The sequence below is a fragment of the Mytilus trossulus genome, chromosome 2 (genome assembly GCF_036588685.1).
Source record: "Mytilus trossulus isolate FHL-02 chromosome 2, PNRI_Mtr1.1.1.hap1, whole genome shotgun sequence".
In the NCBI taxonomy this organism is placed as follows: Eukaryota; Metazoa; Mollusca; class Bivalvia; order Mytilida; family Mytilidae; genus Mytilus; species Mytilus trossulus.
The window spans coordinates 30,427,829-30,556,160 of NC_086374.1; the positions used below are offsets into that span (position 1 = coordinate 30,427,829).

At 31.9% G+C, this 128,332-nt stretch overlaps 6 protein-coding genes across 10 annotated transcripts in view; 4 read left to right on the forward strand and 2 right to left on the reverse strand.

Annotated features, from left to right (window-relative positions):
- The first annotated feature begins 203 nt into the window (after window positions 1-203).
- LOC134706972 (endophilin-B1-like) lies at window positions 204-25,544 on the forward strand. 5 transcript variants are annotated; one of them, XM_063566378.1, is made up of 11 exons: window positions 204-342; window positions 3,353-3,494; window positions 5,653-5,781; window positions 7,224-7,357; window positions 8,100-8,186; window positions 8,714-8,791; window positions 10,955-10,972; window positions 13,469-13,558; window positions 14,156-14,256; window positions 14,689-14,738; window positions 20,828-25,544. In XM_063566378.1, the coding sequence occupies exons 1-11, from the start codon at window positions 265-267 to the stop codon at window positions 20,863-20,865; spliced, it is 945 nt and encodes a 314-aa protein (XP_063422448.1). In that variant the 5' UTR covers window positions 204-264; the 3' UTR covers window positions 20,866-25,544. The 5 variants fall into 5 exon arrangements, with proteins under 5 accessions (XP_063422448.1, XP_063422443.1, XP_063422444.1 ...); XM_063566373.1 differs by lacking the exon at window positions 14,689-14,738 and adding an exon at window positions 17,298-17,496; XM_063566374.1 differs by lacking the exon at window positions 14,689-14,738 and adding an exon at window positions 17,298-17,496 and having other exon boundaries at window positions 8,714-8,749.
- Window positions 25,545-35,217: 9,673 nt separating this feature from the next.
- On the forward strand, window positions 35,218-45,372 carry LOC134705035 (uncharacterized). Its single transcript, XM_063563806.1, has 14 exons — window positions 35,218-35,473; window positions 36,592-36,775; window positions 38,153-38,261; window positions 38,849-38,962; window positions 39,429-39,614; window positions 39,851-39,965; window positions 40,702-40,849; window positions 41,212-41,346; window positions 42,014-42,235; window positions 42,617-42,687; window positions 43,068-43,191; window positions 43,642-43,770; window positions 44,368-44,547; window positions 45,011-45,372. The coding sequence occupies exons 1-14, from the start codon at window positions 35,312-35,314 to the stop codon at window positions 45,220-45,222; spliced, it is 2,091 nt and encodes a 696-aa protein (XP_063419876.1). The 5' UTR covers window positions 35,218-35,311; the 3' UTR covers window positions 45,223-45,372.
- Window positions 45,373-54,130: 8,758 nt separating this feature from the next.
- On the forward strand, window positions 54,131-58,841 carry LOC134706973 (torsin-1A-interacting protein 2-like). Its single transcript, XM_063566379.1, has 2 exons — window positions 54,131-54,234; window positions 57,079-58,841. The coding sequence occupies exon 2, from the start codon at window positions 57,098-57,100 to the stop codon at window positions 58,229-58,231; it is 1,134 nt and encodes a 377-aa protein (XP_063422449.1). The 5' UTR covers window positions 54,131-54,234; window positions 57,079-57,097; the 3' UTR covers window positions 58,232-58,841.
- A 17,153-nt stretch (window positions 58,842-75,994) lies between these two features.
- On the forward strand, window positions 75,995-93,968 carry LOC134705709 (embryonic polyadenylate-binding protein A-like). Its single transcript, XM_063564429.1, has 3 exons — window positions 75,995-76,035; window positions 76,922-77,867; window positions 91,326-93,968. The coding sequence occupies exons 2-3, from the start codon at window positions 76,928-76,930 to the stop codon at window positions 92,363-92,365; spliced, it is 1,980 nt and encodes a 659-aa protein (XP_063420499.1). The 5' UTR covers window positions 75,995-76,035; window positions 76,922-76,927; the 3' UTR covers window positions 92,366-93,968.
- Window positions 93,969-109,679: 15,711 nt separating this feature from the next.
- LOC134705036 (uncharacterized) lies at window positions 109,680-117,353 on the reverse strand. The gene is made up of 6 exons (XM_063563807.1): window positions 116,930-117,353; window positions 114,058-114,501; window positions 113,356-113,422; window positions 112,592-112,750; window positions 112,020-112,153; window positions 109,680-109,978 (listed from the first exon to the last, which is right to left on the reverse strand). The coding sequence occupies exons 1-6, from the start codon at window positions 117,149-117,151 to the stop codon at window positions 109,901-109,903; spliced, it is 1,104 nt and encodes a 367-aa protein (XP_063419877.1). The 5' UTR covers window positions 117,152-117,353; the 3' UTR covers window positions 109,680-109,900.
- Window positions 117,354-126,531: 9,178 nt separating this feature from the next.
- LOC134706974 (calcium channel flower-like) overlaps window positions 126,532-128,332 on the reverse strand; it is a 9,565-nt gene continuing 7,764 nt past the window's right edge. Inside the window, exon 5 of the mRNA XM_063566380.1 lies at window positions 126,532-128,332. This exon is cut by the window's right edge and continues 2,539 nt beyond it. The gene's annotated coding sequence lies outside the window, so the exon portion shown is untranslated.

Here is a 128,332-nt window from a genome sequence, read left to right on the forward strand (position 1 = left end):
ATAATACATATTCTGCACTGTAAAAGGTTCGTTGTTGTATATATTTCTATACAACTTTTGGGTTTAGAACTTTCACCCTATGAATTCAATTTAAAAAACAAATGATCGAGATATTTCGTTATCGACTTAAGAATTTATGATTGGAATTTCATTCAATAATACTCTGCTTATATATAAAGCAATATTTTTTTCTACGAAATAAATATTGATTCACTCCGTAATATGCGGAAGTGAGCGTAGGTGAACCCAATCAATAAGCTCATTATGGACACGAACTCTGGCTTATTCAAAATGAAGAAGTTTGCAGCAGATGCTGGTACTCTATTCAATCGTGCAGTACAGGTAAACACTTGAAAATCTGATTTTTATATGTCTTCCTTGTCAATTTAATTCAGAAATACGAATTTTGTAACGAGAAACACCCAAAAGCAAAGCAATTTAGTTTTATTTACAAAATTTATATCTAAACGTTAGGTGGTGATTCGTGTCATCAATGAATGACTCACACAAGTTTGCCGCAAGGAAGAACAGTTTTATATTTCTAAAAATATGGAGATACTAAACAAAATCTTTGACTGTTTAGAAGATTAAGCTCAACCCATTAAACCATAAACTCATAAAATTATTGGGGAAAGTGAATACACCATATCGCTGTTCCCGGCTGACCTGAGAATCTGCCCCATTTGAACTATTAATGTCATACAACAATCTCTTTTCCATTGTGGTGTCAGATAAAAAAATTAAAATGTCAAAATTTTCTGGGAACCTGTGTGATGTCGAGTTACGGCAGACAAATGGTCCGGGACCACAATTGTAGTCCCTTGGTTTTTTGTTGTCCACGAATGAAGTCCCTAGTGTGGACATTGTGTTACTTGCCAATTTTTTTTTATACTCTCCAAATGTATTTCTCCATGTTTTATGCCTCAAATAGCAAGTCAAGGGATTAAATGACACTTTCAAAATATGAGGGTCATGAATGAGTAAAGCAGTGATTTGGGTCAGTTGAAAAAGTTTCAAAATGAGCACGTTAGAAGCTGTCAAAATATTTGAAGACCCCCTTATCATAAAATTGTCCCAAAAGTAGTGAAACACACTGTAAATTTTTATTGAGAAAGCGCAGGTGGGATTTAATTTGCACGCCAGACACGTGTTTAGTCTACATAAGACTCATCAGTGACACTCATGTCAAAATATTTATAAAGCCAAACAAGTTCAAAGTTGAAGAGCATTGAGGATCCAAAATTCCAAAAAGTTGTGCCAAATATGGCTAAGGTAATCTCTTCCTGGGATAAGAAAATCGTTTTGAAAAATTCAAAGTTTTGTAAACAGAAAATCTATAAAAATGACCACATAATTGATACATATTCATGTCAACACCGCAGTGATGACTACTGGGCTGGTGATACCCTCGGGGATGAAATGTCCACCAGCATTGACCTACATGTAGTGGTGACGAAAAGTCCACTGGCAGTGGCATCGACTCAGTGGTGTAAATAGTTATCAAAGGTACCAGGATTATAATTTAGTACGCCACACGCGTTTCGTCTACATAAGACTCATCAGTGACGCTCATGTCAAAATATTTATAAGCCAAATTAGTATGAAGTTGAAGATCATTGAAAATCCAAAATTCCAAAAAATTGTCGTAAAATAAACGCACTACTAAATAATTGAGATAAGGTGTATTCAAGTCACTTCACCCAAAATCATTTTTACTCCCATCATCATTTAACTGTTTTATGTAGGCTCCTCATGTTTGCACCCCTTTTTAAAGGTTATAATTGTGCTGTAAAGAAAAGAAAATCAGTATAAAATAAAGCGACATTCTAAGAGGGACGTAAACATGGTAAAGGGGGGTATCTGCATGGAAGAACATGAAATAAAATTGCCATTTCTTGATGAATGAATTATAAAAAATGTCTTGCAATTTGATCTTTTTACTGATTTCCCGAATCACAGCGAATAATGAACCTTTTTAACGGCTGCACATGAAATAAAAATAGCAAAACACGTTGCATTGAAATAACCCTTTACCATGTTTAACACTTTTTTTTTTAAATAATTTTGTTATTTATCAGATTATATGATTATTGCGAAAATTTTAGCCAAATAAAAATTGATAATAATTACAATGTGGATCACTGTTTACACACATGTATTACTCGAAAGAAAAGTGTCCTCATTCTTTGAAGTATTCTTTATTTTTATTGGTTAACATTTTACCTGGATATACATTGTAGGACGCTCATACATTATCATTTTGTTAATTATCAGATTATATGATTATTGTGAAAATTTTAGCCAAATAAAAATTGATAATAATTACAATGTGGATCACTGTTTACACACATGTATTACTCGAAAGAAAAGTGTCCTCATTCTTTGAAGTATTCTTTATTTTTATTGGTTAACATTTTACCTGGATATACATTGTAGGACGCTCATACATTATCATTTTGTTAATTATCAGATTATATGATTATTGTGAAAATTTTAGCCAAATAAAAATTGATAATAATTACAATGTGGATCACTGTTTACACACATGTATTACTCGAAAGAAAAGTGTCCTCATTCTTTGAAGTATTCTTTATTTTTATTGGTTAACATTTTACCTGGATATACATTGTAGGACGCTCATACATATTTCTCTGTTTCCAGATTCTCTGTTCAGTTGTTTTGAAAGTAAGATATAGGGATCCTTGACTCTATTGTTACCAGTGTTAACATTAAGGTTTTGTCTGTGGTGAAACTTTGTCAAACCTTCACATAATTTTAGCACTTGACAGAAGCTTGGTTAATCACTTTATTCTTCTTGGCAGTCATACCATATCTCCTTATTGTTTTATATTTCATATATTTCTGGGTCCAGAACTATCATCATGATAATTAGGTTAATTGTTTACTTCATTAATGTTTATAGCAAAGTTAATTGTAAATTATATTCTTTTAGATCACAAAATGTCTTGAAAACTAGTGAACAAATTTAATTAAGATTATAAGGATTTACTAAGCTTGGGTAACAGTCAGATTTATTTCCCGATATTTTTTTTTTTATACATATGTATGTGATGTAGCCTTATAGATATAGGAAGATGTGGTGTGAGTGCCTATGAGACAACTCTCCATCCAAATAACAATTTAAAAAGTAAACCATTATAGGTTAAAGTATGGCCTTCAACACGGAGCCTTGGCTCACACCTAACAACAAGCTATAAAGGGCCCCAAAATTACTAGTGTAAAACCATTCAAACGGGAAAACCAACGGTCTAATCTATATAAACAAAACGAGAAACATAAGCTTGTTTTTAAAAAGTAGATTTAAATTGTTACTTACATGCCTTGATTTCAGTTTACAGAAGAAAAGTTGGGTCAAGCAGAAAAGACAGAATTAGATGCACACTTTGAAAATTTATTACAAAGGGCAGACAAGACAAAAATCTGGACAGAGAAGGTTTTGAAACAGACAGAATGCCTTCTACAACCAAATCCAAGTAAGTATTTATGAAATTTATAAAAAAGAATGTAGACTTGGTAGGTAGAAAAATGATTGAAGAGATTTACATGACATATGAAAGTATGAATCACTATAACAGTTTCATCAAGAAAATTAATGATGCATGTTACATGTACATGTATGTGTATTTTTAATATTCATATAACTAAGTAAATTATTAAATGTTGAATCATCATCATGTTAGTTAGTGGAACCAACAACATAGGTAACCAATTAACGGAAAAAAATATAATTTATGAAAATATTTTATCCCTTAAGCTGTTATGACATTCTGATAAGCCATTCTCCTTGGCATTTCTTCATATACATGTATTTGGAAATTAGAACTTTTATTTTGATTTATAGTTTTATATTTGTGTGTACATAAATGTTGAATCTTATGTCTTATTACTGTGGTAACTACATTGTAGATGAAGCACTTATGACTGAACTAGGTAAATTATTGTTTGTCAATTTGTAGGAAAGTAAAAAAATGTATTTATCGATCTAGCTTTGTTGGTTTCTAAGGTAAACGTTATATTGAATGTTTAATATTGGATTATTTTAAAAATTTAGTCTTGAGTCAAAAATGAATATTTTTAACTTTAATATTTTGAAAGACTGCTTAATGGATTATCATGTTATAAAAACATCATTTGGCTTAAAATAAATTGTGAATCTCTGCCTGTTTGTTTCAATCATGTATCTCATGATCTGACTGATCAACCAACATGGCCAACTTTATGGACAGAATAAATTAGTTGTTAGGACAAAACAGACAAAATTGTAGTTTTCCTTTGCTTTCCCTTCATGCCCTTTATTTATTTAATTATTTTTTTAAGTACAAGAAAATAAAGATTATTTTGACTTCACATTTTTATTTTTCCCTTCCATTGCCCCCTTTTCTAATACTGAACTGGTTTTTGGGTTAAATAATAAATGTATAATAAGCTATTACCAATCAAATTCTTGACATATGATATATTCTGATCTTTGACTTACATGGCAACAGTACTTACACTTATTGGTTTTATTTAACATACATGTACATCATGTACATGCCATGTTTATGGATCCTGTAATAGTAATTCAATGTAATACAATAGTAGAGGGGCATTATGTTTTTCTGGTCTGTGCGTCTGTTTGTCTGTCCGTCTGTCCTGACTCAGGTTCATGTTTTTGGTCAAGGTAGTTTTTTAAGAAGTTGAAGTCCAATCAACTTGAAACTTTGTACACATGTGCTCTATGATATGATCTTTCTAATTTCAATGTCAAATTAGAGTTATGACCCCAATCTATGGTCCACTGAACATAGAAAAAGATAGTGTGAGTGGGACATCAGTGTACTATTGACACATTCTTGTTTTGTGATACAAGGAAATCCTTTGTTTATGAATGCAATGAAAAGTAACTTGAAACCCTGGATTATGTAGGTTGATTGCCTCTGAATTTTTAGGCTTTTGAAAATGGATTATATAGGGTTGGAAATATTCTTTACAATTTGCATAATACCAGGTGGGCTAAGCACTCTCTTTTGGTCTTTTAGATTATTTTGTTTTACTGTCAAAACAAACGTAAAAAAATTAGCCTGTTAACTAATATGAAACCTTTTCTCTCTTAATGGAATGTGCATGGGAAAGTGGGCCTTATGAAGGAGGTGGTGTATCCCAAAATCATATGCAGTTTAATTGTTTTGCTTTGTGGTTGGAATAAAGCCTATTATATTTTATTTTTCAATCCTGGATGGTATAATTTTACAAACTAACCTGATGATGCCTCGCTTCAATCTATGTAAAATTTTCATTGTGCATCATAGCAGCATGATATTAAATAATCACAAGAAGGCCATAAGCTATTTCTATAAATATATTTAAAAATTGTATATAGCCACTTACACATGACAATATCAATTGAAATTTTAATCAATGATACCCATGGATATGTTGATGAAAATTGTTTTGTTAAAATTCATATCTTGTATATATAAGGCAACAGTTGTATACTGCAGTTCAACCTATACAGTTATATAAACATGAATGCATATGTACATTTGTATTGTAGGTATGGAAATATAGATTTTTATCAGATATTTTTAACACATTTATACATAATCCTGTATACAAATTTACATAATAGATTTATTTCTTTTATTACAGATGTTCGTATGGAGGACTTTTTCTATGAAAAACTTGACAAAAAGAAAAGAGACCGTGTTAGTCACCATGAATTACTTGGTCAGATAATGACAGATGCTGGCAATGAATTCGGTCCAGGAACATCATATGGTAAATTCTGGTTTATCTGCTAGAGATCCAAGTAACAAGAGAGCACACAGAGCAGCATTTTTTTCTCCCTGCAACAAACTACAAAATGTATATACCTGTTGCCTGTTGCTATATTCTATATATATATATATATATTGTCTTTGAAAAATCACAGACTTCTGCAATAGCATAAGTGTCCCGATACAACTGTGTCCTAGTAATAGTCTAAACATGATCACTAAAAATCCAACCTTAGTAAGCCGAAGTAGAGGGGCTGTGAATAATTATTTTACTGATTTGAGGTTCAAATCAATTGAGGTCAATGAGTTACATGATATTTTTCATTTGGATACTGTTCCCTGATTTGAAAAACTGGTACACAATTTCTAAAAGTTTAAAAGTGTGTGGTTTCATAATTAATTATGCATGTTTCACACTAATTTTGTGTATTATATCATAGCAATTATGATTTTCTCTCAGTTGATGCATGCTCTGGTCATTTTAAAGGATTAGTTTAAACATTTGTCTAAATCAAGTTTATAACAACTTGTTAAACAAATTTATGATTCAATTGTTTCGATGAATATTTTCCTTTAGGTCTGGACAGTTTTAAGTGGAAGCTCTCTAACTTTCAACTACCAACTTCCTTATTTTGAAGTATACACAGTTATACTTATTGTATTTCTATCCATGTTAAGATTTGTCTTCTGATTTCATTGGTTTGTTTTAGATTACAAAAATAAAAATTCACATTTGTCAATATTATTATATGTAACCTGAATAATGATAGAGGTTCTTTAGAAAACAATAAAAAACAATGTACTGATAAGTTTGATGAAAACTTATGATAATAAATGTACTCTTGAAATTCATGTATATCAATCATTTGAAGTTTACTATCTTAAGAGGTTTGTTCCTATTTGATTTATCTTATTTCGGGAAGGAGAATTGAAACAAATTGAAATGACTTGTAATGCCTTTACTTCCTATAGAATATACACTAATAAACTTCAACATGAAACTGAAGAAGAAAATGTTACTCGTCAGTTTACCAGTGTTTTCTTTACTAATTTTGTTGTTGTCTTGGAATGATAAGTTTCTCGCTGTTTCTAAAACAATATACCTAACTTATAATGTTTATCAGTAATTTTTGTATTCTTGAAAATCAAACATTTAAAAGAGAGTTAAACAAAATGCATGTTCTCTCTTAGTTTAGTAAATGGTTTGTGAAATTAAAGTTTAGTAAATGGTTTTTGATATTAACAGACCCTACGTACATACTTCTTAATCAAGAACCTGTGTTACCATACATACGTCTATAAAAAATTGCAAAGATATTCTGATCTAAAATTTCAAACCACTTACAACATGTACAAAAGTTTTAAATTAATCGCCTTTCCTTTATAATGGTATATGTATAAGCTGGCCAAATACAATACTGCTATCTTTTCTTTATTGTTTAGGTAACGCTCTAGTCAAGACAGGCGCAACACAAATCAATATTGGAAATGCAGAAAAAGAATTTGTACAGTCCACTGCTAATAACTTTCTACAACCTTTACGCAATTTCTTGGATGGAGATATGAAAACCATTCAGGTTTGATATTTTTTAAATGATATAATTACATTAGATGTATGTTTCATTATAATACGTTATTCTGATTGGCTACACTGCAATCTTGCGTTATTCCTTAACCAATTTTATTATACAATAAAATTTATCTTTTATGATGACAGGAGGTCCTACAATAAAGTGCACAGGTAAATTTAAATAAAAACTTTACAAAAATCGTGTTTTCATGATCCTAGCTAAAAATGTAATTATAAGTATTTTTATTTTTTAAAATGCTTCTTTTTGTAACTTCATATGGTTGTAAACGCATTGACCGTGTGTACATTTTTAGAATGAATCACTTCTGTCCTTCATACAAAATGTACTTCGGTCAACACTTTTACACCCCAATGAAGTTACAAAAAGAAGCATTCAATTCTTAAATACAAATATCATCAATGTTTTAAAAAAGCAGAAGTTACAGAAAATAGGTTGAAATAATAAAAAAGTGAATGAAAATGGTGAATATGTCAAAGAGACTACAACCCGACCCAAGAGCAGATAACAGACTAAGGCTACCAATGGGTCCTCATTGCAGTGATATAGTACATTTTATATACCGGTATGAAATTTGAAAGGAAGCTATTTTTGTAATTCAAATGATCAGTCATCAAGTAGAGTGATTACTTTAAAAATAATGATATCTTTTATGAGTTGTTATATGAATGTCTTTAAGTTACAAATATTTTCTTAAATTCATATTTAATGATTTATATTTGTTTTCCAGAAAGAAAAGAAAATACTAGAAACAAAGAGATTAGATTTAGATGCTGCAAAAACAAAAAACAGACGTGCAAAATCACAAAATACCCAGGTAATTATCAGAATGTACAATTGTACAGTTGCTTAGTTCAAACCATAGCTATAACAACATGTTAAAAGCACTATTTGGCATATAACTTTACTTAAGGTTTCATGAGTTATTGACTGAAACCTAACAAGTGAAAGATTGACCAAATTTCAACAGGATACATTAGTACTGTATTTTCTCATAGGGGCATTTTGAAAAGATGTTTTGGTTCTTTAATATTGTCATTGGGATGACACAAAAAAGTGATAAAGCTGATTATGATTATCACTTTTTTATTATGTAAAAAAAAAAGGAGAAAAAAATCAAAAGTTAAAAATCAGAAAAGTTGAACGGAGAAAATTGTGCTATTTTGTTCCGAATTCAACTAGAAAAGAGTTGAAAAGTTTAAAGCTGATGAATTCACATCCTTATTTTGCATTTCTAACAAAATTTCATCACTAAGATGAAAGTTTTGATATTTAAAATAAGTTAATTTTATATTTTTGGTTAATCTGTTGTTCAATAAAAGTTACACCATTTCTATTGCCAAGCCAACCTCACGACCTCAGACTCTTGCCCTGATCGAGGTTAGTCCAACGTCTCCATATGAGTGTTTCAGTGTTGTCAAAGTATGTCCTACTTCTAAATTATAAATGTATTAAGTTTTGTTGTAATTATATTTAACCAAAGTTTATGTGAATTAATTTTGATTTAATTTCATTACACATTGCAATGCATCCATTAAATTTTATTTCAATTTTTTTTCTTCAGTCATTTTAGTTTCTACTTTGAAAATTGAATATCTGTATATGTAAGAAAAATATGTTCAAAATATCTGACTGAATATACAGGCACATTCTTGTCCTGAAAATTCTAAAATTTTTAAACTTTTTTTTTCTAATGTCAATTGTATGGTGTATATTTCATGTATTTAGGCAAAAGGAAAAAATATAAAGTATATTAAAGACGATACTTTTTGTTTAAATATACATTTAAATACATTATGAATTATCTCTAATGTTTGGTAAGTTGATTATGGCCTTTTTTTATTGTCTCAAATTTTGTGGTTCAATCTTCAACAATTTATGTAGTAAGCAATAGTAATCTTTTTCTGAAGCTTAAATTGATTTACTGCTATATTAGCATAAGTATCATTCATAAACATCTATACATAAGCTTTTCATATAACTATTTTAAAAAAAAGAACATGCACTATTTTATTTGTGTAACTTGTTTAATGCACAGAGTATTTTAACATAGTGTTTTAGAGAATATAATAAGTAGTTTTACAATAACTGGTGATTGTATGTTTGCCTCAAGAAAGTTGAACAGTATTATTGCAGTACCCTTGAAATACATATCTACAACTACAAAAAAGAAGATGTGGTATGATTTCCAATGAGACAACTGTCCACAAGAGACCAAAATGACACAGACATTAACAACTATAAGTCACTGTACGGCCTTCAACAATGAGCAAAGCCCATACCAAATAGTCAGCTATAAAAGGCCCAGATAAGACAATGTAAAACAATTCAAACGAGAAAAACTAGTTTGCCCACATGAATATTGAAGTCATAAGATAAAAGCTTTTTGATTTCTATTATTTTTCTTTTCACTGCAAAGAAAGTATTGTTTAAATGACTTAAGTCTAGATCAAATTTCACATTTTTTAAAGTATATATATTAACAGATATATAGATATGTAATGATGTACGGAAATAAAACAGCTTACTACAAAACAATGATTACCCAGACATTTTATGCTATGGTGATATACAAGTCTCAGATATTATATAACCTGCATATATGAATAATTTTGTTTTAAGTATAAGAATACTTTCAGCAAATATAACAGGCTCTCACAAAAAGTAGGTCACTTTGACCTGTTATTTGGTTGTTGACTAATATTAAAACTTATTTGCTCTCACAAATAGTGAGTCACTCTGTCCTATGTCATATGGTTCTTGACTTGTATGTAAGTTTATCAGAGTTTATTATCCAGGTTCATTTATTTTATTATAGATTTAACACATGCATTAATTACTGCAAATGTTGACAATGAATAATAATGTAATATGCATATTGTAATAGAATTTTAGAAACTACCATTTACAGATTTCAATTATTCTGCTAAAAAATAGATAAATAAGGATGTAACTAGTGGTTAGCTAAATATAACCAGAAACATGATGAATGTGGAATTTTGTTTTGGTCAGGAAAAAGCCTTGATTAATAAAGTAAAATTATGTGGTATTTGCCAGTAAGACAAATATGAACCAAAGACAAATGAATCTGAATATCAACATATCTGTAGTTCCTCATACAACTGGTCAATACATTGATAAACCATAGAATTAACATTTTTTTGCTTAATTGATTTTTTAAATATGTTATTAGATTTTCATGAGTTATTACGATTTAGATGAAATGATGTACTATACATTTTAACTACTGTAAATTCAGAAATTAATGCGAGGTTTTTATTATTGCGAAAAATGCGACAGAGTTGTAAACGCAATAATTTAAACTCGCATTTTGAAATATTTTATATGAATTAAACAGGATTTTTCTCAAAATCGTAAAAATTAAAATCGCATTTAAGTCTAAACTGTCAAAATCTCAATAATAAATGCACGCAATAATTTCTGAATTTACAGTATCACATACATATAATAGTAGCACAAATATTAGAAAAGGGCCAAGTATATTATACAATGTAATATTATTGTAGTGATATAATAGATAGAAATATTAACGTTATACCTATTGCTTCTGTTAACGTTATCAAGGATGATGCTGTAGCCAGAGTAAGATATATTTATATGTTGTGGGTTATATATAGTGGTTGAAATGGAAGTAGTTAAAGGGAGGCAACTCTACACAGAACATAAACTGAAAAAAAAACAATCATAAGAATTAAGCTAGTTATAGCACAATAAGTCTGCAATAAATTCCATAGCAATATAAAAGACTGTCTGAAAATTTATATGAAATCATCTACATCATCAAATACATTTGTGTTTGAATTCTTCATGGGTTCCTTTGTTGAACTTAATTGGCTATTTATTTATTTTTTCCTTAATGACTTTTAAATTTATCATGTTTATGTATGTAGGTGTTGCCTCCCTTTGTATTTAATTATTGTACATATTTAGACATTGCCTTATTCTTTCAATGCTTCTTTTTTTAAACCCAGCATTATGCTTAATTGAGGCAAGTGGACTGAAAAAATAAATGAATTGACATGTGTACATTGAATTTATTTTTACCCCTGGTTAGCTAAATATTCATTTGAGTCTTTGGATATAAGCCAATATGGTTGAATAAACCAAAACAAAAAATTGAAAAAGATTGTTAAAACATTTTTATATACAAAAAATTAGTCGCTTTGTAGCTTTTATAAGTTACAGTGCGGGAGAGGGTTGATTACTCACATGCTGAATTAAGTTTAGTTATTTATGCATTTCATCAAAATTTACAAACAATCCTTGCATGTGATTTGTATTATTTCATGCATGTAAAATTTTTCTGTTAAAAAACCAAACTGTTTTGCATATAAATATGTTTTGTATTTTCAAATTTGTTAATAATGCAAATATTAAGAACTGAATTATTAGATTACATTTTACGATTAAGCCATGTTTGTTTTGAAATAGTGTTATTTTTTTTAATTTTAGAAGCCTCATATAATTAGCTTATTTAAAAGTCAAACATCTGCTAGCAATCAGATGTTATTGAACAATTTTCAGAATGCATTGCAGCAAATTATCTTAGGAAGGATTATTAACTTTCTGAAATTGTGGCATGTTAATTTGAGTATCTTCTTTTGAAATTATTAAATATGTATTCTATGTCGCAATAAACTAAATGTTTCATTTACTAGAAATTGAAGCAATCTTCCATTTTTTGTAACCATTACTTATACATGTATTGTATTTATATGTTTTTGTTAAGTAAAATATCATCAAAACGAATCATCTCTGTGGTCTTGTGGTTGCATGCTCATCTCACCTGAAGTGCAGGAGGTTGTTAGTATGATGTCTCATAGTTTTTCTGGCTGGAACAAATTCCATAAAATAGGCATTTGCTGATTCTCCATGCTTTTAAGTTTGAGCAAATACTTGTTTGCTTGGAGTCAGAATAATGTGTCTTTTCGCATGAGCTAGCTGTTTAAAAGAAATTATTAAAATATTGTTGTCCTTTGTCTGTAATATTTGCTGATGGATGATAAGCAGCCATTTATCAAACAAAAACAATTTTTATTGGGATTTGGCTCTGTATCTTAGTCTCTCAGAATTTTTCTTATGACTGATAGGAGAAAATAGAGAAATATTAATAAGGCACACTTATCTTTACAATAAGTCAGCTCTAAAACAGCTAGACTAGTTGTGAATAAATTAAACAAAGAAAACAAAAGATCTGCGCAATACCTTAGAAAACAACATAGACATCAAAACATAACTGTCATAAGTTGATTACCATTGAATACTTACGGGGGTCATTCATGGCCAATTTCTGCAACCAAATCATAAACATTTATATATATATAGTCCTTTTCAAAATCAGATATTTTTTGTTCATTAGGATAAGAATTGGGAAATTGGTTTACAATTGTATTTACCCCTTTGATTTAAGATCTCTTCTTTATGTTGTTATCAGTAAGTCCTCATTTATTACTATCAAACCATTGCATATGCTTTTTTGTTTGTGATTTGTTCATGAAAAACAACCGAAGTTAAAACTGTTGCTAGGTTAAACTTGTCTTTTTTAAGATTATACCTTCTCAAGGAATTTACTCAGGATGTGAAATTTTTCTAATTTTCACAAAGCAAACATAGTAAAGATAAGAAACACATATAAATAGTCTGATATATTGTATAAATATGTTTTTGAAGAGTCATATATGTGTTTTTAATGGAAATTACAGCACATTTCAGTCAGTATGTAGCTAATGGTAATATCTTTGGTTAGCTTGCTTGTTAGCTGAACCGTGAAGTCATTGTTAGGTAAGGTATACTTCCCTCCTTTTAAAGTAGCTTAGTCCTTCAGAGAGATAGATTTTTTATCTGTTGGGCTAGTCTACTATTAAAGGAGGGAAGTTTACCTTACCTAACAATGACTTCGCGGTTCAGCTAACAAGCAAGCTAACCAAAGATATTACCATTAGCTACATACTGACTGAAATGTGCTGTAAAGAGGATTGGGCTTTACATATCAATATTAGAGATTAATGTAGATACTACTATATCAATATATGAAATTTATGTAGTGAATACAGTTTTACCATATATTTTTTGTTACAGGCAGAAGCAGACTTACGGATAGCACAGACAGAATTTGACAGACAAGCTGAGATTACTAAACTATTGTTAGAAGGAGTTAACAGTGCTCATGCAAGTGTTATTTTCAGTAAATCATGCTTTCATTTGATAACAATATAACTAAACATTCTTATGGAAACGCTGTAGCGCACCTATTCTGTGAGTGTCATGTTAATTGGTAATTTCATGTTTTCCATGACAGAAACTTTGACCAATAAAATCTGGGGTTCGAATAAATATGGATCCAAGGTACAGAACCTGTCTTTTCTGGGAACTTACTCTGCATTGATTACAAATTTCAATTACCTTGAGCTCCCATTCTTTAGACTAATGTATGATACAGGCTCTTAGTCTTTCATAAGGCAACCTTTTATTTCAAATTTAAATGGATCTCGGTTTTTATTAAAAGAAATTTGAACCCCTAAAAACAAAAAGTTTTGATTTATATTGCAAAACTTGTTAATTTTAAAGTGAAGAATATATCTTATATCTTGATTTTCTTTGATATAAATTGCATGCAAACATTTCTGGTCTGATGATTTTATGCAGAGTTATGGTCCTTTGACCATGAGAATTTACTCAAATAATCAGTTTTCTACACTTTTTTCATCATGCTTGAAGATATTGACTCAATATTTTTTACATAGTTTACACCATTATTTATTTTAGGCTCATCATTTGCGATGTTTAAATGACTTCATTGAAGCTCAGATGACATACTATGCCCAGTGTCAGCAATATATGGCTGATTTACAAAGACAATTGGGAAGGTTTGTTAAATTATTATTCTTTTTTCAATCTTATTTTGGTGTAAGTTTTATATATATTTGTATGTGTCTAGGTCTTTTTGATAATGTAAGTATTGTAATATTCTTTATTTTTATGGATGATCTGTTTTTGAGTGTTAAATTGTAAAATTATAAGAAGTTTATTTATTATGACATGTGGTCTGAACTTTTTTTTTATCCTGTTCTCACAATATGGGAATTGCTTTTATTAATTTTTAGCAGTATAAACTGTGAAAAATACCTTTTGGGGAAAACACATTTTTTTGATAGGACTGAATTAAATAAAATTCAAATGGTCTTGTGTACAGAGAGGATATGTAGGTAATAAACAATTTTTTTTATTGCAAAGGAAGGATTATACATACTTTTGAGAGAAAAAACAAATATATAATACATAGATTAATAATATTACAGGGTTGTACCTGGAGAATTTTTACAAGCATTTCAAGCTTTGTTAGAGGACCGTAAGAGTCTACTTCTACTTCTGTATATTTATCTCCCTTTTCATTTATGATGGGAAAAGATAACAGTTATCTCCCCTTGCATGACAAATATTTGAAAGCTAAGCAGCAAACAGCAAAGCTCTAAATTCTCTTTCGCTTTAAATATTCATCATCATATGTTAAGTATGAGTCAAAAGAAGTCCATACCTCTGTTGTATAGTCACATTAACCATGATTATTCAATATTATGAACACAGTTGCCAGTAAGATAGAAGAAGATTTAGCTTGGATTTTAATATTTTCTTAAAATTTTGTAATTTATATTGAATTGATCATTGGTATTATTTAAACAGTTAAACAGAAAATTTAAGACATGGCAGGTGAACAAACATGCATGAACAAGCAGTTAAATGTCGGTGTAATGCTTATAGTTTACATGTTATTCTAATATGACGTGCTTCTTTAGCTTTGTAAAGAAACCATACTTTATTATCCAATAAAATTAGTTAGTAAATACATGTCAGTCCCTGCAATGTCATGAGATTCTTGCCCTCTGACAGTCCTTAGAGGTATATAGATCACTTAAACATTCATTCTGTATAGAAAGAGACACAAAATAATAAAAAAATATTAGTAAGGTTCTTAAAGAGTATCTGTGATTTTTTATTTTCTTCCAATATCACGAAGTCTTTGCATCTTAAATTCAAACTGTTACTTGAACATTATAAGTATAACTTCTATTATTATAGCTTGCCAAATGATATATTATCTGCATTGAGAATCATTTTAATTTTCGAATAATCTGTCTATATCACCCTTTTATTCTGCCTATTAAATATTTCTCTACATCTCTAACATTGTTATAAATAGATGTAATGATATGTGTAAGTATGATTTTTGCTAAAGGTGCTGCTTAAGTTTTATTTAAAATAAAGAATATTCCTATTTTAAGTTTTAGCCACACCAACAGCAAATAAAGACAAAAAGACAAAAATGAAATAAACATAAACTTCATAAGTATCTTTAAATATTATACCCCCAAAAGGTTTCCAGAAGCATCTTTCTATCTAAATTTGGTTTTCATATGTTTTTGTCTTGACGGGAGGAACTGTTGACAAAGAAAATTTATTGGTAATTTCATCAGCCTCAACCAGTATTTAAGTTTGTGCTTAGGTCAGTTTTATAGGAACTTTTCTGTAAAGAACGCTTTTTTATAATGTGGTTGCAGTTATTCAAGTGCATCTCTATATAATAAAAAAATCTTTTAGTAATGATTCTCCTGGTTTTCATACGTCTTGCCCTGGTCAAATATATTTTAAAATCTTTTATGATACATTGCATGAAGGTATAATACATCGTAATAAAGTGTTGCATATCATCATTAAAAAAAGGAATTTTAAGAATATTTCCTTGTCCCCAATAGAACTTGTATCATATGGCATGGTCTTATGGTGTTTTGCGCATGTGCGCATTGCCTTTAGCTAATTTGAACTTTCTGTGGAAGATTATCTGAACCAGAACTCAAGGTCAATTAAGGAACATTTTCATATCCACCCATAAATCAGAAATAATCTATAGAGGGGCATCATGTCTTCTGATCTGTGAAGACATATACATAGGAGTAAATATCAAACTATGTAATACATATTTTGGTAATTTTTAGGTATCAAATGAAAGGTTTATATAGTGTTTGAGTATTTAATGAGAAAAGTTTATGTAACTACTTATGATGAATCAGTGGTAAAAGATGTTCCAACAGTCAAAATACATCTCTTAACTAACATTTTATTCTGTTTATTCTCTATGTGTGATCTTGGGCATTTCTTGTCTTCTATTTTTGAAATAAAAATCATCAAATGAAACAGCTTAAAAGCAAGGTAACTACAGATATTTGTTAAATTAAGTTGAAATAAAGTAAATCAATTAACCTTGTCCTTTTAAAGAAAAATAACAGATTTGGAGGACTGTATATAAAGGCTCACTAACTCACTCATAAAAGTTGACCTTAAATAATTTGTCTGTTTCTTTTCAATCATCTGACTAAATTTTCATCACCATATTTTGGCTCTGAGTCAAAACAATGTGCATGGATTGCATCAAAATAACATATTTGACTTTAATGAGTGTAAGAAATGGCGGAGCAAGTCCTTCCTAATCATGAAGCACTGTAGTTGAGCTTTGTTGGCACCATCTGTTTGTCTCTGTCTTGTCATTCAGTCTTATTAATACAGACCTTTTTTTTATCTTTAAATTTCTTTGTCCTTTAAAACAGGTAAACCAAGGTCAGTAAATATATCTGGAGTTCTCCAGTAGCTTTCAACGTACACATAATGTCTATCCTCCCTATATATGCTTCTAGTCCAATCAAAATCATGTTTATTGGGATTTTAAGATAACATATATATATACATATTCATCACTTTGGGTATAAAAATAGAAATTGAAGATGTAGTAATTTTTTTAAAAATCCAAAAGGGGAGTTAACTGTATATCCATTGGGAACAGGATATTATAGTAATATTGGAATAAAACGGCATTGCATGTTTTCCTGCTTTAGTGGTGTTTTCTACTGTTTTTCAGTTATTCTGTTGGTAGTGGGAACAGTTCAACAAATTCCCTTGGACCAGGTATCCCTAATTCCACTCTCCCTGTTCAGCCAAGTGCACCCCCTATGATACACATCACAGCTGCAACACCCAGTACAGAGAAAAAACAAGCTAGAGTTTTATATGATTATGATGCTGCAGATAATTCAGAGTTATCCCTCTTGGCTGATGAGGTTAGGAATGTTAAAAATAGTTTTATGTTTTCACAGATGTGCCAAAAGTTTTTTGTATGTTTGTAGAATTAAAAAACTCACATTAGTGTTATTATTGAATTTTCCTTTGTTTTGGGGTGTTTTTTTTGTTGTTTTTTTTAATAGGTTTTTAAAAAACTTTTGGTACACAAAAAAATCACTGTGAATTAATCAAAAGCACATAATTGATATGGTCTTAACAGACATATATCCATAAATCCTTGCATGTTATTTATATTTTTGATATTGTTTATGTTTTCATTTCAATTTATTTACCTGATAAATACATATATACATGTAAGCATGATTGTTTTCATAATTCTGTAGAACAAGTAGATACTTTGTCCTTTTGTCTTTTTACTGTGGATATGTTTTTTTATTCCATATTTCTAAAACTTTAGTTGTTTTTTCTACATGAATGGGATTTTGAATAAATAAGCATATTCACGTGTGGAAAAGAATATTTACCGCGCAAAACATCGCTTGCATTTTACGTGAATGATTTTGGTAAAAAAAAACATTTGATGTACAACATGTACAATTGATTTTGGTAAATATTTTCCATTACATACATTTCTCTTGGAATATGGAATAAAATGATTACTGTCTTTTGTTTCGGTAAATATGTGGTTTTATTGACTTTTGAAAAACTGAGTTTTTCAAAAGTCAATAAAACCACACATTTACCTTATTAAAAGAAATTAATTATATAATATTACATATGTATAAGGTACTGAGGACTTATTATTAAAAATTACATCTGAGGGGTCAGTTATGTATGGTCCCTCAAAATATGACTTTTAAACGGAAAACACTTTAGCAATACCCTACCTTATGATGTGTCCAAGCCTATCTAACAGGAGTCACCTTAAATTGACCTCAGTTTAACAGGTCAGAAAAATCAGTTTTCGGATTACCATATTAGTTTCTTGATTTATAATAAGTTAGAATGGTGAAACTAAAACTGTTGGGATTAACTTATGTAATCACCTGACCATGGCATATTTTCTTGTTTGTTGTTGAACAATTTTTGTCTTCACAAAATGTGAGGCATAGGTTAGTCACAGCATAAACTGTTTGTAAAAAGCTTTATTTGTCATAAAAATCTGAATTCTTCATACATTGATTTTTCCTATACAGATGCTGAATAGCTTATGTTCTACAGCTTTCATGTGGCATATGCCTGCATATTTCTAAGTCCTTGGCCTAATTTTCATGGTTCAGTGACTGCTTAAAATCCTGTAATGAATCTCACTTATCATGAATGATACATTTGATAGACAGCTATATTTGATATATCAATGGAAATGTGTACATGTCTATTGGACATTATTAGCCTGATCTTGCCCCATTTCCACAATTTATTTGTCAACATAAATTTAGTGCTCAGATATCATAACCAATAGGTCAACTATTGCTGTATTGGATGATTGTAAGGTATACATGCCCCTGTTGTAGAGTTCATATTACTGTTACCTTGTTGTCGTGGCTATAGTCAACTTTTATTTTTTGTCGTTACGTCAGTTTCTCAGATACTTTAAGCAAAATGTCAACTATAATTGGTCATGTTGGTGCATAGAACAATTATAAATTTCATCTGACCCGATGTCGAAGGGTCATTGGGCAATGTTAAATTTTCTTAACTAAATCAAGTTATAACAAACAATTGATGAACTAAAGTTGATGTTTGGAATGATTGATTGTATGATATAATTACCCTGACAGTGTTCATCAGACCTTCAGCTAATTTTCATGTATTTTTGATAATGTTAAATGTATGTGATACTTTAGTAAATCTCGATCATTTGAGAAACTTTAACATAAATTTCAATGTCTAGTAAACAGGAAAGATATATCATCAACTATTAATTTGTGCAACTACTGCAGTTTATACATACCAGTCAGAAAATTAACCTTAATAATAATTTTATTGATTTGGCTCATAATGTTTCACTTTTAAATGATGGGATAAGTTTGGTTTCTGAATGACTATATAAGTTAACTTATTTGGTCTGCATATTCATTGAAAGGTGTACAAAATGTATGTTTAAAAGTACCAGTCATAACTTAAAGCATTTAGAACTGCATTCAATTTAACAAATATGGTATTTTCACTACAAGTACATTTTTCAGTTTCTGTAAGTGATAAGTCAACTACTTTTGGTTTATTGTATTATTTCAAGGTAAATAAACGGTATTCCCTTTGACCTCCTAAACCTAATTTTCATGATTCAGTAGTTCACACAAATTATATGGTAGACCAGTGTCTCTTTCAGAGTATATGTAGTCTAATGACTGGTTGTATTGTTTCTGTTAATTTGTTTATGTGTTGTTTGGCATTGACTCAACATCTTGTCCAGTGTTTTAAAAACATTGATATCATATCTGCATGTCAACACTTGTATTATTTCATTTCACATATTTATTAAAGGGGCACTAGCTTCAAGATATTTAAACATCAAAAGTATGATTTTTTTTGTTCAATCATTAATGAAAGTGAAATAGTGAAATAATAATTTGCTTTTATCAGCTAAAATGGTTCAATTTTGTCAAATTAGGCTAATAAATATTGCTAATGACTTATTCACTATAATTCAACCTCATTAAATCTATTCATGTAAACTTCAATTTAACCCTGTAGAAAGAGATAGAAAAACACATGCATTGTCCTTGTAAGGGTATTTAAAGGAAAACAATGTCAAAATTGAAAGTGAAACTAGGTAATAAATTGATTAACTGATTCGATCCACACCTAATCATTCTTATAAAGGTAAAAACGATGATAAACGTAAATTTTTAATCTATAATACAAAATTTAACGTACCTATAAAAATCCAGTTGCACAAGTTTATTAATCTATTCATCTCTTATGTTTATGTTTACATCGCTTATATGGTCATAGGAGGTCACCTCGATAGTTAATTAGATGGCGTCTTGGCTAAAATTCTCACGAAACAAAGCTACATCTTACTGAGACCATGTCCTGTAAATTGTTTATTTTATCCTTTAGATAGTTTGGAAAAAAGTTTTACATTGCTATAAATAAAATATGAGAATTTGAGTCAAATTGGTGAACATGAATTCGGCAGCTAGTGCCCCTTTAAATCATGTTTTTGGGCAAACACAAATAGTTCCAATCCATTGCACTCTTTCCTGCAACCATTGTATAAAAAAAAAATAGTTGGATATTTTTAATTCAGACAAATTAACATTATTGCGCATAAAGTAAATATTGGTTGTTTTGTGTATTTTAATTGTGGTATGATATAGATATGAATTTCATTATTTTTATATTTGTTTTATTTTATTTCAGCTAATAACAGTGTACAAAGTTCCAGGACTGGATCCTGATTGGTTAATGGCAGAGCGGGGTTCACAAAAGGGAAAAGTTCCAAACACATATTTAGAAGTTTTAGAATGAATCACATACAAAATTACATACTTTCAATTTTTGTTATAAACTGTAAATTTATGAAAAGTTACAGGAAAGGTTGAATCACCACACAGTGTGATAACAAGAGGCTTGAACATCAAAGATCAGAGAGATGTTATTTATATACAGAAAACAAGTTGAGCATGTGATATAAACTCTTTCAAGAAAAAATTTCCACTTTTTCTCAAATTATATTATGTTATGTATCAATCATTTTAAGAGTGCTATTGCTATGATTTACCTTAAAATTTTAGCATTGAAAAATCAATGTTATTTTGCACAAAATTTGTATCATTTTAAAAGCTGTATGATAAAGCAAGAAGTCGTAGAATTATGTTACCTATTTATGTCATAAATTAATTTTATGGCGGCTGATAACTGTTTTCCAAACATTAAATTAAAGAAATTCAGTTTCTTTGGCATATTTAAGTAAAAAAAAAGCATGATATTGAATATAATGTTACTTATGTTGAGATAAACAAATTAGTTCCCTTTAGTCAAGCATTCATGTTTTCTGTACATGCAATCATACCAAATCTTCTTTTTTTATATTTCAACTTTGTGTGCATTTGTCTTAAATTGTGAGAAGTTGGTTAATACAACTTTGTGTTCAGATGCTGTTTCAAGACAATTTGCCATACAATAAAAAACTTATTGTGTAAATGCATGTTTAGGAATTTGACCATGTACTTTTACCTGAATGTTGACTAATTAGCCTTCAATCAAATAACATTTTGTACATGTGCATCTGTAGGGAGATAACAATCTTGCATCTGTAGGGAGATAACAATCTTGCATCTTGCTTTCTTTTGGTTTAATTTTTTGTTGAAGTTCAGTACTCACTTATATTACAAAGCTATAACAACCATCCTACAATCTCTGGAGTTTGAATGCTCTTTATTATCTCTCATCTATCTTTTACAACTGATCTACATTTTACACTTTATTTACTGATAACATTTGAAGTCTTGAGATTACAGAACATCAAAACTATATTGTATTTATCTTATCAATTCAGAGTTTGAAAACTTGAAATGTGGTTTATTTTTATTAGCAGTAATGGCTGATACATGGTGTTGTAAGATCAAGAATTATCTCCCTTTCAGCATTTTGATTTGATGAGTCTTCAAATTTATTTATCTTTCGATTTGTTTGAATCCAGAATGAAATTAATTAATTTTTTAGACAGAAATTATTTTTTTTAGACTGCTCCATGTTTTCTGGTCATGCGTAACCTTTTGCATGAAATACTATGTAGATATGCATCCATGGCCTGCTCAACCAAACCATGATTGAGAATTGAGGCTTGATGTTTCCTGATGATTCCATCTGAAATATTTATTGAGTATAAGGTGGATATTTTTATATGATAAACCACCAGATGTGATTCAGACAACTTTAATTTCCTTGTATTGAATGTCTGTACAGATAAGTGCTACTTGTACATTATTTTGATGGTTGTATCTGGTCAGTTTTAAGATATGCATGCAAGGCAGGCATTTGTTGGTATTTTTATTTAGTAATTTTTGGTTTAAAAAAGACATGCAACATATTGATTTTTGTATAACAATGGCAAAATGTTAATCAAAGTAGTGATAATTATTATCCTAAATATAAAAACAGCACTTGCTGAGATTTTTAGTTATTCAAACCCTACTGTTAAACAAGGTATCTATTTACTTGATGAAAATAGGAAATAGTTTTACTCAATATATTGTAATTAGTAAGTAAGACCTAACCATTGCAGGTTTTGAAAATTGAGTAAGATATAAGTAAGGGATGTAACTAACAGTATTTATGACAAAATCTGAGCTAAGATTTGTTAGGTTATTGATTTTATTGTACTAACATTATGTACAGTGTTGTGTTGATAGTGCTCATACTGTGTTTGGAACTTTTATACTTGTTTGGACCCATATTCATATTGAATTGTTATTACTAATGCTTATGATGAAATTTCTGTACATTATAATAAGTTTGATACATCTTAAATTTAAAAATATTAAAGTATTTCTCCCTTGCAATTTATATTACTGAAGAAAATACATTTTGTATTAATACAGGAAAGAGGGCAAGCATTTGAAATTTCTACAATTAAGTCAGCTTTAAATAGCTAAGTTATAAGCGTGTTATAGTTGTCCTTATAAATATTAATCCGAATTGATTCAAATTGGCTAATTCAGATTATCTAATTTGCATTAAAAATACGCTTTTGTCAATATGAAAATAAAGTTAACATCGTTTGGACAGTAAAGCAAATTTGACACACATTTTAATTCGACTTAGAACTGACATTACGACGTAAAACGTTTCGAATGCATATTAAACTAATTTGAATTAGTTAATGCTAATCGAATTCGAATTACATGTCAACTCAGCATAACATTCTATTTTAATCTATCATTAAGTGTGACAGAAATGTTTCCCAGCTGTTTATGTTTAATAAAAAGACACCCATTACTTTCTCATCACACAGAATATTAAAATGAGTATGACATGTAGAATTTGAAGCACAATGATGTTTTTTTCTTCATTATAACATTATGAAGATATAAATTAAAAATTAAAACTAGATTACTATTTAGATAATACATTACGTCAATAACAACCAGTAGAAATGTTATTTTTTACTGTTTCTATAATGCAGAAATTTCATCATCAAAGCATAAAAGTGAATGGTACATTTATATTTATAAGATTTTAAAATTTTATTATATGTATTTTTTTCTTGCTGCTTGATTATTGTTAGTGAGGGATTTGTTATTGATTATATATACATGTTGATATGCAGGTAGACATTCACAAAGCTTGATAAACAAATCAATTGGGAATTTGAAATGGCTCATTTACTTTTAAACATCAGAATTTTCATTTTCATTCTTTTCAAGTATTTCATTGGAAAAAGATCCTCCTTAAAAATAAATAAATAATGTTATGCTGTTAGTCAGACATTTTGATAGAGGGTGAAAAAATGGTAAAAAAATCCAAGTTAACAACTTTCTCAAACAAAGAATAATATGACTTCTGAAAAGCTGTTGCCATTGCAAAATAATGAGTATTTACATCAGTATAAAACTTAAGCTTATGTAGGCATTTTTAATGGGAATAAGGTTATTTCAGAAGCTTAGCTTTTGCTTGATCAACCAAGTTCTTTAAGCAAATTGAAAAATAAAATAAACATGAAAAAGTGTTATAAATATCGCTACTGTTACTTGTTTTATATTTGAAGCAATATTTAGGGAAATGTTATATAAATTTCAGCTTTTTTGCATCACAATTATTAGAGTATTAGTTGACCAATTGATTTGTTGTACGAGAGTATTCATAAATATGTTGAATTGGTTTATAATTTTAGTTTCTGTTTTCATGTGGTTACTATACAGTCATTTGACGATCATGTGGTTACTAAACAGTCATGTGGCATAATGTTGCACAATTTGGAGCTAGATAGTTGAAAATCTAGAGGTTTATTATATTTAATGTTAATTCAGAGACTTTCAGTTTCATCTTAAGGTTTTGAATTAATACTGATGAGATTCAATGTAAATTCAGTGCAAAAATAATTGTTAAAACTGCTAAATTTGTTTATCTAAGTGCTATATTGTCAGAGACAGCAAAATGGTGGTGAAAATCTTGTCATGTTTTTAAGTAGTTAATTGTATAAATTAAAATGTGATATTTGCATATTATGTATTTTACCTATTTTTTAACTTCGCATCTGCTATTAATCCACATAAGTTACTAAGAAACCAATGTCAATTGTATCATATTTTTTTGCATTGAAAATTGTGTATTAAGTTTTTTGGTAAAGGTTTTTTGTTAATTTTACTACATTTCATTTAATATTCTCATTATACATGTATGACCATCAAAATTTATTTGAGTAGTTACATATGGTCAATGATAACATATGGTTAGAAATAAATGTTTTTTCTTCTTCAATGAATCCAGTTGTTTTGTCATCTAGAAACTATGGAGTAGATATCAAAGTAATGAACGTTAATGTTTATAATATATGACTAGAAAGGTCTTTATGATTCAAACTTAAAAATTAATGCATACTTGATCGTTAACATAAAAGTTATGTTTTCAAAATGGATGCCTTTTTTTGATCATTAGGGCCACCATATTTTAACTTATGATTCAGTTGGTGGAGTTTTGGTATATGTAATTTATTTTATTTATATATGCACTAGAGTGAAATTTTTTGATTATTTCAAATTTTGTCTTTATCAAAGTGTAAATGGCAGTACATATTATCTAATGTGTATGTTGCAATACACGTTTTCTTTAGTGTAAGTGTCTGTACTTTTTATCTTAACTGCAAGTACAAAAGCACATTATCTTTATTGCAAGTGTAAAGGGCAAAACACAAAAATAGTTGATGTTTACTGTATGTGCCACTTAATGTAAAAGGTCACTTATGCATTTGGTGGCTACTAATTAATGTATTAAAGTGCTTATTAATAAAAGTGTCCCTACATGTAAACATAAAGTTACTTACCTAAAATGAGTGGTCACTGGTCATACAAATAGATCATGAGATATAGTTGAATGAAAGATACCTGTATATGAAATAAAAAATGTTAAAACCAAATGTTTTTTAATTTTTTTGTGGAGACTGCGACTTTTGTCTGAGAAAGCTTGGATAGTGATTTGGCGCCCCCATTATCTCACTTCTTAAAAGCTTTATATTTTAGAAGGTGGAAAACTTGGATGCTTCATACTTTGTATATAGATGCCTTAAGTTATGGAATTTCTGTCAGTCACATGTCCAATGTCCTCGACCTCGTTTTCATGGTTCAGTGACTACTTGAAAAAAGTTAAGATTTTTTGTAATGTTAAATTCTCTCTTATTGTCGAGCCTTCGACTTTTGTCGAAAAAGCGAGACTAAGCGATCCTACATTCCGTCGGCGTCGTCGGCGGTGGCGTCCACAAATATTCACTCTGTGGTTAAAGTTTTTGAAATTTTGATAACTTTCTTAAACTATACTGGATTTCTACCAAACTTGGAGAGAAGCTTGTTTATGATCATAAGATAGTATCCAGCAGTAAATTTTGTAAAAATAAAATTCCATTTTTTTCGTATTTTACATTTAAATGGACTTAGTTTTTCTGCGGGGAAACATTACATTCACTCTGTGGTTAAAGTTTTTAAAATTTTAATAACTTTCTTAAACTATCCTGGGTTTGTACCAAACTTGGACAGAAGCTTGCTTATGATCATAAGATAGTATCCAGAAGTAAATTTTGTAAAAATAAAATTCTATTTTTTCCACATTTTACCTTTAAATGGACTTAGTTTTTCTGCGCGGAAACATTACATTCACTCTGTGGTTAAAGTTTTTAAAATTTTAATACCTTTCTTAAACTATCCTGGGTTTGTACCAAACTTGGACGGTAGCTTATTTATTATCATAAGATAGTATACAGAAGTAAATTTTGTAAATAAATAATTCCATTTTTTCTGTATTTTACTTTAAATGGACTAAGATTTTCTTCCAGTTAACATAACATACAGTCTGCAGTTAAAGTTTTCAAAACATTTATAAGATTCATTAACTATCCTAGATTTTTACCAAACTTAGACAGAAGCTTCTTACAATCAAAAGATAGTATCAAGAGGAATATTTTTATTGTTTTTTTCACATTTTTGTTGAGCCTGCGATTTACAACAAAAGTAGGCGAGACACTGGATTCCAAGGAACCCTTACAAATTTTTATAAGTAATAGGACAACTATATTTGGTATGTGCGTACCTTGCATGGTGCTCATGCCAGTCACAGTTTTCACTTGACCTTGACCTCATTTCATGGATCAGTGAACAAGGTTAAGTTTTGGTGGTCAAGTCCATATCTCGGATATTATAAGCAATTGGTCTAGTATATTCGGTGTATGGAAGGACTGTAAGGTATACATGTCCAACTGGCAGGTGTTATCTGACCTTGACCTCATTTTCACAGTTCAGTTGTTAAAGTAAAGTTTTTGTTTTTTGGTCTGTTTCTTAAATATACAGATGTAATAGGTCTACTCTATTTGGTGTATGGAATGATTGTAAGGTGTACATTTGTAGCTGACCAGTTTCATCTGACCTTCACCTCATTTTCATGGTTCAGTGGTCGAAGTTAAGTTTTTGAGTGTTGGTTTTTTTTCTAATACTATATGCAATAGGTCAACTGTATTTGGTGTTTGGAAATACTTTATGATCTAAATATCAGTCGCATAGGTTTTATTTTACCTTGACCTCATTTTCACAGTGCATTGCTCTGTGTAGTATTTGTCAGCCTGCGACTTCAGTTGGAGAAAGCTCAACATAGGGATAGTTATCCAGCGGCGGCTATGGCGGCGGCTATGGCTGCTGCAGCGGCAGTCTTAGCTAACTTCTTAAAAGCTTTATATTTTAGAAGTTAAAAGACTTGGATGCTTTATACTTTGTATATGGAGGCCTCATTTTAAGAAGTTTCCGTCAGTCACACGTCCAATGTCCTTGACCTCATTTTCATGGTTCAGTGACTAGTGACTACTTGAAAAAATAGTTAAAATTTTTTTGTAATGTTAAGTTCTATCTTATTTAAGTAGCAGGATAACTATATTTGGTATGTGCGTACCTTGCAAGGTCCTCATGCCCTTCAGACAGTTTTCACTTGACCTCATTTCATTTCATGGATCAGTGAACAAGGTTAAGTTTTGGTGGTCAAGTCCATATCTCAGATACTATAAGCAATAGGTCTAGTATATTCGGTGTATGGAAGGACTGTAAGGTGTATGTGTCATCTGACCTTGACCTCATTTTCATGGTTCAGTGGTTATAGTTCAGTTTTTGAGTTTTGGTCTGTTTTGCTTATACTGTATGCAATTGTATATTTGGTGTATGGAATGATTGTAAGGTGTACAGGTCTAGCTGGTAGGTGTCATCTGACCTTGACCTCATTTTCATGGTTCAGTGGTCAAAGTTAAGTTTTTGAGTTTGGTCTATTTTTCTAATACAATAAGCAATAGGCCAACTATATTTGGTGTATGTAAATATTTTATGATCTATATGTCAGTGGCGTTACAAAAAGCAATATGGCCAATATTTAAAATATATTTGATGGATAGAATGATTGTAAGGTGTACATGACCTTCTGGCAGGTTTCATCTAAACTCGACCTCATTTTCATGGTTCATTGATCAATGTTCTGAATCTGTGGTAGCTTTATGACTGGACATACACAATGCTGGTCTCTTGACAACTTTACTCGTATTGTTTTAGTGTTGTAGTATTTTACATGTGCTATTTATATTGGTATCACGTCGTCCTAAGACGGATGGTTTCCGGATAATAGCTTAAGTATGAGTAAATAGAAATCAATAAAAGAAGTAGGGACAATAAGGGCCAAAATCGGCCCCAATTTTCACAAAAAAACAAAGTTCCTTCACAGTTATATATTACCAACTAAAATATTCATTATGAAGGGTGTTTTCAAAAAACATGCCACAATGTTTATAACCACAAAAGGAAACTTGTGATTGATTTTGGGGGTTATGGTCCTTAAGATTTACGAATTAGGGAACCAAAGGGCCCAAAACAAGCATTTATCTAGTGTCAGGACAAGAAGTTGTGTATAAGTATTTCAATTGTTCTGAAATTGTACCACACGGTTTAATACCATAAGTAGGAGGTTGGGATATATTTTAAGGGTTATGGGGTAAACATACTAGGAACAAAGGGCCAACAAGGGTACAAAAACAAGCATTTTTTGTAGTTTAAAGACAATAAATTGGAGTTATCTTTCTTTGTCCAGAATATTAGTTGAATCAATGCTATGTACAATATACAATGCAATATTCACTTTTACTACCAACTGATAAACTAAAGCAATTTAAAATATTCATTGATGACAAGCAATTTGATAACCATTCGAGGGTAATGCCCCTTTACAAGTGGAAAGATTGAAGATTTTTTTCTTTTCTGTTCTCTTAACTTAAAGTTGTCTCAACTAAATTTAAGGAAATGTGTATATAATGCTTATTATCCAAGTTCAATTTTTGGAAGCTTCATTATTACAGTTCTTGATTTATGTCCCTTTATAATGTAATATGCTTAGGGGGGGGGGGGGGGGGGCATCATCTGTGTTCCTTTGGACACATTGCCCATTTATTTTTTTAGAAGTTACTATTAATTAATATAAATTTTAACCATGACTGTATGATATTTTATATTTTAATATTTTATGATGTATTTAAATGAGTAGTTATTGTTGCAAACTCCATTAGAAATTTGAATTGAGATCATTTTTGAAATAAGGGAAAGGGGGAGGTGAAAAAATGGGGGGGGGGGGGGCAATTTGTCTCATTTCAGATTTCAAAAATAAAAAGAAAATTTCTTCAAACATTTTTTTTTTACAGGATTAATATTCAACAGCATATATAGTGAATTGGTCAAAGCAAAAAAATATTTTAAGATCATTAGACCACATTCATTCTGTGTCCGTAACCTATGCTGTGTCAACTATTTGATCACAATCCAAATTCCGAGCTGTATCCAGCTTGAATTTTGTGTCTATACTTACCCCAACCGTTCAGGGTTCGATCTCTGCGGTCGTATAAAGCTGCGCCCTGCGGAGCATCTGGTTTAAAAAAAAAGGGCAAGGGCCAGCTAAGCTTTTGTGATCTTTACCCGCCAATTGTCGTCTGTTTTCCGTCGTTCATTAGCTTTTCACGCTTTGATAGTTTCTTTAACGTTATTTGATTTCAAACAAACTAATATGAAAAAATAACAGGTATATAGTTTATAATTATAAACCATCAATTTAATGTCATATTTGACACCCAAAATTTAAGTTAACATTTTAAAATTGTAACGCTCTACGACCGCATTCGGAATTCAGACATCAAAATTATTATATTGTAAGAAATATGGAATCCTGAAATTTAGTTTATTAATGTCAAAAATTACCCACCCGAGTGTGATAGTCCATACTATTGACAAACTAATTAAGACGGGAATGACATTTATATATATATAAAGAATTAAATATTTATGTTCTTGAGGTGTTAACATGTCGGACAATTTCACAATCAATCCTCAACAGTTATTATAATTAACTAGAGTCCAACCATCTATGATCTATAATTATCATCATCTCTATACATTCCATTTGCCCTTTAAATTCCACTGCTAATTCAATAAGTGGAACTGCCAAGCAAATGAATTTACTGCATTGTCGACAAGGGTAGATTCCAAGCAGAGGAATTCACTGCATTGTGAAAAAGGGTAGCTGCCAAACAGAGGAATTCACGGCATTGTCAACAAGGGTAGATTCCAAGCAGAGGAATCCACTGCATTGTCAACAAGGGTGGAATCCAAGCGGCGGAATTCAGACACTGCATTGTCAACAAGGGTAGATTCCAAGCAGATGAATTCACTGCATTGTCAACAAGGGTAGACTCCAAGCAGAGGGATTCACTGCATTGTCAACAAGGGTAGATTCGAAGCAGAGGGATTCACTGCATTGTCAACAAGGGTATATTCCAAGCAGATGAATTCACTGCATTGTCAACAAGTGTAGATTCCAAGCAGAGGAATTCCACAATAACTATTAATATGTTCAGAGACAACATTTTGTATATGAGCATTTCGAGCATCAACTATGTTGTATTTAAAAAAATATATATTATAAAATTTCAATATAATACTTTTCTTTCAATCCTTAAAGAAACAAAAGGTTGCCTTGTCATAAATCTTCGTCATGTTTGCGATTTAACTGAGTAAGCTGTCTTACAATGAATATAATTAGATCCTGCAAATTATTTGGCGCCCGTCTGTGACCGAGTTGTCTAGAAAGTTGTCTCAGAATTACAGAAATGTGCTACTAATATCATAGGGATTATTCACAAATCGTGCGTTAACTGCAGTATTTCTGAATTCATTTCCTCCGAACTATACCCTCACGACACTTACCAAAGAGGAAATCCTGGATAATCATAGGTCTGTTCTTTGTTCCTTTGGGATTTCAACCAAAGATGAAGAACTGGATCTTCCATCACTGTATTGGATACCTAAACTACATAAGTGTCCTTACAAACAACGGTATATTGCTGGGCTCCACGAAACCCCTTTCTAAATTATTAACATCCATTTTATCAGCAATCAAAGACGGGCTTCAAAGTTATTGTGAAACTGCCTATTCTAGAGGTGGCGTGAATCAGATGTGGATACTTAAAAATTCCAAAGATCTTTTAGAGTGCGTACAATCTAACTCTCTTTCATCTTGTAACAGTTTTAAAACATTTGACTTTTCTACTCTTTACACAAGTATTCCACATTCCAAACTAAAAGACAAATTAAAAGAGTTGGTATTACTTTGCTTCATAAAAAAGAATGGCCAACGTAGATACATGTATCTTGTCTTAGGGAGGGATAAATCATACTTTGTAAAGAATCATTCTGATTCAAACAAAAAATTCTCTGAAACCGATATTATCAAGATGCTTGATTTCTTGATTGACAACATATTTGTTACGTTCGGAGGACGTGTTTTTCAACAGACTGTCGGCATCCCAATGGGAACAAACTGTGCCCCTCTCTTCTTGCTGACTTGTTTCTTTATTATTATGAGGCTGACTTCATGCAGGAACTTCTTAGGAAGAAAGATAAGAAGTTAGCAATATCCTTTAACTCTACTTTCCGCTATATAGATGACGTTCTTTCACTAAACAATTCAAAATTTGGTGACTATGTGGATCACATCTATCCCATCGAATTGGAGATAAAGGATACTACAGATACAGTTAAGTCGGCTTCATATCTTGACTTACATCTAGAAATTGACAATGAGGGTCGGTTGAAGACAAAACTTTACGACAAAAGAGATGATTTCAGCTTTCCAATTGTGAACTTTCCATTTCTAAGTAGCAACATTCCAGCAGCACCTGCATACGGGGTATATATCTCCCAATTGATACGATATTCCCGTGCTTGCATTTCCTATCATGATTTTCTTGATAGAGGGTTACTGCTCACAAGGAAGCTATTAAACCAAGAGTTCCAAATGGTGAAGTTGAAATCATCCCTTCGTAAATTTTACGGACGCCATCACGAGTTGGTTGACCGTTATGGAATAACCGTTTCACAAATGATATCGGATATGTTCCTTACGTCGTAACTACAATCCCCTTCCCTTTCATGAATTTGACCTACCGAATTAGACTATTTACCGGATCTGTAATCACATAAGCAACACGACGGGTGCCGCATGTGGAGCAGGATCTGCTTACCCTTCCGGAGCACCTGAGATCACCCCTAGTTTTTGGTGGGTTTATTCTTTAGTTTTCTATGTTGTGTCATGTGTACTATTGTTTTTCTGTTTGTGTTTTTCATTTTTAGCCATGGCGTTGTCAGTTTGTTTTAGATTTACGAGTTTGACTGTCCCTTTGGTATCTTTCGTCCCTCTTTTACATTATTAAGGACATTGATGAAATAAATCTCCCTGGTGATTTTTTTAATTTCAAGTTAAATTGTCGTTCTGGAGTTACGGAACTGTAACTATTAAAATTATGGGTGAACAAACTTTGCAAATTAGGCACTTTCTTCAGTATTCCTGGATTGCTTGCCTCCATACGTTACATTATTATAGGAATAAATGAAAGTAAGTTTCCTTTTGATTTTTGTTTATTTCCCGGTGTGTCACTCCAGAATAATGGGACTTTATTGTCAACATTTTCACCTACTCTTCTAGACTACCTTAACTTGAGTTTGCTTGGATTAACGAGTTTTTACATGATTTTTTTAATTTGTGAACAAACCAAACTGTTTGATTTAAAAATAGTATTATCATATATACATGTGGTATGAGTGCCAATGAGACAGCTCTCCATCCAAGTTACAATTTATAAAAGTAACCTATTAAAGGTCAATGTACGGTCTTCAACACGGAACCTTGGCTCATGCATCGCTTTTAACAAGACATTTTATTTGCTTATGATAATATAACTTTATAATATCCAATTTAATTCTTAAACGATTTCAATATCTACAATAACGATGTGTCATGCGCTCTTGGTGACAGCTATTTATTTATAGGTTGAAGAAAATTGAGGACCGGAGATAACCATAGACCCGTTTCGAACGACGTTAACTTTTAATTTGCATTCAATTAAGAAAGTGTCCATACCACAGTTTTTAAATTATTATCAAATCGAATTAACGAAAACGCATTTCTAATGCGAATTGAATAATGCGAATAAGCCAATTCAATTTCGAATCGAATTTACAAAAGAAGAGTGGGTAAACGCGATTAGCGAATTAAGAAATATTCGTGTGAATGAGGCATAACTAGAGACTATGTACTTGCGACAAAACGATTTTCTCCCCTAATCAGCAAAATAATCTCACTTGACTTTATTTTACAATTTCAAATTGTACTTTAAAGCCAAAAGTATAAGTTGTATGTGTTAGAGAACTGATCTGCCTGCTAAGTTTAAGGACAGTATAGTACTTTTTCAAAGACATTAATATTTGACGCACTCTTCCAGATGAAACTTTAATTGCAATAATTACAGTATCAAGGGATTTTATCTTGATAGCCTATAACGATTCATATGATCCCTTCGCAGAACACATTATTACTTTGTATTCTGTCGCACATTGGAAATTTGTCTTATCAATATTTAAACGTTTTACAATAATTTCTTCTAGAGTAATCACATTTACTGTGGGAGGCATATGACTTACACAATAACATTTTTAAATTTCAGAGTCATTTTTATTTTTAAACTTAAAACTGTAATATAATTTTGGTTAAGGTGGTAGAAGCTTGGAGTTTAGTTGACGACAAAATTCGAAGCAAGGTAAAGTTCTTTTTTCGGTATAACATAAGGTGCTTCTTGAATGACATGATATCACACATATATATTATATATATATTGTTTAAATATACTTTTTCACTTTTTTGGTCTTTGGGACAATGTTGTTTGTGCTGTATTTAGACCCTTCTACAACGAAATTTGTTTGACATGCACATGTATGAAAATTGCGGTTTTATCCAACGCAATCATAGGTTTGAACGTAGTTTTCAATTAATAGGTGTTTTTTTTATAAATATATATATATAAAGTTTAAAGAAAGACACAAATTACGTAGAATATTAGGAAAACGTGTATAGAACCATGAGAACGCACTATGGAAAAAAAACACCAATTAACATTTACTTTATCAACAAAAAAAACACACACACGTGAAACCTCACAACATTTAAGCTATCCACATGAATGTGTGAAAAAAATTTAAACTCAAATATATAATACCATGTCTCTGTTTCTTATAAATCATACATGTTGCATGTCCTGTTTACCCTTTTTAAATGGTCTTACTGTAGAGAGGAATTTGATATAAAAACAATGGTTCTATAGCTGGTCGATATTAGTATCTATGAACTTATGTTTTGTATTTCACAAGATCGTGATTTTATTAGAGTTGGTTGTCTATATGAGAATAAATCCGTTAGATGTGTGTTGATTGATACTTCAAACTTGGAGACCATTTACTGGCTTGGAACTAGCTTTCAGTAACTTCGAATACTCTTGAATCGATATTTTGTGTCTTTTTACATTTATTTTGTCACAACGTTATTAGCTAAATGTGATTCGTGCCGATCTGATCAGTTGGGTCATTTCCAACTGATTTCATACAGCTATAGTTCTTATGTTGTGTTGTTGTATCACTGTCCCAGGATTGTGCGCTTACAAACATGAGTTTCCTCGCCACATTGTATATGTCTGTCTTAAAGCAAGAGCCAGTATTCGTCTTTGTTTGGTGCGCGTGCTTACATATTTTTTCGATTTTTTTTTTATAAATCGGATTATTTTTTCTCCTCTAATTTTTTCATACTTTGTCATGTCGAAGCTGACTATACGGTATGGGTTTTGCTCATTCTTGATATTAATACTAATATATTATCTAACAAATGCCATGTGATACTTGGGTTTTTGAATGTTCCCATTGCATTTTCTACCTCCATTTTACAGCAAAATTCAATTATAAGTCGCACATATTAGGCTTCATTAAATTATCACGTATTCACAAAGATAACAATTGAAAATTGTTAATATAATTATTTTCATTTGAAACACTAATGTTTTATCAATATTTTGAATATTGAATAAATTGCTTGAACACATTTGTCATACATGTACACATAATTTATAAATATTTTATTACATGGGGACTAATATAATTAGTTATCTAATAATTATATATAATGATGTCACTATCTAAAATAGTATCAATACCAAACAAGTTTGGAAAGTCAAAGCAGCCTGGATAAATCAAGAAGAAAAGGAAACCATATTCTAAGGAGGCTTACATATATATTGTAGTAAAAATGTCATACGATATAATGAGAAATCATTGGAAATACCAGACAAGCTGGACAGATGGTTTTACCTGCACCCACGTTAAACTGCAGCCCAGAACAGCAGAATCGCCAGTATCACCAGTACCATATAGACACCAACGCTATACTTCACCAACACGAAGATCACAGGTAATTCTTACAGAAAGCAATTTACTTATAATCAGCATTATTATTAATAACCTTTTTTATAATATATTATTGCAACAGTATACAGAATTAAGATAAATTGTTTGAAAACATTCGTGTACCACAACTTAATCTATAGCATGGTTTGTTGGTGTGGTTCATAAGTCTCTCTGTTTTTTTTTTATGTGTTTGAACCTTTTTGTTACTAGTAATTTTGGGGCCCTTTATAGCTTGCTATTCAGTGTGAGCAAATGCTCTGTGTTGTAGGCTGTACTTTGACATGTAAAGTTGTTTAAAACTTGTAATACGTTGCGGCTATCTCTTTGGCACTCATTTATACCACATCTGTTTACTTTACCTACCTGTCTGTCTTTCCAATTTACAAGCAGAAATTTTAGGTGAACAAATCATTAAATGCCGTTCCCAAACATTTCAGTGTGTAGATGTTATCATTTCAAACACTTTAACTTACACATTTTTTTACTAGCATCCAAAAAACACCTTTTTTTGTGTTCCATTGTGGTTAATTGTTTTATAGACATCAATAACTTTGTCAAATTTTCATGGATTTTTTTTATGAATTTGAACAGAAGCTTGTTTATAACTAAAATACAGAATCAAGAGTAAAATTTTTAGATATGTATTCTTATTTTCAGTATCTTTTGATAGATGGAATTAGTTTCAGCTAACATTTACATACAGTCTGGGATTGGATAATTTGACATGATAAATTTGTGAACCTAGGTTGTTTCAATGTTATGATAATCTTCAATTACTGATAAATTGACTCGCTTCAACAGCTTTCGGTCAGCATTGCACTTCTACCTTGACAGCAGGAATCACAGGCGAGACACAGGGTTACGGGGATTATGGGCGAATTAGAGCTAGACGTACAGTAAATTAATTGATATCTTCCTATTGAAGAAATTATTTACATACATTTATGTCTTTTGATTATTATTTTCGTTAGGTTGTTGTCCCATTACCATATATACCAATCACTCATAATCCTGTATTCGCATAACTTAACATGGAGTGTCCGTGACATCTTTCATAACGTGGTAAACATTATTAAAAAAAAAATGATACCGTTGTCTTGAACATTTTTTTTTAAATTGCAGTCAAGCTCTCCGGAACCAAGAAATAAACACGATAGTCGACCGGTTAGCAGGACAACTACAAAGAAAAAGCATCCAAAGACACCTATACAAGTCTTAGATATGAGGAGAGAACAAAGAGTTTGCAGAACCAAACCGTGGACTGAAAAGGCTCCGTTAAAACACCACAATAGAAACAAATACATAGGTTGGCATAGTATTTGTATTATTCACACTATTTTAATGCAATATCTATTTAAACCCAAAAAGGGCGAACTGACTTTTTTGTCAAAAGCTGGTAATCCACCTCTTCATTAGTTTGACACTTTTGTGTAAAGAATATCTTCAATTTTCATATTATTAATTTAATTTTGGACATGTTGGTACATACATTTTAAGAAAATATTAGTGATAAGGGTTAAAATGATCAATCGTCGCTATTTAAGTAGGGTCAATAGCACTGAATTGCACAGAATATTGTTGCAATGGATCTTTTGCGTCATTTAATGATTTTTGTTTACTCTATTTTGATAAATTCATTTTATATCGAACTTACGTTCACAGTAATGTCGGAAACCATATTTGAAAATGGTAAAGCATATTTTTAATAACTTTTAAAAGTCCAATAGTTCGGTTTGAAATATTTTCATGTTTTTGAGATAAACAAAATGGTTTTTCATTTTTTCTTCATTTACAATTACTTTTTTTTTAAATATAAATTTTAGTTTCGGCTCTTCGCCTCCTCTTTTTCTACGGATTTCTTGATTAATAACATGATTTATTTCAAACGAAACCATTAGAATAATTAAAATATTCGCTTCAATTGCCAGATCACAACTTTTTTTTAATGAAAAAGAAACTAATAACGATTTGATAATTTGAATAACGGTAAATCTAAATGAGGAATTTTAAATGACATGAACTTATTTCAAAATCGTCCAGCCGCATTTATTATTCTAGTCATTTAATTTCGTCTTCATCAATTATGCAAAAACTCTTTCCCTTTTGGAACTCCCCAAATTATAATTATAAATCTTCTATAATTTTACAGTTTTTGTAAATAAAATATGGTCCAAAGAGTCAAATCATTTTTTTTGTTTTTGCAGTCTAAAATGTTCTTTGCAATGAAAATAAATCTGATCAGAGATTTCGTTACTTGGAAGCATAGGTTGTTAAAATTTTCACAATTTCGCACACATATAAATATCAAGGAGCGTAGGAGCATGAAATCGATAAAATTGAGAATGGAAATGGCGAATGTGTCAAAGACAACAACCCAACCAAAGAGCAAAAACAGTTCACGGCCACCAATTGGTCTTCATCACAGCGAAAAAATCCCCCACCCGAAGAATAATTTAATTGAACTAAAATTGATAAAAGTATACAAAACAAAGAAGAAAGACCAGTCATTAATTTCAAAGGAAAGTACAATAACATTTTATCTTTGGTATGAGCAATACTTTTTCAAATTGAAGATAAAAAAAACATTTTTAAATGGTTATAATTCAGAAGATTGAATATCGTAATTGCCTTTATTGTATGTTATATATTTCGTTATGTAATGACTGATGTAAATTATTTTTAGAAACATACTATGAAAATTGCTTGCCACCAGATGCAGACTTGGAAGAACTCAAGCTTCATTCCAGAAAATTTGTCGCTAATTCACGCTATGGAAATATTTACCAAATAAAGTAAGTCCAATCTACTTATTTTATTTTGAGATTCTATAGTATATTAATTTAGTTAACACGCATCCTGTTATTCAAATATGATATGCATTCCTTTTTGTTTTGTGTTGTTTGCTGTGCATGTACTTGTTTTGCGGCATGAATGTTTTTGAGCGAACAATCTTCCTCTAACATGAGGCTGTGTAACAACAGCACGACTTGTTAAAAAGTATATTTTACTGGAACACAACTGGACATTAAATGTACCATATGCGCTTCCATGAGTTGGTACTTGGGTCATACGTTTTTTTTTTATTTAAAAATTATTGACATTAATCTTTGAATTATCATCTTTAAACTTGAAATTTCCAACTTTAATCTAGGAATTATCAAGTTTACCCTTGGAATTATCAAGTTTAATCTTGGAATTATCAAGTTTAACCTTAGAATTATCAAATTTAATCTTGGAATTTCCAACGTTAATCTTGGAATTTCCAACTTTAATATGTTTAAAGAACAACACTTGAAACATAAACAGCCTATTCTTACAATAGATTTAAGACATATCTGTTTGCTTATTTATTATTTACTTTTTCACATTTAATATATAGATACGACAAAAAAGCCAGAAGCCCACTTGAGAAAGTTGAAGAACCCGTGACTTGGTTGTGGGAGGAAGATTACAAAGTTTGGTTACGTGATAGTCAACGTTCTGTTACTGGCAGGTACGATTAATCCATACGTTAGATTGTTCCTAAAACAAGTTCAACCATAGAAAACAAGAGAGAGGACTGGTATAAAAAAGAGTAATAGTAAAAACGAGAGAGGAAGAGTAAAAAAACAAGAGTATGAGAAAAAAGGGAGAGTAAGAGTAAAATAGAGGGAGGAAGAGTAAAATAGAGGGAGGAAGAGTAAAAAAAACCAGAGTAAGAGTAAAAAAAAGAGAGTAAGAGTAAAAAACCCCAAAGTAAGAGTAAAATAGAAATAACAAGAGTAAAACAAAAAGCAGAGTAAGAATAAAAAGGGATAGCAAGAGTATGAAAGAGAGCAAGAGTAATAAAAAAAAATCAGAGTAAAAGTAAAAAGGAGAGTGGAAGTGTAAAAAAATACAGAGTAGGAGTAAAAAAGAGAGATCAAGATAGGTGAATCTGTATGCAGCAAATTTGTTTTTGATATACGATATTGTTTAAGGTCAACGCCTGTAACGCCTACATATCAGTCTTTGTCCATGACACCAAGAGGTATAAAGGTTGGTCAGTACACAACAAGATCATCTGATGGCGGATACCATTCTATCATAACAAAGCCTTCGAAACCAGATTCAACTCCACGAATGGGACAGAGTATTACAGACAAGCCTAATGCAGAATTATTTGCGTAAGTTTAATGTGATACTTTCAAATATTACTTGGAGGAAAAAATCAATTTTGCAAACTTCCTTGTCAACTAATAGACATTAAACATTCCGTATCAACTAGTTTAAAGGCATAATTTCAACCATATCATATACGTAAATTTTCATAAATTCTTAAAACAAAAATTAGTTAATTAAAATTTTGGTCTCAGACAAACATATTTTCAGCATATTACGCTGACTTTCTACATAATTTCAGGCATTGTAATGCTTATCGCCTAAATAAACAGGAGAGACAGAAGGCCGCCATTAAGATTCAGACACGGTTTCGAGGATACAGAATCAGAGCACATTTGGATAGATTAAAACGAAAGGTACTAAGATTTTTTTTTAATTTTTTTTTTAGGTTGGAAGATATCTAATCTCAACACTTTTTCAAACAAAATATAATACTCAATACGATCTCCTTGTATGTAAATATCACATACACATACAGATTGTAGCGCATCTTACCTGTGGCGTTTGGGAAACAAGCATACGCACAAACTGTCAAAACGAAGAACAAAAACAACTAACAAAAAACCAAACGAAACACAATTAAATAACTAACGATCTATTTGTACCCTGCTACTGAAGCTGATCTACTACAACACGAAAGATGATTCGTCAATGTTCATTATGCATAAAATAAATCAATTGATAGATATCAATCAGTACACATCAAACAGATTTAATGCAAGTTATTCTTACTATTACACCATCTGAGTAATAGTGACTTTGTGAAATTTCAAATATAAGTATTTACAGCAATACATAAAAAATAATTTAGTTGTATTATAAACTAAATCAATGCTATTACGTTTCAATTCTGCTTCTTACATTCTTACAGAATCGATTATTTCCTATATGAAAGTACTACTTAGTTAGAATTTTCATTAAAATGTTTTCCATAACTGTTACACCATATTAATGACAAAATATGCTTTTTGTCATATCTTGAGAGTCCTGACTTTATGTCAGATCATATATTTTATAACTCTTGATAAAACTAAATCACACAAATAGTAGGCAAGATAATCTAGCTTATCCCTATTCTCATTATCTCAACAGGTTATTCTTGACCATGGAAAATGCTGGAAGAATTTTGTCAAAGAATACAAAGAACTAGTATCAAGAATACAATCACGTTATGGCTTAATGAATCATTCTTGTCCAATTGTACTGAAAGAGATTGACGAGTTCATGGATACAAAGTATAGTATGTGTATATCGTGTACTTAAAATGCATATCAATACAAAGAACACACTTAGAGCATTATCTCAACTTAACTAACTTGGAGTATTCTTGAAAAAATTGCCGATTTGGGGTCTGTCCCATGCAACTCAATAAGAAAGTTTAATTTAGTATTGAACACTTTAAATTTATCAATGCATATATAAACGTCGAAAAAAGTTTAAATAGATATTTAGATCATCAAGAATTTTATAAGTTAAAATTTCCACTGGACTAACAATTTTTTTCATCCAATTCTATCTTTTAATTATGTTTAAAATAAAAAATTACAACAATATTATGATACTTTAACAGTTTTGATTTATTCTAATTTTCTTATTGTATAGAATATGAAAGAGAATTTGACAAGACTTCAGAAAAAGGAAAATTGTTCAAAGAAGACTTGTCTTTGTTTTTGAAAAACTGTGATCTTCATCCAACAGATAAGGACATCTCAACTGCATTCAACAAAATATACAGAGGTTAGTTATATACACAAATGTAACAGTGATATTGACCGCTGGACAGTAATTATATCTTTAATATACATGTACATGTATTCTGTCAGGACATTAGATTCGTTTGGGTTCATCCACTTTTTTAAAAAAGATTATAACACGGTCCATAAACCTTCAGTGCCAGAAATTACTGGAGAATCATATAATCTAGATACTAATAAATAAAGGCAACAGTATACCGGTATTTACTTTAATAGTCATAAATCGATTGAGAGAATATGAAATTAAATCCGGGTTTCCGATGGTAACATATCAACTATAAGAGGAAAACTAAAGAACAACCGGTACACTGAAATGCATCAAAAAACAAACGCCAACATACACAGAAACGACTACTTGATGACAATTGCCATATTGCTGACTTGGTACAGGGCATTTAAGAAAACAATGGTGGGTTGAACCTGGATTACTGGCTAGCTTAACCACCCGCTTTATGACATTGTTAACGACTACTCTGCTTGACAGAAATACAACACAAACACACGCAAAATCATTCATACCGCAGTTTATATCATATGTATCATGTATGTATCTTGTTGTTCTAGTTTTTGTAATTTTTTATATGTTTTATACGAGGTAATATATAATATTGGATTTCTTATTTTCATAATTTTTCGAATTTTAATTTTAGGTTCTGGAAACACTGCTGAGGTAGTTCTTGTACTTGATTGTTCCACTAGTATCGGACCACTTGGGTTCCGTCGCCTGATACAGTTTGTGAAGGATTTAGTTTGTATGTATGATATAGCACCAGATCGAGTTAGAATTGGGGTTCTTCCTTTCAATGAAGATATATTCCAGTCCTTCAGTATATCAACACATCGAACCCGACATGACATATTGAATGCAATAGGTATTTTAAATTTCATAAATTATTTATTGCAGTTTACATATATTTTATTTTATCAATTTTTTATATCGAATTCAATTCAAGTCTTAGACGACATACCATCAAATGTTTTAAAAGGAGCATATTGAAGAACCAAAAGCACCAAAACAGAATCAACACTAAAAGGTGTCTTCTATAATAAACTGTTATCACAGAGATATGTCTCGCCTTTTTGTAATTTTGATAATGCAAATGTTGAAATCCAAATAGCAATACTATAACATCTTACACAAGTTTTGCAAATATTCACAAAACAATGAAATAAATTGTGAAGTTTTTCGCAAAAAAACCCAACATATTTCGCTGTTATGTCAAAAATAATACATGTTTTCTCCTATTTTTCAGATACAATTCGATTGAAACATGGACTGACACGAACCCATCTGGCTATCAAAGAAATGACAAATATGCTTTCGGTAAATAGAGTATACACAGTGTAAATAGAGGAATATTTCAATAAATATGACGTTATTTTGCTTATAAACGCACTTATACGAGATATATAAAAATGAAGTAACACACTGAGAATTTACAATTTTAGATGAGGAATGCGGGGAAAAAATATTTAGAAAAAGTAATTACGACTATGTAGTACATATTTTGTTGGCTGTTTTTTTTCTCTCATAATATGTCTATATAACACGGGGTAGGTTATTATTTTCGTTAGATAAGATATATTGTTTTGTTATTGCACCATTTCCCCATGTGTAAGCTGAATTGCATTTCAATTATAAAGTACCAAGACCTTTATTATTAGACTCACACATAGTCCAAAACGGTTGAATTTATTATGTAGAATGCTAGACCTGGTATCAAGAAGATTGGTATTGTTATAACCGATGGGAAATCATCCGAGCCAGAGTGTACGGAGTTGGAAGCAAAAAGAGCTAATGACGATGGCATAGAAGTTTATACAATAGGTTCGTAATAGAAAAAGATAAAATTGAGAATGGAAATGGGGAATATGTCAAAGAGACAGCAACCCGACCATAGAAAATGTCTGATTATAGGGCACTATCTACGAGATACATAATAAATTTAAATTATAATCTTTTTTGTTCAATCATTAATGCAGTCAGTATGTTTTAATTTTGTCAAAATAAGCTAAAAAAAAACCATTGATGATGAATTATTCACTTTTATGATATGATTACAGTGTCGTGATAGCCTTGTTTAAAGCAGAATTTTCCCATGTTGGTATCTTCTTTTGATATTCAGACGTTGTAATGTGTTTTTATTGATGATTAAAATTTTATTGGATATTCGTCAAAATTATTTTATTTTTTACAGGAAATATAATTATTTTATAAAAACCAGAAATTATTACTTGCTTCTTGATCAATTTATACAATTCAATTATAATATTGCAGGCGTTGGTGAAAGTGTGGATACGTCTGAATTGTTGACTATTGCCTCATCAGACAAAACTATGTACACAGTGAAAAGTTATAACGATCTAGCGGATCTTACTCATGTTATTGCTAAAGTAACCCATCAAGGTAATCACTTAGAAAGCTTTTTCCGGCGCATAACTCTCTAGGTTATATTAATTCAGCAAAAGCAACTTCAGGATGTCTTTGATTTCGATGCAATTTCAATTGATAACTATCAAGTTGTATACCAATTTTTGATAATAAAAAAGTTCATTATAATAGTGCATATTAAAGTGTAATATTTACCCACATGTTCTCTTGCTGTTTTTTCTTTAAAACAATTCCCTATATACAACCACAAAAGTATGCCATGTCATATACTTAGGACGATTGTATTTGAATAAAGAAGAAAAACAATTTATCAGGGAAATGGAATCAGTCAAGACTTTCAGTATTTATCATTTTCATAGTTCTTAAATATGTCAAATTATCTTTTTTCCACATATTTTTTTTATATCTTACTGCATAATTACCGTTGAATTGTTTGAGAATAAAGTAATTAAGGCCAAATAATTGTTTACTATTACTTTAAATATAGACAAAGGAATACAGTAGGAAAACATAGATGTAGCTCTTTATCTAAAATGTTGTCTATATTTATCTAAAATGTTGTCTATATTTATCTAAAATGTTGTCTATATAGAAACCTTGTTCTTTTGATAGAGCAAACAACGAGTAAAATAAGCTGTTGGGACAATGGAAAATGTCGTCCTCTGACGACGACAGAAAGTATGGAGATATTATGGACATTGTATCCTCCTCCAGCTGCTAATCTGTCACATGTCCGGAAGTCTAGATGGATCAGACCAATCATACAGGGAACAGAGGCATGGTCGCTTTTAGGTAAATACTTTTCAGTGTTTCGTTAATACTTTACCAATTATAGATGTGATATAATTGATTTAAAAAGGTGTCTATCTATGAACAGGAAAAATATGTCATTCAAGACACTTGCGCTAAAATCATCATCTTGTTAGATCGACGAAAAATACTTTGTCTAACTTAAATATTTCATTGTGGGTAATAAAAAAAAGAAATTTAATGCCAAATTAATGGTAACATGTAGTGGCGTTCATTGTGTGAATATTGACATAATCAAGAATATAGTGTTCCCAGAAATAGTCATAATGCATAGAATAATTTTTCATTAAACCTATTGGTCTTATTTTAAATTGTGTATTTTGATTTGAAATTGGTAATCCTTTTAACCATTTAACCAGTTACATAACTTGAAACATTGCATAATCAAATAAATAAAATGTAACCATAATGTATATATACACTTAAAACTCTAAATAAATTTCAGACGAGAAGACAAAATCATCAACTGACATCAGATCATGTCTTCGAATTGTAGTTCAGGCAAGAATAAACAAAAATGGCAGTGTCATGCTTCCCTCGAAGAACAAAACTGGTGTAGAGAATATCAAGGATGTAGACGAAGCTGTCACTTATATAGAAGAATGGATGAAATGGCAACGGGAAAACAACGAAGAATCTGATTTCAGTAGTGCTTAAAAAAAATAAAGATTACGATTAATATTCTTATAGTCATTGAAGGCGAATCTAATGTAAATATAATCGGAAGTCTAGCTGCAGCAATGGAATACTCTTACAGGCTACGTGTATGTGTACAGGACCAGTGACACGTCTACGATAGAAAGTGGAGTATACATGAGACAATATGAGTGAATGATGGACAAGCTAGCTGTTATTAATGAATAAATAGACCGAACTGTTTTATTTCAAATGAACAAGTTGTTTTGGTATCATTTTTTAACATTTGGTTTGAGACTACTTTTTGATATGTACATTTTGTAGTTGGTTGAACATAATAATGTCAGACAAACAATTTTAGCTGTATTGCATATTGTTTATGTTTTTTTCCTTGTCTTTGAAATTCTTTACAAAAAATGCGAAATCTGAAATTGTGAACATGGCCAATAACATAACATGTATGATATACAGTACGTATATTATACAAGTCTTTAGAGTGAACTATCAACTGCTATCGGAACATAACTAGAGGCTCTAAAGAGCCTGTGTCGCTCACCTTGGTCTGTGAATATTAAACAAAGGATGCAGATGGATTCATGACAAAATTGTGATTTAGTGATGGTGATGTGTTTGTACATCTTACTTTACTGAACATTCTTGCTGTTTACAATTATCTCTATCTATAATGAACTTGGCCCAGTAGTTTCAGAGAAGATTTTTGTAAAAGATTACTAAGATTTACGAAAAATGGTTAAAAATTGCCTATAAAGGGCAATAACTCCTGAAGGGGTCAACTGACCATTTCAGTCATGTACCTTGTTTGTAAATCTTACTTTGCTGAACATTATTGCTGTTTACAGTTTATCTCTATCTATAATAATATTCAAGATAATAACCAAAAACAGCAAAATTTCCTTAAAATTACTAATTCAGGGGCAGCAATCCATAAAAACGGGTGGCCCGATTCACCTGAAAATTTTAGGGCAGATAAATCTTAATCTGATAATCAATTTTACTTCATGTCAGATTTGCTCTAAATGCTTTGGTTTTTGAGTTTTAACCAAAAACTGCATTTTACCCCTCTGTTCTATTTTAGCTGTGTCGGCCATCTTGGTTAGTTGGCGGGGTCACGCCACACATTTTCTAAACTAGATACCCTAATGATGATTGTGGCCAAGTTTGGTTTAATTTGGCCCAGTAGTTTCAGAGGAGAAGATTTTTGTAAAAAATAACTAAGATTTAGGAAAAATGGTTAAAAATTGCCTATAAAGGGCAATAACTCCTCAAGAGGGCAACTGGCCATTTCGGTCATGTTGACTTATTTGTAGATCTTACCTTGCCGAACATTATTGCTGTTTACAGTTTATCTCTATCTATAATAATATTCAAGATAATAACAAAACCAGCAAAAGTTCATTAAAATTACCAATTCAGGGGCAGCAACCCAACAACGGGTTATTAGATTCATCTGAAAATTTCAGGGCACATAGATCTTGACCTGATAAACAATTTTACTCTTTGTCAGATTTGCTCTAAATGCTTTTGTTTTTGAGTTATAAGCCAAAAACTGCATTTTACACCTATGTTCTATTTTTAGCCATGGCGGCCATCTTGGTTGGTTGGCCGGGTCATCGGACACATTTTTAGCTCACCTGGTCCAAAGGGCCAAGTGAGCTTTTCTCATCACTTGGCGTCCAGCGTCCGGCGTCGTCCGTCGTCGTCGTCGTCCGTCGTCGTTAACTTTTACAAAAATCTTCTCCTCTGAAACACAGGGACTCGGTTAGCAGATTAAAATTTTGTAAATAAAATTTGCATTACTATATTAACGTATTTAAAGTTGCCATCATTATATCTTTGTTTTCCGGCAATGTGCAGTTTACTATCCATATACTGAAAAAACCCAAGGTTTTTTCAGTATATGGATAGTAAACTGCTAATTGACAGAAAACAAAGAAATAGTGATGGCAACTTTAAATACGTTAATATAGTAATGCAAATAGACAGGAAATAATAAAAAATAAATTAAAAACATTGATTTACAAAATTTTAATCTGCTAACCGAGTCCCTGTGCTCTGAAACTACTGGACCAAATTAAACCAAACTTGACCACAATCATCATTGGGGTGTCTAGTTTAAAAATTGTGTCCGGTGGCCGCCATGGCTAAAAATAGAACAGAGGGGTAAAATGCAGTTTTTGGCTTATAACTCAAAAGCCAAAGCATTTAGAGCAAATCTGACAAGGGTTTAAATTGTTTATCAGGTGAAGATCTATCTGCCCTGAAATTTTCAGATGAATCGAACGTCCCGTTGTTGGGTTGCTACCCTTGAATTTGTAATTTTAAGGAAATTTTGCTGTTTTTGATTATTATCTTGAATAATATTATAGATAGAGATAAACAGTAAACAATATTAATGTTCAGCAAAGTAAGATTTACAAATAAGTCAACAAGACCGAAATAGTCAGTTGACCCCCTTAGGAGTTATTGCCCTTTATAGTCAATTTTTAATCATTATTTTCGTAAATCTTAGTAATCTTTTACAAAAATCTTCTCTGAAACTACTGGGCCAAATTAAACCAAACTTGGCCACATTCCTGATTAAATTGGCATACGAGTTAAGGCCGGCGATTAGACATTGGGCAATAAAGTATTGTAAAAGAGGGACGAAAGACACCAAAGGGACAGTCAAACTCGTAAATCTAAAACAAACTGACAACGCCATGGCTAAAAATGAAAAAGACAAACAGAAAAACAATAGTACACATGACACAACATAGAAAACTAAAGAATAAACACCACGAACCCCACCAAAAACTAGGGGTGATCTCAGGTGCTCCGGAAGGGTAAGCAGATCCTGCTCCACATGCGGCACCCGTCGTGTTGCTTATGTGATTACAAATCCGGTAAATAGTCTAATTCGGTAGGTCAAACTCATGAAAGGGAAGGGGATTGTAGTTGCGACGTAAGGAACATATCCGATATCATTTGTGAAACGGTTATTCCATAACGGTCAACCAACTCGTGATGGCGTCCGTAAAATTTACGAAGGGATGATTTCAACTTCACCATTTGGAACTCTTGGTTTAATAGCTTCCTTGTGAGCAGTAACCCTCTATCAAGAAAATCATGATAGGAAATGCAAGCACGGGAATATCGTATCAATTGGGAGATATATACCCCGTATGCAGGTTCTGCTGGAATGTTGCTACTTAGAAATGGAAAGTTCACAATTGGAAAGCTGAAATCATCTCTTTTGTCGTAAAGTTTTGTCTTTAACCGACCCTCATTGTCAATTTCTAGATGTAAGTCAAGATATGAAGCCGACTTAACTGTATCTGTAGTATCCTTTATCTCCAATTCGATGGGATAGATGCGATCCACATAGTCACCAAATTTTGAATTGTTTAGTGAAAGAACGTCATCTATATAGCGGAAAGTAGAGTTAAAGGATATTGTTAACTTCTTATCTTTCTTCCTAAGAAGTTCCTGCATGAAACTCAGCCTCATAATAATAAAGAAACAAGTCAGCAAGTAGAGGGGCACAGTTTGTTCCCATTGGGATGCCGACAGTCTGTTGAAAAACACGTCCTCCGAACGTAACAAATATGTTGTCAATCAAGAAATCAAGCATCTTGATAATATCGGTTTCAGAGAATTTTTTGTTTGAATCAGAATGGTTCTTTACAAAGTATGATTTATCCCTCCCTAAGACAAGATACTTGTATCTACGTTGGCCATTCTTTTTTATGAAGCAAAGTAATACCAACTCTTTTAATTTGTCTTTTAGTTTGGAATGTGGAATACTTGTGTAAAGAGTAGAAAAGTCAAATGTTTTAATACTGTTACAAGATGAAAGAGAGTTAGATTGTATGTACTCTAAAAGATCTTTGGAATTTTTAAGTATCCACATCTGATTCACGCCACCTCTAGAATAGGCAGTTTCACAATAACTTTGAAGCCCGTCTTTGATTGCTGATAAAATGGATGTTAATAATTTAGAAAGGGGTTTCGTGGAGCACTTGGAAGACCCAGCAATATACCGTTGTTTGTAAGGACACTTATGTAGTTTAGGTATCCAATACAGTGATGGAAGATCCAGTTCTTCATCTTTGGTTGAAATACCAAACGAACAAAGAACAGACCTATGATTATCCAGGATTTCCTCTTTGGTAAGTGTCGTGAGGGTATATGTTGGGTTTCCAAGTGAATTGTCTATACCTAATTCGTTTATCAAGCAATTAATGTAATGACTTTTACAGATAAAAACGATGTTATTTGGGGCTTTGTCTGCGGGGACAACACATATTCATCATGGAGGTCAGATAGGTGTTTAGCAACATTTGGATCTTTGAAGATTGACGTAGCATGGGCATTGATGGACCCATTCAGTTTCTTAATTCTGATTTGTATTAACGACCTCACTGCCTTAATCCATTCGGATAGAGTGTCTACGTCTTCCTTCTCGTGCTTAGCCCATTGCCTGGCATAATCCTCGACTGAATCCATCAAAATTTTAAAGTTGTGTTTCCAATTGATGGATTTAGGCTCACGATATTTCGGACCTTTCGATAACACGTTTCGTAGAGAAGTGTTATTAACAATGTTAAGGTCACCGGTAATAACGTGGCCAGCAGGATTATATGTGAATTGGGAACTAGCACAAGTGCAATCAGGAGGTTTAGACTTGAAGTCGTCAATATCGAGATCCTGCAAAACGCGTTTGTAATTGAAAATTTTAGTTGCAATAGGTTTGGTATAGGTATAAGAAATTATTGGTACAGACTGGTCTTTGAAATAAGGAGGTATTTTCGATTGAACTAATTTATGATGAAGGATATTGCCTAGGTTGACGCCATCGAGACCTTTGTTGGCAAAGGAAAGATTTAGAAATGATCTTTTCTCTTTTTCATCTTTTCCAATGCGAACTGGCTTGAAAAGTCTGTGACTAGCAATATCCGAAATTATAGCTTGTAGTTTGTATTGGTTTGAATGAGGGTTTGTTACAGTGGATTCCAAACATAAATTGAACAGAGAATGAAGTTTTGAAAGGGGTAATGAATAAAGTTTCGTGCGAATGTGATGAATACCTAACGGTTTTTGTATGCATGGCAGCAAGTCATTAATAGAGACATCATACAGAGAGGGTGATGTATAATGACGATGGCCATGACTACGTCTACGTCGAGGAGTCGAGTTGAAAATATTCATCACATTCACCGAGTTACACGAAGGACTAGATAGAATACCTATACCATCAATTTTGTCATTGCAGCCATACGGTGTTGCAGTTCCCAATTGTCTAATCCAGTAGTCTTCTTTTTGTCTACGGAGAGTCGTTGAAAGATTGGGATTGTTCGAGCTATGGTATATTTTTTCAATAATTCGAACTGTCATAGAAACGATGGAATGATCGGGCTGATTGAAATGCTGGTATAGAATGTCGTTAGCATTGAGGTTAATGTCTGATCTATGACCGCACATACGTTTGTTTAGCCTTCCTTTCGTTTCACCGACGTATACCAAGCCGCAAAGGTTGCACTCTAATCTGTAGACGACATTTATCGATTTACAATTCAGATCATCGTAACTTCTGGTAAAATATGACTTCTTGGTCAAATTGCTAGTGAATTCAGCATCTGTAATTAAAATAGCACAAGTTTTGCAGCCTTTGGTCTCACATTTTGAAATGCGACAGTGTTGTACTGTGTCATCAAAAACCAAAATGTCTTTAAGGAGAACTGAACAAGGCTGTATATGTATAATATTGCTGTTGTCACAAGGACGATGATCTAAATGAGTCGTGTTTGGGTTATTTGTCATGTCTGGTGATGAGGGGACACCTGCCGTATCAGACGACACCGTGTCCATGGTGACGTCTGTTTCGGACCTTTTTATACTGGGCGACGTCCGAGCCAGTTTCCTGTTAGTTCTTCGTAAGTTCATGCAATTTTAGTTTTGCTACTGGGCGGATGATGTCCTCGGGGACAAAATGTCCACCAGCAGAGACATCGACCCAGTGGTAATAAAAGAGGGACGAAAGACACCAAAGGGACAGTCAAACTCGTTAATCTAAAACAAACTGACAACGCCATGGCTAAAAATGAAAAAGACAAACAGAAAAACAATAGTACACATGACACAACATAGAAAACTAAAGAATAAACAACACGAACCCCACCAAAAACTAGGGGTGATCTCAGGTGCTCCGGAAGGGTAAGCAGATCCTGCTCCACATGCGGCACCCGTCTCGATCTTGTCTATATCTTGGATAGGTACAAAGTTGCATAAACCATTGGTTAGTTAGATTCTCTTCTAATATTAAACTTGGTCGAATGTAGAAGTTTTATATCAAACACTGTTTTCAAGGACAGATTTAGTATTAGTATCAGGAATCTCAAATGGAATTAAACGGATACTGTGATGACTAAACTTAACAGTCACTGTTGCCGACAAGATGAAAATAAACTCATCATAGATACCAGGTCTAAATTTTGTATATAAGCCAGACGCGCGTTTCGTCTACAAAAGACTCACCAGTGACGCTCGAATCCAAATAAAGTTAAAAAGGCCAAATAAAGTACGAAGTTGAAGAGCATTGAGGACCAAAATTCCTAAAAGTTTTGCCAAATCCAGCTAAGGTAATCTACGCCTGAGGTTGAAAAGCCTTAGTATTTCCAAAATATGTTACAAAAATTGCATAAGTTGAATTTTAATAATGAATAAGTTCAACATTGCACAGAATACATATATTTAGGTCTAATGAATATTATTTAAGCCATCTGGAGTTTTCACCAACACAGTTACAATTATTTTTTTATTCTTGTGTTAGTAAAAATAATGCTTTATTGTAATGACCTGAATATGGTAAATAAGCATCGCAAAGAACAACAAAATACTTCAGCTGTTTTCTGCTCTTTGGTCGGGTTTTTGTCTTTTTGACATGTGTAATGCAGGAAAAGGGGGAAGAATCGCTGCTCTGTTAGGTTGTCTCCCCTTTCCCTCCAAAACGTTAGTAAACTTAAATGTCGGGGGACTGGCATCATTTACTGGGGACTATTCTCGCTTATATCGTATTCTCGGATAAGGAATCTAAGTTAGCCTCGGACAATATCTTCGCTCTGTAATCTGGGGAATACTAGCTCGCTCATATTCAGGTCTATGTAATACCTTCTGCTGTCGTGTCCCTCATCTCGGACACTTTCTCCTTTCGAGGCCTGGCGCTGGTGAATAAAATACAATGATGTTTCAATTATTTATTCCAAACAGCTATCTACATTTAAGTGTGATATGTGATCAGCGATCTGTGATCTAAATAGTAAACTTTGTTTTAACTTATTTCTGTTAATGAAAATCTTTTATAAATTTAAGTTAAGTTTTAAATACGAAACTAAGTTATTAAATCAGAAGCTAAATTCTTACTTTTAAAATACAATTTGAAATAGTTTATATATACTTTAATAATTTACATACCTGGTGAATAAAATACAATGATGTTTCAATTATTTATTCCAAACAGCTATCTACATTTAAGTGTGATATGTGATGTTGGGAAGTTGCGGTCTTCCCTTTTTAACTCCAACATCACGTGCTGATTGGAATTATTTTATTCACCTATGAAATTTAAGCGTCAATTTTGAATTTTATAAAGTTACTTTTTATTGGTCAACTATTCTCTTTTTATGTTATAGATTTATATGAATAATAATATATTTTATTTAGTTACATAAAAGCAATTAAAGGATTATCAAAATCTTAACTTACTTTACAGAATTATTAAGTGGACAATAGAAACACTTTAAGGGTTATTTTCCTACGGCAAATTACAAACATTTTTATTCTTTTAAAAGATGACAGTTTATTTAATTTATTTCTCAAGCTTTGATCAAAAGAACTCTAGAAATGAGATTAACTATATTATTAAAAAAAGACGAAACTATTTATAACTTAATCTTACGTCACATACTTTACCTTGGAGCTTTAGCAATACGATTTAATTCAATTTTATTTATTTATTAGTTTATTTGTCTAAGTTTACTTTATTTTATTTTCCTTTTCCAACATACAATTTTCCATCATTATACATGTTTCCCATTTCCATTTTCAATTTTATGTTCCAATTTAACGACAATCACTATAATACAGGTTTCATTACCCGAGACAGTAGTGTAACAGCACAGCATGAGAACTTACTGTAAAAATCGTATCTCATAAAATCTGTACCAGACACTAAAAACCGCTAACTTAGATAAAAACAATAGACAAAAAGCACCGTAAAAAGAGTCGAAGTTATTGAAAGAAAAAAATAAAGAGTACTCGAAGTTTTTGAAAAAAAATATAAAAAAGTACTTGTTAACACGAGGGCATACACCACAAGCACAATAACATGCATATTCTACAACATCCATAAAGAAAGAGCAACAAACCCTGCAAATTAATATAAAACTATGTAAGCTGAATAAAGAATGTTCCTCGTATGAGTGTAAAAGGCTCTGAAGTCTTCTAAACTTGATCAAAAAAGATTTACTATCCAAAATGGATAAAATTGAGAATGGAAACGAATTTTTCTTATATTTGGGAAAATCAAAGTTTTTTTTTTTGAAAGCAACAAAAAACTATTAATTTCAGCCTTAGCGGAGAAGCTCGGTGAAAATTCACAAACCGGTGAAGTTTTTTTTTAAATATTTTACCGATGAGAATTTGTCACAAGTCCATGGAAAAGTTAAGAACTTAATGAAAATAAAAACAAATATACGAACTAGCAAATTAGTCGTTAACTCCTTTTTATTAATTTGTCGAATTGCTAGGTCTGGATGGTGCGAGATTAATTTGCGAAGAAGATGAAACTGTGTTGAAAGCGGGGACGGGTTGTCTGTGTGACGAATTTTCCTATTTCCTTCTCTTGTTACTGGGTTACGATTTTTTTTTTACTTTTCTTGCATTCAATTTCCATGCCTATAACAGTTGAAGCATTTCGGAATCGAAAGCAAAAGTAGAGGGGTGAACACCAGTAAAGTTCTCGACAACGTCTATAGCGTAAGCAGCTCTAGACATTTATTCAGTATAAAGATTCAATAAGAATAAGAATTAAATAAGTTTAAAATCCAAAAAAGAAAAGACATGAATAAAATAAAGCATTTTTATAGGGGAAAATATAAATGGTAAAAAAACACCTAAATTAATCAGAAACCAATACAAATGTGAAATTACATTTACAAACATGTTTCATTTAATACTGATTGATAAGTCTAATAAGGTAATTGATAACATTGCCTAACACATTTTGGGTTGTAAAATCTATGACACTGATTTTTCAGATGGGATCTTGCTTGCCATTATTAGTATTTTTAAAACTAATTCTCAACAAAACAAACATGACAAACAAAGTCCAGTGGGCGATCCAGAAATTGTCATTTAGGGAGGGGATGTGCTCACTGCTCACTGACTGCCTTAGAGGGGGCAGCTTCAGTCATGATTCAGCAGTTATTCCCCCTATAATCAACTAAATATTTCCATCAAAAAGGGGAGAGGGCTGGATTTGCATATGAAGACAAATACCTAGCTGACCGGTGTGGGTATTTAAAGGCAAAGAAATCATGACAATTTTGGCAAATGTTCACTTCTGGAGGAGGTATTGAAATCTAAAAATAGACTGACAATTACCGTGATTACATGACACTTTATAGCAGATAGCTGGTTTTTTTTTTTACAGCTTTTCTTTCTCGTTGATTTTATGGAAACTGAAGTACAAAATTTATATTGCAATAAATAGAATACACATTAATGATTAAACGTCTCTTTTTAAATTGCTATCATATATTACATGTATTGTGTTATTGCATGAATATTTGTGAAGGTTGTCCCCAGTAGAATTTTATATTGCAAGATTTTGTCACAAGTGCAATATACATTATATGAAGGATGTAAAATTTATCAATATTCTTGCAATAATCCTTGTATTGTATAGCAAAGCTTGAAAAACTTTTAAGCACACTTTTGTCAGAGATGATCTTTCATTGCACTTTATATATAGCTTCTATACTGCACAACTAAACTGTTGGATGAATCAGGAACCTATTCTTGGTATACTTTTGTAAAAAATATAACTCATGAAAATAATTTAAATATATCTGATATACAAAATATTGACTTCATAAAAGAAAAATATAAAATGAATAAACACATGAAAGATATTATGCAAGAAAACTATAAAAAGCTGTTCTTTAAAAAATTAAATTCTTTAACAGAAAATAATAAATTATTTATCTATAGTAAAATCAAAAAGAAATACGAAACTGAGCCTTATTTACTTAAAGAGAATAACTTTGAAATAAGGAAAAAATTTACTAAATTAAGGGTAAGTGACCATATTTTGGAAATTGAAAGGGGTAGATACAAAAATATAAAAAGGGAAGAACGTTTATGTCAACATTGTTGTCTAAATAAAATAGATGATGAAGAACATTTTTTATTTACATGTATTAAAAATAAAGATTTGAGACTTGAATTTTTGCAGAAAGTTAGAAATACCTATTCTGATATAGATAATATGGATAATGTGGATAAATTGGTTTTATGTCTTTCGTGTCCGTCAATTATGCAGTATACGGCTCCATTTGTTAAAAAGTCATGGTCACTGAGGAGAGTGGACTCAACAACTGCATGATAGATACTTATATGTATATAATGTTTGTTCTTTTATGTTATTTTTGTATGATGTATTGTGTTCATTTATATATGCCTTCAACCCCATTGGGGTATAAATGTGCATTTATTCAATAAACTAAACTATAATATGATATTATGTTTTGTAGGAAAAATATTAATTGAAAAATCATCTCTTTATAATTTAATTTACGATATTTTACTTCCTGCTAATGATTTGGTATGCATGTGTATGTTTTATTTGGAATTCCTTTTATTTCAGGGAATTTTAATTTTATAACATAAAAAGTTTCAAATTAACAGCTTTGTATCTTACTATTTTGAACATTTAAATGCAATAGACAATTTTCGAGTTCTACGCATTTCCGTCAAAAACTCAGGTTTTAGTGAACATCATTGGTGCATTTAGGGGCATCATCACTTCCGTTTCAATGTTGAGGGAGTGGTTTGAAAACTTTAATGCAAATTAAATTCTCATAATAAACAATCAGCATGGCTGTAATTAGGGAATTGCGATTTAGTTCTTACAAAACATACATTATTTCGAGTTTATGCTGCACAATGACAATCACTAAGACTGTTGATGAATGTTAATAGTGCAGGGATACTGGCGATCCCCTTTATCTGGTAAATGACGTCATAAAGGCGCGCATAATTGACAAGTTTTTTTTCCAGTAAAGGATGAACTCGAAAGTGGTCTATTAACATGCTATAATTTAAATTCAAATGCACTTAATTTTTTTTTTTAGTAGAAACTGATTGTTTTAGGATAGGTATGAAAGTCTCTTTTCACTATAATACAAACAGGTATATTTGATGTCCAGATAATTTACTTTTTTGTAAAGCCTCTTTGAACATTAAAGTTTAGATCTATTAACATGATCAAGAATTTGTGGATTTTTCTTTCTATAATCATCATGATCATGTTCATATGTATACAGTATGATAAAAATATTGAAGTATTATTAGTTGAAAATATATTTATTAATTTAAGAATTTTAGTTAACAATATCTTCCACAATGTACATCTATACGGTACTCAATGATAACTTTAAATTAAAGAACCATTTTATGTGATAGCCCATTTTGGTTAACAAAAGGATGCATTGAAGTATTGTAGTATTAAACACATTATTAGTATTTAAAAAAAAACAATCAAGAAACAACAACTACTCTGTCATTGAATTATTATGAAAAAGTTCTCTCTATTTTTAGATTCATCTTAAGTTGAAAAATGCAATCTACACCATACAACTTAAGGACACCTCAAACAGCCACACCTAGGGATCCATTACCAAGAAGAAGATCGCCAAGACAACATGCTAAGCAGAACACTTCTTATGATTTTGAGTCTGAGGATGAGAATGGTACTGATGTAGAGGAAGAAAGTATGGATACAACCTGTTCACCTTACAAGTCTGATAAATCATCAGTACATAGAAGCTTAGATTCATCTAAAGAAGATACTCCTGAAAAAGGTAGAAAAACACCACAAAATAGACATAATAAAAGTGGAGATAAAAAGCAATATGGTGATGAGCAAGATTCACCCGATTCTATCAAAACACAAAAACTGGAAACATCTATAAATAAAGTCAAATCAGAAAAGAATAACAGTGCTATTCGTGGATCTAATTTACTTTTTGTTGCTTGTTTTTTGGTAATTGTTGGTGTTGTATGCTTTCACATAATGATGTCAGATGAAATTACATCCATACCAAATAATCATAATTTACTAGAAAACTTTAATGCTGATATGAAAGCCTTTCAGTCAATGTTTCCAGCACAGACTAAAAGATTTTTAAAAATAGTAAGAGTCAGTCTTAAAAGGATTATAGTAGAAATCAATCCAGATTACCCTGCTATATTGTTATTGGTGGTGCCATCTGGCTCAAAAGCATCAGCAACTGGAACATGCATAGCTAAACAGTTAACCAAAAGTATGAATTCATTGTTTAATGTGACCTCTGCAAGGGTAATAAATGTTCCAAATGATATAAGACATAAAAATGCAGATGATGAAAAGAAAGATTTAGACAATAAGATTAAAGATAGTTTTGAGAATGAACATATTAGGAGTCTGGCGGTTGATCACTTTGAGCAGCTATCTCCTAGAGCTTCACTTCTCTTTCATGGTTACTGTGACGGCGATAATGCTCCCTTTAAAAATGTAGCTATAGTATTTGTACTTCATACAGAGTTAGATAAGAATTTACTTCAGCAAGATTCCAGGTTAATAGATAACCACTTGAGAGAGTTGTGGTCTAGATCTGAATATCCATTAGATCAAGATAAAATCGATCCGTTAATAGCAAGAGTTGCTAATAATGCTGCAGTGATAACAGAAGAAGAAAATTTGAAATGTTAGCAATTGAAAAACTTAAATTTGTCTAAATTCATTTGCAGACCAAGGCATCACTTGTCTAATTAACCATATTTTTGTGAGAGAAAAAAACATGACTTCACTAGCCGAGGGTTTTAATCCAGTCAGATCTATCCCTTGGCTAGCAAGAATGAACACAAAACAATTCCATAATGTATTGTATTTATTTATTTGCATAAAAACGTACACTAATGCAAATATAAATACATATATAAATGTGATGCGAAAGAATGTATAAGTAAATGTTATTATATCAAATATAAAATGTTCACTTTTGATTTGCAAATGTCAATTTCTGTTCCCTGTGACATTTCTCCATTATATATATAGGTAATCCAAACTAAATGGCAGTAACAATCTTGTATTTGAATTGGTGACTGAACAGACTTATATTTTAAAAGGTAGAAAAGTTCAATACCCAACCTAATGGTCAGAAGTAAAATCTTGGTTACATCAATTTCCTTGATATCTTTTCAAATATATATAAGTGACTGAATTTCTGAATATTTGATCATTTATTTTATTAAAATACTTTTTCAAAAGAGCCCTGGTGTTTGAAATATTTAGGGGAAATTGGTAAAAGAATTAATGTTAGAAGCTAAGCTTGTAAATTGTATTGCAGAATTTATATCAAGACACAATTGTTAATACATGTATAATTCTATTATGTTTAAAATGTATCTATGTCATATTTTTTCTTGTTTGTCAATGTATGTAATACAATAAAACTGTTGCTATGGCATATATTTGAAATTTAAATTTTGATTGGAATGCTTGCATTTGTGAATAATAGTTAAGGGAAAAGAAACCTGTATAAGATAATAAGGTACTTTCAAATACACTATTTCTTGTCATCTGTAAGTTGGAGGATTTTTAATGTAAAAAGGTCCCTTTCCCTTAGTCAGAAAATATTTATTATTTGATATAATTTTTGGACCAATCTCTAAAGACCATCTCCATTGACCCTTGAAATCAAAAACTTTGCTAAATCTTGATGGAAATTATCTATCAAATTAGAATTAGTTCCCTACATCTGTTCCTCATTTTTTTTTATGTTTGGTTGTTTCAAGGACTGATTTATGTATTTATTTATATTTGCATTAGTGTAGAAGTCCCAGATTTAGATCAATTTATCATCTGAAATAAGTATAGATGATTCTGCAGTTTAAAGCATTAAAAGCATTTATGCTGATTATTATTAGTCCCCTACCAAGTGGGCTGTAGGTTTGCACTTAGTCTGTCTGTCTGTCTGTCTGTCCATCTGTCTGTCCGGCTAATCAGTTTTCCACTTTGTTTCTTCATGCCTAAAGATATTGATTTAATATTTAGTATATTGTTTCATCATGACAAGCTACAGATCAAGTTCGAATTTTGTTGTGGTCAGGCTGATGATTCTGTGCAAGTTATGGTCCTTGCACTTATGAAATTCACTAAAATAATCAGTGATCTGCACTTTTTTTTGTCACTCTTACAAATATTGATTTGATATTTCACGGGTGTCATTCGGTTTATCGAGAGAAATGAGCGTGAAAGAAAATCTAACGGTGGTCAAGTATTGAGCGACGATCGTGAAATCTCTGGTAACGGATCGTGAAAGACATTTAATGGGAATTCTAGGTCAGAATCTTTAAAAATATTGCTTAATTTTCAAAACACGGAACAAATCCGAATAAAAAAATATGTCTGTCAAAATGGTTTAACTTCCCCAACATAACTGTGAAATAAGAAAGAGAAAATATGCAGTACTTTATGAAAAAACACAAAAGGCGCAATGCATGTATATGCAATTAATTACAAATAACACGCTTTTTGTTACTATAATGGTTATGTTTCAGTTCATCGTGATATATTTGAAATGTAGTCTTTGGTGTATCTGATAGTACAGTAAAATTAAGGTATGTTCTCCTCTTAAAAGCATTGATTTGTATACGAAAACCTTGAATTTGTTGAATATCCATCAAACTTGATCGTGAAAGATCAGGCAACGCATTATTTTGATCGTGAAAGATAATGCGTGACCAGACTTATTACTAGTAATCAGAAATCAGTATTATAAACTTGTTTTGCATAAGAATAAAGATAACTGTATTGTATTTGAAGCTTTGCGGACGTCCATCGCCAGGTAAACTAAATTTGCGACAGTAAAACTACCGATGGACGTCCTTAAAGCTTCAAATACAATACACTTATCTCTTAAATCGCAAATGCTGTAATGTCTCGTCTGCTTTACTTATGATAGTTAATGTTATGGAACTTCTATAATATCAAGGGTTTTGCTAGAAGTGTCAAATGCGCTTAATGCGCTTAATGTATTTTGTCCATCTGATGAATTACGCCTTTTCAATTGATTTTTATAGTTCGTTCTTATGTTGTACAGTTAAACCACTGTCCCAGATTCGGGGGAGGGTTGGGATCCCAATAACGTGTCTAACCCCGCCACATTATTAAGGTATGTCTGTCCAAAGTCAGGAGCCTGTAATTCAGTGGTTGTTTGTTTGTTTATGTGTTACATGTTTGGTATTCGTTCATTTATTTTTTATACAAATAAGGCCGTTAGTTTTCCCGTTTTATTTGTTTTACATTGTTACTATGGGAGCATGTTATAGCTGACTATGCGGTATGGGTTTTGCTCATTGTTGAAGGCCGTACGGTGACCTATAGTTGTTAATGTCTGTGTCACTTTGGTCTCTTGTGGATAATTGTCTCTTTGGCAATCATACTACATTTTTTTTTTAAATTATGATTGTCAATGTTTAATAATAAGAGTGCAAGGTCAGATGAACCATGACATACAGATCTCTACAAATATCCCGTAGACCAAATAAATGTGTTCCGATCCTTACAGTGCCTTAGACACTGACAAATATAAAAGTTATGCTGGCCAATTAATTCGAAACATAAGGTAAAAAGTATATGAACCCTGACCGACAGCCAGACATAGACATATTTCTATCATTCAATATATCAAATACAATTGACGTCATTATGGTCATATATGAAACATGCAAACAGACATGTACACCATACACGAAATGCCATGGCGCTATAGCATACAGGTATATATTCAAAGGCTAGACAACATAAAACGAGCATTGCCGAATGATGCATGACAATGGGTTCAATGTCAGTTGAAACCTTGCAGAAGTCGAAAATGTACACCTCGCAATCATAACAACAGACACTTATCCTAAAGCTTAACGAATCCGCGATACGGACTTGACCACAAAAATGAATCTTCATCCATGACATAAGGCAAATTCGGGGTCAGGTGAATCCTGTCTGACGGACATGTATTTTATAGGATCCAATGTACCAAATGTGGATATCCTATAACTCGTGATAAGTGAGTACTTCACACGACAATAAAAAGCTTCATCCTACAATCATTCAACTATTTTACATTTCATTTTCTGAAAATATTTATACTTTGAAAAGCTTAAACTTCTTCTTCTTCTTCTTCTTCTTCAGGAAGTCCACCCTATCTGCAGGGTCACCGCATTTAAAAATTTTGTTTATTTTTAAAATTGCGTTATTTAAAATCTTATCTACTAGTTAAAATTTAAAATAATAGTAACAGAGTTAGAATAGGATATAACTAAAAATTAGTTAAAAACAGGAACTTGTATGTACACTATACATCTTAAAATTTTAAAATGGATAAAAATAATATCTTATCAGTTGTTTAACTTCCCCTTAACAAAGGAAATTGAAAGGAACTACTAATCCATACTAGTAATGGGTTGAATTTTATGGGCTAGCATATGACCTATTGAGGATGTTGACCTATATAGCTTTTCTCAATACCAATAACAAATATTAACTATTATATAATTGAAGAAAAATTTGAACGTCTTCGTAGCATCAGATCTTTCACGATCCTTTCACGATCTTCAAAAATACGGTACATGATCTTTCACGATCCAAAAAATCCATTTTTGTGTAAATAGTTCCTTATTTACCAAGTTTCATATTATGTTTATACAAAATAACTATAAGAACCATTTGATTAATTCAAATAGAATGCCCTTATTCGTATTAAAGTAGGTTTTCTAGTCGAATTTATGAAAAATTCATGTTTGTTTACATTTTTTATGTCATTGAAATGTCGAGAAGCAATCTGCCTTTTGTTGTTTTGTAATAACTATGTACTTTTAAAACTGGATATTCTGACATACTAATCATAATATTGAACCATTTTGACAGACAGTTTTATTTTGTCGTAAATTTGTCTGTGTAATTAATTTAATTAAAATATGTATTGACCTTTCATATGTCTTCTCGATTAAATATCTTTCACGATCCGTTACCAGAACTTTCACGATCGTCGCTCAATACTTGACCGCCGTTAGGTATTCTTTCACGCTCATTTCTCTCGATAAACCGAATGACACCCGTGTAATTGGTATATAGTTTTATCATGACAAGTTTGATCATGATGAGTTTGAGTTAAGGTTACAATACACCATTAGATTTTATGGGCGCAGCCATTTTATGAGCATAACATGGTATTCAGAATTAAGAGTATGGCGAATCCTGATTGGTCGATATGTGCTCCCGTTATTTTTTATTTTTAGAGACTTCGTGCACTCTGCTTTATACAAAAGGCAAAATAAAAATTATTCCGTAGCCCTAAAGGCACTGAGATGACTTTTCAACGCTAGGACAAGACCCGTATTTTTAAGGGCAAAATTGATAGGCATGGGAGATAAGTACAAAATACGCTAAGAAAAGCAACGCGACCCTATATTTTTTAGACCAAAAAATACTGTCCTAATAACTTTTCTTTGATTCTAACAAGGTTTCGTTAAGAAAATCAACTTTCTAAAGTCTGTATCTCGAAAAAGGCTACCATTGTCGCCTATGGGGAAATTAATTGTTTATTTCAATCTTAAGGTCCGTAGATAAGGAAAATACTCCGTTTTCAACATCTTTTTTCATCATGCTTTGAGTTATTGACTTGATATTTGTTATATAGTTTACAACATGACAAGTTATAGATTAAATTAGAATTTATTCCACTACAAATAATTGTTGTATGTATTGCCATTTAATACCCACAGAATGCTTGTATAAGTTGTTAAAAGAACCTTGTCTAAGAGCAAGGCCATTAATGGATATGTGTAGCAGCGAGACAGTCCAACACCTGGAGGCAATTTTCAGTTTGAATCTAAAGTATAATAGACTATTATGTATCCTATTCTATAAATTCACCATAGTTATGGCAAAAATACGCTCTACAGATCTTTCAAAACCGGCAAATTAAAATTACATCAAACAGTGACATATCAATTGACCACGTACACAGATACAATTAACATAGAAAACAAGCGTTTACATCATGCATAAATAAACTGACATGAAAGTTCATTTTCGCAGCCCAAACATACGGAATGAAGCTTGAAATTCGGTATGGATTAAAAACTCAAAATCAAAGATAAAGATGTTTGCAAAATCAATGCACATACAGATTAATTAAAAAAATAATAAAAATAAAAAAGTAATATAAGCCAACAAAAAGCAAAAATCTCTTAAATAAATTAAATAAAAGTAACAAACATTTGCCATGCTGAATCATTTAAAGTAAGATAAAACTTAAAACTATGAAAATATACATACACAGAATCAATGCAACTGTTTTCGAAGGCGAAACACCGGAATGAACTAATCAATTGACTTTAAGATTATTGTGACGGGAGCTTTCTGGCAATTCCGATGATTTATAGTTTAGCAACTGTATACCTCGGATGGGACAGGCTTTATAGGTCATATGCTATTGTTTTGACATTTGGTGGTCACGACTACTTATTTTGGTAGGCGAAATTCTTACGTAATGGTTCCCGGCAAATTGCACCGAGTACCCAAATTGCAACTATTTAGCAAAAATAGCAGAGACAATCTTCAATACTATGCACGTCTTTCAACATAGGTATATATTTTTAGATAATCATACTAGTATATATACACAAAAATATCGCAAAACTTTCACAGTAAATATCTACAGATGAAGTGTTCACTGAAAAAGTAACATGTAAGGAACGTCATCTTTTTTAAATTATCAAATTAATTATGTTACAAGTCCAGCATCAATTTCTTAAAAAATGAAAAGTAAGCATGGACTATAAATATCCAAAAAAGAAAGTTGGGATTGATTTTGGGGATGATGGTCCCAAGCGTTTTGGAATTAAGGGCCCAAAACAAGCATTTTTCTACTTTCAGGATATTATCATGTGTATTTATGTATTTCGATTGCTCTGAAATTGTACCACAATGTGTTATAAAATTGAGAGTGGAAATGGGGAATGTGTCAAAGAAACAACAACCCGACCATAGAAAAAAAAAAACAACAGCAGAAGGTCACCAACAGGTCTTCAATGTACCGAGAAATTCCCGCACCCAGAGGCGTCCTTCAGCTGGCCCCTAAACAAATATACACTAGTTCATTGATAATGAACGCCATACTAATTTCCAAATTGTAAACAAGAAACCAAAATTAAAATAATACAAGACTAACAAAGGCCTGTGATAGTATATAAACTTTAAGGTGATGTTTGTTCAAGGTAATTTTAGGATCTTATCATTTTCTATCTAGGGGGGAAATGGTCAAAATACAGGGAGTCAAGTTTTTTTCTGCATGTGGAGAAGGGGGGTTCATTTTTTTTTATAAATTCAAAGTGGGGGATCAATATTTTTGCGCATGGAAATAAGTAGTTCAAATAATTCAAAAGACAACATGTCAAGAAAAACATTTACAACAGTCAAATCGATCAAAGTATATCACCATTCATATACATTTAATAATTAAGAAAAACATCACAAGACTTCGGTGATGTAGGAAGCTGCATATGTGCTTCATGGTCCGAATAATTCAGACATTATAGTTTACTCTCTATCGATCTTTGATCACTAAATTAACAAGCATTCGAATATTCTGCCAAGTTATGTTATATTCAGCTTTATAGAGGGGGCAAGGGGTTTAGCTGTTATGCTGTTATGGGGCAATTTAATTCTTTGATATCAGTTATTCTGAAAATATAATTAAGAAATAATTCATGGGGGCTTGAATATATCTAGATTTTACCACGGGTTGTCCCTTTATGCCGATATTTTACCCCTCGCTATCGCTCAGGGTAAAATATTTGTCATAAAGGGCCAACCCGTGGTAAAATCACGATATATTCAAGCCCCCATGAATTATTTCGATTCTAATAGGACAAATACGGCAATTATTTTGGACCGAAGCGCTCTAGGTGATGGCATTATTTGCCGTTCCAATATATAAACGCACTATTAAATTGACGTAAAATAACGGAGCAAACTGAATAAAAGATGATGCTTAGACTATTTATAATAACATGTTTAGATAATTTTAGATTAATCTTAATTATTATTGTACTTATATGTCTCATATGTATACAAAAACGGCTAATATAAGTCATTTTAGCATCATTTGTTAACGTTTCCTTGTGATGATTTTCCGTTTCACAAGCGTGTATTTTCCCGTAAATTGCTTATATTCTGACGTCATTGTTCTATGACGTCGAGTCGCTCATTCATTAAAAAACATATGACGTGGGAGTACAATGGGAACAGCCCATGAGATATATTCATATTTTACCACGGGTGTGTACTCAAAGCGTTTGAAGAACGTCATGTTAGAATTGCTGTTAGCTGTTATTGTCTTATTCTTAGTTAGCTGTTATTGGGCTTTTATTTGTTTTTTTTGTTATCTGTTATTGTGATAATGTATTTGCTGTTAACTGTTATTGAAAATTGGACTGTTAACTAGCATTTTTTTGACAGCCAAATTTTTGGTAGAAATTGAAGACCATTCATTGGACACTGGGGTCTACCACTACTAATATGTTGGTCCGTATTCGGAGAAGGATTCCATTAACATATACCCATCACAGAAGTGAGGTCCAGGACAATTCCAGTATATCTAATGTTAAATAAATATAACAACATATAAAAATTTCCAAAGCTTTGGTTGAATGGTTCATGAGAAAATGCACGGACACGACTGGAAACACCATTTTTCAATCTTTCAATAACCATAACTTCTGAACGGTAAAAGTCAAAATCGCCATTATTGAACTTGACCTTCATTTTGTTGTCAGTAACAACATATTAAAATTTAAAAGCTTTGGTTGAACGATTCATGAGTTAATGCACGGACACGACTGGAAACACCATTTTTCAATCTTTCAAGAACCATAACTCCTGAACGGTTAAAGTCAAAATCGCTATTATTGAACTTGACCTTCATTTAGTTGTCAGTAACAACATATTAAAATTTAAAAGCTTTGGTTGATCGAACGATTCATGAGTTAATGCACGGACAATATTTGATTGCCGCACGCCCGCCCGCCCGACCGACCGCCTGGCCGCCCGCCGTACATCCCCAAATCAATAACCGACAATTTTGTCCCAAAAATCCGGTTAAAAAAATTGAAACTCAAGGGAGCTGATGTCAATAGATATAAACAATTCACCAAAAATTCCTTGCAAATTTGTGAAAGGATTTTTGAGATATTATAAGAAAACTGAAGAAAAAACACAATTTTTATTGAATAAAACCCCATTACTCAGAAACTTAACATCTAAAATTTATAAAAAACGATAGGAAGCTCACGTCATTAGACATATCAATTAATTTCCTAAAGTTTTATGTTAATTGGTTAAAGAGTGTTTGAGTTAATGTCCGACGTGTTGATGACGAACGGACAAGAATATACCAAATACATATATCTAGATACATGATAATTCTAAAAAGAATGTGCATAGAAAATGGAATCATTACAAAGGATTATACCCGTAATAAGAAATACTGGATTTGTCAAGGACTCGACTTATTTAAATATTATATTTACTGTTATCTGTTGTTGTCCATTTTAATTCTGTTATCTGTTATAAACCAAAAATTTGCTGTTTTGCTGTTATTGGAACCCCCCTTGCCCCCTCTTTATAGTTTGTGAGAAATTAAGTTAACGAAATCTACTTCAACCTGGTTGAGGGAGCACATTGTGCAAAATTTTCACGGTCCAAAAAATCAAATTATGCCACACCATTTAAGAATATAGTGTAAAGCAATGATTCTGCAATAAGTCCCAATAAATAATTAAACTATTCATCTAATCTGCATATGAAACTTGAATATTGATACAAAAATGATTCTGAGATAATGAACAACACTAAATTAATGTATCTTTTTGTTTTCATTGCAAGATCCTTTTTAGTCCATTTATACCTCTAACTTTGTACTTTTTAGACTAATAAATCAAAAATTTGAGGTTACTATCACACGTTTATAAATGAATGAAAAGTAAAATCACAAAAATACTGAACTCAGAGGAAAATCAATTAGGAAAGTCCATAAAACATGGCAAAAACGCATCAAAAACGAATGGACAAGAACTGTCATATTCCTGACTTGGTACAGGCATTTTCAAATGTAGAAAATGGTGGATTAAACCTGGTTCTTTAGCGCTAACCCTCTCACTTTGATAACAGTCTCATCAAATTCCGTTATATTTACATGATGCGTTAAATAAACAGTCACAATTGATAAAATAGTCAAAATATGGGTACATCAGTCATCATCGTATAACAATTTTTAAAGGGGACAATTTAACCGAACACACAAACATCTTCTATCTACGAACACATTAATTGATTTGAGTGTCTGACGTCAGAAAATTTTATACGTCACATAAATTTGTCGTTCAATGTGCATACAAACAGTTTTAAAATTTACATAGGCAATGGAAGCATACAGGGTTAAAAAGTCAAAAGTATGTAAGAATAAATTACAGAAATAGACCGATATTTAAACTAGTCCAAAAGTTAAAGGTAGAATTTATGAGAATCCAAAAATAGTTAATACCACTACGCGATTGAATGATTTTGACGTTTGTGGTTCAACGTATATAGTAATTCATAATAGAAATATATCATAATGACATATAATAGACCAATATAATACTGACGGGATCTTTTAAATTACAGAGTTACGTAATAAGAACAAAAGAAATACAAAAAGTCGCATATACAAAACAAACCACAAAAAAAATGAAAGCCAATACAAACACATTGACGAGATGTATTAGTACCGAGCCACGTCAAACTGATATCACATTAAACCATTCAACAGTAAAAGTAATATTAATAATAGAACAAAGACAAATGAAAGAACAATAAAACATGTTGTTAAGATGATAAACAACATCAGTACGCAGAATCTATACATCAAGACCATCGTGTATTATTTGATAAGTTGATACGGAATATTTATCAACAAGGTCTTGATACCTTCCGATGAACTTTTTTAGAAAAAGGACGAGACGTTCTTTGACATATACCTGGTTCATCAACTTTCTACTCAGACACTGATGACGTTTTACAAAGTCTGAACTTAGGAGCTGCAAGCTCTTGAATATCGAATAAGTTGGAAAATATATATCCCATATGCAGGTGAAGTTGGTATATTGCTACTAAGGTGGGGGAAATTTATAATTTCAAAATTAAAATCGTCTCGTTTGTCATAGATTCTGGTACTGAGATGACTGTGTAAGTCAAATTCGAGATATAAGTCTAAAAATGAGGCGGAGGAAGCTGTGTCTGTTGTTTCTTTAATCTCTAGTTCTGGGGGATATATCAATGGTACCCAATCAAAAAAGTTCGGATTGTTTATGGATAGAACATCATCAATATATCTGAAAGTGAAATTAAATAATCTGGCTTCTTTCATCCTCTTGTTTTTGACACGTGTCTGGAGGAACTCCGATTCATATGAAAATAGGAAGAGGTCGGCAAGAAGAGGCGCACAGTTTGTTCCCATAGGAATGCCGACAATTTGTTGGCAAAGTCTACCTCCAAACTCAACAAATATGTTGTCGATAAGAAACTCCAGCATACTGACCACTTGTTCTTCTGTGTAGCATGTTTTACCTTTTTGTTTGTCACTATTAACGAAATATGCCTTATGCAATCCCAAAGTAATAAATTTATAGCGTATGCTACCATTTTTATGTTGAAAGGCATTGTGGATAATTTCTTTTAGGCGATTTTTCAATTTTACATGGGGAATGGTGGTATACAGGGTTGAAAAATCAAAAGTTTTGATGGAACTTATTTCAGAAAAAGACCGAGATTTAAAATTGTCTAGACTGAGTTCTTTAGAATTTTTAACTTAGAATTTAAATTGTTCAAGCTGAAAATGAAAGTTTAGAATATTTGTTAATTTTCCATGTTTAATCAGGTGTTTTCCAGTTCTTCATAAAAGATAAGTGATCTCTTCTTTTATGTTTTTAAACTTGCCACAAAGGACCGACGTAAATTAGAGGCCATAAAATGATAAATGAGGACGAGTTGTACATCCACTACAATAAAATCTTTCTTTTAACTAACCGAAACTTCAACCTGGTTGAGGGAGCACATGCATCAGTGTTACAAGTAGTATATACATTTTGTCAACTAGTCAATACGAACATTATGCACATGTCAACACATTAGTTTTGATACTGACCACAATTTAAGTTTTAAAAGTGATAACTGCTTTAGTCTTCTAAATCCATCACCTTACAAAGGGGAGGTAATTCAATGCAAAGTTAGAAAATTATAATGCCTATTTATGGCCCAAATAATTTTGGCATTTAATTCCCTTGCTATTACAATGTACATCCAACTGAAATTAAACAGGTTATATACACCATTTGCATAGAGTCTTGTAAATCAAGGCAAATAATTTTATTTGAATGAACAAAATGGTACCAGATCAGCTGACACTTTGAAAATTACATATCATAAATAAATTAATTTTATATATATGACGCCCGACAAGCAAAAACGACCCTTATGGCAAAAATTATGAATTATCAGATTTTTAATTAATTAAACAGAAAATACTTATGCCAACACAATGTAAAAAATTTGAAAACAATCGGTGAAAAATTAGTTTAGAAATTTCAATTTTGGTAACACATGAAATGTGTTCTAACGTAAAATTCAACGTAACGTTGAAATCATACACTTTGACGTCGATTTAAGTTTGCTGCAATTTACTACTTTACTCTTTTCCTGGTGCTTGACAAAATGTAACCTGATATCCCTTCCTAGCATTTGGATGATTTTTTTTATACATGCATAGATGTTCCTACCTAACACGTGCAGTTCTGGCTGCATGAATATCTACAGGACGAGCCAACTTATTGTCAAGAGTATCTATTTCTTTTAATTTGTGCATTTTTTTTTTGGCAAAATTAATTTCTGATTTATCATGAGCAACGATGAAATAATGGTACTTTCTGATCCAATAGAATAGGTTAAATAAACAGATGAGATTGGTTTCTAATCTATCCATTTTCTAAGTAGTTTCATCGTCCTCTTGCTTACAATGTTAACCGACTTAACTTATTGATGATGATTTTTGGAAGAATTCTGTAACATGCGATACAGTATCACAGTTTGATCGTCAATTTTTTTTTTTAGCTTGACAAAATCTACCAAACGTTTAATATGAACAAAGGCTTATTTTTTTCTAATATTGTCAAGTTACATGTAGCACACACATAGCAAGATAGTCAGTCATATACCGATTTTTTTCTCCTACAATAACAGAACCGTTGAATAAAGACTTTCATTTGTTGGATTTCAAATATAAAAGAATTCTTTTTATTTTGGTAGAAATTTCAGTGTTATCTAAAATGTATAAAAAAAAAACCAACACTGCAGTGTGAACTCCTGATTCTTACAGGGCACTATCTGTTTTTCATGGGGTTCGTGTTGCTCAAACTTTAAATTTCTGTGTTATATATTGTATAACTCGTTTGATTTTAAGACATGGTCATCTGCGTTTTCTGTTTATAATTTATAATTGCACGCGTGGTGTTTGTTTATATTTATTTGATATTAAGGATCAACTTGACTCATTTTTACTCTTATTTGAACTTTCTCAGGTTCAGATTGAATCAATTCATATTGCCAGTTAAAACACTTTGTCCATTCAAAATCAAATTGACAATATTAAAAATTAGAAATGAAATATAGATTAAAGGAGCTCAATGTGGGAATTTGTCGTGGAAGGTCAGTGTTTTGAACATTTAATCTAAAGGAGTGGAATGTATTTTGCCAATAGGGCGTTTAATATTGGTATTAATTTACAGCCGATTCTATTGAGTGTGAAGGCAAAGGTAATATCTTTGGTTAGCTTGATTCGCGACTAGCTTAACCGTGAAGTCATTTTTAGTTCAGGTGAACTTCACTCCTTTAAACGTAAACTCAACCGTCAGATAACCAATCTATATGTCTGTTATAAGACCAGGCTACTCCGAAAGGATTGTCGTATACCTTAGCTAACCAAAATTAATACCCTTGCCTACACACTCAATGGAATCGGCTGTAATTAATTGAATTGTTTCCGATTTTTCATATCGGTGTCTTTTATAGCCGACAATACGGTATGTCTTATCTCAATGTTGAAGGCATATACTTAGGACATGCGACTATTATACTAGTATAAGATTCAGATCTACGACATAAGAATATATAGATGCAAACATTATGTGCGGACAGCAAGGCGACCAGACATTTGTTCATTCTGTTTAGTGGACATATCTAGTCTATAAATGCTCCGTGCTGAAGACCGTACATTGACCTATAAGGGTTTACCTTTTTAAATTATGACAGGGATGGTGAGTTGTTTCATTGACACTCATGCTCATGCTCATCTTCTTATATCTACATCCAGTGCCATTTGTCTGAAATGCTGGTACATATGTGTCAAAAACCGACTGTTTTGATTCACAAGAAGATAACACAATCTAAGGTTCAGAGTCATGTCTTTTATGAGGTACTGTTTGTGGTAAACCATGCAGACTAGCCTATTTTTTCAAATATTGTACCATATTTGAAAATTCCCTCAAACGTCTATTAAAATTTTGATATTTTCTTTGTATTTCTATTACTATTGATGTGTTTAATCAAAGATTTTAAACGGGACTCTCGAATACTATTTCGCTCTCCGTATCTAGAACGGGATTTATCTACGCCTTTTTATTTTAATTTACCCAATAAGTACGTATCTTTGCCTTCTTTGGATAGTTCATTTCTACATGTATTATCTTCAATGTTATCGTTAAATGAGAACTGCAGCTGCGTGTGCAATTTCGTCCGTTTCAGATATATTTCTTGCAATAAATATCTACGCATGTAAATGTTTACAAAACAAACTATAACGTACGTTACACTAAGTGATTTAAACGAAAAATTTAACTTTTAAAAACTTTATTAAATAACATTCAAAATATATCTCGAGTGCGAAATTTCAATCTGTCCGTCTTCGTAATAAATATTAACTATTTTTATGTATTACTATAATTATAATAAGTTTCGCTGGATATCGATCGAAGTGAACTTGAAAATTTCAATATTATGCAAAAGTAAAATAGATCGTTTTTTAACATCTAAAGTATGACATTTCAAGATTGAAAAAAATATGAAGAACAACAAGATTATTTGATGTGATCTAATTATATGGTGTTTTTTTCAGCTTGTGCTGCCTCAATAAGTCCTTGCTTCATGTTTACAGATCATTGTAATATATCCAGCATCATCTTTTTTGAAAATTGACGCAACATTGCAAAATTGCATTTGTTTCTGTTTCTGATTTTTACATGGCGTTGGAAAATTCCATTGAAAGTTTATTATCAGATTGTTAACCTTATCTATCCGCGAATTAAGAGATTTACACGATGGGTAATACAGTCAATGACTTCTGATCATTTTAGTCAAAAACATCAATTTAAAAATTGTCTTCTCGTCGTTGTATAACCTTTCGTACTGGAGTTGCATATTTATTTCAATAAAGTTAACAACTCAATTTAAGTCAAACAATATCCCGCATCTCGTTTTATTCACAATCAAGACAAATGAAATTGAACTGCTACCATTAAATAGTATACATATATTTGACAACATTGTAACAATGATTAACCATAATGCAGCTTAAGCAATCTCGTGTATGCATCCAAAATTGTTAATCATTTTTCGAATAAGCTCAAGCATCTAGCATCTTTTATTTTCGTTGTTTTTTCTTCCTTTCTTTGTTTTTTTTGTTTCTTAAGTCATGGCCTACCACACAGACCATTCAAGCTGAATAAAATATTAAAAGATCTTTTTTCTCGAATGGAAGCAGAACACCTATATTTTGTTCACTTTTAGAAAATGTAAAACAATGATTACGATAAAACTGAATAAAATTGAGAAAGGAAAATTAATGCAGAATCTGTCAAAAAGACAACATCCTAGCCAAAGAATCGAATTGTAGGTTTATTATACTTTTTGTGCCGTATGAGCCGAGCTAATTCCATCCCCTTTCCACTTAGAAGATGAGTGGCCGGGACCTCTAAAGCCGATTTTGGCGATTGTAGTGGGAGATTTAAGTAAACTTTAAAGCATTTAAAGCAAGTGAAACTTTTGAGTTACTGCTTACTGATGATACCCCCGCCGAAATATTTCGGTAAACAGGAAGTAGTTGGTTGATGAATCTGAAAAACCATCGCACGATATAACTGAATGATATTAGCCCTGAAACCAAATTATAGAAATCCTTGTAATGCGACGAAAATTTTCATGGAACAAACGGACGGACTGAAGGAAGAATTGACTAAAGGACAGACAGAGGCAAAACAGTATACCCCCACATTTTTTTTAAAGTGAGTGATATAATTATGAACTGATATTTGTTTCAAACTTACAGTTTTAAACGCATATTGCAAATTGTTTTGCCCCACCTCCGATAGTAGAGGGTCATTATGTTTTCTGGTCTGTAAGTCCGTCGTTCGTTCGTTCGCCAGCAGTTCAGGTTAAATTTTTTGGCCAAGGTAGTTTTTGATGAAGTTGCCGTATTAAAAGTATAAAAGAAATCTAGCTGCGGAAAAAAAACTTTAAGTGTTTTTTAGAAAATATTAAGTGGGTTTTTTTCACACAACATTGGTATTATTTATATATTGTAGAAGGTTAATACGTAAACCATCACATATCGTGGTACTATGTCATAATGAGACTTGCTAATGTGTGGGATTTTACTATATTGTTTATAAATCATTCCTCTCAAGACAGTACGAATATGCAGCGTGTCAAAACAAGCATTTGAAAAGTTTTAATAGAAATTTATCACAAAATTAAATTTTTAAATCATAAAAACGGCATTATTTTACAGAAGTATTTAAATGTATTAATTTAAGAATATACTGTTCAGTTCACATGGATAACGCTATGTTTAGAAAAAAATATCTCAATTTCAACGTGCAATTTATCGTTTGTTTCTACGTTACATTCTAGCGTTGACTACCGATAACGACGTCAAATGCGATAAGGGTGGTTGTTGCTTGACGGGCGTCATATATATGAATTTTGATTAAGAGAAAAAATAATTAAGGGATCCCAACCCACATAAGAGATACACTAGACCTTAAGCCTGAACCAAACAGGCTCATCTAACCCTGACACTACAACACAATGTACAAGTCCAAATAAGTATTTATGTCTCTCTTGAAAGGCTTAAATATTATCAGTAATTTGAGTAATCATGGTAAAGCAAAAACTCAAAATAGCCTTTCAAGATGGTCGTAATTAATTATTAATAGGACTTGCCCGGACACTTGCCTTGATAGTGATATGTAGTTCAAATTAAAAAAAAAAGAGGTAAATGTGGGGATAAGAAACTCATTCTGGACATGCTGCAGTACTGTTAGTGATTTATAATAACTCAACATGCTCAATGTTATAGAGTTAGGAAATGTGATAAATGATTGCAATTAAAGCAACTATCCTCAACTGGTACCATAGCCGGTCTGAGACAAATGTTTATCAATATACTAGTCCAAGTCATTATGAATTTCATGTCATTAGCAAGCTAAAATCAGCTGATGTTTGTTCATCTCTAGATCTAATATATATACATACATTTGTACCTTATGACCATTTAAAATCATTGTCGCAACCATATTTTGTGTATTCTGATAACAAAGAACTAATAATTGTGAGACCTATAGATAATTTCTACGTACAATTATTCAATTATTCAATTCCACACAATCAGATGTGTGTTGCACCAATGGGATGGCTTGGGATGCATTTGTTTCACTTATTTTTAGTCCAAGGGTTCCCTTTACAATGAAAATATTAACACACCTCCTTTTGTTTTATATCTTCCTGATTCACATACATGTACATGTACACTATAGTCTTATTAAGCAATTGGCATTGTCTTTTTCATCAAACATTTGTTCAGATCAATATATTACAATAAAAGGGCTTATTGTTGAAGGATGTACGGTTACCTATAGTTGTTAATCTATTCTCTGTGTAATTTGGTCTTGTGGAGATTTGTCTCATTGCAGGCAATCATACCACATCATCTTTATTAAACTAAAACAGCATTCAAAGTATATAGAAAAGAACTTATAAGCAATTTCTCTGGGTATGGTTAATACTGAGTCAATGTAATCATGGCGCCATCTTGAAAGAAATACAATTGTTTTCTTTTTCCCTAGTAACCAATTTAAAGTATCCATACATGTAGCTCTTCAGGGTTTCCGCCTTTTGCATTGACTGAAAATCTGTTCACATGTGCTCTTTAGCCTCTTTTATTGAATATAGTATCTGAATTTGTAAATAATGATCATTCATTTCATCTTATTGTGAATGATTTGGGAAAATAATGAAAAATTTCATATTGTTTATTTTATTTTTCAGTATTTCACAGTCCAAAGATTTTTTTTCTTACACAGGTAAATACAATAGGATTGAATTTCTATTCAGTGTTAAAAAGATGTTTAGCTAGCTATCCTGGCCTAAAGGCTAGAAGAATCTATTACCACTTCTTTGGAAAGATTTGTTATCTTGGTTCTACATGTGTTTTCTTTATGAATTATTTCAAAAAATCATCTCCTACATGTACTTGCATGACACTTAGTGAAAATTTAAACTTTACACACAAGTCATTCTTAAAATATGTTACAAAAGTTTTGTTAACATGTAAAGTTTCTAAAAAAGCTGTTGACTTAAGCTTGTAATAGAAATGGGGATTATTAAAAGAAAAAGAAGTGATGTTACCAATCAACAAGTATCAATCAAAAACAAACAAAGAGAAAAACTCATACTGTATAGTCAAATATAAAAAGCCATGACATGACAAAAAAATGTGAAATAATGAAAAAAACTGATAGCCTGGCTGTTTTTCACAACAACAAAAAAAAATCACTTTTAAGACCACCATACCAGCTTCAAATACATTCACTTTGTAAAATGAAAAAGAAAACAACCTGAACAAAAACTAATGAAATAATCCTTACAAATGGTACATCATATTACTTGGTCTCTTCCAAACTTTGAGGTGATGATGAATAAATTATCCCCCTTTATAAGAATTTTGGTTGATAACCACAACTGCAGTAAAAATTGATGCGAGCATTACTGATGTTCATGTTTGTCTCATCTGTATAAATGTGTAATATACAATATAACATGTATAATAATATATTTTTTCTTAATTTTACAGTGATATTTTATTATTTTATTTTTATTTGAAAGATTTTATTTTATTTTGTTTATTTTTTACATTTTATTTTTTTACATTTTTTTTGCTACATTTAATTTTTTTCTCCAATATGGAAGTGAGTAATGGCAGAACTTATGGAACAGCAGAATTCATCTCCACAGCAGTCAAATTTGATAATAAATTACTTGCCTCAATCCCTAACGGATGAAGAGTTTCGATCTATGTTCTTAAGCATTGGTCCTATTAAAAATTCCAAAATTGTAAGAGATAAACAAACTGGATACAGCTATGGGTTTGGCTTTATTGACTATCAGAGTGCAGCAGATGCAGAAAGAGCTATTGAATCCCTAAATGGATTACAACTACAGAATAAGAGAATAAAAGTTGCTTATTCAAGACAAGGTGGTGAAGACATCAAACAAGCTAACGTTTATATCACAAATGTTCCAAGACATTGGAAAAGTGAACAGCTACAAGAACACTTTGGTCAATTTGGAAATATTGTTTCATGTCGTGTAATTATTGATGAAAGAACTGGATTTTCTAAAGGTATTGGTTTTATTCTTTATAATCTAAAAGAAGATTCTGAAAAAGCTATTGCGATGATGAATGGTAAAGTTCCAGAGGGAGGAGAAATGCCAATGTTGGTTAAACTTGCAGATGACAATGCCAAAAAGGTGCGACCACCACCTGTTCAGTTTTTACCAGCTCCTCCAATGGGTGGTCGATACCCTCATGGACCAATGAGAAGCATGGGTAACAGATTCTCAAGATATAATCCAATGGGAGGCTCTAATTACAATGCTCCCCCAGTTGGTGCAGGTCCATACATTCTTTATGTGTATAACATTGGTGACAATGCCAACGAACAAATGCTATATCAGTTATTTAGTGCATATGGAAATGTTCAGAAAGTTAATGTTATCTATGATGGTCAGCGTCAAAAATGTAAAGGCTATGGGTTTGTGACAATGACAAATTGGGAAGAAGCAGAAACAGCAATCAGTTGTCTCAATGGCTATTGGGTCCAAGGGAGAGAACTTCAAGTCTCATATAAGAAATGAATACGCAATGAATTATGTTTGAATTATGTACATGGTAACTGGTAGTAAATGATACAATAGCTTAGCCATAATACCAAACCAATGTGTTGTAACTTAATATCATATACCTTACCTTGTAAGCATTATTTTTTTTTTAATTATCAAAAACCGCAAGAGATTGTTTCATTGATCTTCCATATATGAGTCTTTCCCTACATGTTTGAAAAAGACCCAAAGTTTTTGTTCTTTTAGTCTGATTGCCTGTAGATTTGTTCATTGATTAAAAAAATTGTGTATACTTTATTTTTTAAAACTAACACTGGATGATACTAATAAATAAGGTCTGGTTGGAAAGTTCCTTCATGTTTGTATTCCTTAAATATTTTGGGGCATTTTTCATTAAGGTGGCTCGGGTTTCTATCAAAAGTGCTGTATTTTTTAAAATTTTATTCTTCACAGAAATTGAATCAAATTGGTTGAAAAAACATAAGGGGTCACTGACCATTTAAGCTCAAAATTTTACTTTTAAAAATGTATGTAAAAGCGACAATTTTTCATTGAATTGATAGGGAAAATAGAGGTGTTGACATTTTTATCAGAATATCAAAAAAACACTCTTTGACACTTGGTCCAAAACTGTAATATAAAAAGCTGAAATATAGCTTCAATGAATGAGCAAATAAAAGATATAGGTCACCGTTAAGGAAAACAAAATGTTTTGCCTTAAAACCCAAATTTTGACGGATAATGGTGAAAATGGGTGAGAAATGTCATTTTGAGCCTTAAAAAGATACACATAATAACTAAAATATTCTTTTAGTGACATAACTACAATGAATTAACATTTCATCAATAAAATATTAAAAAAATTAATATCGAATTTACAACAAATACTTTTTGTGTGCATTGTAATTTATGCGTGAAATTATGGACAGTCAAATAGTCCTGATCCACCTTAAGTTGTTTTTATATGACCGCAGTGTTTTAGTGTATAAATCTTTCTGAAATTTTTTATATCTCATTTCCATGGAGATGATGTGACTCCGCCCACTTAGTCATGGTCTATTGATTTTTTCAGTTCTTTGAAATCATTCCTTTAGTGTCACAAACCTATGCTGTGTCAAATATTCAATCACAATAAAAATTCAGAGCTGGGTTATGCTTAAATTTGGTGTCCTTACTTGCCCAAATGTTCAGTGTTTGACCTCTAGGAAAATCTGGTTTGCTATCGCTCTTTTTACATTTTATATTATATCACCTCATTTTCTTAGATCATTGTTCCATGTTAAGTTTTTGTGCTTTGGTCTATTTCCATTATCATAGGTGGATCGGTGGCAGAATAGTCTAACCAGTCCACTTACTGTATCACTGGGCTGTCTGTCAACACTATAGGTTGTAATCTGGAATCTTGCAAATGACAGGTGTGTTCGACTTTAATCTTAGTTGAATAGGATTTTCAGGTTTTTATTTGACCGCAAAAAATATTGCATTCATATAATAGTATCAAGTCTTCATCGTCGTCTGAAGTTATTTGGTTTTCGCACAATAACTTTAGTATTTAGTAAAAAGAAATCTTTGAAATTTAAACACAAGGTTTATGACTACTAAAGGAAGGTTGGGGTTGATTTTGGTGGTTATGGTATAACAGTTTAGGAATTGGGTGGCAAAAAGGGCCCCAAATAGTTTCTAGACAATAACTTGTGGAATGGTGTATGGATCTCTCTGAAATTATACCACAAATTATACCCCCCCCCCCAAAAAAAAAAATTAAAAAAAATAAAAAATGGCTCAAATTATGAATTAGGGGGGAAAACCAGGGTGTCCTGGTTATTGAACAAATAATTAAGTTTGGAACATAATTTTAGAGCAGTGTAAGGGAAGTAATTCAAACACATTTTGAATTTTCTCCCTTTCACTGGGTTTAAATTGTGGATACAGAAATGTTGTATTGTGTTTAGGTGATTAGCTGTCAATTTATTTTTAGAAGTTAATATTTTAAAAAAAATGCTGATGAAGGTCATTTAATTTTAGCCATTTTATGTATGTCTTTATCTATTTTGATACTTTTACGATGTAATTAAATGGGTTTTGGTTGCAAATTAAAAGGGTCATTATAGTTGCAAACTGCATTGGAAATTTGAAACAAAATTATGACCATATCTTGAGGGAAAGAATTTTTTAGGAAAAAGGGGATGGGGTGGGGGAGAGTTATTCTCAAGCTTTCAGAAATTAAAAAGAAAATTTCTTCCAAGAAGAAGGGGGGTCAATTCGAAACACCACAAAAGCAAAAAAAATAATGGGAATTCAAATCACATAACCAATTCAAATTATTGTGTGACTACAGTTATTCTGTGTCCAAAACTTAATGTGTCAAATCTTTGATTATAATCAAAATTCAGACATGTATCAAGTACGAATGTTGTGTCCATTTCCCCCCAACTGTTCAGGGTTGAGCATCTGCCTTTGTATCCAGTTGCGCTCGGCGAAGCAATTTATCTACTGAAGGTCCGTTTCTCGGGGCACTCAATTTTTCTGCAGTGAACCACTAAAAACTGACAGCCGTGCTGAGAGTGGTGTTAAATACCGACCAACCAACCGATCAATCAATTACTATAAGCAATAGGTCAACTATATTTGGTGTATCATATGTGGAATACCTGATGATTTGACATACTTATGTTCAACTGAAACAGCTCGTCATCGCAACTGCTCTGAATCTACACAGCAGAATTTTGTCAAATTTTGTAGTTAATATATGACATAACATGTTAATGTGCGTATCCACAAGGTATGTTGATCAGTTGACCTTAAAGTTTTATGCGAGTTGTGAGCACTTGAACTTGAGTTTTCAGTGACAATGTGGGACTGGAGTATGTAAGGGTGCTCGCCCGTTTTGTTTTCAATCGTCAAAACTGTACTAGATGTAGAAACTGTTTTTTTTTTACAAAAATGACCAGCACGACCAGATCTACTAATAATTCAGCATGACAGATATAGAAGGTGGACTTTAGTATGAGTAAGTATCCATAAACGGGGAAAACTTAACTAACAATGCACTATGTCCGAGACAAAAATGACGTCGCTTGACTGAGTAAAAAAAAAGCGAGACATAGGTATGCTGTTTACGGCGCCTGCGTAAACAACGCATTGGTTTGTTGGGAGTGACAAGTGGCAGGTCAATCATTTTTTGTCGAGCCTGCAACTTTTGTTGCAGAAAGCTCGACATAGGGATAGTGACCCGGGCCGGCGGCGGCGGCGTTAGCTAACTTTTTAAAAGCTTTATATTTTAGAAGGTGGAAGACCTGGATGCTTCATACTTTGTATATAGATGCCTCATGTTGCGAAGTTTCTGTCAGTCACATGTCAAATGTCCTTGACCTCATTTTCATGGTTCAGTGACCACTTGAAAAAAAAATCAAGATCTTTTGTAATGTTGAATTCTCTCTTATATTAAGTAATTGGATAATTTTATTTGGTATGTGCGTACCTTGCAAGTCCTCGTGCCCGTCAAACAGTTTTCACTTGACCTCGACCTCATTTCATGGATCAGTGAACAAGGTCAAGTCCATATCTCAGATACTATAAGCAACAGGGCTAGTATATTCGGTGTATGGAAGGACTGTAAGGTGTACATTTCCAACTGGCAGGTGTCATCTGGCCTTGACCTAATTTTAATGAATCGGTGGTTATAGTTAAGTTTTTATACGACCGCCCGCAAATTTTGAAAAAAATTTCGTCGTATATTGCTATCACGTTGGCGTCGTCGTCGTCGTCGTCGTAGTCGTCGTCGTCGTCCGAATACTTTTAGTTTTCGCACTCTAACTTTAGTAAAAGTGAATAGAAATCTATGAAATTTAAACACAAGGTTTATGACCATAAAAGGAAGGTTGGTATTGATTTTGGGAGTTTTGGTCCCAACATTTTAGGAATTAGGGGCCAAAAAGGGCCCAAATAAGCATTTTCTTGGTTTTCGCACTATAACTTTAGTTTAAGTTAATAGAAATCTATGAAATTTTGACACAAGGTTGATGACCACAAAAGAAAGGTTGGGATTGATTTTGGGGGTTTTAACAGTTTAGGAATTAGGGGCCAAATAAGCATTATTCTGGGTTTTCGCACAATAACTTTAGTTTAAGTAAATAGAAATCAATGAAATTTAAACATAATGTTTATGACCACAAAAGGAAGATTGGTATTGATTTTGGGAGTTAAGGTCCCAACAGTTTAGGAATTAGGGGCCAAAAAGGGACCCAAATAAGCATTTTTCTTGGTTTTCGCACCATAACGTTAGTATAAGTAAATAGAAATCTATGAAATTTAAACACAAGGTTAATGACCATAAAAGGAAAGTTGGTATTGATTTTGTGAGTTTTGGTCCCAACAGTTTAGGAAAAAGGGGCCCAAAGGGGCCAAAATTAAACTTTGTTTGATTTCATCAAAATTGAATAATTGGGGTTCTTTGATATGCCGAATCTAACTGTGTATGTAGATTCTTAACTTTTGGTCCCGTTTTCAAATTGGTCTACATTAAGGTCCAAAGGGTCCAAAATTAAACTTAGTTTGATTTTAACAAAAAATGAATCCTTGGGGTTCTTTGATATGCTGAATCTTAAAATGAACTTAGATTTTTTATTATTGGCCCAGTTTTTAAGTTGGCCCAAATCGGGGTCCAAAATTAAACTTTTTTGATTTCATCAAAAATTAAATAAATGGGGTTCTTTGATATGCCAAATCTAACTGTGTATGTAGATTCTTCATTTTTGGTCCCGTTTTCAAATTGGCCTACATTAAGGTCCAAAGAGTCCAAAATTAAACTAAGTTTGATTTTAACAAAAATTAAATTCTTGGGCCTCTTTGATATGCTGAATCTAAACATGTACTTAGATTTTTGATTATGGGCCCAGTTTTCAAGTTGGTCCAAATCAGGATCTAAAATTATTATATTAAGTATTGTGGAATAGCAAGTCTTTTCAATTGCACAGTATTGTGCAATGGCAAGAAATATCTAATTTCACAATATTGTGAAATAGCAATTTATTTTTAATTAGAGTTATCTTTCTTTGTCCAAAATAGTAAGCAAGAAATATCTTATTGCAAGAATTTTTTTAATTGGAGTTATTTATCTTTCTTTGTCCAGAATCAACTTAAATCTTTGTTATATACAATATACAATGTATATTCACTTTTTACTACCAACTGATAAATTTAAATAATCTTTACCATTCAGTGATAACAAGCAGTTTTTTTACATTTTATTTACAGTTAATTTTATGATGTATTTAAATGAGTAGTTATTGTTGCAAACTCCATTAGAATATTTAAATTGAGATTAGTTTTGGAATAAGGGAAAGGGGGATGTGATTAAAAAATTGGGTTCATTTTTTCTCATTTGAAATTTCATAAATAAAAAGAAAATTTCTTCAAACATTATTTTGAGAGGATTAATATTGAACAGCATAGTGAATTGCTCTAAGAGAAAACAAAAATTTTAAGTTCATTAGAACACATTCATTTTGTGTCAGAAACCTATGCTGTGTCAACTATTTAAAATCACAATCCAAATTTAGAGCTGAATCCAGCTTGAATGTTGTGTCCATACTTGCCCCAACTGTCCAGGGTTCAACCTCTGCGGTCGTATAAAGCTACGCCCTGCGAAGCATCTGGTTGAGTTTTGGTATGTTTTTCTCATACTTTATGCAATAGATCTACTATATTTGTTGTATGGAATGATTGTAAGGTGTACATATCTAGCGGGCAGATCTCATCTGACCTTGAACTCATTTTCTTGGTTGAGTGGTCAGATTTTGAGTTTTGGTCTTTTTATCTAATACTATATGCCATAGGTCAAGTACTATATATACCATGGTTTTTACGAGTTAACATATTTAAACAAACGAATCCGAACTATATTTGGTGCATGGAAATATTTTATAATCTATATGTCAGTCGCGCAGGTTTTATTTGACCTCAACCTCATTTTTACGGTTCATTGCTCAGTGATAAGTTTTTGTGTTTTGGTCAATTTTTCTTAAACTATAAGTAATAGGTCAACTATATTTGTTGTATGGAAGCATTGTTAGCTACATACATGTCTGCCTGGCATGGTTCATCTGTCTTTGACCTCATTTTCATTGTTCATTTATCTTAGTTAATTAGCTCACCTGACCTGAAAGGTCAAGTGAGCTTTTCTCATCACTTGGCGTCCGTCGTTCTGCGTCCGTCGCCTGTCGTCCGTCGTCCGTAAACTTTTACAAAAATCTTCTCCTCTGAAACTACTTGGCCAAATTTAACCAAACTTGGCCACAATCATCATTGGGGTATCTAGTTTAAAAAATGTGTCCGGTGACTCCGCCATCCAACCAAGATGGCTGCCATGGCTAAAAATAGGACATAGGGGTAAAATGCAGTTTTTGGCTTATAACTCAAAAACCAAAGCATTTAGAGCAAATCTGACATGGGGGTTGAATTGTTTATCAGGTCAAGAGCTATCTGCCCTGAAATTTTCAGATGAATCTGACTACTCGTTGTTAGGTTGCTGCCCCTGAATTGGTTATTTTAAGGAAATTTTGCAGTTTTTGGTTATTATCTTGAATACTATTATAGATAGAGATAAACTGTAAACGACAATAATGTTCAGCAAAGTAAAACCTACAAATAAGTCTCATGACCAAAATTGTCAGTCAACCCCTTAAGGAGTTATTGCCCTTTATAGTAAATTTTATAAAAAAAAATCGTCAGTTTTTGTAACTTGTACAAAAATCTTCTTCTCTGAAACTACATGGCCAAATTAAACCAAACTTGGCCATGATTATCATTGTGGTATATAGTTTAAAAAATGTGTCTGATGACACCGCCTACCAAACAAAATGGCCGACATGGCTAAAATTAGAACATAGTGGTAAAATGCAGTTTTTGATTTGTATCTTTAAAACTAAGACATTTAGGGCAAATCTTTCAAGATTTAAATGTCAATCAGAATAAGATCTATCCCCTCGCAAATTTTCAGATGAATCTGACAACTCGATGTTGGGTTGCTGCCCTAAAATTGGTAATTTTAAGGAAATTTTTCAGTTTTTGGTTATAACTTGAATACTATTATAGATAGAGATAAACTGTAAACAGCAATTTTGTTCAGCAAAGTAAGATCTACAAATATGTCAAACATGATAAAAATTGTAAGAATACCCCTTAAGGAGTTGTTGTCCTTTATAGTCAATTTTGAACAACTTTTTGTCATTTTTGTAACTTGAAATCTTCTTTTCTAAAACTATGGGCCATATTAAACTAAATGTGGCCACAATCATTACTATGGTATCTATTTAAACTAGAGGCTCTAAAGAGCCTGTGTCGCTCACCTTGGTATATGTGAATATTAAACAAAGGAAGCAGATGAATTCATGACAAAATTGTGTTTTGTTGTTGGTGATGTGTTTTTAAATCTTACTTTACTAAACAGTCTTGCTGCTTACAATTATCTCTATCTATAATGAAATTGGCCCAGTAGTATCAGTGGAAATGTTAATTAAAAATTTACAAATTTTATAAAAATTGTTAAAAATTGACTATAAGGGACAATAACTCCTTAGGGGGTCAATTGACCATTTCGGTCATGTTGACTTATTTATAGATCCTACTTTGCTGAACATTATTGCTGTTTACAGTTTATCTTTATCTATAATAATATTCAAGATAATAACCAAAAACAGCAAAATTTCCTTAAAATTACCGATTCAGGAGCAGCAACCCAACAACCGATTGACCGATTCATCTGAAAATTTCAGGGCAGATAGATCTTGACCTGATAAACATTTTTATCCCATGTCAGATTCCCTCAAAAGGTTTTGGTTTTTGAGTTATAAGCCAAAAACTGCATTTTACCCCTATATTCTATTTTTAGCCGTGGCGGCCATCTTGGTTGGTTGACCGGGTCACGCCACACATTTTTTAAACTAGATACCCTAATGATGATTGTGGCCAAGTTTGGTTTGATTTGGCCCAGTAGTTTCAGAGGAGAAGATTTTTGTAAAAGTTAACAACGACGACGGACGACGGACGACGACGGACGCCGGACGCAAAGTGCTGGGAAAAGCTCACTTGGCCCTTCGGGCCAGGTGAGCTAAAAAAGTGTCTAATGACCCCACCTGCTAACCAAGATGATCGACATCAGTAAATACAGTAACAGGTGAGCGACACAGGCTCTTGAGAGCCTCTAGTTTTAAGTTTATGTGTCAGTTTTTAATAAAGCTTTATACTTGGGACTATCAACATAATATCATTGATTAGTAAAGAAGGCGAGACATTTAAGCGTGATCACTTTTGTGGTATGTCGCTGCATTACCATTGGCCCTGCCCCCTCGGTTATCGTCTATTGACTTTGAAACTTTTGCTAATTTTACTTAAAATTGAGAATGGAAATGGGGAATGTATCAAAGAGACAACAACCCGACCATAGAAAATACAACAGCAGAAGGTCACCAACAGGTCTTCAATGTAACGAGAAATTCCCGCACCCGGAGTCGTCCTTCAGTTGACCGCTAAACAAATATATACTATTTATTATCACTGAACAAGTATTTATATGTTTAGGGGCCAGCTGAAGGACGCCTCTGGGTGCGGGAATTTCTCGCTACATTGAAGTCCTGTTGGTGACCTTCTGCTGATGTTTTTTTTCTACGGTCGGGTTGTTGTCTCTTTGGCACATTCACCATTTCCATTCTCAATTTTAGTTCAGTGATAATGAACGCCATACTAATTTCCAAATTGTACACAAGAAAATAAAATTAAAATAATACAAGACTAACAAAGACCAGAGGCTCCTGACTTGGGACAGGCGCAAAAATGCGGCGGGGTTAAACATGTTTGTGAGATCTCAACCCTTCCCCTATACCTCTAACCAATGTAGAAAAGTAAACGCATAACAATACGCACATTAAAATTCAGTTCAAGAGAAGTCCGAGTCTGATGTCAGAAGATGTAACCAAAGAATATAAACAAAATGACAATAATACATAAATAACAACAGACTACTAGCAGTTAACTGACATGCCAGCTCCAGACTTCAATTAAAGTGACTGAAAGATTATGATTTCATCATATGAACATCAGGCACAATCCTTCCCGTTAGTGGTTTAGTATCATACCATCATAACATATATGAGAAGAACATAACCCGTATCATGCCAACAACTGTTTTTTGAATAAATGTGTTTAGTTCCGACGCAAAGACCTTATCAGTGACTCAATATCAACGCCAAAATATGCAATCTTTAATGACTTGACAACAGTATCGTAATTATATCCCTTCTTAATAAGTCTATTTAAAGGTTTTGTAAGTTTCTGAGGTGAATACTGACACCTTTGTGCTTTATAAAGAATATTTCCATAAAAAATTAGAAGTGAAATACCTGAACGTATAAGAAGTCTGCATGTTGAGCTATATTTACGAATGCTGTCTTTATACCGATGATAAAATTTAGTAAATGTTTTGACTAGTTTGTGATATCGAAAACCCTGGTGTAATAATTTTTCAGTAATACATAAATTTATCTCGTTAAAATCTAAAACATTGTATGATACACGAGCGAATCGTACAAGTTGAGATACATAAACACCGTAATATGGTGACAAGGGAACATCACCATCTAAAAACGGATAATTAACGATAGAAAATGAAAAATCATCTCTTTTATCATAAATTTTAGTATTCAGCTTTCCGTTAGTGATATAGATATCAAGATCGAGGAAAGGGCAGTGGTCATTGTTAGTAAAGTATACAGAGCTGATGACAACATGTAGAGAGAGAGGTTGGAAAGCATGGCTGTTCCCAGTAGAAGTAGGCTGCAGAGGTTTTCCTGCACAGTCAGTATGGAGGATGCTACAGGCAATGGGAATAGTTGGAAAGGCAAGAATGACAGCTAGGGGAAGCACAAGAGCGTTCATCTTGCTGGTTATGGCATCGCCGAGATGATCTGAGCTGGAAGCCGAGTGCTTATGAGTAGATGTTTGGCCACCTCTACTGACCCGCCAACCGGAGGATGTAATGGTACAGGGTCGAAACATCTGGTGAAGGTTGGAACCATCTGAAGACATCAAAGTACCGGCAGAGAGCGACAGGGATTCAAATATGAAGAAAGATGAGCAGTCAAAAGAATATGACAGCAGAAAAGCAGAATACCACCATCTGTAAGTAATAATAATTACCAGTGTCTTACAATTACTTTACATTGTTTATGGCATATTTGAACCCACCCCATGTCTCCCATAAGAATAATAGGGTATACCAACTCTCTCCACTTATGAATTAAACTGTTTCTTTTTTATAATTTTGAACCAAGCCATCCATTAGTGTGTAAATATTTTTAATTCAAAGACAAAGGTATCCATTCCGTTAATTTCTATAAAAACAAATTGCTGTTAAATTGAAATCTTCAAATTGTTATGAGAATACACCGAGAGAAATTACGTGAATTCCAGTAGACGGTCCATGTACAGAGAGAGAGGAAAAAACGTATTGCTTTGCTGAATATTTAATACACGATATGCCAAAAGAGAAGAAAATATAGGAGCTTTTGCTGATTATGTTTTACCCACATACGTTGGTCATGACACAGTTCTTTGCTCCCACCACCCGTATGGGCTGAAACTCTATCTATACCGCAAGACGTACTAGTAATGCAGCAGAAGCATTCCACGGAGAATATTGAATTATTGGGAACTGTTTTATGCATTTCATCCTTCAATGATTGTCTTTTTGGACAATAAAGTGAAGTTACAAGCTACTACGTCAGCAAATAACCGATCATCTGAGATTAGTGGAGCGATACAGCGCTCAGTTAACTAAACAAACAGACTATGTAAGAAACATCTTTGAAGGAGGCTCGAGCGGGTACAAAAAATTCAGAAAAAATTGACATTTATTTTTCATAATTTATTTTATTTATCACACTATTGATTGTTACTTTATGATATGTTGCAAAAATCAATAAAATTCGATTCGTTTTGGCCCCAGATGACTTTTAAAATGTTTATATCATTGAAACAGCTCTTTAGTGCAAAATGCATTTTTTTTGGCTGTAAAATTAAAATATCTTTTTTTTTTTTTAACTCATCGATTACCTACATTTTTTATTATCATTTTCAAATGAGCTGTACTCAAATCTAAACAATTGTAAAATTTAGGCAATTTCTGTAATTATATTTCAGTAGTTCTTTTTTTATCTCGATATTACCTGTATTTCTCCTATTTATAGTTCAACAGAAAAAAGTACCTTTACAAAAATGCATGCTTCTTTCGAATGCAGATCGTGAGCTTCAATGAACGGTGACTCCATTTTTTCTTCTTTTTCTATTTAAGAAATAATTCTTTCATGCCATGCTCTATGCTCATTTTAACATGGGTAGGCATTATATTTGTTAATATCTTAATACCGAGCGTTAGCGAGGTATTAAATGTTTACAAATATAATGCCTACCCATGTTAAAATGAGCATAGAGCATGGCATGATAGAATTATTTCGATTCTAATAGGAATATTTTGAACTTTTGTACTTCGAGACGGACCTATAGTAGACGCTCGAAATGTCGCCATTTATGAACAAAAACCCCATAGAAAAATCATCAGTTTATCAATAAAAAAGAACAGAAACATTTAAACTTACTTTTAGAATGTTTTTATTTTATTTCCTAGCGAGCAACACCAACACAAATGTCCATTTTGATCTCTGGCGTTGTTCAAAATTCCTCTGACGTTGCTTTTTCAATTGTGACGTCAATCACGTGCAGCCCATGTTCTATTCTAATTAGAACATGGCTTTGTACCCAAAGCTAAAGAAGCACGTCATATTAGAATAAGTATATGATAAAGTTCATTTTAGAAAAAAAAATGGCGAAATCCTATATTTAAAAAAAAAATCGATTTATTTACCGTTGAACCAGATTGGGGCATTTTTTTTTAAGTGGGATGAGTTGGTGAAAAAGAAGGTCGAGTTAGTGTGGCGCGATCGCCGGTGGGACGAGTTGTCTTCTATCCATAGGTGGCGAAGTAAGCAGAGTGTATGTAAACCAAAATCTTTCTTTTAATCATTCTTCCAGGTTTCCTCTCGGCCATCCTGCTAAATCCGGATAAAAGGCAATAATAGGTAAATAAACTACGCATTCCTTTCAAACGGAAACTTTCCTTACGTTATTTTATAATTAATGTATATTCCTGTGTTTTCTTTTCCATGCTTATCGTCCATGAATCACCATGTCGCTTATTTCATGCTTTGTGTTTTCTTACACTTCACTCACCGGTTGTTTGGTAGGCTACACGTTCTAGTAGAAGTTTATCCGTTACCGAACAATTTGATCCTGTCACTATTTTTATTGTATTTATTTAAAAATGATAAAAAATGACTATATTATAAAAGATATATATAGTAAATTTAGAATTACTGTAAATTTTGGAGTTATTTCCCCTTTAGGCGGTGTATTTGAGGTCATCAAACACAAGGGCTCGTATCATAGAATGATTGCCAATAAGAAAACTCTTCAAAAGAGACTAATTGAAACAGCTATAGTGTATGTCACAGTGTACGGCCTTCAACAATGAGGCAGAACAAAGTACATACAGCATAGTCAGAATGATGAACTTTAAAAGTCAGTTGAAAAAGGCTTAATTCATCTGATGGATTCAAAGAGAAATACATATACAAAAAAAAAATAGAGTGGATGTGACAAGGTACTTCTATATCTTTACTTAATGTCTTTTTGTTGTTGGGATATAGCTATATCCCAACGAAGCAAATGACAACTAATTAAAAAATCATACATCTAACATGTCGAAGACTAAATGTGTGTAGTACATGTACATGTACATGTATTCAAGAAAGGTTATTAGAACTGTTTTCTTACTTTTCTGTATTGTTTGCTTACAAAAAGACTAATAAAAATTGATACTGAATTAACAGATACATTTGTACATGTACATGTAAATGTTTTCCTCCAATGACATGTTGTCAACTTGAACATCATTGACTACAAATTAGGGCCTCAAGAATATTCATATACATTTGCATCTGGAAAAACATATATCAAAATGTAAACAAATGGGTCAAGGCTGTCTTTTTGGTAAAGTACATTTTGTAAATGACCATTTCAGACTAAAATTCATACAGCAATGGTCCAAAGTACACTAAATAATAATCCCTATGGATGTACAAAAATGTACAATGTAGATGATCATGCTATTTTTTGTTTCTCATTCTTATGTTCAGTATGAATATGATGTCCACATGCATTGAAGGAATACATTGTCAATAATTATGGGCACACATACATGTGAACTTGAAACTATTATCATTAAAAATAAATAACATGTTGAATAATTATATATATACAGTATGGTATTAGGTAACATTCTAATTCTTGTTTTCTTAATTTTTACAGTGAATTTTTAATTTTTTTGCCTGTGTTTTTTTTCTTTTTTTTTAACAATGGTTTCTGAAGACGTCAACAGAAAGTATGATGCAGACACAACAGATGGAAAATCCAGTTCCAGGCCTGGAACACAAACTAATAATCAACTACTTGCCACAGTCCCTCACAGATGAGGAGTTCCATTCCATGTTCCTGAGTATTGGTCCAATATCCAATTCAAAAATTGTCCGAGACAAAGCTACAAATTATAGCTATGGATTTGGTTTTATTGAATACATGAATCCTGCAGATGCTGGGAAAGCAATACAAGCACTCAATGGTCTGAAATTACAAAATAAAACCTTAAAAGTAGCATATTCAAGGCCAAGTGGAGATAGCATTAAAGGAGCAAACTTATATATCACCAACATTCCAAAGCATTGGAGCAATGAGGACTTAAAAAATGGTTTTCTTAAATTTGGAAACATTGTCCAAGCTCGTTTACTTATAGATCATAACACAAATTTATCCAAAGGTGTTGGATTTGTTCTTTTTGATCAGAAATCCCATGCTGATGATGCCATGGAAAGCATGAATGGACAGATCCCAGAGGGTGGAACAACTGCACTCACAATAAAAAAGGCTGATGATAATGCTAAGAAAGTTAGGGCTCCTGTCCAAAATATGTTATTGCCACCAGCAGGACGTAATGTAGCTGGGGGTCCCATCAGAAACAACATGGCTAGCAATCGTTTTGCTGGCCAAAGGTACAATCCAATGGGTGGTGGAAGACCAGCACCCTATCAGCAGAACTACGGTAACCAAGGCTATGGTGGTGGAATGATGGGAAATCAAGGCCATGTTCCCCAAGTTCCTGGGGGATGTGTACTGTATGTATACAACATTGGTAACGATGCCAATGAAAGATTACTTTATCAGCTGTTCAGTCCGTATGGAAATGTTATGAAAGTGAATGTCATCTTTGATAGTCAAAAGGGTCAGTGTAAAGGATATGGATTTGTTACCATGGGTACATACGAAGAGGCTGAGAGTGCTATTTATAGTCTCAACGGATATTGGTATAATGGCAGAGAACTTCAAGTGTCCTATTACAATAAATAACTTATTTTCATTTGACAAGAACATTCATTGACCTATTTGTTTACCATGTTTACATCACATGTAAATAACATTAGACTATTGAAAAAAATCTTGTTCATTTTTTTGCAGTCATTTCAAGTTACTTTCTGTTAAGGGTCCAATTTCTTTGAAACATATTTCCAAGTGATCCCTTTTGCAACATAGGAGGTGGGTTTAGAATTATCATTCATCATGTCCATAAAAAAAACCAACACTTCAGTAGAATTATTTCAAAAATTTGGTAGTGGGACACTCCTGGTTAGTTATGTTGCTAAATGAAATGTAAATATGTTATAAGCATTCATCATCCTTTTGGTATTTGCCAGCGATTTTTTCCCTTCGACTTTCATTTTACAATATACTGTCCTTTTATTGTACTGACAATTGAGGGTAAGTCAAAAATATTTGTTCTTTTTTATTATCTCCCTTAGAAGTTTCACTTCTCATCTAGTTATTTTGACTAGAGTTATCTTTGATTTTTAATATGCATTTTTAAACATTGTCATATCTATTATACAGTTCATTGTCATTTATAGATATACAGCAGTTTATAACATTTTTTTTCAAAAGTTAATTAATGAATTTATACTCTCCTAAGTAAATTTCAAACTAAAGTGTAATTTATTATAATACAAAAGATTGAATTTTTGTCCTATTTAGAAATACCTACACAAGTCTTGACATATCCAACATGTTCCAACTTTCAAAAGTCAGGTGTAATTATTTGAATTTTTAAAGAAACCATATAAGTACTTAAAAAACCCTCCAAAACTTGACAACTCTGTGGCAAATGGGAGAAAACTCATTTTTTGTGACAAATGAGGATATTATATTTTATACATTATGTAGATTTATGGCTTATGTTAAATGAATTTTCAGCAAATATTTTTCAATTGAATTATATTTACAATTATGAATGAATGTTTCCATCCTGGCTAATAGATTTTAAAAATCAATTAAGACATAAGAAAATGTGACCTTAGTTCAATTTAATGATTTGAAATACATGTACAAGTAATCTAAATCCAATAATTGCCAAAAAATTGAATTACTTATTAACTTAAATACATTATTAACCTTTAAAAATTATGTTGTAAAACATTTTATGAAGATCTTGTTTTAGCTGCAAATCATATATTTCATATTTTTTTTATTCATGTCATTTCTTGTAAATATATTTCAAAGTCCCAAGATGAATAAATATTGAAGTTAATACTTTTTGTGATTATTCATTAAATACATGTACATTGTAAATGGCAGCTTTGCAACTGTTTTAAAACATATTAATATTTATGAATTCATATTTTAATAAATTATGAAAGTAATAGAAATGTAGCTGACAAGTTGTGAAATCTATTTGTTCATTATTATTCAGTATTATCTTGTTTTGTTTTAATTTAGATCTTATAAAAATCAAAAAAATATATTTGTTTTACATGTATTAGTCATAAGACTACTGAAAAATACATATGCAGAAAGGAATTTATAGTAGTAAGGTACATTTGATATTCATTTAAGTCACACCTTTTTTGAACTTACGAATTCTGCAAATTTTTATCAATTACAAAACATTATTGAGTCTTAACTTTCACATTCTTTGTTTAGGGTTTGCACTGTTAAAGTATATTATCTGTATTTCTTTCCAACCAAAACCCTCAAACACTGCTAACATCTCTGAAAATATCCACTTCTGTATTTCAATCTCATTTTAATATGTATCATGTTAAGTAGCTTTATAATATCAATGTTATGTTTCACAGCTACATTGTTGAAAATTGAAATTCAATTCTTTTGTTTATGACATAGTTAATGTTGTTGAAAACCAATAAATGATTAAATGATTTAAATGACACATGCTTATTTCTTCTGAAAAAAAATGAAGCATAATTTGAATTCATGAAAATTTAATACAACTTGTTTTAAAAGTCGAGTAAAACTTGAATGATTTTATTCCACTCACCATAAAAAAAACCAACAAGAAAAATAAAAAAAGAAAAACAAACAAACAGACCATTTTTGCTTGATTATTGAATTAGTATGCAGTTACATTCACATCTGTATCTCCTTTCTAACAATTTTATGAAACCCCACATTTACCATAAAATTGAGAATGGAAATGGGGAATGTGTCAAAGAGACAACAACCCAATTTACAGGCAATGACTTTATAATGATTGTTTTAAGTTGACTAGGAAGTTTATGGAGATATCAGTTCATTAGGAGTTCCTCATAGAGGGTACCATGATCAGCATTGGTATAATCAATTGCTGTATATTTATTTCAACATTGATATTTAATGATTCAGCTAATAGATATAGGAAGATGTGGCGTGAGTGCCAATGAGACAACTCTCCATCCAAATAACAATTTTAAAAAAGTAAACCATTTAGTAAGACCATAAAATATGTCTGTCTGGGCATATAATTATATACTTGTGTATCTAATTTGAACTGAATTAATACACTTATAAAAACAAGAGAGCAGGGGTGTTTTATTTTGTCTCCCTTTTATTTCTGTGTTTCATTGCATTTTTTTAGTCAAGTGAATTTATCACTTATTATGAGTTGTAAGATCGCTATATTGGTATAAAGGTAATCCTTGCAAGGTTTACATATCATTACAGCCGATTTCATTGTGTGTGAAGCCAAAGGTAATATCTTTGGTTAGCTTGCTTGTTAGCTGAACCGTAAAGTCATTGCTAGGCCAGGTAAACTACCCTCTTGTAAGAGTAGACTAGTCCAGCAGATAACCCATCTATCTGTCTGTTGGACTAGGCTACTTCGAAAGGAGGGTAGTTTCCTGACCTAACAATGACTTCACGGTTCAGATAACAAGCAAGTGTAGCTTCACACTCAATGAAATCCGCTGTGAAATACATTACCTGACCTCGACCTCATCTCATAGATAAGTGATAAAGGTTAAGTTTTCGTGATCAAGTCGGTAAATCAGATACTATAAACAAGATATCAATTAAGTTTGATGATTTTTGATGTATGGAATGATTTTAGGTGAACAAGTGTGTATGGCAGGGTGCATATTATATCGATCTCATTTTCAGGGTTCATTGATCAATTTTAAGTGTTCATGGAATCAAGGTTTCAGGTACTATAATCAATATGTAAACTATAATTGGTATTCATATGAAATTTTTTTTATGGTCGGCATGTCTTTCCGTTTTTTCCCATGAACTCATTTTCATGTTTCAAACGAGGGTGCTAATATTATACATATCATGGTTCATATGAACGAGGAGACGATTATAATTACCAATGAGATAAATGTCCAACAGAGTTCAAATATTGTGAATACTAGTATTATCTCCGTATGGTCTTAACCGTCTTTGCCAATGAGAAAACACAAACTATTGTTAACTATAATTGACCCAAGAAGAAAAATGTAAAACAAACCAAACACGCAAACTAACACCCTGACTTGTAATATATGATAATAAATTTACGAAAAACAAATACCACAGAAAGGAATCAGTGACAACCACTGAATTACAGGCTCAATACATTGGACAGACACATACAGCATCACAAAGAATTCGACAGGATTAAACTTATTTGTAAGCCTTTAATTTCCCCCTAACCAGGAACAGTGTTATTTAAAATCAAACTAAAAATCTAGTTGCAAATGGCTTAATAAAAGGGGGACGAAAGATACCAAAGGGACAGTCAAACTCATAAATCTAAAACAAACTGACAACGCCATGGCTAAAAATGGAAAAAAACCAGAAAAACAACAGTACACACGACACAACATAGAAAACTAAAGAATAAACAACACAAACCCCACCAAAAACTAGGGGTGATCTCAGGTGCTCCGGAAGGGTAAGCAGATCCTGCTCCACATGCGGCACCCGTCGTGTTGCTTATGTGATTACAAATTTGGTAAATAGTCTAATTCGGTATGTCAAATTCATGAAAGGGAAGGGGATTGTAGTGACGACGTAAGGAACATATCCGATATCATTTGTGAAACGGTTATTCCATAACGGTCAACCAACTCGTGATGGCGTCCGTAACATTTACGAAGGGATGATTTCAACTTCACCATTTGAAACTCTTGATTTAATAGCTTTCTTGTGAGCAGTAACCCTCTATCAAGAAAATCATGATAGGAAATGCAAGCACGGGAATATCAATTGGGAGATATATACCCCGTATGCAGGTGCTGCTGGAATGTTGCTACTTAGAAATGGAAAGTTCACAATTGGAAAGCTGAAATCATCTCTTTTGTCGTAAAGTTTTGTCTTCAACCGACCCTCATTGTCAATTTCTAGATGTAAGTCAATATATGAAGCCGACTTAACTGTATCTGTAGTATTCTTTATCTCCAATTCGATGGGATAGATGCGTTCCATATAGTCACCAAATTTTGAATTGTTTAGTGAAAGAACGTCATCTATATAGCGGAAAGTAGAGTTAAAGGATATTGCTAACTTCTTATCGTTCTTCCTAAGAAGTTCCTGCATGAAGTCAGCCTCATAATAATAAAGAAACAAGTCAGCAAGTAGAGGGGCACAGTTTGTTCCCATTGGGATGCCGACAGTCTGTTGAAAAACATGTCCTTCGAACGTAACAACTATGTTGTCAATCAAGAAATCAAGCATCTTGATAATATCGGCATCAGAGAATTTTTTGTTTGAATCAGAGTGATTCTTTACAAAGTAGGACTTATCCCTCCCTAAGACAAGATACTTGTATCTACGTTGGCCATTTTTTTTTATGAAGCAAAGTAATACCAACTCTTTCACTTTGTCTTTTAGTTTGGAATGTGGAATACTTGTGTAAAGAGTAGAAAAGTCAAATGTTTTAATACTGTTATAAGATGAAAGAGAGTTAGATTGTATGTACTCTAAAAGATCTTTGGAATTTTTAAGTATCCACACCTGATTCACGCCACCTCTAGAATAGGCAGTTTCACAATAACTTTGAAGCCCGTCTTTGATTGCTGATAAAATAGATGTTAATTATTTAGAAAGGGGTTTCGTGGAGCACTTGGAAGACCCAGCAATATACCGTTATTTGTAAGGACATTTCTGTAGTTTAGGTATCCAATACAGTGATGGAAGATCCAGTTCTTCATCTTTGGTTGAAATACCAAAAGAACAAAGAACAGACCTATGATTATCCAGGATTTCCACTTTGTTAAGTGTCATGAGGGTATACGTTGAGTTTCCAAGTGAATTGTCTATACCTATAAATTCGTTTATCAAGCAATTAATGTAATGACTTTTACAGACAAAAACGATGTTATTTGGGGCTTTGTCTGCGGGGAAAACAACATATTTATCATGGAGGTCGGAAAGGTGTTTAGCAAAATTTGGGTCTTTGAAGATTGACGTAGCATGGGCATTGATGGACCCATTTAGTTTCTTAATTCTGATTTGTATTAACGACCTCACTGCCTTAATCCATTCGGATAGAGTGTCTACGTCTTCCTTCTCGCGCTAAGCCGATTGCCTGGCATAATCCTCGACTGAATCCATCACACTTTTAAAGTTGTATTTCCAATTGATGGATTTAGGCTCATGATATTTCGGACCTTTCGATAACACGTTTCGTAGAGAAGTGTTATTAACAATGTTAAGGTCTCCGGTAATAACGTGGCCAGCAGGATTATATGTGAATAGGGAACTAGCACAAGTGCAATCAGGAGGTTTAGACTTGAAGTCGTCAATATCGAGATCCTGCTAAACGCGTTTGTAATTGAAAATTTTAGTTGCAATAGGTTTGGTATAGGTATAAGAAATTATTGGTACAGACTGGTCTTTGAAATAAGGAGGTATTTTTGATTGAACTAATTTATGATGAAGGATATTGCCTAGGTTGAGGAGATCAAACATGTTGTTGACGATCTATGTCTATAAAAAAAACCATGATGATATCTTGATTAGTATATGTATAAACTGCTTGTTTTCCCCGTTCTTTTATTCTTTAAGGCTTTCTATTATAAAGTTTTGGTCGTATGTGTGACACTGCCAGGTGTTCTGTCTGTGTAGTTGCTATTCACAAATATTGCTGCTCTTTCTTTACTTGTTCTATTGTCTTGATCTTATTTTGATTTAATGGATCCCACACTGTGCATGCACATTCCATCGCAGGTCCAACCATGGATACATATGCCACCGCATTCTCTTGTTTTATGCGGCTTTTTAGATTTCTGCGGATAAAACCTGTTGTACTATTTCCTTTGTCAATTGTATTGTCGATTTGCGTTTATCCCAGGATAGACGGTTACTGAAAGCTATAACTATGCATTTTTCTGGCTTTACCTTTTATTAAATAAGTGTGAAACCGTGGAGTTTGAAAGTTATTTGTATCCTTGAAACTGGTTTCTTAATCTGTTAGTTAAGCCGTTCTGAAGAAGGTCACTCTCTGCATGGTTGATGATTTTTCTTTTCGAAAGAGAAGACTGTCATCGGCAAATATTTTGGTCTCTGATGTATTTTTCTTCTTTCATGTTTAAGGTGGCTCACCCCAATAGTGACCCCCGGTAGATTTTTTTTATTTTCACTTATTCTGTAGATTTTTTTATGCTGAATCCAAAAATGCAAAGAAAAAAGGGGGTCACCAGGCTCGTTTTCCCCTCAAATTGAAGCGAAATATGCGATTTTGACCCTTTTTCCAAACATGTCCACCCTTACAACAATAACGGTTACATCAAATTTAAAGAGTTTTAAAACCAAGTCAGTATAATTTTTATATGAAAAAACATTAGAATTTGAAATGTAAACCTTTCCCATTGTTGTTTTTGACTTAAAAATCCTTTTATTTTCAGATTTATGTCTAAATTTTGCATTTTCTAATTTCAGTTTAAGGCAAAAAATATTGATTGAATCGATTTTTCGTAAAATTTTCCCGGTAGATTTTTTTTAAAAACAGATATGTCAAAGCTATGAACTTTTCGAGCATTTTAAGGTAAAATAAAATGGGGGTCACCAGGCTTTTTAAAAAGTTACGAGCTTTTGTTTAACCCCTCTACCCCATAAGGTCTGATTTCAATGCAGTCCATTATTTACTTAATTGTGAATTCTTTATTGGTGGCTTAAATAAAATAATGTTTGAAATTATATTAATAAACGATGGCTGAATATAAATGTGGTTATCGTATGACTGTTTGTTATCAAGAAGCAAAACTTTGATTATTTAGGTGAAATACGGTAATTTTGTCTGGCGCGAGTTGCTTCCCTCTAATTTGGCGCCATTATCGGACCAGAGGAATTTCAAGGTCGCCATTGTCGATCAGCATACTACATTGATGAATACTACCATTTACATACATAACAGACATTGTGGTGAATATACAACGATGAAGGTAGAGTTATTACATAAGAAAACATATATTTCGATATTTTAGGCAGCCAAATGTTACCAATATCACGAAAAATACAAACTTGGGGGCTGTCTCAAAATACTCGCTACTGTTGAAAAGCACTGCCGATCAATGCATTTGTATCGGGACATATGTTTTGCACCACCCCCACCCCCCTTTTGCCCTGGGTTAGCACCCCCCTTTCGAAAATTCCTGCATCCGCCCCTGGAGGGGATGACATCTAGCTACTATCAACCACCACAACTGTCATTTTTACGCTACTGTTAGTGTCAATGAATTAGTCTTTTTAATCATCATTTGGTAAATCTAATTTCGTAGCCAAGTTAAATAGAGTTAGGGTCATATGTATGTGGGGTACCCCATAACTTCCCCAGGGCATGCACAGTTTCTACTCCCTTGTCCCAACTATATTTCCCTTCCCTTTTACCCTAAAACTTTCTCCTCTTACTTCAATACTTCCATCTCCTTGTTCCAAGACAAAATAAAAATGACAACATGTATTTCCAAGATAACCCTTTTCTCTGATCCCTCATTCCCCTGTCTCCTTACCCCTGTCCACCCCCTCAAATAATAATCAATTAAGGTTATCAAGGGGTTTGATTGACTTGTTGGTTTTTTTTGAGAATTTTACATAATTGGCCTAATTTGTAAATGATAACCCTTACAGTAGGAGGCAATACATCTGTACATCTTTTAAACATATATATATTGTATTTAAAACATAGTAAAAAAAAATATTTTGGGGTCATTTTGGATTGATTTTAAGCAACCTGGTACCAATAGAAGCAATATTGTCACAGGTTTGTATATTGTGGTTTTATTCTTTTTTAGTCTCATTTTCATTATTTTCTGTTAAGAAATTAGCATTTGCTATATATAAATATAATAATTATTGAAAAATATTTTATGCATTCTCAAGAAAAAAACAAAAACACTTAAAACGAACCTATTATCAAATAAACACATATTAATATAGACCATTCTACTTTCCTTTAAGCTCTTGTAGATATAAATTAAATCCAACCATACATTTTTAGAATGCCCTCAAAATATTTTTTTGAAGTAATGTGTTTTCTCAGGGACGTATATAAGTCCTTGGTTTTCTATATAAAATATTTACATGATATACATGTAGCAAAAAAATGCAGGTGACAACTACTTTTGGCCAGGTACTGTATTTTGAGTTGAAAATAATTGTTGCTTTGTGAATAGTAATTTTTAATAAATACAAAATTTGTGTATCCTATATTCCAAATAGGGTACAAAAAGCCTCAGCATAATTTATTCATGAGGACTGCATGAGCTGCATTTTCAAAATTAAGGCAGCTGAACAGCAAGAAGCCTTTATTAAACCTATAGAAACAAAATCACTATTTACACTTGTTGTGCATGTAATTATATTTTGTTTGCTAGTTATTGATCACAACAAATTCTTCATTATTTTTACACCATAGTGGCAGGGGCATTAAGTTAGATTTTCCTTGCATTGTCAGTCTTATCAAACTTGCATGTACGTCCGAAATTTGTTTTCTGTTCTCTAACTTCAGTTTGCCTCTACAAATGTTATTAAACTAAATAAAATTCACAATTAATGCATATATATTATTCTTGTTACCAACAAACACACATGAAGTTTGTATTTTTGGTGGGGTTGCTTTTACTTTTCTAGAGTTATGCCCCTTTATAAATTTTAAAATAGCTAAATTTTTGTTCCTTTCTTTAACACAAGTTTGCTTTATCCAAATATTGTGATACTTATATGCAATGCTTACTACAACACAACTCAGATTAAGTAAAAATTTGGGTGGTGTCACTCTTTTCATTCTTCACATGCAAGCGGCTACTCATCTGTGTCCTATGGACACATTCCCCATTATGAACAAGTCTACATCTATATGCTTTTGAATGTCAATAATTGTTGATTTTCTGACAGAATTACTCTGATATTTAATTTCAGGCTGCAAGTACATTTGTACATGTACATGCAAATGGAAGGAGTGATCTTGGAATGTTCAACTTTACTTGGAAACTATTGGCACAGTACTGACAGAATTTAATGAGAAACCAGTATCATCTAGTCTTGCAACCGGAAACTATGTGTAAAGTGCTGAAACTTAAGAACAACATTCTACATGTATATGCAAATATGTGTTGCAACAATCCAATTGAGGAGCAGAGGTCAACTATAAATTGGAACTACATGTATATGCCTTAGTGCTGTCAAAATCCTTAAAAAATGCAATCAAAAGTACCTGCTTCACCTACCTGTCCCAATGATGAATAAAGATCATATATATATATATATTGAGTCTTATAAAAAAAACAGTGAAGGAGAATAAAAATTATGAAGATATAGAGCTGATCAGCTAATGATTGTACATGTACATGACGTATAAATGGCAACAATGCTTACATGTATACTAGAACATTTAAATTAACAATATTACATTTGTAATACATGTTTTATTTTGATCTCAGAGACATTTGAGGAATAAAATCAATAACGTTTCAAAAATTTGATTTAGTTGAGCCTTTTTTTATGCCTGTTTTCAGGAGGTAATATGGTATACCAATGACTGTCAGTCGTCAACATGGTCGGCATACACTCATTTAATAAATACTAAAAGGTACATGTAGTAGATAAACTATATGTGTGCAATACATGAAGTTTACAATTCTGTCAATTACAATGTATCATGGACCACATAATCATTTGTATGGTTCATTGATCATCAGTAAGTCCTCTGTTTTCATATGCTAAATTGTGTAATCAATAGGTCATCTTCATGTATATTTGGTGGATGTTAAGCAACCAACAATCAATCAATCATGAATATTTGGTGTATTAAATGTATTATAACAAATTAAAATATCAAATAAGAGGATGTGATATGATTGTAAATGAGACACAAAAGACCAAACAACACAGAATTAACTATACATGTAGGTCACCGTACAGACTTCAACAATGAGTAAAACCTATTCTGCATAGTTGGGTTTAAAGGCCTCGAAATGACAAATGAACAATTTAAAATGATTCAAATGAGAAAACTAATGGGTGATTTGTGTACAAAATAATGAATAAAAAACAAAAATGTCTGTCTTGCAGGGTTTATCTGAACTTAACCTAATTTCATTGATTTGTCTATTTCTTAATTCTAAATATGTTTCAAAATATTTGGTTGATGGGATGATTTTTAGAGAGTCACACATAGGGTGCGGGCCCATTGGTTGATAACATTACGAATAACTGTAGCTGGTCCCACTTTGGCAGTCAGTTCCCACATTGTCACTGGAGGAATAAAATAAGAAAACAAATGGTATATTAAAGGAAAAAAATGAATCATAATTTCCTGTCGATATGCACATCTACATAGTATGCCCTTATTATCTAAAAAGGTTTTAAAAAATTCTAATGTGCGTTTTGAGAGATGATGAGAAACTGTTACAGTGCTATATTGCAGTAAATAAGTTCAAAGGGGCATAACTCCTAGAAAAAATAAATGAATCGTAATTTCCTGTTAACATGCACATCTACATAGTACGTCCTTATCTAAAAATGTTTCATGAAATTCTGTTTGAGAGGAGTTGTGATGACAAGAAACAAGACTGACTGACGGACAGACAGACGGGTCAAAAACATTATACCCTTTGCAACTCCGTTTTGTTGTGTATAAAAATAGGAAGAAGGGGTATCACTGTTTATGAGGCAACTCTAAACCGGAGACCAATTTACATAGAAGATAACAATTATGTCCTCGTACAATTACCAATAAAACCATATACCACACAGTCAAACAATTAAAAGTCCAAGAAATTACTTTTTTGTATTTATTGCACATAATGAATATTTAATTTGTTCATACTGAATCGTCACTGGCAAATATTCCAAACATAAGACGGATGAGAACATATAGAAAAGTATCAATTATGTAAGTTATGCAAAGTAAAATGGGCTAGATATATGGACTGCCATATTGTTGTTGTGCTGGTAAGAATGAGTGAACAATTATGATTGGTCCATGTATAGGCAAAATTCACCCTTTTGACCTTACGAGGCTTCGTATGTATACATCCAGCTGTTTGAGCACCCTGTATAATCATCTGTCAGATTAGTCATATTTCTATGTTAAACATAAGATTTGAAAATAAGCAGATGTAGTATGATTGGCAATGAAACAAATATCCACCAAAGTTCAAATTTGAAATTCAATAAAGTAAATAAAAAAACATCATCGCGCATAGATTAGTTATACATTTCTTTGCCACGGTAAGATCAAAGACCATTAAATCAGTGTTCACAAATAAAATTGTCATTCACATTTTTTTGCCGCAATGCCATTACCCCACTGTAATTATTTTCATCATCAAGAATTTCCCTTATTATCTTACCTTTTAAAAAAGCATGTCAAAAATAGATAGAAGTTAAAATTTGCCCGGCTAATATAGCGTTCCTGTGTACTGGGCGGAGTTTAAAAATTACCATCCAAACTTTTCCTGAACTTAGTAGTAGTATAGATTTCTATATATATAAAGTCTTAAGTAGTGTTTGTGACTGCCCGACACGCTGTGGATGTTCCTAGAAAAATCCCGACATAGTAACCAAAAATTTTGCGGTCCTCCGCAAAGCATGCAGTATTGAGGAATTATATCATAGGTCGGAATACTAGGCCAGTCCCGGTTACTTTTGACAGCGGTGGGTCCAGGGGAGGGTTCCGGGGGGTGGGCCCCCTATTTTTGGACGATCAATGCTTTTGAATGGGAAAATATAGTTGGAACACCCCCCTTTTTGTCCTGGATTGGGAACCCCCTTTTAAAATGGCTGAATCCGCCCCGATTAATCAATTTTCATATTCATGAAAAGGCGGAAAACAGCTAATTATTGAAGTGTCCTTTTATTTCTGCAGGAAAACACAATAATCATTTTTGTGAAATAAGTTGCTGGATCCATTAGTCTTTTATAATAATAACACTTGCTCTGATTCACTTAATGGTGTTTCTTTTTTATTTAATTTGAAAATATTTAACTATAATTAACAAAATTTTGCAGTGTAAAAATATATCGCATTATCGGGAATAATTAAACCCATAAAATAACTGGAAATAAAGATATTAAAGAGATTTATGACAGAAACAAACTGTTATAAAACGCTAAACGGATATCTTGTACCCGCCCCAATGCCTTTAAAGCATACTATACGGGGTTTACCTGCTTTTGAAAGCTGTACGATGACATGCAATTGTTTACATCGCTATAATTTGTTCAAAGTTTATCATTGCGTCATGGGCAAAACATTTTCAAAAATAAATCTCCAAGACATCATTTAATATTCAACCGATATTTAATTCAAAATATGGTACGAAATGGACCGTGTAAGGTGAGAATGCGTTTTTGGAGCGAAGCGGCACCGTCGACGCAGTCATACATGTGACTTTTTCAGTATTTATATATTCTTTTTTTAATGTTAATATGCTTAAATCACGTATATTTCTCTCCTTTTAGTCTTTTATGCGAAAAATGAAGAAAGCACTCTGAATTTCTGACCGTTCGTATTTCCTGTTTTGAAGAACGTTTTGCATCACTTGTTTACATCGTCAAGGGTGCTTTCATACACGCCCGCGTTCCAAGGTCGTCAACGCTGTTTTTGAGAAGACCCCTGAAAGCGACCGTTTCCAAGGCACTCGTCGTAAGAAACATGCGTTAAAATATGCGCATTGTTAAAGGGCCGAGCCACCGGAGCCTTGTCAAACGCTATTACTAAAACTAGTAGGATGATATCTGATTGGCAGTTTCTTTGGATGGTTACGATAATATGGAATTCGCAAGATCGTGTTTAGCGGAAATCATGTTGTACATTAATAGGTTTATTTCTGTCGAAGTATTCGATCATGTTACTGTGTACCATATGTTATAAGACCTTGCATGTGATGGATTTAAGATATACTGATATGTAGGTAGATACTAATTACCTTTCGTCTTTTTTGATAGTGGAACAACATTTGAATTTCTCCAATGTTGGACGTCGCTTGTGTAGTTTGATAAAGGTCTTTTAGAATAGGAGTTAGTCGGGCGGCTGCTGCTTTCAGTCTAAAAGATTGTATTGAATCCGGACCAGTACCTTTATATGGTTTAAGATTTGTTAACAATTGTGCACTCCATTGGTGCTAATTTTGATATCCTTCATGGTGGAATATGGACTTCTACTTTTATTTGGGAAGTTATTTAACAGGTTTTTTAAGCAAATAATTACTGAACCATGATTGATCATTCAGAATGTAAACTTTGCTCTTTTCGCCACTTTGGAGAAATATCATTTTATTTATTAATGGTGCATCTCTTTGCCTTTGTCCTTGATAATTGTCCAGAATTACTTTGCGTTGTCTTTATACATTATAATCGGAACTGACTGCCTCAATGTAATCTTATTGTTTGCCTGATTTCCCATTGTACGTCTTGTTGTAGTCTCAAGTCTCTTTTAATTATGGTTATTTTGCACCACTTTTTGGAATTTTGAGTCCTCAATGCTTTTCAACTTTTTACTTGTTTGGCTTTATAAATATTTTGATATAAGCGTCACTGGTGAGTCTTATGTAGACGAAACGGGCGTCTGGCGTACTAAATTATAATCCTGGTACTTATGATAACTATTTGCCTTCTTGTAAGCTTTTTATTTCTGGTTTATTTTTGCGTTTGATACTAAGTAGTTGTATTTTCCATCAATTAGTGTGTCTTCCTTGAGTCGTTTTTGGTAAGACTTTCTTTTTTATGATGGTTTGTATGGTCATCTTAATTGCCTGCCACAAATTCTCAACAGTTACGTCTCTGATTTTTTTTGAATGTTGTTGTTTGAAAATATTCCATTATTTTGTGTATTTCGGCTTTTTCCGTATATATATTTAACAAGTCAGGTTTCGGTTTTTAAGTTGTTTAAATGCCATATCTAGTAGGACAACACCCTGGTCGTTATTTTCTATTAGTATTAAAGGTTCGTATCTTAATTTTGATAATTGATTAGAAGTAAGCATTAGGTGCAATGTGCTTTATCTTTACGTGTTGGCAAGTCCACATTTTGTTTTAGCCATTTGTGGGGTATTATATCTCGGAAAGCCTGGATAGTCTTGGTAGGAAACTGTCTATGGTTCATTGTTTGTTCTGTCAAGTTGATATCTGGTAGGTCGAAGTCGCTTCTAATAAGGAACACATTTTTATGATGTTTCGCATATAATTGATGGTATTTATTTCATCTTACATTTTGTTCAGATATTAGTAAGTGTCCTCTGTTTTATCTGATGAGCTATTGCATGCACCTTTAAGCATTTTCTGTTTTCCCTTTAACTTAATTGTGCCACTTGAGTATTCAGATCATTTACAGTGCTTTTACTTATTTTTTCCACCTGTAGTGTTTGTTTCGCTGCTATCATTACTCTTCCATGTGAGTGTTTGGGGAGATTTCTTTGTTCCATGTCATTGTGGAAGTTAATTGGTATGATCTCGCTAGATTTTATGTTGGCATTTAGCCATGTGTCTGTGTCTATAATTATGTCTGGTTCAATTGATGAAAAAAAATGCTTTTAGCAATTGAATTATTTATATAAAAACCGAGAAACGAGAAACAACATCAACAAACAACAACTACTGAACATCAGATTCCTGACTTAAAATAGGTGCTAACAGTTGCAGCGGGTTTAAACGATTAATGGTACCAAACATTCACCCTTATCTGAAACGATAGTGTAGCATTGTATTTATAACACCCCGTTCTAGATAGCCAAATCTGACCCCTTCCAATGCAAGGCGAAAATAACATAACCCCATTTAAGACGATTAAGCTGAAAATGCAATCTCATTTGTCGGAACATACCCGGTATCAGATATAGCGAATATCCCCCGGGTAGATGTAGAACAATCATTTCATGTATTGATTTACTTACCGTTTTGATAGTTTAATGAGTTTATTTAAAAGGGTGTATAAGTCCCCCATCGGCTGGGGTTATAAGTATAAAAAGAAGTCAGAGTATGTGTTTAATTAACGAATATGATAAATTGTCATATGAACATGGTATACTAAGTAAACTATGTGAATAATGACATTACTTGGTAGTTTCATATTATTTCGTAATTTTGATTGACCGAAGCTTTCCAAAGTTATATTTTGATTCATATCAAGAAAGCCCGATTGTGATTCGCAGTAACCAGGTTACGAAACGACATGCATTCGTTTAAACCTTATATGGCTAGGAACTTTTGATTGTAAAATTGAGAATGGAAATGGGGAATGTGTCAAAGAGACAACAACCCGACCATAGCAAAAACAACAAAAGAAGGTCACCAACAGGTCTTCAATGTAACGAGAAATTTCCGCACCCGGAGGCGTCCTTCAGCTGGCCCCTAAACAAATATATACAAGTTCAGTAATAATGAACGCCATACTAAATTCCATATTGTACACAAGAAACTAAAATTAAAATTATACAAGACTAACAAAGGCCAGAGGCTCCTGACTTGGGATAGGCGCAAAAATGCGGTGTGTACATGTTAAGTTTGTAAATTTTGTTTAAAGATTAAATTGTTATAATATATATCCATAATTGTTAGAATTAGTTGACATATTGCCAACTTGTGAGAAAAAGTTTGAAGTTTATTTATTATCTCTGAAATATAATACATTCATGACTTTATTTGCAAATTTTATGTCATTGTAGATTGGTGGGAAATGATTTTGTTGTTAAGGATTGAGATTTTTCTGAACATTCCATTTTTCTCAAGTTCTTTGTATTCTCCTACCTTTTATAGGAAATACACCAGTTTTGTTTATTCAAAATCTTAAATTTACCTTTAACATCCTTGTTTGGGTATTGATTCCTGTAATTTTGCGCTTTTTTGTATTTCACCTATAACCTTCTAGGATTGATAAGAATATTTAATTTTTCAATGCTAAGAATCGCACATTTTTGTGGTCGTCACTTTTACAATCAAATTTAATTCTTAAACTAGAGGCTCTTAAGAGCCTGTATTAAGAGCCTGTATCGCTCACCTGATTCTACCTGGGTTTTTGAAATCATATATAAAAAAAGATAAAATTTGGCTACAAAGTAACAACACTTGGCCAGCACCTCATTAAGAAAGGAACATTTATGCTATGTTTGGTTTCATTCCATTCAGTGGCTCTCTAAAAGAAGTCATTTGTATGCATTTTCCATAGGGTACTATTTTAAACTAAGTCCCACGCTGGCGGCCATTTTGAATGATGGATCGGCTACAAAGTAACAACACTTGGTCAGCACCTCATAAGGAACATTCATGCCATGTTTGGTTTCATTCCATTCAGTGGTTCTCTAAAAGAAGTCATTTGTATGCATTTCCCATAGGGTCCTATGTTAAACTAAGTCCCCCGCCGGCGGCCATTTTGAATGATGGATCGACTACAAAGTAACAACACTTGGTCAGCACCTCATAAGGAACATTCATTCCATGTTTGGTTTCATTCCATTCAGTGGTTCTCTAGAAGAAGTTCAAAATGTAAAATGTTAACGACGACGACGGACGACGGACGCCAAGTGATGAGAAAAGCTCACTTGGCCCTTCGGGCCAGGTGAGCTAAAAAGTAAGCATTCAATTCTTGAAAAAGTTTTTTGCCAAATCCATCTAAGGTAATCTATGCCTGAGGTAGAAATGCCTTAGAGCACTCTTGTGTTGATGTACAATTGACTAAAGTGAAATGAGTATCAAAACCAGTCACTGTTATTTTCGTTTCATATACAATTGTCATATTCGTCGCATACATTCGATGTTCTTTTGATTGATGAAAATAACACTATACAAATTTCATACGTCCTAGGTGTTTTTCTGAATTAACGCTATAATAATTCAGGAATACTCAGTACTGAATAAAAATGTGAAAACCAAGACATTTAAAAAAAAAAATAGAAAACGCAAGGAGTCTTAATAACCTGTTAACCTTTAATAAAAAAATATAGCAAAATTGTATGTAGTTATTAATCACTGAACTTATCTTAAATGTCGCCTGAACATGATATTTGTAAGTTGTCCTGTTAGGAATGCGTGTTTTGGTCCAATATTATCACATACTAGATCAGTTTGAAAAAGATCATTGATATACAAAAGACTTGGGAAGAATGTGTTTATTCTATCAGCTGTTAACGTAGTGTTGCGTATTCATTTCAACCATACTTCAACACCATAATGATCCGACAATCGGTCTCCATTCACGAGTTTGTCATTATCAAGTATTCTCTAAAACGACAAGACATAATGAATTAGGTGCTTTAATTGTTATGATTTTATTGTATGCAATCGAATCAGCATTCCATTGGGATTATCAAGGGGTATATTCGAGTAATTACCCTATAAAATTCGAAAAATCAATCATTCATTTATCAGAGCCAATTTAATTTTCCAGGTATAGAATAGATTGTTTCAAAAGACTTCCTTCGAAATTTCTGCCAGGTATGATACAATTTTTTCACAACTTTCTGATCCGGTAAGTGAAAAGTTAACAAACGGCCGACGCCATGTGATGGGAATCCCTCTCATTTAAAAGGGACTTTCTGTCCCTGCATTTACTAGTAAGCTAGAACTAAAAAAGCAAACATCTTCCACATTTAAATCTAACTACTAATATTTGAACTATAAATGCGTCAAAAATAAAACAGAATAAAAGGAGACCCGTATGGTGTCTTTCTCGAATGCCCACATTTTATATGCTACATATTCCTTGAATGCCAACAAAAATATTTCAATAGATGTTTATATAAGAACAATAGGTGTTTTTATAACTATTTAAATGATTTTCTTGGTACTAGTATTTAAATGTAAAAGTTAATTAGAGAACTTGATGAAACATTTTATCAGTTTCTTATAAGAATATGTAGCAGATTTTTTGGGGTTAAAATTATCATAAATTCTAAAGAAATACAGAAAATAAAAATATTTTTATTACTTTTTATTAAAAAAAATATATTTTGGGAATGAAAATGTTTCTCAGAATAAGATATATTTAAAAAAAATATTAAAGATATTCTAGTTCAATACAATTATTTCAAACTAAAAAAAAAAGATATTAGAAATTTAACTAAATCCATATCATATTGAATATTTTATTAGCAAATATAAATTATATTAACTTTTCATTTGAACAATTAATTAAATTTTTCACTTGAAATAGACTGTTAAATGAAAATTGCTTGTATAAGATATTCAACAATATTCAAATATGAAGAATAATAGTTCTTTTTTTATCTGCTTATATGTTTACTTATGTTATGTTATGTGTATTGTTTTCTGTGTTCTCTGTCAGCAAACAAATAATATATTTTTCAAAATTTTCTTCTTGTTATGCTGCGAGAATTATACAAAGTTTCGAGAAATTCCATCAACTAAAATAGGAGAATATTACAGCACACAAACCTATAGAAATATTGAAAAAGCATCAAAGTCCAAAGACTTAGTGATACAACAATTTCAAAGTTTTATACTTGGAAAAGAGCATATTGGTTTAAGCAGTTACCGCAAAATTTGAATTTTCAACAATTTTACAAACATGGATATCACCTGGAATTTACCTTTCTGTTTAATTAGAAGGATTGTTTTGAAAAGCATCTACGTTTGTTGTGATAACTTCTTGCACCTATTCCTCGAATGCCAACATAATTTTACAGGTAAATTGTCGGTAGATCAAAGGATGTTGGCATTCAAGGAATAAACCACCCGTATACGTGAATTAGCCAATGAGAGAAACACAGCAGAAATGATTCACTATTATAAAAAATCCAGTTTGAATAGTTATCAAAGGTACCAGGATTATAGTTTAGTACGCCAGACGCGCGTTTCGTCTACATAAGACTCATCAGTGACGCTCATATCGAAATGTTTTTATTTAGCCAAACAAATACAAAGTTGAAGAGCATTTAGGATCCAAAATTCCAAAAGGTTGTGCCATATACGGCTAAGGTAATATATGCCTGGAATAAGAAAATCCTTAGTTTTTCGAAAAATTCAAAGTTTTGTAAAAATTTATAAAAATGACCACATTATTGATATTCATGTCAACACCGAAGTGTTGACTACTGGGCTGGTGATACCCTCGGGGACGAAACGTCCACCAGCAGTGGCATCGACCCAGTGGTTTAAATAGTTATCAAAGGTATCAGGATTATAATTTAGTGCGCCAGAAATTACTTCCACAAGAGTTATCTCTGTATGATAAAATAACAGAATTAAGCAAACGCCAGTTAATTATTTTATGAAGATTGGTAATTTTCCAACTTGTACACACCCTCGAGTTAACTGCTGTATAACCTTTGTGCATGACATGATCAATAATTGCACTGGAACCAGCAAACGTTGGTTTTCCTGTTATATCCACATAAGGCGACTGCATACCAGATCCTATCAATCTATTGTACGACCCTGTAAAAAATTGCGTCACAATGATTAATATAAAATTATGAATTTCGATACCAAATCAGCATGACAATCTTTTAGATTGCTACACAATAATAAAAAAAATAATTATTATATAGACTTAAATAATCATGCAATTCTACATCTTACTGCTTCATGCATGCCTTATAATACATAACTTAATTATAGGCGCTTTGAGAATTTTTTTTATATTTTCTAAATTTTTCTTTTTGTGATTTTCTTTTAGTTTTAGTAATTCCGTGATGTTTTTAATTATTTTCACTTATTTAATGTGTTCTTTCTTGTTCTTAACAATATACCATTGTACAATAAGTAGTTGCAAATGTTGATCCTCTATAGTATTTGTTATAGATGTATTAAATTGGGCGCTAAAATTTATAAACAACTTTGTACGTAAAATAAAAAATTCTGATGTACATGTACCTTCAAAATGGGCTGCTATGTTTTTATCAGGAATAGCTGGTCCATTATTCAAGTCCCCCATAACTATGAATCTTGATTTGCTCTTGTTAGAGTCTATGATATATTGTACTTCTGATGCGTTTTCTTCAGCCCAGCTGGAAAATGTATCTTTGGTAATCGCTGAAATAAAGGCTGTTATAAGTGAATTCACTTTACGTTTTTTTTTCTTACTCATTTAAAATTTACTGATTTAACTTATCAAATAAATGTTTCCTTTTCTTTGTATTCTAGCGTCAACACATTGAAACGTATTATCGAATTGAATAGAAGAGAAGAATATTTTATTCGAAATTACAGTGCCCATACAGAGCATATAAATCAGTAACACTAATTAATATGTTTATCAACAGAAACTTCACTGAGTCAAAATCATAGCCAAAATGACATAAAAAAACAAGCAAAAACACATTGACCAAATACCAGTGTTTATACATTTTTCGATTCCACTTCAGTTGAAAGAACTGGGACTAGTATAATAACGTTAGTAGATAGTCCCAGAAGAGAAATAACAATTTCCAAGACAAGTTATTCTCGTCAAAACTATATTCAAAACATTTTTCGAAAAATGACAGACTGAGATTTTAAAAAAATACTAAGATTAAGATATCGTAAAAAAACCCCTGAGAATTTAAAGTTACATACTGAAATTTCAGAACTGTAATGTTTTCTTATGTTAACAACCAAACAAATTTGGAGGATTCGTATTAAATAAAATAACAACTTACGTTCAAAATAAGTTGTAGATTGGTCATGTGTCAGATGTGTACATATAACTGAGCCAACGGTATCAATCTTAAATGGAAACGTTGTCATTATTCATAATCAATTTTTCAACAACAAAAAAATGAAGGATCTTTAGATTTTGTAAGTACATGATTCTTTCAATTTTCTTTATTTTTTTTTAAAACACTTTGACAATTACTGTTATATAAGGACAGGCCGAAACCAGATAATACAAATAACATGCATAAATATACCACTTAAAAAGTATAAGCTAGAATGACTACTTTGCATATATTCTTTGAACTTCTTATCTCTGATTTTTAAATAAACACTTTTTGAAAATGTGAATACATCTAAATTTAATGTGTGAATAGCCTTGCACACTTCGAAAGATTGTCTAAATATTGAAAAATTTAACTATCGTATGTTAACGAAATTTCAGTAAAAACTCATTAACTTTTTTATACTTTTTTATTAGATTTTCCACATAGAGTACTTGTAAAATAATAAATCTAATTTTTTTTCATCTTTAAAAGCTACCAAGCTTTATATACTAGTAGTCACTCCATACTTTTGACAAATAATTATATCCGCAGACCTTAAATTATTAGAGTAAAAAGTACATGGTAATTTGTTCTACTGTTTACATCGATGGTTTGTTTCAAAATTGATGTATTAGGTATGTTATAATAAATGATACTTACATCGGCTGAAATCATCGCTCTCGAAAATATTTGTTTTCTATTTGGTTGGAAATGTCGATGGATTGTGTTTCGCATTGGTTTCTTACTCAGCAAAATTAGACCTTGAGGATTGAAAAAAGTTGTAGAAAACCGAAAACACGCGCTAAATATTCTTCCGAAATTTGGAAATGCATGACCTAGGCAAGATATACATTCCTGGCTTACGGTTGGAAATACATTGCATGTCTGGTCGGCACAGGTAACTATATCCTCTAATTGACCTCGTATATTGCATCTTATAATAATGCATACTATTCTAACAACACTAGGGATTCCATAGCATGGCGGTTGTGCTATACTATATGTAGTAATCTGTCCATCCTGACCGTGAAGTTTACTATAAGAGTGTGGGTATACAGTCTTTAAGTCATTCACAATCTTCTCTACGTCACTACCCAGCAAAACCTATTTTAGATAAATAGAAGTATAAGGATTCGTTATTACAAAAACCGATATTTTTTCAGCTTTTCATACTTAAATAATCAAATATGGAAAGTAAAATATTTGTTGATGAATTCACATACAGTTAGGAATTTGGTGTAAATTTAATATTCAAAACATATGAACAATGACAGCTATATGTGTATAGGTATAAATGATGTGGCATCTCTTCAATATGTTAACGCCGGTAGCCTCTGTGTTTTGCAATATTTTATAAAAACGTCAGTTTTATATACACTGTTTGTTATATATTTGGATTTTTTTTTCTTCAATACAGTGAAACATTTATGTGTTCTGTACATTTTGTCACGTCAACAATTTTAATTTTCAACTGCATGCCATCCAATGGATCGTTCATTCAAAAATTAACATTACAAAGGACTATATAACTCCTACCACAACAATGTATCATACACTACAATGTATTAAACAGTTATAAAATGAAGGAGTGATATCAGTACACGGCTGTAACATTGTGAATACTAGTATATGCATCCCAGTTAATCTAATCGTTATCTTTTACATTATAAGTGAAACAGTATGGTGCCTGTTATGATCCTGGAAAGAAGATACCAGGCATGTGGATGGTGCATTGTCATTTTTCGGGAAATTACCCTCGGAGAAATGATATTTTCTAAAAATTTGGAAAAATGATGTGTTGCTCACGGTTTTCAACGATTCTTTGGCTGTGTTAGCTCAAACGGGCTTTATCGTGTGTTTTTCTATGTTGTGATGTTATGCTATTGTTTCAGAAAAAGGGAGAAGGTTTGGATCCATTTAAACGTTTAATCCCGCTGCAAATGTTTGCATCTGTCCTAAGTCAGGAATCTGATGTACAGTAGTTGTCGTTTGTTTATGTAATATATACGTGTTTCTCGTTTTGTTTATATAGATTAGACCGTTGGTTTTCCCGTTTGAATGGTTTTACACTAGTAATTTTGGGGCCCTTTATAGCTTGTTGTTCGGTGTGAGCCAAGGCTCCGTGTTGAAGGCCGTACTTTAACCCATTATGGTTTACTTTTTAAATTGTTACTTGGATGGAGAGTTGTCTCATTGGCACTCACACCACATCTTCCTATATCTATTTAAATGGTAACACTGTTTCAAATACGAAATTGATCAACTTTAGTTGGCCTTTCCTTAATTGATTTTTGTGAGGCTCTGAAATATTTCAGGATATCATTAAGTGAAATTGGGGAGGTCATGAAATCGAATAGAGGGGGTTTCGAAATATTTCAAGATGGCCTTTAAATACAACATTATTTTTACTAAATTCTCCTATTAAAGGAATTTTTTTGAATGCTAGTCAATTTGTTCCAAGTCCGATTCGTTCCAAGCCAGTTCGTTCCAGATTAGGACAATTCGTACCAAGCTAAGTCAATTGTCAATTCGTTCCAACTGATTTGGTTTATTATTAATCAGATTTAGCACTGAATTTGTTCTAACTGATTTATATCATTATTAATCAGACTTAACAATTTGTTCCAACTTTCTTTTTATAATGTAGACTATATGTCCGTATATCACTCTATTTGTGTAAATCCATCTACAGTGCATGGCAAAAATCGGCAAAACAATGACACCAAAACACGAAGAATCCATGATGGAATATAAAAATAATATATGAAATTAGGAATCTTTTAGAACATCTATGTTTCAAATTCTTTTTTCATTGGTTTGAAAGAAGTTGACCTATCAAAAATATGTATTATAATTCCACACCTCCAAGCCATGTTTTTTTTTTTTATCTTTCTTTGAAGTTACTTTTTTTCGGTTTCGTACAGGAAACTGATCATGAGTAAAATACATCTTTAAATTAAATTCCCTCACAATAAATAAACCATAGATTTTTTTATATAAGTATTTATATACATTTTATATAAGTACAGCCTAAAAAAAAAACTATAAGGCTATTAAAATGGTTAATATTGTTTAATATTGTTCTTGAATAAGTTGGAACGAGCTGACCAGTTTTTGAAAAAAAATGGAACGAATTGACCAAGCAACTTGGGATGAATTTGTTTGGACGAATCGGAGTTGGAACGAATCATCCAGATACCGAACAACCATTTTTTTTATTATTGATTTGGGGCATAAGAGCACTTTGCAGTATTTGCATCTGATCTTTACGTAATGTGATCCTGGTGCAAAGAAGGATAAAAACTATTAGACTCATACATGTCTATTTTATAAAAATTGAATATCAGTATGACATATATATATGTTGTATTTTGACTTAAATATAATTGTGCTTTTGCCTTATTAACATTTGACCCAAATTCACTTATAACTTGTACAATATTTTAGTATGGATTTTGTTATAAAAAACATTAATATACAACTGCATAATAATAACCATCCACATGAAACATGTTGACAATATAATACATACCTCTTGCAAACAGACAACATCAGCATCTATCTTGGAAAGTTGTTGGGAAAGGGCATCTCTGCGCTGGTCAATCAATGGTAATTGCTGAATTAGTGCAGTATTAAATGTAACGAATTTGTGGACGGTATCATCACTTGCTACTCTTAAAATGAAATCCATGCTCTGAATAACTACTATGATTTTAGCCATCTCGAGGAACATTCTTGTTATTTTCGTGAGCATTGTAATACTTCTCCGAACTGATACAGTTCGTGAAAGAAATTCCAAAAACTGTATAATGTAAATTTTGAAAAAAATCCCGGAGGTGTCAAAGACTTAACATGATTCCTGAAATCATTTGTTTCGGTTAATTTCAACCTACTTTAAAAATGTATGTAGTTCATTCTTCGATTACAATCTGATTTCTGGGTTACAACATCACATGTATATTAGAAATATGTTAAAATGTAGCTAAAAGGCACGTTTTACTTCCAGATATACACGTCAATACATTTTTAACAAAACGATTTATTTTTAGTGAATCTCATACCCTTTTTAACGATTAAGTGTGATGCCTTTAATTTCTCAGTTTACCATGATATGGCCTAGACTCTTGTTTGTACAGGTGTATTGGGATTAGAATCTTATTTAAATGAAACATTTTAAGGGTTCAAAGTAGAATATGTGTAATATATAGTTACACAGAATACTAACAACCTCACTGCCCATGTAGCACAAAAACATTTTATTGATATTTTTAAAATATATTGCAGAATGTCACCAAATATCATTCCAAAACATATTTTTGACGTGATATGTCTGGCTTTACTCATGTGAATAGCATATTTTCTGGAAATAGTTGTTCTGAATGTTTAAAGAGCATTATTTTTAAATATAGTAATATTATATTGAAATAACATAATTTTGATATTATTCAGTGTCAATCGAAAATATCCAGACAACATATTTCAAACATCTGGACAAAATATTCTTCTCATGTCTAGGATATGTTATTTAGATATATATCAAATGTTTTTAAAATTGAGACTGTCAACCATATAACCACTTTATTACAAAGTTGATGCTTTGATTTGACTGTTGTAATGTCAACTCATAAAATCTACAAGTAGGTATATTATTATATCTATTCAATAATTTCTCAACTGTCAATTGGAGAGCAAGAAAATAACTCGTGTCAATGATGTGATGATTTGTGTAAAGTTTGAAAATGTTAGATAAAGAGAATGAAGAGCACAATTTTTTTTTGTTAGTACGTTGAAATAACATAATTTTTTTTTTAAATTATGTGTTATAAAGAGGGGAGATAAGTACCTAATACGATGGCATATTGTTGGCACAATGTTGGCTTATATTCCTTTATTGGCATGAAATATCAATGATTTTTTTTATAAACACTGTTTTTAAAAATTTGAATTAGGCCAAATATAAAGAATTTTCTAGTTCTAGGCACAGATTATCGTAGTCCTATTTGGTATGACTTTATCATTTGGGTTTTTTCTTAGTCCTCAAGCTGCTCTCCAAACACGATCGTTATTCGCTAGATAATTTTTCTTTTGACTTGATTGGAATTTTCATCTAAGTTAGATTAGAATTGTTAAATCTTTTCTATCAAAAATGAGGAGACATTCATGTTAATCTGATTAAAAAAATTATATAAAAATTATTTCCTTTTTCATATCAAACATGGGCTTCACACAAATATCACTTACAAACATTTGAAAATAACATTTGTCGTACATCTTACAAATATTAATTAGAAATATTATGTAAAAATGTTTATAATTTTTTTTTTCATATCAAACATGTGCTTCATTCAAATATCATTAACAAACATTTGGAAAAAAATTCTATCATACATCTAACAAATATCTATTAAACATATTATCTTAAAACGTTTATGAAACCGTTGTTAACTAATATTTTCTTAATAAAATCGAAAAAAATATATTGTTATGATGTTTTTAAAATATTCATTAGATATAACCATTTTTATATTTTTAATTAGGACAAGAAAATTATATTGATATTACATCAAAAAAATATTTTGTTATACATCAAACCTATGCTTTACATAGATATTAAATAAAAATGTTTTATAAATATTTCTTTTACACATCTAAAAAATATATATTAAATGTAATATAAAAATGTCCATCATATATTGATATGTAACGAAATATCTCCCCGACATACAATTATTCTCATTTATAAAACTGTCTATTTAAAGTTTTAAAAACATCAGCAAAGAATATTTATTTATTTATTATTAAAAAATATTTACAATTTTTTTTTTATTAGCAATCAAACATTGGGATGAAATATCATTGTTAAAATATCATTCATGCATAATTTCTGATGTAAAAAAAAATGTCTATAAAATATTTTTTGGAAATATTTTTGACAAACATATAAATAACCAGTCAATAATATCATGAAAATAGTATGTGTTAGCTGGGTGGTTAATACTCTAGCTGTTATGTATAGAATGTATATGCCATATCTTGACGCGTCCTAGACAGTGGCGGATCTAGAAAATGGGTGCCCACTGACTGCCTAAGTCCCGCTCCAGTCATGCTTCGGTAATTCCCTGTATAATCAACCAAATTTCCCACAAGCAAACGGGGGCGGGGTCTTGGGTCTCATGCCCCCTCTTAATCCCTTATTCCGCCTCTGCTAGAGATAATGTCACGTTCATCGTTATCATAATATGTGCCAGGATGAACGGTGGCATTAAATAAGCGCAAAGTTACAGGAATCTCGAACGAGAGGTTGTAGGTAAACTAAGCAAAAAATCAAAGCCATTTTTTTTTAAAAGTCAAAAATGTAAAAAAAATAGAAGAAAACAAAGACCCAAAGAATTGTAAAAGATCATAGAAAGTTTAGAGAAATCTTAATACTGAAACAACATAATCATTTCACATGTACTATCACATTTGCAAATGAAGTAATGTATAATTTTCCAAAACTAATTAATAAACTTTAAACTTTTTCTCACAAATTGGGAATGTGTGAACTAATTTTCATAATTATAAATAACAATTTGTATTCTTTTTACAGCTTAGTATGTGTAATCAAATATTCCTAGCCATGTTAGATTAAACATAACTGTTGTCAAACTTGATGAAACAAAATTTTTATTTCATAAATTAGATATATCAAAAGCTAAAGAACATGACAACATTGGGCCATTTTTTTTTATCTGTTTAAAGGAAGGATGGTCTTTATATTACACACCTTAATAAACCCTCATGATCATTGACGCGAGGGAATTCAAAAGTTTTCTACTTTAACAAGTTCTTAAGCAGTTCCTGTTTTCTATCGTGGTGATAAAATGACACTTGGAAATTATCGGCAAATGTCCATATTATCCACGCCCTCTAACACTGAATTTTGAAAAACAAGTTGCTTCTTACTTATATTTGTACTTATACCAAACGGATGTGGATTTCTACGCGAATCACAATCCAGCTTTCTTGTAAGTGAAACAAAATAAAACTTTTGGAAAGCTTCGACCAATCAAAATTACGGAATAATATGAAACTACCCATGCAGTAATGTAATTATTTACATGTGTATGTCATAACCGTAGCCAGGGGGGTTCGGACGACCCCCCCCCCCCCCTTGAAAACGAATAAGCACTGTTAAAGTCAATGTTCTGTTCGAATTGTGACTGTTAAAGTCGAGTTTGTGAGTCCAGCAAACCCCCCTTTGAAAATTCCTGGCTACGGGCCTGTATGTTGTGTACAAGCAATCATTTTGTAAATATTGACTGTCCCTCTGGTATCTTTCGTCCCTTTTTTTGTACAAATTATGATTTGTATTTTGACTTTGTACAAATTATAATGTGTACATTAAGTGTAATTTGTACATTAAGTGTTTGCACATACTAGTATTACAATTTGTACACTTAAAAAAATTGACTATAATTTACTTATAACTTGTACAATAATTTATGGTATCGATTTTGTTATAAAGAAAAACCCCGTTGGTACACTTATAGACATTGAATTCTATATCCACACACTTAACCTTATATACAAAATATACAAAAATAGTTTTGTATAATTTGTTTGAGTCTGTACTCAGAGTCTGCACTTGCAAGTGAATTGTTGCAACGGGTATAGCACAACATCTTTTGCTTTCTACATTTATATTTATAGTTACTATACCCATTTGCATTTACAGGAAAGACTTTTTAACTGCTTCGCGTTCGAAAGTTGAAGATCAGGAAACGTTGCTGCGGAATAAAGATGTATTTAAAAAAGATTAAACTCGCCTTCTCGACAAAAGTTATTTTTAAATTCACACAGCTGTTCCAATGTGGTACCCAAATTCTCCAGATTCAATCAGTTCCCTGAGATATTTCCAAAATCAGTACGACTGAAGAACTGGTATATTGACATTATGATGAGCTGTCTCATTGGCACTCATACTACATCTTCTTATATCTATTATACCCCACATAAAATCTGATAATTTTCATATAATTTTCTTGGTAAAATCTTTGGCTTAGATCTGTTGGCCGGACAGGGCACACCTCCTTGCACATATGATTGGTGGTTCAACGTCACCTGGCCAATTTCTGTCAGTGACTATCAGAGTTGTTATGGTCAATTTTTTTCTGTGTGTGTTGCGTTTCGGTGTTGTGTCGTTGTTCTCCTCTTATATTTAATGCGTTTCCCTCGGTTTTAGTTTGTTACCCCGATTTTGTTTTTTGTCCATGGATTTATGAGTTTTGAACAGCGGTATACTACTGTTGCCTTTATTTTTCATTTTTTTCATTTTTTTGCCGTTTAGTTTGCACTCTTTGTCCATAATTCTCTCTTGATGTAATTACTAACTCAGTGTTGGATACTGGTATATGAATTCATCACTGATCAATTATCATGATTATGTGATATATGTTTTATAGGTCATAAATTAAAGAGGCATGAACAAACCATGCTTTAATATTTCAATAGTGATATACTACAGAGATTGTTTAGCTTCACTCCGGTAAAAAGACAACTGTTTGTATGAGGCTTATAACTAGGAAAGGGCAAGGTTGGAGTTTTCCTGAAATTGATCTACTGACATTGTATACAAATAAAGGCAACATTAGTATAACGCTGTTCGAAATTCATTAATCGATTGAGAAAAAAAAACCCAGATCTGGGTTACAAACTAAATCTGAGGGAAACACATAAAAAATAACATGTATAAGAGGAAAAATACGACAAAACAGAAAAACAACACTAAAATGTAACACACACATACATATGTTACAGTGAATTTACAAAATTAGGGAATTTGCGTAATCGGCCGGAAATTATACCAAGATTGTTTATAATCTTTAAGCTGGTTAGAGAATTTGTTTAGGTAGCACTCCACAGTTAGGTGTGTAGTTTCGCATTTTGGCCCCTGTGGATTTTTAAAATATGAGAGCTAGTGTGAAATAAAATTATTTTTTGAATAGCTGAGTACTAAAATAGCCTTCGTATTGGGTTTATATGAACATCAAGATTATGTATTGCATGTAATATAGGCTGTTTTCTGTATGACAGTCCGTATTTGCATGCCCATACCATACATTGGTCCGGCAATTATTGTAATGTTTTTTTCTAAATTTTTGTCGCACGAACTTTGTGATTAGATTTTACGAAAAAATGAGGCGAAATACACCCATTTTTTATTTGATCATTATGAAGATCTATGCAAACAGTTTCTAAAAAGGTATCACTCAAAGGCATTGAAATTCTAGTTTGATCCAAATTTGGGGGGGGGGGGATATGTGACATGTTTACCCCCCTTTTTGCAATATTTTGTTGTAAATAAATGCAGAATGTTGCCATGGATACACATAAAAGGAATTATTTTTCACCCTTTTAACTTTGGAAAATCAAATCTATGGAAGATACTGATTACATACATATGCACATGTACAACACAAACAGTAAGGTTAATGTATTAGAAATCCATGAATAGGAGATGATAAAACATTTTGTGGTGCATTTTTAATTTTATTTTCTAACAGTTACTGTGGAGTGCTACCTTATATGCCTTAAACAATTGTAACTGTTAAACAGATTTACAAGTTAGTTTCAATTAGCTTCTAAAAATGGATCCCTTATTTTTATGAACACTTAGACTGCTTGTTATTTGGGCTTTTCATTCCAAGATGTTATTTAGCACTAACTCTCTGTTTCAAATTTTTCAGTCAACTGACAAATCTAGATAAATGAAAGCAAATGATAAGAAAAATATATGGATAGACGCTATTTTAACTAAAAATATAAGAATTATTATTAAAAATTACATAATGAAAAACACAGTTATATCATACAAACAAAAAATATCTGCTACCATTACAATAAATGAATGTTTTCATAGTTTAAATTCAGGAAATATATCTTCGGATGAATTAATCACATCTGCATAAAGCACATACGCAAATCTGGATAGATAACACGATATATTATCCAAACACTGCTAGAGATGCAATTGAATAAGGACTAGAGGACAATGCTTCACTTCTCCAGTGGTATATTTCTCACGTAACACAGTTTTTAAGTCGGTTATATTATGGACATGTTTTCCTCAAATGAAATAGGGATTTTTCTCTGCATTCTTTTTCCTCTTAAAATGATATCCAGTTAACGGATTATTTCTTAAATTCAGAGTGGTTTTATCATGTTTAGTTCATAAGACTTGGCTTCATTAGTAATATTGAAATACCTTACACACAATAAATCAGACAACTTCAATATGAATACGATCCAACATATTTTCATTTCAGCACCTCTTTTCAAAAGAATGTCAAATACTGATATCTGCTAATTTTGTTTTCGTCTGGTGGTTTCTGATCTCGCTTATCTTTGTAGGTCGATTTATTCTAGCATTAATTTCGTTAATATCTGTACCTTCTCTCTTCATTCCTAGGAACTGTGGGTTTGTTTTCTCTTTTTCCAATACAACTGTGTTGTCACTTGTGTTATTAATACGTTTACTCGCTACTGTTGGCTGTCTCAAACGACTGACCATCGAATCTATTTCATGGCGGGAAAGATTGCGGAAAGCTGGTGCTCTTGGAATCAAACATCCATAGTTTTCGTCATATTCGGAATACTTCAAAACACCCAGTTTTAAATCATGACTTTCTTCCTTTTGACGTAGTTGTTCTATTGTTGGATAAACTGATGAATGTCTCATGTTGAGGCATTGAGGAAATCCGCTGTAAATATGTTTTATATCCCTTTTTAAAATTTTGTTAAACGACGTTTGAAATTCACCCATGATGAAAGACAAAAACACTTTTTTTAAACCGAAAATGTCCGTTTAGTTATAACAAGTATATCTTATAGTGTATCCAAATCAAATATTTAAAATCGCTTTAATATACATACATGTGATTTAATTAATTTGCTGTTGCACACAATAGAAGTATTGGATTTTGGAAGGTTCGATCACCAAAGGCCAGTAATAAAACGTCTGGATAACAAGAGATCAACGATTAAATAATTTAAAAGGAAAATGTAATTCATTATTCTAAATCTCTGCTGAAAATTTAACAAAGAAATTTAATTCTTTTAATGACAGGGGTATAATAGATTTAATTTCACGCTGTATATACTTTACATAAATTGACCCGTCTTAAAGTAATTAACGATCAAAATATCGATTAGAAAATTGTGTTATATATATTTTATATGTGTGAACCACACCACATTGCAGTTTTAATCACGATTTACATGTTACAATAAAGTTGTTAGTAACAAATTCATCGTTAAGGATACAAAGTCAAATGGAAGGATGATTTTTGATTGGTTTTGTGAAAGTTATTTTTGTTATAGTATAACACGGACATAATATTATAGCCAACTAATAAATATGAAATTTGGAGTTGTTTATACTGTTGTTAATCAAAACTGTGCTATGAAGTCTTTCCTTTATGTAGATATCTTGCATGGTCTTAACCTAAAACTTCATTATGTAGCATCTGTTGATCAATTGGTGTTAAAAGCTACTATCAGCACAGTGTTGAACGGCTATCATCATCATCATCATACCATCGTCATCATCATCGACGTCATCTTCATCGTCCTCATCATCATTGTCGTCATCGACATCATCTCCATCGTCGTCAACATATGCATGAGACGACGATGCGGCATGATGAAATTACGACAAACAATGTTAGATATGCAAATGTATCATAGGGCATGATGGCAAAATCGCCTGCTAATAGGCTAAAAAAATAATTTGGACAATATTTGGTTTAAGGGTGTTATCTGCAACCTTTAACAAACTTAGTATGTGTATATCTGGTAATTCCTATCTATCTGTTTATCTATAATGCATGTGAAATACACACTAATAAATTTGGGTATACTCATTACTGATACTTTTTATCTGGAAATATCAAAATATTAATTGAATTCAAGAAAACCGCATGGGAAATTTGCACTCTAAATTTAACCATGGCGTTGTCAGTTTTTTTAATCTATGAGTTTGACTGTCCCTCTTTTGAGTACAGTAGTAGTTTGCCACTGTAGGTCAAAAGTCACAGTTCCTACAATGGACCGAAATTTTGCAAAAACTCTTGTTTATCACATCCGTATAAATATTTCGTGGATAATGTGCAATAGGGTTAAACGTACCACTGTTGATTTTGAGGCAAATGGGTCAAAGGTCAAGGTAACATCAGTGATTTATACTGAAATGGGATTTTTTTTTATTTCGGGATATCTTTGAATCTTGCCCCTCCTTTACTAAAGTCCCTTCATAAACCTATTATTTACTAGTATATGTTATTGAGATAAGTGTTCATTTTTAATGAACAAGTACGTATTATTGATTAGGGGTCAACTGATGCCTGCCTCTGGGAGTGGGATTTTCTCAAGGGGTTGAAGACCCATTGCGTACTTGGGCTGTTTGCTGCTATTTGGAACATTTTCTGTTTCCATTCTGTTTTTTTGTTTGCTAGAAGATATCTCAATAAAAGACTAAAATCATGTAATTCTACAAAATTCTTGACAGCAAAAAGCATTTTAAATTAAATGCTGTTTGTGTACCATTTGATTTTGCATTATGCATTATTAAGAACAAGAATGTGTCCATATTACATGGATGCTAAACCTGCACTATAATTTTCTATGTTCAGTTGAAATTGGGATCAAAACTCTAATTTGGCATAACAATTAGAAAGATCATATCATCAGGAACATGTGTATTAAGTTTAAAGTTGATGAGCCTCCAACTTCATCAAAACTACCTTGACCAAAACATTTAACCTGAAGCAGACATTGTCAATTTTTTATGTTCAGTGGATCGTGAAATTTGGCTTCAAAATTAAAAAGAATCATAGCATAGGGAACATGTGTACTAAGTTTCAAGTTGACATGACTTCAACTTCGTCAAAACTACCTTGACTAAAACATTTAACCTGAAGCAGGACAGCCAGACATTATACCAATGGACAAACGAACCAACAAACATACCTACATAAAAGTGTTTCAAGATTCCTTGATATAGGAACAGGGCATGAACAAGTTATTCCTCATCATTTTACTATTTAATTAATTGCAAAACACATCATATAAGATGCACTAACAATTATTACAAACAAAGTATAATGATTGGATAAACAAAGGCTGTTTTGAGTAAGCAATCATCATTGTTTGAAGTATGTTTTTATAATATTTCATAAAGTATACAAGATACTGAACTGATCATCATAACTTTATTAGAGACCTTAATTTAGTTTTGATATATTATGAAGTTTATATGATATTTAATGTAAAAGATACCAAAGGGACAGTCAAACTCATATGTAATTTATATCATACTATATACAATTTATATATATTCATTGTATAAAATATTCATTGTGTAAAATATCCTATTGAAAAAAACTATAGAGTATCTAACTAACTTTATGATACATTGGTAACTTTCAAAATGTGGTGGTTTCTGAATAGTAAATAGTACTGGTATACTAGTAATGGGTTGTTATCAATGAGAAAATGCTTTTAAATTTTATTTGTGTCTACAATTCATAAATAACAGGCAATTCCCAACATGTATATTTTAAATAACATAATAAACAATAATGTTGTGGTATACAATAGTGACAACTGCTATTTCATTCATCCCAATAATAAGTACTATGCAATTATTCTTAACTATCATGATGTCTATGTCTTGAAAGCATTTATGGATCATCTTGATATTCAGGCATACATATGTCACCCAATGAAAAAACCAGCAAAATGTCATGGCAAATAAAATTTACAACAAAAGTCTCAAATATTCATATTAAATATAGCCTTGCACCACCAGGCAGTTCCACAAAAAAATATGGAAAGGTTATATGACATTTAGACTTCTATTCAATGAAGTAAGTGATGTGGAAAATAATGCCCTCACATGTATAACTTATAAAAATAATCTGGTCTTAACAACTTTATTTGCGTAATGAAAAATTCAGAAATGACACAACATAACTTTAAACACATATACAACACACATATAATGCAATTCAATTGGGTAACTTAACATTTAAAACAGAGATATTTTCCTTTTACCAAAAATCTTTAAAATATTGTTCATTACATAAGTCTGTATAATAATTCAAATTCACTTGTAAACAGTAATGGTGTATAAATAGAAGTCTCTCTTTAAAAACGTTTTTTTACAAAGGTTTAAAACTTCTATAACTGATGTTTTAGTCAGCTATTATAATATCCCACTACTTATTTGTTGATAATTATATATTTAAATTTTAACGAAAAATCTTCTGCATAACAATAATTAGATTATCAGAAATTCGACATGAGTATATCAATTTCATTAATTTCAACCAATAGTTTAAACAAAGGAAAATTGATTTCCATTATAATAAAAATATCATGAAGGCATCATTTGTAAATAGGTACATATACATTATTAGTATTCAGAAAACATTGATCTAAACAATGTGTTTTGCTTTTACTGTACAATTCCAAATTTCCAAAGGATGTATTTTACACAGAATAAACTCAAATTTTAAGGGCATACGATACAGTTTTGATCCTGTATTTACAAGTTCATGAAAATTTGCATAAAGGCTATTTTTTACCTGACTAAATCAAATAGGTAATAAAAAAATACCTTCATGTGCTACTTTTTGAGTAAAATGAGATCGAAATTTTGTATATTTGCTCAAAATTCAGATTTGTGGCCGTAATTTCTTTTTCGAAAGAAAGACATAACTTTTTTGTTATAAAAGATAAACACAAATTGGTTTTTGATAAATAATCGATAATTTCTGTATTTCATAAGTATCCTAAAAAAAATGCAATTTTTTATTCAGAAATAACTTATATTTATCAAATTTTCATGAATTGATGAAAAAACGTCATTTTTTACTGCATGTTTATCAAAATT

Coding starts and splice junctions, on each gene's coding strand:
- LOC134705709 (XM_063564429.1), top strand. CDS start 76,928: ATGGCAGAACTTATGGAACAGCAGAATTCATCTCCACAGCAGTCAAAT. Junction 77,868..91,325: donor TCAAGTCTCATATAAGAAAT/GAATACGCAATG, acceptor TTTAACAATGGT/TTCTGAAGACGTCAACAGAA.
- LOC134706972 (XM_063566373.1), top strand. CDS start 265: ATGGACACGAACTCTGGCTTATTCAAAATGAAGAAGTTTGCAGCAGAT. Junction 5,782..7,223: donor CGGTCCAGGAACATCATATG/GTAAATTCTGGT, acceptor TTTATTGTTTAG/GTAACGCTCTAGTCAAGACA. Junction 7,358..8,099: donor GAGATATGAAAACCATTCAG/GTTTGATATTTT, acceptor TTTGTTTTCCAG/AAAGAAAAGAAAATACTAGA.
- LOC134705036 (XM_063563807.1), bottom strand. CDS start 117,151: ATGCTCACGAAAATAACAAGAATGTTCCTCGAGATGGCTAAAATCATA. Junction 114,502..116,929: donor ATGTTGTCTGTTTGCAAGAG/GTATGTATTATA, acceptor TATCTAAAATAG/GTTTTGCTGGGTAGTGACGT. Junction 112,154..112,591: donor CATAGCAGCCCATTTTGAAG/GTACATGTACAT, acceptor AATTTTTTACAG/GGTCGTACAATAGATTGATA.
- LOC134705035 (XM_063563806.1), top strand. CDS start 35,312: ATGTCATACGATATAATGAGAAATCATTGGAAATACCAGACAAGCTGG. Junction 39,966..40,701: donor TGGATAGATTAAAACGAAAG/GTACTAAGATTT, acceptor TTATCTCAACAG/GTTATTCTTGACCATGGAAA. Junction 40,850..41,211: donor GTTCATGGATACAAAGTATA/GTATGTGTATAT, acceptor CTTATTGTATAG/AATATGAAAGAGAATTTGAC.
- LOC134706973 (XM_063566379.1), top strand. CDS start 57,098: ATGCAATCTACACCATACAACTTAAGGACACCTCAAACAGCCACACCT.